Raw genomic sequence first — 144,179 nt, 5'->3', positions numbered from 1 at the left:
TCGAACGATTTTCGGCGCTAGCGGCCAAAAATAGTGCAAATTTCGCCGCAAGCGGCCAAAAATCGTGCGAATTTCGCCGCTAGCGGCCAAAAATCGCGCGATTTTCGCCGCTAGCGGCCAGAAATTATGCGATTTTTGCAGCTGGCAGGCAAAAATAGCGCGATTTTCGCCGCTAGCGGCCAGAAACTATGCGATTTTTGCAGCTGGCCGGCAAAAATAGCGCGATTTTCGCCGCTACCAGCCAAAAACCGCGCGATTTTCGCCGCTAGCGGCCAAAAACATGCGATTTTCGCAGTTGGCGTGCAAAAATCGCGATTTTCGCCGCTACCGGCCAAAAATAGCGCGATTTTCGCCGCTTGCGGCCAAAAACCGTGCGGTTTTCGCCGCTAGCGGCCAAAAATCGGGCGATTTTTGCCGCTAACGGCCGAAAACCGCGCAATTTTCGCCGCTAGCGGCCAAAAACATGCGATTTTCGCAGCTGTCGTGCAAAAATCGCGATTTTCGCCGCTACCGGCCAAAAATAGCGCGATTTTCGCCGCTACCGGGCAAAAATAGCGCGATTTTCGCCGCTACCGGCCAAAAACCGTGCGATTTTCGCCGCTATCGGCCAAAAACCGCACGATTTTCGCCGCTAGCCGCCTAAAAACATGCGATTTTCGCAGCTGACGGGCAAAAATCGCGATTTTCGCCTATAACCGACTAAAAATAACGTGATTTTCGCGTCTAGCGGCCAAAAACCATGCGATTTTCGCAGCTGGCGTGCAAAAATCGCGATTTTCGCCGCTACCGACCAAAAATAGCGCGATTTTCGCGTCTAGCGGCCAAAAACCATGCGATTTTCGCAGCTGGCGTGCAAAAATCGCGATTTTCGCCGCTACCGGCCAAAAATAACGCGATTTTCGCCGCTTGCGGCCAAAAACCGTGCGAATTTCCCTGCTTGCGGCCAAAATTCGCGCGATTTTCGCCGCTAGCGGCCAGAAACTATGCGATTTTTGCAGCTGGCGGGCAAAAATAGCGCGATTTTCGCCGCTACCGGCCAGAAACTATGCGATTTTTGCAGCTGGTGGGCAAAAATAGCGCGATTTTCGCCGCTACCGGCCAAAAACCGCGCGATTTTCGCCGCTAGCGGCCAAAAACATGCGATTTTGGCAGCTGGCGTGCAAAAATCGCGATTTTCGCCGCTACCGGCCAAAAATAGCGCGATTTTCGCCGCTTGCGGCCAAAAACCGTGCTGTTTTCGCCGCTAGCGGCCAAAAATCGGGCGATTTTTGCCGCTAACGGCCGAAAACCGCGCTATTTTCGACGCTAGCGGCCAGAAACCATGCGATTTTTGCAGCTGGCGGGCAAAAATCACGCGAATTTCGCCGCTACCTGCCAAAAATCGACCGATTTTCGGCGCTAGCGGCCGAAAAAACGGGCAATTTTCGCCGCTAGCGGCCAAAAATGGGGCGATTTTCGCCGCTAGCGGCCAGAAATTATGCGATTTTTGCAGCTGGCGGGCAAAAATAGCGCGATTTTTGCCGCTACCGGCTAAAAACCGCGCGATTTTCGCTGCTAGCGGCCAAAAACATGCGATTTTCGCAGCTGGCGGGCAAAAATCGCGATTTTCGCCTATAACGGACTAAAAATAACGCGATTTTCGCGTCTAGCGGCCAAAAACCATGCGATTTTCGCAGCTGGCGTGCAAAAATCGCGATTTTCGCCGCTACCGACCAAAAATAGCGCGATTTTCGCGTCTAGCGGCCAAAAACCATGCGATTTTCGCAGCTGGCGTGCAAAAATCGCGATTTTCGCCGCTACCGGCCAAAAATAGCGCGATTTTCGCCGCTTGCGGCCAAAAACCGTGCGAATTTCCCTGCTAGCGGCCAAAATTCGCGCGATTTTCGCCGCTAGCGGCCAGAAACTATGCGATTTTTGCAGCTGGCGGGCAAAAATAGCGCGATTTTCGCCGCTACCGGCCAAAAACCGCGCGATTTTCGCCGCTAGCGGCCAAAAACATGCGATTTTCGCAGCTCGCGGGCAAAAATCGCGATTTTCGCCGCTACCGGCCAAAAATAGCGCGATTTTCGCCGCTTGCGGCCAAAAACCGTGCGGTTTTCGCCGCTAGCGGCCAAAAATCGGGCGATTTTTGCCGCTAACGGCCGAAAACCGCGCGATTTTCGCCGCTAGCGGCCAAAAACATGCGATTTTCGCAGCTGGCGTGCAAAAATCGCGATTTTCGCCGCTACCGGCCAAAAATAGCGCGATTTTCGCCGCTACCGGGCAAAAATAGCGCGATTTTCGCCGCTACCGGCCAAAAACCGTGCGATTTTCGCCGCTATCGGCCAAAAACCGCACGATTTTCGCCGCTAGCCGCCCAAAAACATGCGATTTTCGCAGCTGACGGGCAAAAATCGCGATTTTCGCCTATAACCGACTAAAAATAACGTGATTTTCGCGTCTAGCGGCCAAAAACCATGCGATTTTCGCAGCTGGCGTGCAAAAATCGCGATTTTCGCCGCTACCGACCAAAAATAGCGCGATTTTCGCGTCTAGCGGCCAAAAACCATGCGATTTTCGCAGCTGGCGTGCAAAAATCGCGATTTTCGCCGCTACCGGCCAAAAATAGCGCGATTTTCGCCGCTTGCGGCCAAAAACCGTGTGAATTTCCCTGCTAGCGGCCAAAATTCGCGCGATTTTCGCCGCTAGCGGCCAGAAACTATGCGATTTTTGCAGCTGGCGGGCAAAAATAGCGCGATTTTCGCCGCTACCGGCCAGAAACTATGCGATTTTTGCAGCTGGTGGGCAAAAATAGCGCGATTTTCGCCGCTACCGGCCAAAAACCGCGCGATTTTCGCCGCTAGCGGCCAAAAACATGCGATTTTGGCAGCTGGCGTGCAAAAATCGCGATTTTCGCCGCTACCGGCCAAAAATAGCGCGATTTTCGCCGCTTGCGGCCAAAAACCGTGCGGTTTTCGCCGCTAGCGGCCAAAAATCGGGCGATTTTTGCCGCTAACGGCCGAAAACCGCGCTATTTTCGACGCTAGCGGCCAGAAACCATGCGATTTTTGCAGCTACCGGGCAAAAATCGCGCGAATTTCGCCGATACCTGCCAAAAAAGGGGCTATTTTCGCCGCTAGCGGCCAAAAAAGGGGCTATTTTCGCCGCTAGCGGCCAAAAGAGGCAATTTTCGCGGCTAGCGGCCAAAAATCGTGCAAATTTCGACGCTAGCGGCCAAAAATCGCGCGATTTTCACCGCTAGCGGCCAGAAACTATGCGATTTTTGCAGCTGGCGGGCAAAAATAGCGCGATTTTCGCCGCTACCGGCCAAAAACCGCGCGATTTTCGCCGCTAGCGGCCAAAAACATGCGATTTTCGCAGCTGGCGGGCAAAAATCGCGATTTTCGCCGCTACCGGCCAAAAACCGCGCGATTTTTGCGTCTAGCGGCCAAAAACCACGCGATTTTCGCAGCTTCCGGCCAAAAATGGGGCGATTTTCGCCGCTAGCGGCCAGAAACTATGCGATTTTTGCAGCTAACGGGCAAAAATCGTGCGAATTTCGCCGCTACCTGCCAAAAATCGACCGATTTTCGCTGCTAGCGGCCAAAAAAGGGCCTATTTTCGCCGCTAGCGGCCAAAAAAGTGGCTATTTTCGCCGCTAGCGGCCAAAAATGGGGCGATTTTCGCCGCTAGCGGCCAAAAACATGCGATTTTCGCAGCTGGCGGGCAAAAATGGCGATTTTCGCCGCTACCGGCCAAAAATAGCGCGATTTTTGCCGCTAGCGGCCAAAAACAGTGCGATTTTCGCCGCTAGCGGCCAAAAATCGGGCAGTTTTTGCGGCTAACGACCAAAAACCGCGCTATTTTCGACGCTAGCGGCCAGAAACCATGCGATTTTTGCAGCTGGCGGGCAAAAATTGCGGGAATTTCGCCGCTACCTGCCAAAAATCGACCGATTTTCGCCGCTAGCGGCCAAAAAAGGGGCTATTTTCGCCGCTATCGGCCAAAAACCGTGCGATTTTCGCCGCTATCGGCCAAAAACCGCGCGATTTTCGCCGCTAGCCGCCCAAAAACATGCGATTTTCGCAGCTGACGGGCAAAAATCGCGATTTTCGCCTATAACCGACTAAAAATAACGCGATTTTCGCGTCTAGCGGCCAAAAACCATGCGATTTTCGCAGCTGACGTGCAAAAATCGCGATTTTCGCCGCTACCGACCAAAAATAGCGCGATTTTCGCGTCTAGCGGCCAAAAACCATGCGATTTTCGCCGCTATGGGCCAAAAACCGCGCGATTTTCGCCGCTAGCCGCCCAAAAACATGTGATTTTCGCAGCTGACGGGCAAAAATCGCGATTTTCGCCTATAACCGACTAAAAATAACGCGATTTTCGCGTCTAGCGGCCAAAAACCATGCGATTTTCGCAGCTGGCGTGCAAAAATCGCGATTTTCGCCGCTACTGGCCAAAAATAGCGCGATTTTCGCCGCTTGCGGCCAAAAACCGTGCGGTTTTCGCCGCTAGCGGCGAAAAATCAGGCGATTTTTGCCGCTAACGGCCGAAAACCGCGCTATTTTCGACGCTAGCGGCCAGAAACCATGCGATTTTTGCAGCTGGCGGGCAAAAATCGCGCGAATTTCACCGCTACCTGCCAAAAATCGAACGATTTTCGGCGCTAGCGGCCAAAAATAGTGCAAATTTCGCCGCAAGCGGCCAAAAATCGTGCGAATTTCGCCGCTAGCGGCCAAAAATCGCGCGATTTTCGCCGCTAGCGGCCAGAAATTATGCGATTTTTGCAGCTGGCAGGCAAAAATAGCGCGATTTTCGCCGCTAGCGGCCAGAAACTATGCGATTTTTGCAGCTGGCCGGCAAAAATAGCGCGATTTTCGCCGCTACCAGCCAAAAACCGCGCGATTTTCGCCGCTAGCGGCCAAAAACATGCGATTTTCGCAGTTGGCGTGCAAAAATCGCGATTTTCGCCGCTACCGGCCAAAAATAGCGCGATTTTCGCCGCTTGCGACCAAAAACCATGCGGTTTTCGCCGCTAGCGGCCAAAAATCGGGCGATTTTTGCCGCTAACGGCCGAAAACCGCGCAATTTTCGCCGCTAACGGCCAAAAACATGCGATTTTCGCAGCTGGCGTGCAAAAATCGCGATTTTCGCCGCTACCGGCCAAAAACCGTGCGATTTTCGCCGCTACCGGCCAAAAATAGCGCGATTTTCGCCGCTACCGGCCAAAAACCGTGCGATTTTCGCCGCTATCGGCCAAAAACCGCACGATTTTCGCCGCTAGCCGCCTAAAAACATGCGATTTTCGCAGCTGACGGGCAAAAATCGCGATTTTCGCCTATAACCGACTAAAAATAACGTGATTTTCGCGTCTAGCGGCCAAAAACCATGCGATTTTCGCAGCTGGCGTGCAAAAATCGCGATTTTCGCCGCTACCGACCAAAAATAGCGCGATTTTCGCGTCTAGCGGCCAAAAACCATGCGATTTTCGCAGCTGGCGTGCAAAAATCGCGATTTTCGCCGCTACCGGCCAAAAATAGCGCGATTTTCGCCGCTTGCGGCCAAAAACCGTGCGAATTTCCCTGCTAGCGGGCAAAATTCGCGCGATTTTCGCCGCTAGCGGCCAGAAACTATGCGATTTTTGCAGCTGGCGGGCAAAAATAGCGCGATTTTCGCCGCTACCGGCCAGAAACTATGCGATTTTTGCAGCTGGTGGGCAAAAATAGCGCGATTTTCGCCGCTACCGGCCAAAAACCGCGCGATTTTCGCCGCTATTGGCCAAAAACATGCGATTTTGGCAGCTGGCGTGCAAAAATCGCGATTTTCGCCGCTACCGGCCAAAAATAGCGCGATTTTCGCCGCTTGCGGCCAAAAACCGTGCGGTTTTCGCCGCTAGCGGCCAAAAATCGGGCGGTTTTTGCCGCTAACGGCCGAAAACCGCGCTATTTTCGACGCTAGCGGCCAGAAACCATGCGATTTTTGCAGCTGGCGGGCAAAAATCACGCGAATTTCGCCGCTACCTGCCAAAAATCGACCGATTTTCGGCGCTAGCGGCCGAAAAACGGGCAATTTTCGCCGCTAGCGGCCAAAAATGGGGCGATTTTCGCCGCTAACGGCCAGAAATTATGCGATTTTTGCAGCTGGCGGGCAAAAATAGCGCGATTTTTGCCGCTACCGGCTAAAAACCGCGCGATTTTCGCTGCTAGCGGCCAAAAACATGCGATTTTCGCAGCTGGCGGGCAAAAATCGCGATTTTCGCCTATAACCGACTAAAAATAACGCGATTTTCGCGTCTAGCGGCCAAAAACCATGCGATTTTCGCAGCTGGCGTGCAAAAATCGCGATTTTCACCGCTTGCGGCCAAAAACCGTGCGAATTTCCCTGCTAGCGGCCAAAATTCGCGCGATCTTCGCCGCTAGCGGCCAGAAACTATGCGATTTTTGCAGCTGGCGGGCAAAAATAGCGCGATTTTCGCCGCTACCGGCCAGAAACTATGCGATTTTTGCAGCTGGTGGGCAAAAATAGCGCGATTTTCGCCGCTACCGGCCAAAAACCGCGCGATTTTCCCCGCTAGCGGCCCAAAACATGCGATTTTGGCAGCTGGCATGCAAAAATCGCGATTTTCGCCGCTACCGGCCAAAAATAGCGCGATTTTCGCCGCTTGCGGCCAAAAACCGTGCGGTTTTCGCCGCTAGCGGCCAAAAATCGGGCGATTTTTGCCGCTAACGGCCGAAAACCGCGCTATTTTCGACGCTAGCGGCCAGAAACCATGCGATTTTTGCAGCTACCGGGCAAAAATCGCGCGAATTTCGCCGATACCTGCCAAAAAAGGGGCTATTTTCGCCGCTAGCGGCCAAAAAAGGGGCTATTTTCGCCGCTAGCGGCCAAAAAAGAGGCAATTTTCGCGGCTAGCGGCCAAAAATCGTGCAAATTTCGACGCTAGCGGCCAAAAATCGCGCGATTTTCACCGCTAGCGGCCAGAAACTATGCGATTTTTGCAGCTGGCGGGCAAAAATAGCGCGATTTTCGCCGCTACCGGCCAAAAACCGCGCGATTTTCGCCGCTAGCGGCCAAAAACATGCGATTTTCGCAGCTGGGGGGCAAAAATCGCGATTTTCGCCGCTACCGGCCAAAAATCGCGATTATCGCCGCTACCGGCCAAAAACCGCGCGATTTTTGCGTCTAGCGGCCAAAAACCACGCGATTTTCGCAGCTTCCGGCCAAAAATGGGGCGATTTTCGCCGCTAGCGGCAAAAAATCGTGCAAATTTCGCCGCTAGCGGCCAAAAATCGCGCGATTTTCGCCGCTAGCGGCCAAAAATCGTGCGATTTTCGCCGCTAGCGGCCAGAAACTATGCGATTTTTGCAGCTAACGGGCAAAAATCGTGCGAATTTCGCCGCTACCTGCCAAAAATCGACCGATTTTCGCTGCTAGCGGCCAAAAAAGGGCCTATTTTCGCCGCTAGCGGCCAAAAAAGTGGCTATTTTCGCCGCTAGCGGCCAAAAACATGCGATTTTCGCAGCTGGCGGGCAAAAATGGCGATTTTCGCCGCTACCGGCCAAAAATAGCGCGATTTTTGCCGCTAGCGGCCAAAAACAGTGCGATTTTCGCCGCTAGCGGCCAAAAATCGGGCGGTTTTTGCGGCTAACGACCAAAAACCGCGCTATTTTCGACGCTAGCGGCCAGAAACCATGCGATTTTTGCAGCTGGCGGGCAAAAATTGCGGGAATTTCGCCGCTACCTGCCAAAAATCGACCGATTTTCGCCGCTAGCGGCCAAAAAAGGGGCTATTTTCGCCGCTATCGGCCAAAAACCGTGCGATTTTCGCCGCTATCGGCCAAAAACCGCGCGATTTTCGCCGCTAGCCGCCCAAAAACATGCGATTTTCGCAGCTGACGGGCAAAAATCGCGATTTTCGCCTATAACCGACTAAAAATAACGCGATTTTCGCGTCTAGCGGCCAAAAACCATGCGATTTTCGCAGCTGGCGTGCAAAAATCGCGATTTTCGCCGCTACCGACCAAAAATAGCGCGATTTTCGCGTCTAGCGGCCAAAAACCATGCGATTTTCGCCGCTATGGGCCAAAAACCGCGCGATTTTCGCCGCTAGCCGCCCAAAAACATGTGATTTTCGCAGCTGACGGGCAAAAATCGCGATTTTCGCCTATAACCGACTAAAAATAACGCGATTTTCGCGTCTAGCGGCCAAAAACCATGCGATTTTCGCAGTTGGCGTGCAAAAATCGCGATTTTCGCCGCTACCGGCCAAAAATAGCGCGATTTTCGCCGCTTGCGACCAAAAACCATGCGGTTTTCGCCGCTAGCGGCCAAAAATCGGGCGATTTTTGCCGCTAACGGCCGAAAACCGCGCAATTTTCGCCGCTAGCGGCCAAAAACATGCGATTTTCGCAGCTGGCGTGCAAAAATCGCGATTTTCGCCGCTACCAGCCAAAAATAGCGCGATTTTTGCCGCTACCGGCCAAAAATAGCGCGATTTTCGCCGCTACCGGCCAAAAACCGTGCGATTTTCGCCGCTATCGGCCAAAAACCGCACGATTTTCGCCGCTAGCCGCCTAAAAACATGCGATTTTCGCAGCTGACGGGCAAAAATCGCGATTTTCGCCTATAACCGACTAAAAATAACGTGATTTTCGCGTCTAGCGGCCAAAAACCATGCGATTTTCGCAGCTGGCGTGCAAAAATCGCGATTTTCGCCGCTACCGACCAAAAATAGCGCGATTTTCGCGTCTAGCGGCCAAAAACCATGCGATTTTCGCAGCTGGCGTGCAAAAATCGCGATTTTCGCCGCTACCGGCCAAAAATAGCGCGATTTTCGCCGCTTGCGGCCAAAAACCGTGCGAATTTCCCTGCTAGCGGCCAAAATTCGCGCGATTTTCGCCGCTAGCGGCCAGAAACTATGCGATTTTTGCAGCTGGCGGGCAAAAATAGCGCGATTTTCGCCGCTACCGGCCAGAAACTATGCGATTTTTGCAGCTGGTGGGCAAAAATAGCGCGATTTTCGCCGCTACCGGCCAAAAACCGCGCGATTTTCGCCGCTAGCGGCCAAAAACATGCGATTTTGGCAGCTGGCGTGCAAAAATCGCGATTTTCGCCGCTTCCGGCCAAAAATAGCGCGATTTTCGCCGCTTGCGGCCAAAAACCGTGCGGTTTTCGCCGCTAGCGGCCAAAAATCGGGCGATTTTTGCCGCTAACGGCCGAAAACCGCGCTATTTTCGACGCTAGCGGCCAGAAACCATGCGATTTTTGCAGCTGGCGGGCAAAAATCACGCGAATTTCGCCGCTACCTGCCAAAAATCGACCGATTTTCGGCGCTAGCGGCCGAAAAAACGGGCAATTTTCGCCGCTAGCGGCCAAAAATGGGGCGATTTTCGCCGCTAGCGGCCAGAAATTATGCGATTTTTGCAGCTGGCGGGCAAAAATAGCGCGATTTTTGCCGCTACCGGCTAAAAACCGCGCGATTTTCGCTGCTAGCGGCCAAAAACATGCGATTTTCGCAGCTGGCGGGCAAAAATCGCGATTTTCGCCTATAACCGACTAAAAATAACGCGATTTTCGCGTCTAGCGGCCAAAAACCATGCGATTTTCGCAGCTGGCGTGCAAAAATCGCGATTTTCACCGCTTGCGGCCAAAAACCGTGCGAATTTCCCTGCTAGCGGCCAAAATTCGCGCGATCTTCGCCGCTAGCGGCCAGAAACTATGCGATTTTTGCAGCTGGCGGGCAAAAATAGCGCGATTTTCGCCGCTACCGGCCAAAAACCGCGCGATTTTCGCCGCTAGCGGCCAAAAACATGCGATTTTCGCAGCTGGCGGGCAAAAATCGCGATTTTCGCCGCTACCGGCCAAAAATAGCGCGATTTTCGCCGCTTGCGGCCAAAAACCGTGCGGTTTTCGCCGCTAGCGGCCAAAAATCGGGCGATTTTTGCCGCTAACGGCCGAAAACCGCGCGATTTTCGCCGCTAGCGGCCAAAAACATGCGATTTTCGCAGCTGGCGTGCAAAAATCGCGATTTTCGCCGCTACCGGCCAAAAATAGCGCGATTTTCGCCGCTACCGGGCAAAAATAGCGCGATTTTCGCCGCTACCGGCCAAAAACCGTGCGATTTTCGCCGCTATCGGCCAAAAACCGCACGATTTTCGCCGCTAGCCGCCCAAAAACATGCGATTTTCGCAGCTGACAGGCAAAAATCGCGATTTTCGCCTATAACCGACTAAAAATAACGCGATTTTCGCGTCTAGCGGCCAAAAACCATGCGATTTTCGCAGCTGGCGTGCAAAAATCGCGATTTTCGCCGCTACCGACCAAAAATAGCGCGATTTTCGCGTCTAGCGGCCAAAAACCATGCGATTTTCGCAGCTGGCGTGCAAAAATCGCGATTTTCGCCGCTACCGGCCAAAAATAGCGCGATTTTCGCCGCTTGCGGCCAAAAACCGTGCGAATTTCCCTGCTAGCGGCCAAAATTCGCGCGATTTTCGCCGCTAGCGGCCAGAAACTATGCGATTTTTGCAGCTGGTGGGCAAAAATAGCGCGATTTTCGCCGCTACCGGCCAAAAACCGCGCGATTTTCGCCGCTAGCGGCCAAAAACATGCGATTTTGGCAGCTGGCGTGCAAAAATCGCGATTTTCGCCGCTACCGGCCAAAAATAGCGCGATTTTCGCCGCTACCGGCCAAAAACCGCGCGATTTTCGCAGCTAGCGGCCAAAAAAGGGTCTATTTTCGCCGCTAGCGGCCAAAAATGGGGCGATTTTCGCCGCTAGCGGCCAAAAATCGTGCAAATTTCGACGCTAGCGGCCAAATATCGTGCGAATTTCGCTGCTAGCGGCCAAAATTCGCGCAATTTTCACCGCTAGCGGCCAGAAACTATGCGATTTTTGCAGCTGGCGGGCAAAAATAGCGCGATTTTCGCCGCTACCGGCCAAAAACCGCGCGATTTTCTTTGCTAGCGGCCAAAAACATGCGATTTTCGCAGCTGGCGTGCAAAAATCGCGATTTTCGCCGCTACCGTCCAAAAATAGCGCGATTTTCGCCGCTAGCGGCCAAAAACATGCAATTTTCGCAGCTGGCGGGCAAAAATCGCGATTTTCGCCGCTACCGGCCAAAAACCGCGCGATTTTCGCGTCTAGCGGCCAAAAACCATGCGATTTTCGCAGCTGGCGTGCAAAAATCGCGATTTTCGCCGCTTCCGGGCAAAAATGGCGCGATTTTCGCCGCTTGCGGCCAAAAACCGTGCGGTTTTCGCCGCTAGCGGCCAAAAATCGGGCGATTTTTGCCGCTAACGGCCGAAAACCGCGCTATTTTCGACGCTAGCGACCAAAAACGTGCGATTTTCGCAGCTGGAGGGAAAAAATCGCAATTTTCGCCGCGGCCAAAAACCGTGCGATTTTCGCCGCTAGCGGCCAAAAATCGGGCGGTTTTTGCGGCTAACGGCCAAAAACCGAGCTATTTTCGACGCTAGCGGCCAGAAACCATGAGATTTTTGCAGCTACCGGGCAAAAATTGCGCGAATTTCGCCGATACCTGTCAAAAAAGGGGCTATTTTCGCCGCTAGCGGCCAAAAAAGGGGCTATTTTCGCCGCTAGCGGCCAAAAAAGGGGCAATTTTCGCGGCTAGCGGCCAAAAATCGTGCAAATTTCGACGCTAGCGGCCAAAAATCGCGCGATTTTCACCGCTAGCGGCCAGAAACTATGCGATTTTTGCAGCTGGCGGGCAAAAATAGCGCGATTTTCGCCGCTACCGGCCAAAAACCGCGCGATTTTCGCCGCTAGCGGCCAAAAACATGCGATTTTCGCAGCTGGCGTGCAAAAATCGCGATTTTCACCGCTTGCGGCCAAAAACCGTGCGAATTTCCCTGCTAGCGGCCAAAATTCGCGCGATTTTCGCCGCTAGCGGCCAGAAACTATGCGATTTTTACAGCTGGCGGGCAAAAATAGCGCGATTTTCGCCGCTACCGGCCAAAAACCGCGCGATTTTCGCCGCTAGCGGCCAAAAACATGCGATTTTCGCAGCTGGCGGGCAAAAATCGCGATTTTCGCCGCTACCGGCCAAAAATAGCGCGATTTTCGCCGCTTGCGGCCAAAAACCGTGCGGTTTTCGCCGCTAGCGGCCAAAAATCGGGCGATTTTTGCCGCTAACGGCCGAAAACCGCGCGATTTTCGCCGCTAGCGGCCAAAAACATGCGATTTTCGCAGCTGGCGGGCAAAAATCGCGATTTTCGCCGCTACCGGCCAAAAACCGCGCGATTTTTGCGTCTAGCGGCCAAAAACCACGCGATTTTCGCAGCTTCCGGCCAAAAATGGGGCGATTTTCGCCGCTAGTGGCAAAAAATCGTGCAAATTTCGCCGCTAGCGGCCAAAAATCGCGCGATTTTCGCCGCTAGCGGCCAAAAATCGTGCGATTTTCGCCGCTAGCGGCCAGAAACTATGCGATTTTTGCAGCTAACGGGCAAAAATCGTGCGAATTTCGCCGCTACCTGCCAAAAATCGACCGATTTTCGCTGCTAGCGGCCAAAAAAGGGCCTATTTTCGCCGCTAGCGGCCAAAAAAGTGGCTATTTTCGCCGCTAGCGGCCAAAAATGGGGCGATTTTCGCCGCTAGCGGCCAAAAACATGCGATTTTCGCAGCTGGCGGGCAAAAATGGCGATTTTCGCCGCTACCGGCCAAAAATAGCGCGATTTTTGCCGCTAGCGGCCAAAAACAGTGCGATTTTCGCCGCTAGCGGCCAAAAATCGGGCGGTTTTTGCGGCTAACGACCAAAAACCGCGCTATTTTCGATGCTAGCGGCCAGAAACCATGCGATTTTTGCAGCTGGCGGGCAAAAATTGCGGGAATTTCGCCGCTACCTGCCAAAAATCGACCGATTTTCGCCGCTAGCGGCCAAAAAAGGGGCTATTTTCGCCGCTATCGGCCAAAAACCGTGCGATTTTCGCCGCTATCGGCCAAAAACCGCGCGATTTTCGCCGCTAGCCGCCCAAAAACATGCGATTTTCGCAGCTGACGGGCAAAAATCGCGATTTTCGCCTATAACCGACTAAAAATAACGCGATTTTCGCGTCTAGCGGCCAAAAACCATGCGATTTTCGCAGCTGGCGTGCAAAAATCGCGATTTTCGCCGCTACCGACCAAAAATAGCGCGATTTTCGCGTCTAGCGGCCAAAAACCATGCGATTTTCGCCCCTATCGGCCAAAAACCGCGCGATTTTCGCCGCTAGCCGCCCAAAAACATGTGATTTTCGCAGCTGACGGGCAAAAATCGCGATTTTCGCCTATAACCGACTAAAAATAACGCGATTTTCGCGTCTAGCGGCCAAAAACCATGCGATTTTCGCAGCTGGCGTGCAAAAATCGCGATTTTCGCCGATACTGGCAAAAAATAGCGCGATTTTCGCCGCTTGCTGCCAAAAACCGTGCGGTTTTCGCCGCTAGCGGCCAAAAATCAGGCGATTTTTGCCGCTAACGGCAGAAAACCGCGCTATTTTCGACGCTAGCGGCCAGAAACCATGCGATTTTTGCAGCTGGCGGGCAAAAATCGCGCGAATTTCACCGCTACCTGCCAAAAATCGAACGATTTTCGGCGCTAGCGGCCAAAAATAGTGCAAATTTCGCCGCAAGCGGCCAAAAATCGTGCGAATTTCGCCGCTAGCGGCCAAAAATCGCGCGATTTTCGCCGCTAGCGGCCAGAAATTATGCGATTTTTGCAGCTGGCAGGCAAAAATAGCGCGATTTTCGCCGCTAGCGGCCAGAAACTATGCGATTTTTGCAGCTGGCCGGCAAAAATAGCGCGATTTTCGCCGCTACCAGCCAAAAACCGCGCGATTTTCGCCGCTAGCGGCCAAAAACATGCGATTTTCGCAGTTGGCGTGCAAAAATCGCGATTTTCGCCGCTACCGGCCAAAAATAGCGCGATTTTCGCCGCTTGCGGCCAAAAACCGTGCGGTTTTCGCCGCTAGCGGCCAAAAATCGGGCGATTTTTGCCGCTAACGGCCGAAAACCGCGCAATTTTCGCCGCTAGCGGCCAAAAACATGCGATTTTCGCAGCTGGCGTGCAAAAATCGCGATTTTCGCCGCTACCGGCCAAAAATAGCGCGATTTTCGCCGCTACCGGGCAAAAATAGCGCGATTTTCGCCGCTACCGGCCAAAAACCGTGCGATTTTCGCCGCTATCTGCCAAAAACCGCACGATTTTCGCCGCTAGCCGCCTAAAAACATGCGATTTTCGCAGCTGACGGGCAAAAATCGCGATTTTCGCCGCTACCGACCAAAAATAGCGCGATTTTCGCGTCTAGCGGCCAAAAACCATGCGATTTTCGCAGCTGGCGTGCAAAAATCGCGATTTTCGCCGCTACCGGCCAAAAATAGCGCGATTTTCGCCGCTTGCGGCCAAAAACCGTGCGAATTTCCCTGCTAGCGGCCAAAATTCGCGCGATTTTCGCCGCTAGCGGCCAAAAACTATGCGATTTTTGCAGCTGGTGGGCAAAAATAGCGCGATTTTCGCCGCTACCGGCCAAAAACCGCGCGATTTTCGCCGCTAGCGGCCAAAAACATGCGATTTTGGCAGCTGGCGTGCAAAAATCGCGATTTTCGCCGCTACCGGCCAAAAATAGCGCGATTTTCGCCGCTTGCGGCCAAAAACCGTGCGGTTTTCGCCGCTAGCGGCCAAAAATCGGGCGATTTTTGCCGCTAACGGCCGAAAACCGCGCTATTTTCGACGCTAGCGGCCAGAAACCATGCGATTTTTGCAGCTGGCGGGCAAAAATCACGCGAATTTCGCCGCTACCTGCCAAAAATCGACCGATTTTCGGCGCTAGCGGCCGAAAAACGGGCAATTTTCGCCGCTAGCGGCCAAAAATGGGGCGATTTTCGCCGCTAGCGGCCAGAAATTATGCGATTTTTGCAGCTGGCGGGCAAAAATAGCGCGATTTTTGCCGCTACCGGCTAAAAACCGCGCGATTTTCGCTGCTAGCGGCCAAAAACATGCGATTTTCGCAGCTGGCGGGCAAAAATCGCGATTTTCGCCTATAACCGACTAAAAATAACGCGATTTTCGCGTCTAGCGGCCAAAAACCATGCGATTTTCGCAGCTGGCGTGCAAAAATCGCGATTTTCACCGCTTGCGGCCAAAAACCGTGCGAATTTCCCTGCTAGCGGCCAAAATTCGCGCGATTTTCGCCGCTAGCGGCCAGAAACTATGCGATTTTTGCAGCTGGCGGGCAAAAATAGCGCGATTTTCGCCGCTACCGGCCAAAAACCGCGCGATTTTCGCCGCTAGCGGCCAAAAACATGCGATTTTCGCAGCTGGCGGACAAAAATCGCGATTTTCGCCGCTACCGGCCAAAAATAGCGCGATTTTCGCCGCTTGCGGCCAAAAACCGTGCGGTTTTCGCCGCTAGCGGCCAAAAATCGGGCGATTTTTGCCGCTAACGGCCGAAAACCGCGCGATTTTCGCCGCTAGCGGCCAAAAACATGCGATTTTCGCAGCTGGCGTGCAAAAATCGCGATTTTCGCCGCTACCGGCCAAAAATAGCGCGATTTTCGCCGCTACCGGGCAAAAATAGCGCGATTTTCGCCGCTACCGGCCAAAAACCGTGCGATTTTCGCCGCTATCGGCCAAAAACCGCACGATTTTCGCCGCTAGCCGCTCAAAAACATGCGATTTTCGCAGCTGACGGGCAAAAATCGCGATTTTCGCCTATAACCGACTAAAAATAACGCGATTTTCGCGTCTAGCGGCCAAAAAACATGCGATTTTCGCAGCTGGCGTGCAAAAATAGCGCGACTTTCGCCGCTACCGACCAAAAATAGCGCGATTTTCGCGTCTAGCGGCCAAAAACCATGCGATTTTCGCAGCTGGCGTGCAAAAATCGCGATTTTCGCCGCTACCGGCCAAAAATAGCGCGATTTTCGCCGCTTGCGGCCAAAAACCGTGCGAATTTCCCTGCTAGCGGCCAAAATTCGCGCGATTTTCGCCGCTAGCGGCCAGAAACTATGCGATTTTTGCAGCTGGCGGGCAAAAATAGCGCGATTTTCGCCGCTACCGGCCAGAAACTATGCGATTTTTGCAGCTGGTGGGCAAAAATAGCGCGATTTTCGCCGCTACCGGCCAAAAACCGCGCGATTTTCGCCGCTAGCGGCCAAAAACATGCGATTTTGGCAGCTGGCGTGCAAAAATCGCGATTTTCGCCGCTACCGGCCAAAAATAGCGCGATTTTCGCCGCTTGCGGCCAAAAACCGTGCGGTTTTCGCCGCTAGCGGCCAAAAATCGGGCGATTTTTGCCGCTAACGGCCGAAAACCGCGCTATTTTCGACGCTAGCGGCCAGAAACCATGCGATTTTTGCAGCTGGCGGGCAAAAATCACGCGAATTTCGCCGCTACCTGCCAAAAATCGACCGATTTTCGGCGCTAGCGGCCGAAAAACGGGCAATTTTCGCCGCTAGCGGCCAAAAATGGGGCGATTTTCGCCGCTAGCGGCCAGAAATTATGCGATTTTTGCAGCTGGCGGGCAAAAATAGCGCGATTTTTGCCGCTACCGGCTAAAAACCGCGCGATTTTCGCTGCTAGCGGCCAAAAACATGCGATTTTCGCAGCTGGCGTGCAAAAATCGCGATTTTCACCGCTTGCGGCCAAAAACCGTGCGAATTTCCCTGCTAGCGGCCAAAATTCGCGCGATTTTCGCCGCTAGCGGCCAGAAACTATGCGATTTTTGCAGCTGGCGGGCAAAAATAGCGCGATTTTCGCCGCTACCGGCCAAAAACCGCGCGATTTTCGCCGCTAGCGGCCAAAAATATGCGATTTTCGCAGCTGGCGGGCAAAAATCGCGATTTTCGCCGCTACCGGCCAAAAATAGCGCGATTTTCGCCGCTTGCGGCCAAAAACCGTGCGGTTTTCGCCGCTAGCGGCCAAAAATCGGGCGATTTTTGCCGCTAACGGCCGAAAACCGCGCGATTTTCGCCGCTACCGGCCAAAAACATGCGATTTTCGCAGCTGGCGTGCAAAAATCGCGATTTTCGCCGCTACCGGCCAAAAATAGCGCGATTTTTGCCACTACCGGGCAAAAATAGCGCGATTTTCGCCGCTACCGGCCAAAAACCGTGCGATTTTCGCCGCTATCGGCCAAAAACCGCACGATTTTCGCCGCTAGCCGCTCAAAAACATGCGATTTTCGCAGCTGACGGGCAAAAATCGCGATTTTCGCCTATAACCGACTAAAAATAACGCGATTTTCGCGTCTAGCGGCCAAAAAACATGCGATTTTCGCAGCTGGCGTGCAAAAATAGCGCGATTTTCGCCGCTACCGACCAAAAATAGCGCGATTTTCGCGTCTAGCGGCCAAAAACCATGCGATTTTCGCAGCTGGCGTGCAAAAATCGCGATTTTCGCCGCTACCGGCCAAAAATAGCGCGATTTTCGCCGCTTGCGGCCAAAAACCGTGCGAATTTCCCTGCTAGCGGCCAAAATTCGCGCGATTTTCGCCGCTAGCGGCCAGAAACTATGCGATTTTTGCAGCTGGCGGGCAAAAATAGCGCGATTTTCGCCGCTACCGGCCAGAAACTATGCGATTTTTGCAGCTGGTGGGCAAAAATAGCGCGATTTTCGCCGCTACCGGCCAAAAACTGCGCGATTTTTGCCGCTAGCAGCCAAAAACATGCGATTTTGGCAGCTGGCGTGCAAAAATCGCGATTTTCGCCGCTACCGGCCAAAAATAGCGCGATTTTCGCCGCTTGCGGCCAAAAACCGTGCGGTTTTCGCCACTAGCGGCCAAAAATCGGGCGATTTTTGCCGCTAACGGCCGAAAACCGCGCTATTTTCGACGCTAGCGGCCAGAAACCATGCGATTTTTGCAGCTGGCGGGCAAAAATCACGCGAATTTCGCCGCTACCTGCCAAAAATCGACCGATTTTCGGCGCTAGCGGCCGAAAAACGGGCAATTTTCGCCGCTTGCGGCCAAAAATGGGGCGATTTTCGCCGCTAGCGGCCAGAAATTATGCGATTTTTGCAGCTGGCGGGCAAAAATAGCGCGATTTTTGCCGCTACCGGCTAAAAACCGCGCGATTTTCGCTGCTAGCGGCCAAAAACATGCGATTTTCGCAGCTGGCGGGCAAAAATCGCGATTTTCGCCTATAACCGACTAAAAATAACGCGATTTTCGCGTCTAGCGGCCAAAAACCATGCGATTTTCGCAGCTGGCGTGCAAAAATCGCGATTTTCACCGCTTGCGGCCAAAAACCGTGCGAATTTCCCTGCTAGCGGCCAAAATTCGCGCGATTTTCGCCGCTAGCGGCCAGAAACTATGCGATTTTTGCAGCTGGCGGGCAAAAATAGCGCGATTTTCGCCGCTACCGGCCAAAAACCGCGCGATTTTCGCCGCTAGCGGCCAAAAACATGCGATTTTCGCAGCTGGCGGGCAAAAATCGCGATTTTCGCCGCTACCGGCCAAAAATAGCGCGATTTTCGCCGCTTGCGGCCAAAAACCGTGCGGTTTTCGCCGCTAGCGGCCAAAAATCGGGCGATTTTTGCCGCTAACGGCCGAAAACCGCGCGATTTTCGCCGCTAGCGGCCAAAAACATGCGATTTTCGCAGCTGGCGTGCAAAAATCGCGATTTTCGCCGCTACCGGCCAAAAATAGCGCGATTTTCGCCGCTACCGGGCAAAAATAGCGCGATTTTCGCCGCTACCGGCCAAAAACCGTGCGATTTTCGCCGCTATCGGCCAAAAACCGCATGATTTTCGCCGCAAGCCGCCCAAAAACATGCGATTTTCGCAGCTGACGGGCAAAAATCGCGATTTTCGCCTATAACCGACTAAAAATAACGCGATTTTCGCGTCTAGCGGCCAAAAACCATGCGATTTTCGCAGCTGGCGTGCAAAAATCGCGATTTTCGCCGCTACCGACCAAAAATAGCGCGATTTTCGCGTCTAGCGGCCAAAAACCATGCGATTTTCGCAGCTGGCGTGCAAAAATCGCGATTTTCGCCGCAACCGGCCAAAAATAGCGCGATTTTCGCTGCTTGCGGCTAAACACCGTGCGAATTTCCCTGCTAGCGGCCAAAATTCGCGCGATTTTCGCCGCTAGCGGCCAGAAACTATGCGATTTTTGCAGCTGGCGGGCAAAAATAGCGCGATTTTCGCCGCTACCGGCCAGAAACTATGCGATTTTTGCAGCTGGTGGGCAAAAATAGCGCGATTTTCGCCGCTACCGGCCAAAAATAGCGCGATTTTCGCCGCTTGCGGCCAAAAACCGTGCGGTTTTCGCCGCTAGCGGCCAAAAATCGGGCGATTTTTGCCGCTAACGGCCGAAAACCGCGCTATTTTCGACGCTAGCGGCCAGAAACCATGCGATTTTTGCAGCTGGCGGGCAAAAATCACGCGAATTTCGCCGCTACCTGCCAAAAATCGACCGATTTTCGGCGCTAGCGGCCGAAAAACGGGCAATTTTCGCCGCTAGCGGCCAAAAATGGGGCGATTTTCGCCGCTAGCGGCCAGAAATTATGCGATTTTTGCAGCTGGCGGGCAAAAATAGCGCGATTTTTGCCGCTACCGGCTAAAAACCGCGCGATTTTCGCTGCTAGTGGCCAAAAACATGCGATTTTCGCAGCTGGCGGGCAAAAATTGCGATTTTCGCAGCTGACGGGCAAAAATCGCGATTTTCGCCTATAACCGACTAAAAATAACGCGATTTTCGCGTCTAGCGGCCAAAAACCATGCGATTTTCGCAGCTGGCGTGCAAAAATCGCGATTTTCGCCGCTACCGACCAAAAATAGCGCGATTTTCGTGTCTAGCGGCCAAAAACCATGCGATTTTCGCAGCTGGCGTGCAAAAATCGCGATTTTCGCCGCTACCGGCCAAAAATAGCGCGATTTTCGCCGCTTGCGGCCAAAAACCGTGCGAATTTCCCTGCTAGCGGCCAAAATTCGCGCGATTTTCGCCGCTAGCGGCCAGAAACTATGCGATTTTTGCAGCTGGCGTGCAAAAATCGCGATTTTCGCCGCTACCGGCCAAAAATAGCGCGATTTTCGCCGCTTGCGGCCAAAAACCGTGCGGTTTTCGCCGCTAGCGGCCAAAAATCGGGCGATTTTTGCCGCTAACGGCCGAAAACCGCGCTATTTTCGACGCTAGCGGCCAGAAACCATGCGATTTTTGCAGCTGGCGGGCAAAAATCACGCGAATTTCGCCGCTACCTGCCAAAAATCGACCGATTATCGGCGCTAGCGGCCGAAAAACGGGCAATTTTCGCCGCTAGCAGCCAAAAATGGGGCGATTTTCGCCGCTAGCGGCCAGAAATTATGCGATTTTTGCAGCTGGCGGGCAAAAATAGCGCGATTTTTGCCGCTACCGGCTAAAAACCGCGCGATTTTCGCTGCTAGCGGCCAAAAACATGCGATTTTCGCAGCTGGCGGGCAAAAATCGCGATTTTCGCCGCTACCGGGCAAAAATAGCGCGATTTTCGCCGCTACCGCCAAAAAACCGTGCGATTTTCGCCGCTATCGGCCAAAAACCGCGCGATTTTCGCCGCTAGCCGCCCAAAAACATGTGATTTTCGCAGCTGACGGGCAAAAATCGCGATTTTCGCCTATAACCGACTAAAAATAACGCGATTTTCGCGTCTAGCGGCCAAAAACCATGCGATTTTCGCAGCTGGCGTGCAAAAATCGCGATTTTCGCCGCTACCGGCCAAAAATAGCGCGATTTTCGCCGCTTGCGGCCAAAAACCGTGCGAATTTCCCTGCTAGCGGCCAAAATTCGCGCGATTTTCGCCGCTAGCGGCCAGAAACTATGCGATTTTTGCAGCTGGCGGGCAAAAATAGCGCGATTTTCGCCGCTAGCGGCCAGAAACTATGCGATTTTTGCAGCTGGCGGGCAAAAATAGCGCGATTTTCGCCGCTACCGGCCAGAAACTATGCGATTTTTGCAGCTGGTGGGCAAAAATAGCGCGATTTTCGCCGCTACCGGCCAAAAACCGCGCGATTTTCGCCGCTAGCGGCCAAAAACATGCGATTTTGGCAGCTGGCGTGCAAAAATCGCGATTTTCGCCGCTACCGGCCAAAAATAGCGCGATTTTCGCCGCTTGCGGCCAAAAACCGTGCGGTTTTCGCCGCTAGCGGCCAAAAATCGGGCGATTTTTGCCGCTAACGGCCGAAAACCGCGCTATTTTCGACGCTAGCGGCCAGAAACCATGCGATTTTTGCAGCTGGCGGGCAAAAATCACGCGAATTTCGCCGCTACCTGCCAAAAATCGACCGATTTTCGGCGCTAGCGGCCGAAAAACGGGCAATTTTCGCCGCTAGCGGCCAAAAATGGGGCGATTTTCGCCGCTAGCGGCCAGAAATTATGCGATTTTTGCAGCTGGCGGGCAAAAATAGCGCGATTTTTGCCGCTACCGGCTAAAAACCGCGCGATTTTCGCTGCTAGCGGCCAAAAACATGCGATTTTCGCAGCTGGCGGGCAAAAATCGCGATTTTCGCCTATAACCGACTAAAAATAACGCGATTTTCGCGTCTAGCGGCCAAAAACCATGCGATTTTCGCAGCTGGCGTGCAAAAATCGCGATTTTCACCGCTTGCGGCCAAAAACCGTGCGAATTTCCCTGCTAGCGGCCAAAATTCGCGCGATTTTCGCCGCTAGCGGCCAGAAACTATGCGATTTTTGCAGCTGGCGGGCAAAAATAGCGCGATTTTCGCCGCTACCGGCCAAAAACCGCGCGATTTTCGCCGCTTGCGGCCAAAAACCGTGCGGTTTTCGCCGCTAGCGGCCAAAAATCGGGCGATTTTTGCCGCTAACGGCCGAAAACCGCGCGATTTTCGCCGCTAGCGGCCAAAAACATGCGATTTTCGCAGCTGGCGTGCAAAAATCGCGATTTTCGCCGCTACCGGCCAAAAATAGCGCGATTTTCGCCGCTACCGGGCAAAAATAGCGCGATTTTCGCCGCTACCGGCCAAAAACCGTGCGATTTTCGCCGCTATCGGCCAAAAACCGCATGATTTTCGCCGCAAGCCGCCCAAAAACATGCGATTTTCGCAGCTGACGGGCAAAAATCGCGATTTTCGCCTATAACCGACTAAAAATAACGCGATTTTCGCGTCTAGCGGCCAAAAACCATGCGATTTTCGCAGCTGGCGTGCAAAAATCGCGATTTTCGCCGCTACCGACCAAAAATAGCGCGATTTTCGCGTCTAGCGGCCAAAAACCATGCGATTTTCGCAGCTGGCGTGCAAAAATCGCGATTTTCGCCGCAACCGGCCAAAAATAGCGCGATTTTCGCTGCTTGCGGCTAAACACCGTGCGAATTTCCCTGCTAGCGGCCAAAATTCGCGCGATTTTCGCCGCTAGCGGCCAGAAACTATGCGATTTTTGCAGCTGGCGGGCAAAAATAGCGCGATTTTCGCCGCTACCGGCCAGAAACTATGCGATTTTTGCAGCTGGTGGGCAAAAATAGCGCGATTTTCGCCGCTACCGGCCAAAAATAGCGCGATTTTCGCCGCTTGCGGCCAAAAACCGTGCGGTTTTCGCCGCTAGCGGCCAAAAATCGGGCGATTTTTGCCGCTAACGGCCGAAAACCGCGCTATTTTCGACGCTAGCGGCCAGAAACCATGCGATTTTTGCAGCTGGCGGGCAAAAATCACGCGAATTTCGCCGCTACCTGCCAAAAATCGACCGATTTTCGGCGCTAGCGGCCGAAAAACGGGCAATTTTCGCCGCTAGCGGCCAAAAATGGGGCGATTTTCGCCGCTAGCGGCCAGAAATTATGCGATTTTTGCAGCTGGCGGGCAAAAATAGCGCGATTTTTGCCGCTACCGGCTAAAAACCGCGCGATTTTCGCTGCTAGTGGCCAAAAACATGCGATTTTCGCAGCTGGCGGGCAAAAATTGCGATTTTCGCAGCTGACGGGCAAAAATCGCGATTTTCGCCTATAACCGACTAAAAATAACGCGATTTTCGCGTCTAGCGGCCAAAAACCATGCGATTTTCGCAGCTGGCGTGCAAAAATCGCGATTTTCGCCGCTACCGGCTAAAAACCGCGCGATTTTCGCTGCTAGCGGCCAAAAACATGCGATTTTCGCAGCTGGCGGGCAAAAATCGCGATTTTCGCCTATAACCGACTAAAAATAACGCGATTTTCGCGTCTAGCGGCCAAAAACCATGCGATTTTCGCAGCTGGCGTGCAAAAATCGCGATTTTCACCGCTTGCGGCCAAAAACCGTGCGAATTTCCCTGCTAGCGGCCAAAATTCGCGCGATTTTCGCCGCTAGCGGCCAGAAACTATGCGATTTTTGCAGCTGGCGGGCAAAAATAGCGCGATTTTCGCCGCTACCGGCTAAAAACCGCGCGATTTTCGCTGCTAGTGGCCAAAAACATGCGATTTTCGCAGCTGGCGGGCAAAAATTGCGATTTTCGCAGCTGACGGGCAAAAATCGCGATTTTCGCCTATAACCGACTAAAAATAACGCGATTTTCGCGTCTAGCGGCCAAAAACCATGCGATTTTCGCAGCTGGCGTGCAAAAATCGCGATTTTCGCCGCTACCGGCTAAAAACCGCGCGATTTTCGCTGCTAGCGGCCAAAAACATGCGATTTTCGCAGCTGGCGGGCAAAAATCGCGATTTTCGCCTATAACCGACTAAAAATAACGCGATTTTCGCGTCTAGCGGCCAAAAACCATGCGATTTTCGCAGCTGGCGTGCAAAAATCGCGATTTTCACCGCTTGCGGCCAAAAACCGTGCGAATTTCCCTGCTAGCGGCCAAAATTCGCGCGATTTTCGCCGCTAGCGGCCAGAAACTATGCGATTTTTGCAGCTGGCGGGCAAAAATAGCGCGATTTTCGCCGCTACCGGCCAAAAACCGCGCGATTTTCGCCGCTAGCGGCCAAAAACATGCGATTTTCGCAGCTGGCGGGCAAAAATCGCGATTTTCGCCGCTACCGGCCAAAAATAGCGCGATTTTCGCCGCTTGCGGCCAAAAACCGTGCGGTTTTCGCCGCTAGCGGCCAAAAATCGGGCGATTTTTGCCGCTAACGGCCGAAAACCGCGCGATTTTCGCCGCTAGCGGCCAAAAACATGCGATTTTCGCAGCTGGCGTGCAAAAATCGCGATTTTCGCCGCTACCGGCCAAAAATAGCGCGATTTTCGCCGCTACCGGGCAAAAATAGCGCGATTTTCGCCGCTACCGGCCAAAAACCGTGCGATTTTCGCCGCTATCGGCCAAAAACCGCATGATTTTCGCCGCAAGCCGCCCAAAAACATGCGATTTTCGCAGCTGACGGGCAAAAATCGCGATTTTCGCCTATAACCGACTAAAAATAACGCGATTTTCGCGTCTAGCGGCCAAAAACCATGCGATTTTCGCAGCTGGCGTGCAAAAATCGCGATTTTCGCCGCTACCGACCAAAAATAGCGCGATTTTCGCGTCTAGCGGCCAAAAACCATGCGATTTTCGCAGCTGGCGTGCAAAAATCGCGATTTTCGCCGCAACCGGCCAAAAATAGCGCGATTTTCGCGGCTTGCGGCTAAACACCGTGCGAATTTCCCTGCTAGCGGCCAAAATTCGCGCGATTTTCGCCGCTAGCGGCCAGAAACTATGCGATTTTTGCAGCTGGCGGGCAAAAATAGCGCGATTTTCGCCGCTACCGGCCAGAAACTATGCGATTTTTGCAGCTGGTGGGCAAAAATAGCGCGATTTTCGCCGCTACCGGCCAAAAATAGCGCGATTTTCGCCGCTTGCGGCCAAAAACCGTGCGGTTTTCGCCGCTAGCGGCCAAAAATCGGGCGATTTTTGCCGCTAACGGCCGAAAACCGCGCTATTTTCGACGCTAGCGGCCAGAAACCATGCGATTTTTGCAGCTGGCGGGCAAAAATCACGCGAATTTCGCCGCTACCTGCCAAAAATCGACCGATTTTCGGCGCTAGCGGCCGAAAAAACGGGCAATTTTCGCCGCTAGCGGCCAAAAATGGGGCGATTTTCGCCGCTAGCGGCCAGAAATTATGCGATTTTTGCAGCTGGCGGGCAAAAATAGCGCGATTTTTGCCGCTACCGGCTAAAAACCGCGCGATTTTCGCTGCTAGTGGCCAAAAACATGCGATTTTCGCAGCTGGCGGGCAAAAATTGCGATTTTCGCAGCTGACGGGCAAAAATCGCGATTTTCGCCTATAACCGACTAAAAATAACGCGATTTTCGCGTCTAGCGGCCAAAAACCATGCGATTTTCGCAGCTGGCGTGCAAAAATCGCGATTTTCGCCGCTACCGACCAAAAATAGCGCGATTTTCGTGTCTAGCGGCCAAAAACCATGCGATTTTCGCAGCTGGCGTGCAAAAATCGCGATTTTCGCCGCTACCGGCCAAAAATAGCGCGATTTTCGCCGCTTGCGGCCAAAAACCGTGCGAATTTCCCTGCTAGCGGCCAAAATTCGCGCGATTTTCGCCGCTAGCGGCCAGAAACTATGCGATTTTTGCAGCTGGCGTGCAAAAATCGCGATTTTCGCCGCTACCGGCCAAAAATAGCGCGATTTTCGCCGCTTGCGGCCAAAAACCGTGCGGTTTTCGCCGCTAGCGGCCAAAAATCGGGCGATTTTTGCCGCTAACGGCCGAAAACCGCGCTATTTTCGACGCTAGCGGCCAGAAACCATGCGATTTTTGCAGCTGGCGGGCAAAAATCACGCGAATTTCGCCGCTACCTGCCAAAAATCGACCGATTATCGGCGCTAGCGGCCGAAAAAACGGGCAATTTTCGCCGCTAGCAGCCAAAAATGGGGCGATTTTCGCCGCTAGCGGCCAGAAATTATGCGATTTTTGCAGCTGGCGGGCAAAAATAGCGCGATTTTTGCCGCTACCGGCTAAAAACCGCGCGATTTTCGCTGCTAGCGGCCAAAAACATGCGATTTTCGCCGCTACCGGGCAAAAATAGCGCGATTTTCGCCGCTACCGCCAAAAAACCGTGCGATTTTCGCCGCTATCGGCCAAAAACCGCGCGATTTTCGCCGCTAGCCGCCCAAAAACATGTGATTTTCGCAGCTGACGGGCAAAAATCGCGATTTTCGCCTATAACCGACTAAAAATAACGCGATTTTCGCGTCTAGCGGCCAAAAACCATGCGATTTTCGCAGCTGGCATGCAAAAATCGCGATTTTCGCCGCTACCGGCCAAAAATAGCGCGATTTTCGCCGCTTGCGGCCAAAAACCGTGCGAATTTCCCTGCTAGCGGCCAAAATTCGCGCGATTTTCGCCGCTAGCGGCCAGAAACTATGCGATTTTTGCAGCTGGCGGGCAAAAATAGCGCGATTTTCGCCGCTAGCGGCCAGAAACTATGCGATTTTTGCAGCTGGCGGGCAAAAATAGCGCGATTTTCGCCGCTACCGGCCAGAAACTATGCGATTTTTGCAGCTGGTGGGCAAAAATAGCGCGATTTTCGCCGCTACCGGCCAAAAACCGCGCGATTTTCGCCGCTAGCGGCCAAAAACATGCGATTTTGGCAGCTGGCGTGCAAAAATCGCGATTTTCGCCGCTACCGGCCAAAAATAGCGCGATTTTCGCCGCTTGCGGCCAAAAACCGTGCGGTTTTCGCCGCTAGCGGCCAAAAATCGGGCGATTTTTGCCGCTAACGGCCGAAAACCGCGCTATTTTCGACGCTAGCGGCCAGAAACCATGCGATTTTTGCAGCTGGCGGGCAAAAATCACGCGAATTTCGCCGCTACCTGCCAAAAATCGACCGATTTTCGGCGCTAGCGGCCGAAAAACGGGCAATTTTCGCCGCTAGCAGCCAAAAATGGGGCGATTTTCGCCGCTAGCGGCCAAAAATTATGCGATTTTTGCAGCTGGCGGGCAAAAATAGCGCGATTTTTGCCGCTACCGGCTAAAAACTGCGCGATTTTCGCTGCTAGCGGCCAAAAACATGCGATTTTCGCAGCTGGCGGGCAAAAATCGCGATTTTCGCCGCTACCGGGCAAAAATAGCGCGATTTTCGCCGCTACCGCCAAAAAACCGTGCGATTTTCGCCGCTATCGGCCAAAAACCGCGCGATTTTCGCCGCTAGCCGCCCAAAAACATGTGATTTTCGCAGCTGACGGGCAAAAATCGCGATTTTCGCCTATAACCGACTAAAAATAACGCGATTTTCGCGTCTAGCGGCCAAAAACCATGCGATTTTCGCAGCTGGCGTGCAAAAATCGCGATTTTCGCCGCTACCGACCAAAAATAGCGCGATTTTCGCGTCTAGCGGCCAAAAACCATGCGATTTTCGCAGCTGGCGTGCAAAAATCGCGATTTTCGCCGCTACCGGCCAAAAATAGCGCGATTTTCGCCGCTTGCGGCCAAAAACCGTGCGAATTTCCCTGCTAGCGGCCAAAATTCGCGCGATTTTCGCCGCTAGCGGCCAGAAACTATGCGATTTTTGCAGCTGGCGGGCAAAAACCGCGCGATTTTCGCTGCTACCGGCCAAAAACATGCGATTTTCGCAGCTGGCGGGCAAAAATTGCGATTTTCGCAGCTGACGGGCAAAAATCGCGATTTTCGCCTATAACCGACTAAAAATAACACGATTTTCGCGTCTAGCGGCCAAAAACCATGCGATTTTCGCAGCTGGCGTGCAAAAATCGCGATTTTCGCCGCTACCGACCAAAAATAGCGCGATTTTCGCGTCTAGCGGCCAAAAACCATGCGATTTTCGCAGCTGGCGTGGAAAAATCGCGATTTTCGCAGCTACCGGACAAAAATAGCGCGATTTTCGCCGCTTGCGGCCAAAAACCGTGCGAATTTCCCTGCTAGCGGCCAAAATTCGAGCGATTTTCGCCGCTAGCGGCCAGAAACTATGCGATTTTTGCAGCTGGCGGGCAAAAATAGCGCGATTTTCGCCGCTACCGGCCAGAAACTATGCGATTTTTGCAGCTGGTGGGCAAAAATAGCGCGATTTTCGCCGCTACCGGCCAAAAACCGCGCGATTTTCGCCGCTAGCGGCCAAAAACATGCGATTTTGGCAGCTGGCGTGCAAAAATCGCGATTTTCGCCGCTACCGGCCAAAAATAGCGCGATTTTCGCCGCTTGCGGCCAAAAACCGTGCGGTTTTCGCTGCTAGCGGCCAAAAATCGGGCGATTTTTGCCGCTAACGGCCGAAAACCGCGCTATTTTCGACGCTAGCGGCCAGAAACCATGCGATTTTTGCAGCTGGCGGGCAAAAATCACGCGAATTTCGCCGCTACCTGCCAAAAATCGACCGATTTTCGGCGCTAGCGGCCGAAAAAACGGGCAATTTTCGCCGCTAGCAGCCAAAAATGGGGCGATTTTCGCCGCTAGCGGCCAGAAATTATGCGATTTTTGCAGCTGGCGGGCAAAAATAGCGCGATTTTTGCCGCTACCGGCTAAAAACCGCGCGATTTTCGCTGCTAGCGGCCAAAAACATGCGATTTTCGCAGCTGGCGGGCAAAAATCGCGATTTTCGCCGCTACCGGGCAAAAATAGCGCGATTTTCGCCGCTACCGCCAAAAAAACGTGCGATTTTCGCCGCTATCGGCCAAAAACCGCGCGATTTTCGCCGCTAGCCGCCCAAAAACATGTGATTTTCGCAGCTGACGGGCAAAAATCGCGATTTTTGCCTATAACCGACTAAAAATAACGCGATTTTCGCGTCTAGCGGCCAAAAACCATGCGATTTTCGCAGCTGGCGTGCAAAAATCGCGATTTTCGCCGCTACCGACCAAAAATAGCGCGATTTTTGCGTCTAGCGGCCAAAAACCATGCGATTTTCGCAGCTGGCGTGCAAAAATCGCGATTTTCGCCGCTACCGGCCAAAAATAGCGCGATTTTCGCCGCTTGCGGCCAAAAACCGTGCGAATTTCCCTGCTAGCGGCCAAAATTCGCGCGATTTTCGCCGCTAGCGGCCAGAAACTATGCGATTTTTGCAGCTGGCGGGCATAATAGCGCGATTTTCGCCGCTACCGGCCAAAAACCGCGCGATTTTCGCCGCTAGCGGCCAAAAACATGCGATTTTCGCAGCTGGCGGGCAAAAATCGCGATTTTCGCCGCTACCGGCCAAAAATAGTGCGATTTTCGCGTCTAGCGGCCAAAAACCATGCGATTTTCGCAGCTGGCGTGCAAAAATCGCTATTTTCGCTGCTACCGGCCAAAAATAGCACGATTTTTGCCGCTTGCGGCCAAAAACCGTGCGGTTTTCGCTGCTAGCGGCCAAAAATCGGGCGATTTTTGCCGCTAACGGCCGAAAACCGCGCTATTTTCGACGCTAGCGGCCAGAAACCATGCGATTTTTGCAGCTGGCGGGCAAAAATCACGCGAATTTCGCCGCTACCTGCCAAAAATCGACCGATTTTCGGCGCTAGCGGCCGAAAAACGGGCAATTTTCGCCGCTAGCAGCCAAAAATGGGGCGATTTTCGCCGCTAGCGGCCAGAAATTATGCGATTTTTGCAGCTGGCGGGCAAAAATAGCGCGATTTTTGCCGCTACCGGCTAAAAACCGCGCGATTTTCGCTGCTAGCGGCCAAAAACATGCGATTTTCGCAGCTGGCGGGCAAAAATCGCGATTTTCGCCGCTACCGGGCAAAAATAGCGCGATTTTCGCCGCTACCGCCAAAAAAACGTGCGATTTTCGCCGCTATCGGCCAAAAACCGCGCGATTTTCGCCGCTAGCCGCCCAAAAACATGTGATTTTCGCAGCTGACGGGCAAAAATCGCGATTTTTGCCTATAACCGACTAAAAATAACGCGATTTTCGCGTCTAGCGGCCAAAAACCATGCGATTTTCGCAGCTGGCGTGCAAAAATCGCGATTTTCGCCGCTACCGACCAAAAATAGCGCGATTTTTGCGTCTAGCGGCCAAAAACCATGCGATTTTCGCAGCTGGCGTGCAAAAATCGCGATTTTCGCCGCTACCGGCCAAAAATAGCGCGATTTTCGCCGCTTGCGGCCAAAAACCGTGCGAATTTCCCTGCTAGCGGCCAAAATTCGCGCGATTTTCGCCGCTAGCGGCCAGAAACTATGCGATTTTTGCAGCTGGCGGGCAAAAACCGCGCGATTTTCGCTGCTACCGGCCAAAAACATGCGATTTTCGCAGCTGGCGGGCAAAAATTGCGATTTTCGCAGCTGACGGGCAAAAATCGCGATTTTCGCCTATAACCGACTAAAAATAACGCGATTTTCGCGTCTAGCGGCCAAAAACCATGCGATTTTCGCAGCTGGCGTGCAAAAATCGCGATTTTCGCCGCTACCGACCAAAAATAGCGCGATTTTCGCGTCTAGCGGCCAAAAACCATGCGATTTTCGCAGCTGGCGTGGAAAAATCGCGATTTTCGCAGCTACCGGACAAAAATAGCGCGATTTTCGCCGCTTGCGGCCAAAAACCGTGCGAATTTCCCTGCTAGCGGCCAAAATTCGAGCGATTTTCGCCGCTAGCGGCCAGAAACTATGCGATTTTTGCAGCTGGCGGGCAAAAATAGCGCGATTTTCGCCGCTACCGGCCAGAAACTATGCGATTTTTGCAGCTGGTGGGCAAAAATAGCGCGATTTTCGCCGCTACCGGCCAAAAACCGCGCGATTTTCGCCGCTAGCGGCCAAAAACATGCGATTTTGGCAGCTGGCGTGCAAAAATCGCGATTTTCGCCGCTACCGGCCAAAAATAGCGCGATTTTCGCCGCTTGCGGCCAAAAACCGTGCGGTTTTCGCTGCTAGCGGCCAAAAATCGGGCGATTTTTGCCGCTAACGGCCGAAAACCGCGCTATTTTCGACGCTAGCGGCCAGAAACCATGCGATTTTTGCAGCTGGCGGGCAAAAATCACGCGAATTTCGCCGCTACCTGCCAAAAATCGACCGATTTTCGGCGCTAGCGGCCGAAAAAACGGGCAATTTTCGCCGCTAGCAGCCAAAAATGGGGCGATTTTCGCCGCTAGCGGCCAGAAATTATGCGATTTTTGCAGCTGGCGGGCAAAAATAGCGCGATTTTTGCCGCTACCGGCTAAAAACCGCGCGATTTTCGCTGCTAGCGGCCAAAAACATGCGATTTTCGCAGCTGGCGGGCAAAAATCGCGATTTTCGGCGCTACCGGGCAAAAATAGCGCGATTTTCGCCGCTACCGCCAAAAAAACGTGCGATTTTCGCCGCTATCGGCCAAAAACCGCGCGATTTTCGCCGCTAGCCGCCCAAAAACATGTGATTTTCGCAGCTGACGGGCAAAAATCGCGATTTTTGCCTATAACCGACTAAAAATAACGCGATTTTCGCGTCTAGCGGCCAAAAACCATGCGATTTTCGCAGCTGGCATGCAAAAATCGCGATTTTCGCCGCTACCGACCAAAAATAGCGCGATTTTCGCGTCTAGCGGCCAAAAACCATGCGATTTTCGCAGCTGGCGTGCAAAAATCGCGATTTTCGCCGCTACCGGCCAAAAATAGCGCGATTTTCGCCGCTTGCGGCCAAAAACCGTGCGAATTTCCCTGCTAGCGGCCAAAATTCGCGCGATTTTCGCCGCTAGCGGCCAGAAACTATGCGATTTTTGCAGCTGGCGGGCATAATAGCGCGATTTTCGCCGCTACCGGCCAAAAACCGCGCGATTTTCGCCGCTAGCGGCCAAAAACATGCGATTTTCGCAGCTGGCGGGCAAAAATCGCGATTTTCGCCGCTACCGGCCAAAAATAGTGCGATTTTCGCGTCTAGCGGCCAAAAACCATGCGATTTTCACAGCTGGCGTGCAAAAATCGCTATTTTCGCTGCTACCGGCCAAAAATAGCACGATTTTTGCCGCTTGCGGCCAAAAACCGTGCGATTTTCGCCGCTAGCGGCCAGAAACCATGCGATTTTCGCCGCTACCTGCCAAAAATCGACCGATTTTCGCCGCTAGCGGCCAATAAAGGGGCTATTTTCGCCGCTAGCGGCCAAAAATGGGGCGATTTTCGCCGCTAGCGGCCAGAAATTATGCGATTTTTGCAGCTGGCGGGCAAAAATAGCGCGATTTTCGCCGCTACCGGCTAAAAACCGCGCGATTTTCGCCGCTAGCGGTCAAAAACATGCGATTTTCGCAGCTGGCGGGCAAAAATCGCGATTTTCGCCGCTACCGGCCAAAAATAGCGCGATTTTCTGTGTCGTATTTTCTGTGAAGTTTATAAGACTAGGTTAACACTATAGTAGGGCTATCCTACTGAGGGAGTAGAGACTTCGTACTGTCAAGTCTTGCCAAGAGTTAACCAAGAGTGTTTACCACCCTTAATGTCAGTGGCAGTGGCATTACTAAATGCAATATACGAGGAAGGTGTTGTATGGAGGGGAAGGCGAGTCAATCTAGTTTGGAACTAAATTCTGGGGTCTATGAACACCTCCAAACATACCCAATCATCCAGGTTATGGGTTCAGGATAGCAGCATCATCTAACAGCCTGGTCAGAGACCGAGCTGCAAAAACAATGTGCCCAGCAGTACAAATCACATTTAATTAAATAAGGTAGGATAAAATGCCAGTATTTGAGGTAGCAATTTAGTATTGAAATTCAAAGTACGAGTCAAGAATCAGCGCAAAGTGTCATCAGAAAGCGAGCTCTTAGATCAGAAGACCAAGTGGTGATGGGCAATGCATCGTTTTATTCCGTCGTTGATGTTCAGTGGTCTATAATATTTTCATAACGTTTTACTACCTCCCTTGAGTAATGGAGCTATTTCTGCTGATTTAAGTGCTGCTGGTATCTCCCCTGTATCCAAGCTCTTTCTCCATATTACACTGAATACTCACAGTACTGGTACGTTACAGTTCTTTATGAATACTGTACTGAATTTCACAAGTCAGGACTAGGGGCCGAGTGCATGAGCATGTTATCAAATTTTTTTTCAAATTCTTCCAAGTTCGTGTTAATATCGGTTATATTATTTGTAGCTTGGATGTCGTTCATAAATACTGTCAGGATCTTCAACTTCAATGTTTATTGGGGTGCTAAACATATTCTCATACTAGCCTTTTAGGATTTCACCAATTTCTTTGTTATCCTCTGTGTACAAACCTTCAGTTGTAAGTAAAAGTCCAATACTGTACTGGAGGAGGTTTTTGATTTTGCATATGTGGAAAAATATTTTGGATTTTTCTTCATATCTTGTATAGCTTTCTGTTCTAATTCCATTTCCTCAGACTCGTATGATCGCTTCAACGTTTGTTCTATTTCTTCAATCTACACAGGCATGGAAAGGCTTCAGTTAACACTTTGGCCCGGTAATGACGCAGCATTGCGTGATTTTTGGCGGCAAATTGGCGACGGTTTCGGGAGGGCCGCACCGCAGTTTTGGACATTACATGCAAACACACCTGTAGGGAATTTCATTGTGAATACAATGATACCAAAATGAAAGACCTAGGACCAGAATTGAGGTAACAAAGTTGAAAAGAGTATACCCATTTTATTGCTCTATATTAGTGCTCACTGCGGTAACGCACCGTCACGTTCTCTGTTTGCTGTGGGTGGGACGCCGGGGTTTTGGACTTTATATTTGCATATACTCCTGTAGGGAATTCTATTGCGAGCACAATGATACCAAAATGAAAGATCTAGGACAAGAATTGAGATGTCTAAAGTGAAGAGAGTGTACACATTTTATTGCTCTTGCACGCTCCCGGGTAACACGCTCTCACTTTCTCGCCGGGCTTTTGGGCTTTATATGCATTTAGTCCTGTAGAGAATTCTATTGCGAACACATCGATACCAAATTGGAAAACCTAGGACGAGAATTGAGATGACAAAGTTGAAGAGAGTACACACATTTCGGTATGACCGCGCGCTCTATTGTAATAAGAGGCGCCTTGGGGTGGTGCAGCACTCTTTCGGGTAACTTTCATCTTGTTGGCGGGTGGAGTGTGCCGCTGTTTTTGACATTATATGCATATATTCCTGTTGGGAATTCTATTACGAACACATTGATACCAAAATGAAAAACCTAGAACGAGTATTGAGGTGACCAAAGTGAAAGGAGTGTACACATTTTATCGGTGTTGTACGCTCCCGGGTAACACGCTCTCACTTTCTCTGTTTGTTGCAGATGGTACGCTGGGCATTTAGACTTTATATGCCTTTAGTCCTGTAGAGAATTCTATTGCGAACACATTGATACTAAAATGAAAGACCTAGGACGAGAATTGAGGTGACCAAAGTAAAAGGAGTGTACACATTTTATCGGTCCTGCGTGCTCCCGGGTAACATGCTCTTACTTTCTCTGTTTGTTGCGGATAGTACGCTGGGTATTTGGACTTCATATGCCTTTAGTCCTGTAGAGAATTCTATTGCAAACACAATAATACCAAATTGAAAAAACTAGGGCGAGAATTGAGGTAACAAAGTTGAAAAGATTACACACTTTTCAGAATTACCACGCACTCCCGCGGAATGCCCAAACCCACCCGGGGTAGTGTGACGCATGTGCACCCAGAACATCAAAGTGTTAAGTGTCAGCACTGGACAACAAGGCCAAGATACAGAAGCAAATGTTAATTCATAGTGTCTATCAATGTAGAACCATAGTAGGAGTATCAATGTAAGTTTTTAGCAGTTCAGCAGGGGGTACCTGACCTCTCCCACAGGTATTTGCAGCATAATCATGAGCCCCACTTTTGTCACAGGTTATACTGTGGGCACTGGATGAGGGAATTCCTGTACTCCACTGAGAAGAGTTGCCGGGAACATCTGTTCCAGTTGGCCAAGAGAGCGAAGTATGGCTGGATAATAGGTCATCTTTAGAGTTTCTCACTCTACTGCACTTAGGAGGATACCCCATGGCGAGTTGACTACTTCAGGTTTTCGACTGGATTTCCTCTATGGTTATGATAAGAGAGGAAACGTACTGTCACAATTTCCATTTGTATTATAATTCACGTTCTCCACATTGATAGAATGGGTCAAATCTTAAATTTTTTTAAGTAGAAAATATACACGAATGCAATGATGGACTGCTGATTGATTAAGTTATTTGGGGCGGGAAGGTAATACCCAAAATGGCCTAGTCGGAAGGGAATTTGTTCTCGTGAGGACAGAACTGTGTTAAAGTCTATCAAAATGGTTTAAGTACAGGGTACAGATTTGTGTGTGTGGCCCGTCTTGTAGCTGTGCCCGTTCATCTCGACAGCATTTTTAGTATAGCTAAAACTTGAATTAGAGATGCAAACAGGTCAGAGAGACATCAGGAAGAACTTTTGCAAAACAGACTGGTAGATGGTTGGAACAAGTAAGAAGGCAGTGGATGCCAAAACTCTCATTAATTTCAAAGTGACAGTACAGGGAAGACAGGACACTAAGCGTAGCTCTCATCCTGTTACATGGAACCTGTAATATTGTCCGGGTTATTAAAACATTCCTGAAGAAATTATTTATTTAAAAAACTAGTAAAAGTTGTATAATGATAGAGAAAAAGCATCATATATTAAAGCAAATAATTTTCTAAATAAGAAATGAAGATTTAGACAGCATATTCAAGAAAAAATCTAATAAGATATAGACATAGTACCGTTATCTTTAATTTCTTTGATAGCATTTATTATATCAGCCATGAGGTGTAAATATGTAAATAAAATATGACTGTATATTTCTAATTAGTGTAACTATACATCCTATTCTGATATCTCGGGTAGCTAGTCCTCAAGTACCTGTATGTATAAAGGCATTAGGAGATGAACACAGTTTGAGAACCTTAATTATATTATTGAGCTAGGCAATAGCAGTCGACACAGAGCAATGGATTTACAAATCGGCAAACAAAATCTATTCACATTTTCAGAAAAGTATTTTCAAATTTTTGTGATGTTTAACCAGGTCCTCTGCCCTAAAAAGAAATTTGGGTTTAATTATATTTTCACCATGAAATTTGTTTTAAAAATCAAAACAAAATACAATGGCACAGCTGAAAAGAGCAGGTGTTTTTTCAAACTAGAAATGAGAATTTAAACATTTTATGATGACATTTCGATCCTCGGTAGGGACTGGGCTAAAATTAGTACTGCACCTAAAGGGGTTGAAGTAAAAAGGTTCTATAATATCAACTTTAGGCATAGTGAAATGACCCACCTAACACCATTTTTGCATTTTCTGGTAAAGTTTTCGAATATGCACAATGCAGCCAGAGAAGTTGTTAGTTTCATTGAGTTTGTTCTCTAGTTCTTGTAGATTGGAAATTTCCGGAACTGAACGAAGAAGACGATACTTTTGCCCCTCAATCGTCAGTTCCAGTATGTATTCTTCATTGGGCTTGGATCGATTCACCTGTAACAGATGAATGCCGTATTTTATTTAATATACAGTAACTAGCAATTCCCCACCTGTAAATACTCATTGGCAATACAGCCATCACACCCCCTATATTTTAATATTCTTTAAATATACCCTCATATATATCAACACTGTACATATATTCTTATAACCACTGTTCTTAAACACTAGCATCAACAATTCTGTAGCAGTATTAATATAAATTTCTTTTTAGCTTTTAACCACTGAACTGTGCCAACCGAGTATTCTCAGTCTGTGGGAAACTGCGCCAACTGAGAAAACTCTTTTTTTATTTTTTCGCACCCCATTCTAAATGTGCGCGAGGTTGGTTGTGTGCGAAATGGACTCTTAGGACCTCCAGTGAGAGGCAGCCATCTTTAAAAAAAATTCCCAGAATGCCCTAGGGCTGCTGGCTGGGTTAGTACCAAGTGAGCAACCATGGGAGGCACACGCACCTCTGGCTCTCAAACACCTGTCCGACTGCAGTGTTGAAAGATCGCACGCTGTCAGAGAAATTCAAACCTTATTGTTTGAAGAACATAAGGGTCATAATATTGGTGAAGTTAGGCGCAATAAGGACCTAACACAAAGGTCGGATGCAAGTGATACAGCACCTATGAGGACGATGCAGAAGGCGTATCCAGTTGTAGCTTTAAGCACCACCCTTACCCACCTATGCCGTCTCCAATTTATATAGATGAAACAGATAAATCGTTTTCTGTGTTCAGTGATGATGCATCTGATACAAGTAGCATAGATGAACAGTGTTACCAGCTTCCATGGTAGTGTTTTCCATAGATATTTTCAGGAATAGCTGAATCTCTTCCAGAATGGCTTAATTTCTTCCAGAATACCTGAATTTCTTCCAGTGAGGGGAGCATTACAAAGCGATCTTTTCAAGACAACCTTACAAATTGATCTTTTCCTATAATCTTTTCAAGACTACCTTGCACTTCACAAGCTTACCTTGAGGTGATTTTAAGGCTTAGTGACCCAGCGGCCCGGTCATCGACCAGGCCTCCTCGTTGCTGGACTGGTCAACTAGGCAGGCTGTTGGACACGGCTGCTCGCAGCCTGACGTACGAGTCACAGCCTGGTTGATCAGGTATCCTTTGGAGGTGCTTATCCAGTTCTCTTGAACACTGTGAGGGGTCAGCCAGTTATGCCCCTTATGTGCAGTGGAAGCGTGTTGAAAAGTCTCAGGCCTCTGATGTTGATAGAGTTCTCTCTCAGAGTACCTGTTGCACCTCAGCTTTTCAACGAGGGTATTCTGCACATCCTGCCATGCCCTCTGGTCTCATGTGATGTTATTTATGTGTGCAAGTTTGGGACCAGCCCCTCTAATATTTTCCATGTGTAAATTATTATGTATCTCTACCACCTGCACTCAAGAGAAATACAGATTTAGGCTCTTTAGTCGGTCCCAATAGTTTAGATGCTTTACCGAGTGGATTCTAGAAGTAAAGGTTCTCTGCACTCTCTCCAGGTCAGCATTTTCTCCAGCTTTGAAAGGGGCTGTCATTGTGCAGCAGTATTCCACTCTAGAGAGCACTAGCGTCTTGAAAAGTATCATCATTGGTATAGCATCTCTAGTGTGAAAGGTTCTTGTTATCCAACCTGTCATTTTTCTTGCAGTTATGACGGCTACTTTATTGTGTTCTTTAAATGCAAGGTCTTCCGACATGAGTACACCCAAATCCTTTTCCTGGTTGATGGGGTTCTGGGAGTTCTTCTACTCCCCAAGCCCAGCCCGAGGCCAGGCTTGACTTGTGAGAGTTTGGTCCACTAGGCTGTTGCTTGGAGCGGCCCACTGGCCCACATACCCACCACAGCCCGGTTGGTCCGGCACTCCTTGGAGGAATAAATCTTGTTTCCTCTTGAAGATGTCCACGGTTGTTCTGGCAATATTTCTTATGCTTGCTAGGAGGGTGTTGAACAACCGTGGACCTCTGATGTTTATACAGTGTTCTCCGATTGTGCCTATGGCACCCCTGCTCTTCACTAGTTCTATTCTGCATTTTCTTCCATATCGTTCACTCCAGTACGTTGTTATTTTACTGTGTAGATTTGGTACTTGGCCCTCCAGTATCTTCCAGGTGTATATTATTTGATATCTCTCTCGTCTTCTTTCTAGTGAGTACATTTGGAGGGCTTTGAGACGGTCCCAATAATTTAGGTGCTTTATCGCATCTATGCGTGCCGTATATGTTCTCTGTATTCCCTCTATTTCAGCAATCTCTCCTGCTCTGAAGGGGGAAGTGAGTACTGAGCAGTACTCAAGACAGGACAACACAAGTGACTTGAAGAGTACAACCATTGTGATGGGATCCCTGGATTTGAAAGTTCTCGTAATCCATCTTATCATTTTTCTGGCTGTCGCAATATTTGCTTGGTTATGCTCCCTAAACGTTAGGTCGTCAGACATCATTATTCCCAAATCCTTTACATGCTGTTTTCCTACTATGGGCATATTTGATTGTGTTTTGTACCCTGTATTATGTTTAAGGTCCTCATTTTTACCATACCCGAGTACCTGGAATTTATCACTGTTAAACATCATGTTATTTTCTGATGCCCAGTCAAAAACTTTATTAATATCAGCTTGCAGTTTTTCAATGTCTTCAACTGAGGAAATTTTCATACTGATTTTTGTGTCATCTGCAAAGGATGATACGAAGCTGCGACTTGTATTTTTGTCTATATCTGATATGAGAATAAGGAAAAGCAGCGGTGCAAAGACTGTACCCTGAGGTACAGAGCTTTTAACTGCGCTCGGACTAGATTTTATATGGTTGACTATTACTCGCCGAGTCCTGTTTGACAGAAAACTGAGTATCCTGCGTCCTACTTTACCGGTTATTCCCATTAACTTCATTTTGTGTGCTATCACGCCATGGTCACATTTATCGAAAGCCTTTGCGAAGTCCGTGTATATCACATCAGCATTCTGTTTTTCTTCTAATGCCTCAGTGACTTTGTCATAGTGCTCAAGTAGCTTTTCGTTCTACGTTATGATTTGACTGTTTTGTACGTGGTTTCCGTTTTTATATTTTCATTTTTTCCGTAGCACATGAGCTGGAACTTATCTTCGTTAAACACCATATTATCTGAAGCCCATAGAAAGACCCGATTTATGTCTGATTGGAGGTTTGCCGTGTCCTCTATGTTGTCTACTCTCATAAAAATCCTAGTGTCATCTGCAAAGGATGATACAGTACTATAGGTTGTGTCCTTGCCTATGTCCAATATGAGGGCGAGAAAAAGTACCGGAGCATGCACAGTATCCTGGGGGATTGGAAGGTCAATACATCTTTGTTCCCATAGAGTCTGCGATGCATGGCCTCTGGGGCAAGAGTGCCTTGGGATTTCTCAAGGAATTGGGCTCCAAGCTCATTGACGTTACCAGGGACCCAAGAGCTGCCAGTTTTTTGTTTCAGCGCCTCAGTGTGGCGATTCAGAGGGATAACGCCTGCTGCATCCTCGGTTCTAGTCCTGAAGCGGAAGAGCTTCAAGAGATCCATAACCTTTAAGCACTCTTTGTATCAACCAATGTATATCTTGTAACCCTTAAACATATAATAAAAGAACAAATAATTGAAAATATATTTGTGGCAACTCGAGGTGCTTGAATGGCCCGCATGACCACCTCTGGGAGCTTCACGCACGGGCAACCAGTGACGCCCCCTTCTCCACGTCCCCACAGCCAAAGTGAATTTTTTTTTTTTTTTTTACATGTTCAGGGAAGGAAATTTATCATTTTACAAAGATAAAAAAAAATGTGAACACTTGATTTTATGCAAACGGGGGGATGTTATAATAAACTCTTTACTTATTTTTACTAAATTTTACTTATAAAATGGGTCCATTCAGGTCACTGCTAGTTTGCCAGGCTTTGGTTGACTAATCAGTAGTCTTCATATGAAGCCTTTTTTGAGATTTTCTACCCTCCAAGCCTGGCTCAGGTACAGGTATGTTTGGTGATAACTTGCTCCATCAGGTCCACACACTGAACACAACTATGCTGATCTAGAACTTTCTGCATAAATGTGTCCATTTTCTTCTTGAAAACTTCCACTTCTGTTATGGCAATATTTCTTATACTTGGTGGAAGGATGTTCATGTTGCTAGCAATTCCCATATATAAAATAAACATTAAGATATAAATATACAAGCCTACCATTATTAGGCTTGATAGTAATGGTATTACTAACCATTTCACTTACCTGAGTGAATATGAAGAGAAGGGTATTGCGGTTGGTGCATTTCATGTTTAATCCAAGATGGGACTGGAACAGCAACGCACCACGTTCTATGTTGCTCATGGATTCCTGCAACATACAATTACAATGAGAAACGCTTGTCAACTATTACTAAATGTGCTTCATGGCATGAAGAAAACAATTCTCAAAATGCATTTGTTATACAGATGTTAGTTAACTTATTCATCAGTGTTTGATAATACAGAGATTCAAGTAGACCAAATACAGCTTAGCTGGATGAAGTTTTGGGACACATTCTTATATGCAATATAGTCGACTCCTGGTTTTGTTCAGTGTGATTTGGAACGATTTGTGTTTTCGTCGATAAAAATGTAAAACACATTTCAGTGAAGCATGGTTATATGCCGTTTTTGTGTTATTATAAATCATAATTTATCAAACTTTTTCATAATTTTTTTATTTCTTAAATGCTTATACAATATATAGAATTGAACTGAATACAAAATTTTCAATAAAGAATCTGCTGTACTATTCCTGTCTGGAATTTCAAAAGCTGGGTCAGTGCACTCTGCACCATCTTTCCTTGATTTTTCCCGATTATACGGTATTTCATTCACAATCATTTTAGTCAACTGCCAACGGGCCACCAACAATTCTGTTCAGTACATACATTCTTATAATCAGTGTTCTTAAAACTCTCACTCTCACACTCTCACTCTTTTACTCTTTCTCCCACTCTCAATATACACACCTAATACAATATGATTATGGTAAATTACAAAATATGTACTGTATCATGAATATTACAAGATAATACTAGTACTACAGTACTATTAATAACACTTTGGCTCGGTAACAACTCAGCATTGCGTCGTCCGTTAAAACCTGTGCCCAGCATTCGCACTTTGCTGTGGGAGGGGCGCGCTGCGGTTTTGGACCTTATATGCCTTATATATAAGTCGTAAAGAGTATACACATTTTATTGTGCTTGATTAGCGATCACGGGAGTAATGCGATGTCACTTTGTTTGCTGTGGGTGGTACGTCGGGCTTTTGGAGTTTATATTTACCAGCTGGAGGTGGGAGTAATGGAATACCAGTTGGGGGGGGGGGGGGAGTAATGGAATACCTGCTGGGGGGGGGAGTAATGGAATACCAGCTGTGGGAGCAATGGAATACATGATTCACCAGGATGGTACACAGGCTTTATACACACTGCCTACGGTGAGGTAGACACATGACACCAGGATGGTATACAGGCTTTATACACACTGCCTACGGTGAGGTAGACACATGACACCAGGATGGTACACAGGCTTTATACACACTGCCTACGGTGAGGTGGACACATGACACACCAGAACAGCTTGTCTTTGTCTACATCTCTTGCCACTTGTGCTCAGTTACACATACGCCATTAACAACCATCAGCAATTTACCTTTGTGCTTTTCTCTGTGTTCACCACCACCTCCTCCTTTTCTTTCACTCTTTTCTTAAGTTCATCTAGTTTCTCCTTTAGCTCATCTCTCTCTGTGATCTGGAAAGTAATAAGTTATTTAGTTTTGTGTTAAATTTCTTAATCTTTAAAGACAATAAAATGTCTTAAAGATTAAATGAAACACTACTTTCTGAACACCAGCATTAACTTCCTTAAGCTTAGGCCACCCATACACAAGGGACATTTAAGAAACGCTAAGCTACAGTGAAAATTTTGACTCGCCAGGATCCATCACAATATCACAATGACTTGTCCCATCAACAGAGCAGGATGCATATGTGGGAGATCACAGATCTACCCACTGCCAGAATGAACCACATGCTTAAATCAAATTGAAGTCATAAAATACCCAATCTCCTTCTCTCAAATGTTGGATCACAGAACAGAACCTCTCAAAAAGTAAACAACTCATCACATTAACTCCTCAAAATGCCACAGGATGGAGGCCTGAGTAACTCGGGGCTAATGCCCACTCACTTGAGCTGGTCAGTAGAACAATGGTCTCGCTTCATGCAGGTCGGCATTCAATCCCCGACCGTACTACAAGTGGCTGGGCACCAGTCCTTTTCCCCCCCACCCCCCCATGTCCCATCAAAAATAACTATCCTGATCCTTTCCCAGTGCTATATAGTTGTAATGGCTTACTAATAATAGTTGTACACTATGTACACTAATAATAGTTGTAACTCCTGTGTTGGCTATCCACATCCCCCACTTCTGTGGCTGATGCGAGACCTGGCGGTCATGAGACTTTGGCTTCAGACTTGTTTCAGTGCTGTGCCTTGTGGTGTGGTCCTGTCCTCGGTGGTGTGCGAGCTAGGAGTAATTTCACCGGTACTCAGGCTGCATGCACCTAGGGTTCTCTTCCCTAAGTGCCCTGTAAGTACTGCCCTTACTTACAGGGGTAACAATAATAGAGGCACTAACAACAACTATAGGGGGTAAGAATAACAACTACAGGGGTAATAATAATACTGTAACACCTATTGGGGTAATAACGGGGGAGGGAACAATGACAAATTTTTTTCAGAACAGCAGGAACAGGGTGGATCCAGACACACCAAGACGGGACCGGGGATCTGAGGAGCAACACCACCACCAGGCAGCAAGACAACCCCGACAACAACAGAGTGGCAAGATGGAAGGCAAAGAAGGATCAGTCGCAACGGGATACCAGACAGAAGGAGGGACGACCAAGACAGTCATCTCCGAGGTATCTCTCACAGAAAATGAACGAACCCTGCTGGAGAAGGGACTTTCATTTGTAGTAGGCCCACCAGCCAGGAAGATATGATGGAAGACAATAGGGATCCTCTGCACAAACCTGGAGAGTCATATCAACCAGGTTTGGAGCAAACTCCAGCAATAGCAAGGCAAGTTACAACAGGCACCAAAAATTTAAAAATCTTGATTACAAATACTTACCTGCACCCAGGGAGAATAAAACAATAATCAGCCTACAACCTGGATGGGCTTAAGAGAAGCCATACAGCAGATAAAAACGGACCTTAAAAGGAGAAACGGCCACTAGGAGCATCTGTAACCTACCGAAAGAGGAGAGAGAAGCCTTAGCCGGACTCAAGCTGCGGATGGATATCGTCATCAAATTAGTGGACAAGGGAGCAGCAGTTGTAGTGTGGAATAAAGAAAAGAACATTCTTGAAATGGAATGTCACCTAGTAGATGGAATCTCGTACCACAACACTGAAAACCAGGAAGTTGCACTGCGGAATGCTCACATTCGGAGTCGGCGGATAGTAATCACTCTGAGAACATTTACCAGGGCAAGAGAGGAGGCCTCATACAAGCCACAACAAATCTACATACCTACATAGCACAGAAGAAACCCTGGATCCCCAGCTAAAAAACCTGTGGGACATGTACAGGGATAGGGGGGGGGGGGGAGGGGTACCCAGAAGATATTTTGCACACAGCTCAGGCAAAACTGCAAAGGAAGACAAGGGCCCAACTCCTTGAACCACCTAGGCCGAGGACTGTGGACAAGAGATGGATTCTTCCCACCCTGTTTTTTCCAGGCTTAGCGAAACGACTCAAGATGATGTCGGTAGTCTGGTCCTTGTTGAGAGAGACCTACGAGGAACACCCCCTCGTGGCCAGAATTTCCTAAGGATCCACCCATGATCGCATGGAAAAAAAAAAAAAAGAGGTGAATCATTGAGAGATCATCTAGTTAGGGCGGGCCCCTGCCCGTTGGCCTAGTCAAGGTGAACCAGAGAACAAGTGTAGGTATAGATACAACCAAACTAACCTAACCTGACACAGGAGGGCAACATCCTCCTCCTGTAGTTTTAGAGAGTCTGAGTACTTAGAAGGGCCTATATTACACACCTGGCACCTGTATTCTTTAGTACACTTGACAACTATGATCTTCAAGCACCAGCCAAATACAAACCTTTTCACTGATTGCCACATTAATGAGCTCCAGGTCTTGCATCAGCTGTTGAATCTCTTGTTCCACCCGATCTTTGTCCCCATGGACATTGCTGATGTTTATACGTATGCTCTCTACTCTCTTCTCTAATTCTGCTATATCATCTGAGAACAAAATTGTATGTACAGTATGTAGTAAACCTAGTATGCAATGGGGCATTTTTGCCTAATAACCAGGACACACTTCTTATTTTCTTGTATCTGCAAAACATTGCATGCAATTAATGAAATTAGCATTACAGTGCAACCTCGATTCAACAAACTATGAGACCAACCCCAATTTATGTTGCAGCGAGGGATTTTTTGCAATCACGGACTGCTACCAGATAGGGGTCTGGTAGCCGAGTGGACAGCGCGCAGGACTAGTAATCCTATGGCCCGGGTTCGATTCCCTGCACCGGCAGAGACAAATGGGCAGAGTTTCTTTCACCCTGATGCTCCTGTTACCTAGCAGTAAACAGGTATCTGGGAGTTAGACAGCTGCTACAGCTGCTTCCTGGGGATGTGTGTGTATGGGGGCAGATAAAACAAAATTAGTAGTTAGTAACAGTTGATTGACAGTTGAGGTGGGCCAAAAGAGCAGAGCTCAACCCCCTCAACAAGCACAATTAGGTGAATACAACTAGGTGAATACAGATGGTTCCAGGAGGCCCATATTTATGAACATACACTGGGAAATCTCAAAATTAAAATGAACCATAGAAATTGGTTTTAAATGTGGTCAATGGCTTTCCCAAGGCCCCCAACTCTCTTTCTTCTAATGTTGCACCCAACATCAAAAATCATTAAAAACATGAATGGAGTCATATTAAGAGTAACCATTTATACCCTCATGTTTACCATGCTCTATGGGGTGACTTCGTTGAGTGAAATTTTAATTTCAACCTGTCATATGAAGGAAACCTACCAAGAGAACCTGTCTGTAGAGATTTTATTCACAACTAGCATATTTCCCATGCCCTTTCCTCAAAACCTCGTTTTCAGAGAGAAACGAGCCAATATATAAGAACGAAAACCAGGAAATCTCAAAATAAAAACAAACCATAGAATCTGGTTTAAATGTGCTCAATGGCTTTCCCAAAGCCCAAACTCTTTCTTGTACTGTTGTGCCCATCTTCAAAAATCATTAAAAATATGATTAGAGGCATATTTACAGACCTGCCATTCATACTCTAATATTTCCCATGAACTACAGGCTAATTTAACAAAAGAAATCTTTAATTTTAACCTATGATATGCTGGACAAGTTTTCCGCCATTCTGTGAACTCGGCCCCAACATCCTAAGGAAATCCGCACATCTCCCACTTCAGCAAACAAGAGTTCGTGGAATCAGGCAAGTATATCTGGCCTGGAAAGTGTGTTCCAAATGGAAATTTGCCGAATCAAAGGTTCGTTGAATCAAGGTTCCACTGTACAATATATTGGTTACATTAATAATTAATTTAAGCCTAGTTTGACCTATAGGAGAAGTTTAGGAATAACAGACATATATAGCTATGTCTGGTTGATAAGTTAATTTGGGGTCAAATTAAAAGTTTTGAATATCATTTACTGCATATTAATCTGAACACATCAATCAATTAAAAAGTTGAAATAAATTAAAAACTCAATTTGGCATTCTCTCCCATCATCAGTTTGATGATGAAATAGAAAGACAGAAATGATGGCTGTGTCACTGTGCCAGTGAAAGAAAACTCTAAATGTAGAAGAATTAATACTTAACCCATAAGATGTGGACATAGTAATTACCTAGATGTAATTACAGAAAGAGACCTTACCTGGAAATCAATCATATACATAATAACAAGCACACAGTAAGGTTCTCAAATAGGACTGTCATGTGTAAAAATATTTTTTAGCTTTTATAAGCCAAAGAAATGTTACAAGAAAGAGTTGGACCTAAAGAAAACGGCACCGAATGTAATGAAATGACTCTTTGCTTGGGCCTCGGTGACTTCCAGTATATAGCTTACAGAGATAGTGCCACACACACACACACACACACACACACACACATGAAATAAAGAGTGAAAAGAGTGAATATTTAAGAGTGAAAAGAGTTGTCGGAAAATCCGACACCATTTAATATATCATACAGACAGATAATAATTTCTGCTGTATTACCAACAAGTTACCCATAGAAAACGTAACTTGTAGTGGAATTACCGTCTAAAGAAAACGGGATATCATCACCACATACTATTATATTCTCCACCTATTATGGTGGGAATTATTCTTAAATACATTAGTCTTTGGACTTTACCATCATAAAAACATCTTATATAAATTAACTTAATTATCAATATTAAAGTAGAGTAAATGTGACCCTTCTATCACTTTCTGAAATGTGGACAATGTAAGCCAGGCGTCAGAGTGAGGAGGAGGGCAGCCATTGTTGTTATACTAGACCAGAGGCTCACACGGGAGCAAATTCGGCTCCTGTTAAATTTACTTGGACGTAGTGTTATGGAACCCAAAAGTGTACCATTATCAACACGCTGTCTACAAATTCAAGTTAAGTGTCTATCCGAAACCCATTATCTATCATTAGTGGCCATTAATGTCATTGGGTAGGGTTATCCGGTTAGATCACATGGAAGCCTCAAACTAAAGGTAATTAAGCCAGGTCCTCATGTTCCATGTAGTGTTTTCTCTGATATAGCTTGTCATATATAGGATTCTGGCTTCACAGCTAGCGCACTTTTGACAGGTCAAGACGAGGATGCAAGATTATGTGCACCAGTTACTGGGTGATAGAAGCTACCTCAAAGAGGATAATTTGGTGTCTACACTCTAGTTATACCTGGTGGACTAACCTGCTGTACTATAAGAGAAGGAACCTCATCAATGTATGTAGCTATTACTGTAATTTGATTGGCTGCATATGTGTAATATAAACCCCCCCTAATGTGTAGAGGATCGATTTGTGAGATTATGAGATTATTGCAGAAATACAGTCCACTTAACATTATACAAATTGCTATCGAAGTATATAAATTAACGTAAATATAAATTCATATAAATTAAATAAATATAAATCTCACAGGTCAGTTCCCACAAGAGTGAATATTTAAGAGTGAAAAATATTGAATATTTAAGAGTAAAAAATAATGTGAGGGGGGAACATGTTCATAAAAGTTGTATACACTAATATCAACCATCTCAACAAGAGCAAGAATGACTCCAGCCTCCTGAAGCAGGGCCTGGGCCGCATGAGCCCCAGGAGGTGGACGTCCCAGTCCCATACCTACAGGTTCCAGAATGAGATAGTCACAGCCCCCTTTCACCCGAGGCCATTTCCTTCAAGACCAAGCAGAAGGAAGAGTGATAATTATTAATTATTATTATTATTATAATTATTATAATAAATGTTGTATAGATGGAGTGAGATCAAAGATACTGGAGTCAAGTGATGTAATACAGCTGCAGACACCAAACATTGTAGCACTCACGGAGACGAAACTTGAAGGCGATATTTTAAATGAGGTCATATTCCCAAGGGACTATTCAGTCTGAAGACGGGTCAGAAAAATTAGGAAAGGAGGTAGTGTTGCTGTGCTGGTAAAAGAACACCTAAAGGTAAACTAAATAATGATTGCCAATCCACGAGAAGTTGACATAGTAGCACTGGAGATCTGCAATCGGGATGAAAAACTAATAATCATAAATGCACATAGTCCACCACCATGCAACACATAGACAAAGGAAGAGTTGGATAATAAACGAGAGGGTCTTATAACAATAATGAGACATTATAGCAGTAGCAGATAAAGATAGATCACGAATGTTAGTAGTTGGAGACTTCAACTTCAAATCCATAGGCTAGGAGACATATGAAGCTAGAACAGAGAAGGTTTAGACCTGTAGATTCGTAAACCTCATCCCGGAAACATTCATGTATCAACTCGTTAAACAAGCTACGAGGATGAAGGGGATGTTCCCTCCATGTTGGATTTGATATTTACCAGAGAAGAGGAAGAAATATTTGACATTCAGTACCTACCTCCTTTGGGTAAAAGTGACCATGTCCATTTGAGAATACCGTATGTAATGCATTATATTATAATCTGGAAGAAAAGGAAGTTGAAGCAGTTGAAAACCCTGATTTCAGGAGAGGACATTATGGGGAGCTTAGAAATGTCTTTAAGGAATTTGAAAGGAAAGACTTGCTGTTAGGCAAGGAAGTAAATGAGATGTATGTCAAGTTTTGTGAAATATATGATAAAGGCACAACAAAATTTATACTAAAGCAGAGATGTAGAACTAGAAAACAGCATTGGTTCAACAGAAAATGCAAGAGGGCCAGAGACCAAAGAGTCCAAAATGGAATCAATACAGGAAGAGGCCAAACCCCTAAACATACCAGCGATGCAAAGATGCAAGAAACAGCTACACAGCAGTGAGGAGAGAGGCCGAAACAAATTTTGAGAAAGGGATAGCGGACAAATGTAAAACAGAACCAGGCCTATTCTATAAATTCATAAACAAAAAAATTGCAGATAAATGATAATATTCAGAGGTTGAAAATGGGATACAGATTCAGGGAAATGAAAAGAAAATGTGTGAAACATTAAACAAAAAGTTCCAAAGTGTGTTTGTACAAAATTAAATCTTCAGAGAACCAAACACACACAGAATACCACAGAACAACATAGATCACACAGAGGTATCCAGAAACGAAGTGGAAAAATGCTCAAGGAGCTAAATAAGAACAAAGCAGTTGGCCCAGGTGGAGTTTCACCATGGGTTCTGAGAGAATGTGCACCCAAGCTCAGCATTCCACTTCAACTGATTTTTAAGGCCGCCCTTTGTACTAATAGATGTATGGAATTATGCTAACAGTTCCAATCTACAAAAGAGGCAGCAGGGAAGACTCCCTCAATTATAGACTTATCTCATTGACAAGTGTAATAGTCAAAATATTGGAAAAATAATTAAAACTAAATGGGTAGAACACCTGGAGAAAAACTATATAATAAGACAGACAGTACTGTGTAGTTTTCGGTCTGGAAGATCCTGCATAACAAATTTACTCAGTTTCTATGATCAAGCCACCGAGACTTTACAGGAAAGAGATGGTTGGGTTGACTGCATCTATCTGGACCTAAAAAAAAGGCTTTCGACCAGAGATCCACTTAAGAGGTTGTTCTAGAACCTGGAACATATTGGATGAGTGACAAGTAGGCTTTTAGTGACAAAGAGTGACAAAGTTTATAGTCTCCGTGGCGTAGTAACTGAAGTAAATGACAGATGGGTGGACAGCGCTTCGGATTCGTAGTCCTGAGGTTCCGGGTTCGATTCCCGGTGAAGGCAGAGACAAATGGGCAAAATGTTTCTTTCACCCTGATGCCCATTACCTAGCAGTAAATAGGTACCTGGGAGTTAGACAGCTGTTACTGGCTGCTTCCTGGGGGTGGAGGCCTGGTCGAGGACCGGGCCGCGGGGACACCATGCCCCGAAATCATATCAAGATGACCTCAAGATAGTGGCAAGACACTCGCCTGGCATTCAGCGAGCGCTTTGTCCTGGGTTCGTATCCTGGCCGGGGAGGATTTACTGGGTGCAAATCCTCAACTGTAGCCTCTGTTTAACTCAACAGTAAAATGGGTACCTCAATGTTAAAATGATTCTTCGCAGGGGTCGTATTACAGGGAACATAGGATTAAGGACTTGCCCAAAATGCTACGCGTACTAGTGGCTGTATAAGAATGTGACAACTCTTGTACAGTATATATAAATAAAATAAAATAAAATAAAATGAATGAAAAATTTTCTAACCGACAGAAAAATGAAGACAGTAATCAGAGAATGTATCGGGCTGGAGAAATGTCACGAGTGGAGTACCACAAGGTTCAGTTCTTGCACAGGTAATGTTCATTGTCTACATAAATGATCTACCAGATGGAATACAGAATTATATGAACATGTTTGCTGATGATGCTAAGATAATAGGGAAGATAAGGAACTTAGATGATTGTCATGCCCTTCAAGAAGACCTGGACAAAATAAGTGTATGAAGCACCATTTGACAAATGGAATTTAATGTGAATAAATGCCATGTTATGGAATGTGGAATAGGAGAACATAGACCTCACACAACTTATAAATTATGTGATTAAACTTTAAAGAATTCTGATAAAGAAAGAGATCTAGGGGGTGGTTCTAGACAGGAAATTATCACTTGAGGACCACATAAAGAACATTGTGCAAGGAGCCTATGCTACACTTTCTAACTTCAGAATTGCTTTTAAATACATGGATGGCAAAATACTAAAGAAATTGTTCACATTTTTAGTTAGACCAAAGCTGGAATATGCAGCAGTTGTATGGTGCCAATATCTTAAAAGCACATCAACAAACTGGAAAAGGTGCAAAGACATGCTACTAAATGGCTCCCAGAACTGAAGGATAAGAGCTACGAGAAGAGATTAGAGACATTAAATATGCCAAAACTAGAAGATAGAAGAAAGAGAGAGGCAATATGATCACTACGTACTGTTGTGACGGGAATTGATAAACTTGATAGAGAAAAATTCCTGAGACTGGAACTTCAAGAACATGAGGTAATAGATTTAATCTAACTAAACAAAGCTGCTGAAGAAATATAAGAAAATTCACTTTCATAAACAAAGTGGTAGATGGTCGGAGCAAGTTAGGTGAGAAGGTGGTGGAGGCCAAAACCATCAGTAATTTCAAAGCATTATATGACAGTGCTTGGAAGATGGGGACACCCATAAGCATAGTTCTCATCCTGTAACTACACTTAGGTAATTACACACTAATCATATCTCTAGGCCCTGTGGCCACCCAATGATAGCAAGCTCCCCAAAAGAAGTAAGGCCCCAGGCCTGTGTAGACACAAGTGAATGTGCTTTAGCGCTTTGGTTCTGGACGTCACTGAACCTGTAGCAATTGTTGAAGAACAGAAAACACTCCCTTCCAGACACCTAAAGAACGAGACCTAAGGGTGGTTTTGGATAGCAAGTTGTCACCAGAGAAACACCTAAAGAACATTGCGAGAGGAGCGTATGCATCGCTTTCCAACTTCAGACTTGCTTTTAATTATATGGATGGTAAAATACTAAAGAAACTGTTCATGACATTTGTTCATAACCAAAATTTTAATATGCAGCATTTGTATGGTGCCCAAATCTCAAGACGCACATAAAGAAACTGGAAAAGGTGCAACGGCATGCTACAAAATGGCTTCCAGAACTGAAAATCAAGAGTTACGAGGAGAGACAGAGGCATTAAACATGCCAAAACGAGAAGATAGAAGAAAAAGAGGTGATATAATCACCACTTACAAAATACTGTACTAACAATAATTGACCAAATTGACAAAGAGGAATTCCTGAAACCAGCAACTACATGAACAAGAGGACAAAAAATCAAGTTAAGGAAACGGAGGTGCCAAAAAATATTAGAAAGTTTTCTTTTGCAAACAGAGTGGTAGACAGTTGGAACAAGCTAAATGAGGTGGTGGTCGAGGCCAAAACTATCAGTAGTCTCAAAGCGTTATACGACAAAGGGTACTCAGAAGACAGGACACCACGAGCTTAGCTTCTCATCCTGTAACTACACTTGGGTAATTAGTCCAGTGTGCCTGCCTTTAATACACAATAGTAATATAACATGGCAGAAAATGTGGGTACAGTACATATCTACATTTATCAAAATAGCTTTAGCATATTGGTGTTAATGAATATAAATTTTTTTACATAAAATTATGCTACAACTTACTGCCATACAAAATTTTGAAAAAAATTTGACCAATAATTATCGATACCTAGTAAACTCCTGCACTATATGTGAATTGGTAAATTAAAATATTGTATTAACAGAGCCTACAATACCTTTCGACTTTTTATTGAGGCTTTGACGAAATTGGCTGATTGAGTCTGCTGCATTGGTGAAATTTGACAGGATCTTCTGTAAAGTTTTCCTGTTTGTTAAACATTTCTGCTGAAAAATCTCCAATTCTGAATCAAAGTCGGTTATTTCAGCCACTGGCGCTGTCATTTTGCAAAGATGCCTTGTTCCTCGGAATCCTAGAAAATACAAAATTAAAACTAATTTCAATCCCATCATACTGTTTATATACAATTTAGATACACAAGTACTGTAGTATGCTCTTTAAAACATTTTTATTACATGTCTAGCAAGAAACATGTTTTACTGCTCATTCCTACTTTTTTTTTTTTTTTTTTGCATTGCCAGCTGATAAGAGATCTTGGTGCTTGGTAGTGTGACAATGGTGGCTTGTAGTGTGAAAGTGTTCATGACAGTTCCTGATTCATCAAGTGTTCTGACAGTTCATGATTCAGACAATGAAATACAAATGCAGATGATGAGTCAGAATAAGTGGCTGAAGATATGGTGACCAAACCACACATCACAAGACAGAAAAACGACGACATTTCACATGACTTGATAATCAGCATTCTGCCCAAAACACTGTGCATACAAGTGGCTTTACAAGACTGTAAACACAAACACAATACTCTCTCAAATCCAAGGGACCTTCTTGTAAATATTATATATAAATAAAATAAAATGAAATAAAATAAAATAAAATAAAATAAATAATGGCCCAGGACAGACCGAAACGTCGTCGTTTCTCCATCTTCTGATGTATTTTATTGATGACCACACCACACAAGTCAAACTGTTTATCAATGTGTGATAGTGTTTAAAAATACTCAAATACAGTAAAATAATGCACTAATACTATCAAATTCATAAAAATCAATCGGCGAATGAAATGAAATGCTCTTTTCTGAAGGCCTTCTTAGTACCACAACTGAGCTTAAGTGCTAGTGTAGCCAAGCTTTAGAAAATCACAAGAGATCTTTGAAGGGAGGGAAGCCCGAGGATCAAGAGATTCTTTTCAAAACCACCCAGAAGGGCAATAAAACAAGTGACTGCTTGACATAGCTCTCGACCTGCTAGAACAGGGCTTCACAACCCCTACAGAAGGGAACAAGATGGAAATTGGTAGCTACTAAGAGGTCTATCAGAACAGGGGAGCCGAATCACCTTGGAACATGGATCAAGAGATAAAGTGTTAACAAACAAGGCCTCAACCTGAACAGCCCATCCAGCATACAAATGAAGTCACACGACAGTATGATGCACCCTCATCCACACACACTAAACAGTAATAGTGGGGAGGAGAATAAAGTTAACAAACAGCAGGGACTCCTGCAGACTATAAACTGGCCAGCTAGCAGACGGGTGAAAAGGTATAGAAGTTCGTCAGTGCACTCCACAGGAGTGGAGCAAACAGCTTGGGAACAGCATCCACAACTGCAGCAGCAGACTAGCTAGAGGACAAGGAATCCCCAGACCAGGAAACTGAGATCAACTTACAACTGCTCCGAGAAGACCTGCACTGCCATGAACTGAGAATCTCTGCCAAATGTGTGTAACTTTTGTGGTATAACACAATGAATGCCAAAGTCAACTTGCGCACCTTGATGTGGAGCTGCCAAGCCCGGATATAGTGAGGAAGTACACAAGTCAAAAAAGCTGTCATTTGTCCAAAGGAAACAATGGTTTGTTCCCAGTCGGGATAAAGTCACAGCCTCACAGCGCAGCAATAGAAACTGTACCTACACTCAAATAGGTTTGGGTCCACTTCAAATGTACAATTCTGGTTTCTGGTTTTGATCACAACAGGATCCAAAACCAATCCTGGCAAGCCACACTTGAGAGGAAGATGCAACAAAAACATTTCTAAGAGCTGAATGAACAAAAGATGGACAAGGTCTGTAAAAGCCTGTTCCACAGGAACAAGGGATAATGACTACTTGGACCAGTCGCAAACTGACAGACATGCCAGGTGCAAGGACAACATCTTGGCAATTCGCACATCTTAACCTGACCACGAACATCCAGTGAGGGAATGTGTATGTGGTCACAGATAACAATCAAGTTAATGCAACTTAATCACACTGTCAGGTAAAGAACAAATTCTAAAAATCAGACAGGAAACAGCACTAAGTGCGCTAGTAACAAAGCGCAGAGCTATGTCAACTGCCTACCAATAGAACTTTCAGCAGACATCAAATCTAATGTACTACCTGGGAGCGAGTTAACTTAAAGAGGAGCCAACCTGAAGAGGAGGAACCTGAACCCCTCACAATAGGAATCTCTAATGGAGTCAGGGGCACACAAGCAGACCACCATCAAAGGTAACCCTAGCACACAACCAGAGCAAAATAAAAGGCAAGGAATATGCAATATGGGCAGCCCAAAATACAAATGTGAAGCACAAAGGAAAAAAGAAAAACAATGACTCCCATAGAAGAACAAAAATATAAAAAAAACCACATATATATTGCATCCAAATCACTCCATGAAAGACAGCAATATAAAAAAGTTTGATGTAAGCATGTCGAAAGACCTTATTATTTAAGAACACAATAAAGTAGCTATCTCAACTACAAGAAAAATGACAGGTTAGATACCAAGAACATTTCAAACGGGAGATGCCAAACCAATGATGATACTTTTTAAGACACTAGTGCTCTATAGGGTGGAGTATTATTGCACTCTAACAACCCCATTCAATGCTGAAGAAATTGCTAACCTGGAGAACATGCAAAGGTCTCTTACTGCCCAAATCCACTCGGTAATACAGTACATCCAACTTATTGGGACTACCAGTATTTAAAAATTTTAAATCGGTTCTAGAGTGCAAACGAGAAATGTATATAATAATTTTGACTAGGAAAATATTAGAGAGATTGGTTCCAAATCTGCACAGGGAAATGATTCCACAGGAGACCAGAGGGCATAGCAGGAAGAGCAAAATAGCACTGTTAAAAAGCAGAGGTGCAATATGTACACAGAGATAACTATCAACTTCAAGGGCCCAAGATTTTTCAACACTCTCCCTCTACATATAAGGGGCATAATTAACTGACCTCTGATAGTGTTCAAGAGAAAATTTAATGAATGCCTCCAGAGCATAACCAATAAAAAAAACCAGTGTTGAAGTAATGAAACGCCATTTTCTGGGCGAGACCTGGAAGCTCCCCGGAGTTATCCAGCTGATATGGATTTTCCCTCTTTTATCATTGTCTTTGGGTAGTTAGCTCCGGGGAGCCGAAGGGGGGGGGGCTCCTAGAAAACCAGCGTTGAATGTAATGAAACATCATATTCTGGGCGAGACCCGGAGGCTCCCCGGCACCCCTCCCTCCCTCCCTCCGGTCAGCAGTTCTTTTTGTATGTTTTTGACATCCAGCCTAAGAACTGACAGGCTCGGGTAGCCGGCGGGGGGTCTGGGGCTTTTCCTTCCACCTCCAGGGGAGGACAGGGGGGGGGCACAGACGTCGGCACGTTGGTATTGAGACGACGTCATGCTCGTTTGATCATTTTTCTCCGTGGAGATTTCTAGCCTCTCGTTCGGCATTGGGTAGCATTTCTTCGCCAGAATGGGGGGGAGGGCATCGGGGCGCCTATCTTTCTGGATGCCCGACCCGGTCGATGGCAGATATAGAGTACTTCTAAATCGTATATAAGGTGTGTCTATAGGCCATAGCTCCTCGCATTTCTCTGAGGGGGATCAGGTTCTGGCTCGTGGTCCCCGGTACGCCTAGAACTCCATGTACATTGACTCATGCCCAAAGCTTATACTGTACATCCGTATCAGCCGGATAGCTCTGGGGAGCCGAAGGGGCTCCCCCCAGAAAGGTTGTGATTCATTGTCAGGCTGCAAGTAGCTGCATCCAATAGCCTGGTTGACAAGACCACCAACCAGGAGGCACAGGAACATTGATTCCTGGAACCAACAACAGGTAGACATACCCAACACCACTTAGCCTAAACTGTGAAGCAACGGGAAGATTCAGCAGAGTTGTATAACAAAGACAGGCACCAGGTGAGATGGGCAGCAGGCTGGAACAACAGGTGACCTGGGACATCCTCTGGAGGTTAAACACATCACAGTTAGGGTAATTACCCCCATGGAAACAACTGTCTTATTTCAACCAGACACTTGGTTTGTCGTGCCTATCAATTCTGGAGGATTTTTCTTTGTTTTGGGTAGAATCTGAGAATCCCAGGGTTCCCCTCACCACATCACAAGAGCCAGATTCTGGTTCTGGTTCCTGTAGGTCAGGGTGGTTCTCAGCGATAATAAGGCATTCACAATTAGCAGCAATCACCCTGAAGGTGCTAATGACCTGGGATATCACATGATGACTGCAGGTAAGATTGTTCAGGACATTATTGGTAACATGACAGGAAGGTAAACTGGATGACAAGGATGACACTACACCAAAAACTACATAATACAAATCCCTTATGGCAAACAATAATCATGTGATTAAATATGCTTCAAACTAACGATCCTGATGTTGGAAGTTTATATCCATATTATAAATGGAACAAAAAGCCTTTTTGTTTTTACCAAGGTCAATGAAAAAATGAAACAGGCTTAAATAGATACAAATTTGATGATATCTGAAATCCAAGGATTCTCAGACAGTGAAGCTTTAACACACAGCAGTCAAAGCTGAATTTGTTTAGTTATTGTACAGTAATTTTAGTTAACATTAAATTAATCTAATTAGATTAAATTTAAGTTAGGCTGCTAATTGGCACATTTCATACTTATTATGTCAAATACATACAGTATTAAAGTTCTTCAGTTCTAATGTGTACAGTACAATGTTACTGTACTAAAAAGTACAGTACTGTATTGCTCCAATCCGAGTGTGATCAAGACAATTTTAAACTAAACTATGATTAGTTATCATTTCTTCTAGTTCAGGTTTTAATTTTTTGGATGCTACCTACCATAATGTATTGTCTGTTACTGTATTAATGAAAGTGGAACTATGAACTATATTGGTTGCGATAAAACAATAAATATTAGTTTACGTAATGTATCATGAGAACTTCGGTACACTCAGATTTAACTTAACTCAGTTGGGGTCAGCCCCATATGAACCTACTTAGTAAGAAATCTGTGAATCTCAAAATCAATTGAAAAGGCAATCAAAACATGTCAAACACAATGCCATCTCACATATTAATATCAGACCTCACCAGTCAGTAGTTTCCAAGAACGTGGGTGGGTTCCCAAGAACGTCACTGAACGTGGGTGTCTTGTTTTGGTATCTGGACTCGAGGGATGCCTCCCACAGTAGCAACTTGTAGCTTACTCCCAAGGGCATCTTGGCAAAGGAAGATTACTTTACTAAATGAAGTGAAGGGGGGCTTACCTGTGGGAGATGGCAGGAGAGCAAGGCCCTGGGTAAAGTGGCATCAGCTGAGCACTAAACACCAATTCAACACAGGCACAGTGAGATCGTGGTACAGCCACCAGGTACTGTAGAGAGAAGCCGACACCCTGTTGAATCACGAAAAGCCTCAAAAAGAATACAGGTACCAGTATTAGCAATGGACATATTGTACAGTATTGGTAAAGAAAGCCATCAAGGAAGCAAATAAGCAACCATTATGGAAATTAGCAGCGAGTTATTTGGCTAAATTTAACCAACTTTCAGAAACCCAAGAGAAACTGGTCTTGTAACTAGGAACATGAGACACCCGAGTTGATAAAGCCTGTGACCCAATAGCGTTAATAGCATTTAAATAGCACTGAAAAGCAGCCACAGGACAGTACGATGCACCTTATCTTGAGGTTATCTTGAGATGATTTCGGGGCTTTAGTGTCCCCGCGGCCCGGTCCTCAACCAGGCCTCTACCCCAAAGAAGCACCCTAAACCCTAGACAAATCACCCTAGACAAATCAAAGGGATGATAGAAAGAATATCTGGCTCCAGAGCCTACTGTTAAGTTCCCAGAAAAGGCAGACCCTAAAACCACTTCAGCCAGCCCCTTATATGCCTACTTCATGTCTACTCCTCTGGGTTCTTAACCTGAAGGATGTTTAAGAGCTCAAACCAATGAGCTAGGCCAAGTAAACAAATGCTGGAAGCAGCAGCAGGTCAATAGTCACACAGAAGCAGAACTTTGCACCAGTGTTCAAGACAATACATTCATAAACCTCCCCATAAAAGAGGAGAGGATTGGCAGTACATCATTTACATCGGTCAAGGTAAAGGCAGTACATCATTTACACCGGACAAGGTCTGCAGCAGTCAATAACACAGGGCTCAACCATGCAGTGAGGATGTAGTCTAACAGGCCACCACAGGAGAGGGTGGCTCAGTCAACATTGAGATTCCACACCGACAGATTATACACACTTGGGGGTGAAATGACACATGTACCTATCAGAATGTGTGATGGATGCAGCATGAATGGCAGGCAAGAAGTATGTCAACAAATTTCACTTCGAACCCTGATCTCATTTGCCCAGTGAATAAGTTGCATGAAACTACAAACAAAAAAGAATTACTTACATGACCTCAGCACACCCAGGCAAAGCACCTGGCACCAAAAAGCACAGGAATCATTACCTGGAAACGAAATGACTCAAAAGGAGTCAATTCACAATGCATGAACCCAAACGCCTCAGAGCCGGCATCTCTGGTAGAGAGGGAAATGCAAGCCAGCTACTAGTAAAGTAACCCTTGTATGCAGCTGGAGCAAAATAGTAGAGGGAGAAGACACAATATGGGTGGAACTAAACACAATTGTTAAATAGAAATGGAACAAAATGCAATAGCCCCTTATGAACTAAGCCCCTTATGAACGGGTGCCGGTCGGCCGAGCGGACAGCACACTAGACTTGTGATCCTGTGGTCCTGGGTTCGATCCCAGGCGCCGGCGAGAAACATTGAGCAGAGTTTCTTTCACCCTATGCCCCTGTTACCTAGCAGTAAAATAGGTACCTGGGTGTTAGTCAGCTGTCACGGGCTGCTTCCTGTGGGTGGAGGCCTGGTCGAGGACCGGGCCGCGGGGACACTAAAGCCCCGAAATCATCTCAAGATAACCTCAAGATAACTACAGTACTATTCCAGGGATAACTAATGTCACTTAGTTGAAAGAAGAGCAGCACTGAGGATATAACAGATATTTGAACCTTTGACTAGTATCATGCAAGTGAGTGAGGTAGAGGGTTGGTCAAGACCCCAAGTGACCTGGGCCCCCCATTTGGTGGCAGTCTAGTAATTACCTAAGTGTGTAATTACCTAAATGTAGTTACAGGATAAGAGCTACGCTCGTGGTGTCCCATCTTCCCAGCACTCTTTGTCGTATAACGCTTTCAAACTACTGACGGTTTTGACCTCCACCACCTTCTCACCTAACTTGTTCCAACCGTCTACCACTCTGTTTGCGAAAGTGAATTTTCTTATATTTCTTAGGCATCATAGATTTCTCATAATTTATAGGTTGTGTGGGGTCTTTGTTCTATTCCACATTCCATAACATGGCATTTATTCACAATTCCATTTGGCAAGTGGTGCTCCATACAGTTATTTTGTCCAAGTCTTCTTGAAGGGCATGACAATCATCTAAGTTTCATATCCTTCCTATTATCTTGGCATCATCAGCAAACATATTTATATACTGTAATTCTGTATTCCATCTGGTAGATCATTTATATAGAATATGAACATCGCCGGTGCAAGAATTGAACCCTGTAGTACTCTACTTGTAACATTTCTCCAGTCCGATACATTGCCTTGCCTCTGATCTGCCCACCACCCTGATTTTTCTATCAGTCAGAAAAATTTTCACCCATGTTAGAAACTTACCTGTCACCCCTCCAATATTTTCCAGTTTCCAGAACAACCTCTTATGGGGAACTCTGTCGAAAGCCTTTTTTAGGTCCAGATAGATGCAGTCAACCCAACCATCTCTTTCCTGTAAAATCTCTGTGGGTCGATCGTAGAAACTGAGTAAATTCGATACACAGGATCTTCCAGATCAAAAACCATACTGTCTGTGATATTATATCATTTCTCTCCAGGTGTTCTACCCATTTAGTTTATTATTTTTTCCAATATTTTGACTATTACACTTGTCAATGATACAGGTCTATAATTGAGGGGATCTTCCCTGCTGCCACTTTTGTAGATTGGAACTATGTTAGCCTTTTTCCACACATCTGCTACGACTCCTGTACACATGGATGTCTGAAAAATCAGCTGAAGTGGAATGCTGACCTCGGGTGCACATTCTCTCAGAACCCATGGTGAAACTCCATCTAGGCCAACTGCTTTGTTCTTACTTAGATCCAGGAGCAATTGTTTCACTTTGTCTCTAGCGAGAGGTAAACAGGATGACACTACACCAAAAACTACATAATACAAATCCCTTATGACAAACAATAATCATTTCATTAAATATGCTTCAAATTAAAGATCCTGATGTTGGAAGTTTGTATCCATATTATAAATGAAGCAAGAGCGTTTTTATTTTTACCAAGGCCAATGAAAATATTAAACAGGCTTAGATACAAATGTGATCATATCTGAAATCCAAGGATTCTCAGACAGTGAAGTCTTAACACACAGCAGTCAAAGATGAATTTGTGAAGTTATTGTACAGTAATTTTAGTTAGATTAAATTAATCTACAGTACTTAGATTAATTAGTTTTTCTTTGTCTATGTGCTCTATGCTGTTCTCTGGAATTCTTATTGTGTCTGGTTCTCTGAAAATCTCATCTTGTACAAACACACCTTGGAACTTTTCATTTAATGTTTCACACATTAGGCTGAACACAAGGTATCATCTGGGAGGGGAAATCCTGCAACAGTCAAATAGAGAGAAAGACCTGGGGGTTGATATCACACCGAACCTGTCCCCAGAGGCCCACATCAAAAGAATATCATCAGCGGCATATGCTAGACTGGCCAACATAAGAACTGCCTTTAGAAACTTGTGTAAGGAATCTTTCAGAACCCTGTATACCACTTATGTAAGACCAATCCTGGAGTATGCAGCTCCAGCCTGGAGTCCATACCTAGTTAAACACAAGACAAAGTTAGAGAAGATTCAGCGGTATGCCACCAGGCTCATCCCGGAACTGAGAGGATTGAGCTACGAGGAAAGGCTAAAGGAGCTGAACCTCACATCCCTGGAAAACAGAAGAGTAAGGGGAGACATGATAACCACCTACAAAATTCTCAGGGGAATTGACAGGGTGGACAAAGACAAACTCTTCAGCACGGGTGGGACACGAACAAGGGGACACAGGTGGAAACTTAGTACCCAGATGAGCCACAGAGACGTTAGAAAGAATTTTTTCAGTGTCAGAGTAGTTAATAAATGGAATGCACTAGGAAATGATGTGGTGGAGGCTGACTCCATACACAGTTTTAAATGTAGATATGATAGAGCCGAGTAGGCTCAGGAATCTGTACACCAGTTGATTGACAGTTGAGAGGCGGGACCAAAGAGCCAAAGCTCAACCCCCGCAAGCACAATTAGGCGAGTACAATTAGGTGAGTACATTTCCTTTTCATTTTTTGTGTATCTGTCCCCCATTTTCAACCTCTGAATATTATCCTTTACCTGCCGCTTGCTTTTAATGAATTTATAGAAAAGGCCCGGATCTGATTTACATCTGTCTGTCACACCATTCACAAAGTTCCTCTCTGCCTCTCTCCTTACTGATGTGTAGTTGTTTCTTGCATCTTTGTATCACTGGTATGTTTAGGGGTTTGGCCTCTTCCTATAATGATTCCATGCTTGTGTCTTTTGATCTCTGACCTCTTGCAATTTCTGTTGAACCAACCCTGTTTCCCAGGTCTGCATGTCTGTTTTAGTATGAATGATTGTGTGCCCTCATCGTATATTTCGCAAAATTTGGCATACATCTCACTTACTCCCTTGCCAAGCAACAAGTCTGTCCAATTATAACCATGAAAACAAAATTATAAAGTTCCCCATAGCGTCCTCTCTTGAAATCAAGTTTAACAACTGTTTCAATGTCCTCATTCTCTACTAGAATATATCGCATAGCATATTTAATGTCCATGAGGACGTGATCGCTCTTCCCCAAGGGAGGAGGGTACTGGATGTCAAATACCTCTTCTTTCCTGGCGAATACTAGATCCAGTACCGATGGAACATCCCCTTCCCTCATTCTTGTGGCCTGCTTGACGTGTTGATACATGAATGTCTCCAAGATGAGGTTTACAAATCTGCCTGTCCAAATGTCCTGTTCTTGCCTCGTAGGCCTCACAATCTATTGTCTTAAAGCTGAAGTCCCCCAGTACCAACAATCGGAATTTATCTTTGTCAACTCTTACCATAATCTCTATCTCATAACCATTATGAGGCCCTCTCATTTGTCATCCAGTTCTTCCTTTGTCCATGTGTTGCTTGCTGGTGGGCTGTAGGCATTGAAAATTATCAGCTTATCATCTTGATTACAAACCTGCTATGCCATTATGTCAATATCTCGAGGGTTTTCAATTATTAACTCTTACCTTCAGGTGTTCTTTCACCAGCATAGCCACACCTTCCCCTCTTCCTAGTTTTCCTGTCACGTCTCCAAACTGAGTAGCCCCTTGGCTACTCAGTTTGTTCACTTGGCTCGTGTATCATAAGTGTTGTTCACCTGTGGCAACAATCTTAAGACTTGCTTGCCTCAAAATTTCTTTCTTCAGGCAGTAGCTCCTTCCATTTCATCTATCTTTCTGGGGGAGTTTTTCTTAAGTTTTGGGTTGATAAGGTTGGGGGGAGGCCAGATTCTGGTCCTGGCTCCCAGTAGATTAACATAGGTTTCAAAGGTCTGGTGCAGAGGCAGTTCAATAGAGTTACAGAGGCAAACTCCCACAAAAAATTATTCACCAATAGGAAAATACTACAAAAGAGTACAGACACCTTGCTACCCCTGATACATATCCTACACAATGACAGCCCCTTTCAATGCTGGAGAAATTGCTGACCTAGAGAGCATGCAGAGATCCTTTACTGCTAGAATCCACTCAATAAAACATCTAAACTACTGGGACCGACTAAAGAGCCTAAATCTGTATTCCCTTGAACGCAAGCGGGAGAGATACCTAATAATTTATACGTGGAAAATATTAGAGGGGCTGGTTCCAAACCTGCATGCAGAAATAACATTACATGAGACCAGGAGGCATGGCAGGATGTGCAGAATACCCCCGTTGAAAAGAAGAGGTGCAATAGGTACTCTGAGAGAGAACTCTATCAACATCAGAGGCCCGAGACTGTTTAACACGCTGTTACGGACCCGAGTCCAGCGTCGGAGCATGGAGCAGTGACGATAACGCCATCTGTGAGTCCGCTCCCGAAACCCACTCCAAATAGACGATGCCATCTAGTGAGGACGGGGGATGCCGGCAATTAGTGCTGGATTCCTGTCCTAGTCAGCTCGTGACGTAGCCGCTGCTGACCTCTGGTGAGGTGGCGCCTAGACAGCAACGCCATCTATGGAGTGAAGAAGTGGACGTTTCTGTCTAAGCTTGTAAGTGAGGTTCCCTAGAGCGTCCCAGTATTAATGACGTATCTGATTGCAGAGTCGACCTGGGACTGCTGTGTTGGACGATGGACCAGTCTACCCAAGGCAGCCAAGGCCTCTTCACCAGTCTGCTTTGAAGAAGCTGTGAGTCACCCCCGGACGAACTCTGTTGAGAGTAATAGCCTGCCTGAAGCGTGGCAGTGTCGGGAATCGCCTTATCCGGGGTTGGCTGGTGGAAGAGACCACCCACTGGGGTGCTGTATGAGGAGAGTGACCAGCGAGTCACACGAGGTTCCTGGCTAGGGCTCGCAACCCTAAGTATCGGTCGTGGAGTGGCCTATACAGCGGAGCTGATCGGTACCTGCCAGCTACGGGCTGGATTGTGGTTGAAGGCCTCCACGACGAAGCACCCAGTGGGACTGTGATTTGGCTGGCCTGTGGCCAGGGTAGATTCGTCATAGTCATAGTGGATTCATCGTGGGCCACGGATGAAGGAACCAGGGCTACCCAGAGTGAGCCTCGTTGAGCATCCAGTGTCTTCGGAGGAAGACGCAACTGTACACAAGTGTAGTAATAATCCCCGCGTGCAACTGTTATTTATTTATATATGGTGGTAGTAAATATATCAGAAAAACTGGAACATTTGTATCCTTCCCCCTTTAATTCAACTTGCGTTACGGAACACATCCCTTGAAAGCCTCTACTAACTTGGGGCCGGATTCCCAAACTCTACCACCATCAGAGAAGAACCCGGTTGCGTCCCAGTAGGGCCGTAACACACGCTTCCACTACACATAAGGGGCATAACTGGCCAACCCCTCTCAGTATTCAAGAGAGAACTGGATAAGCACCTCCAAAAGATACCTGATCAACCAGACTGCGATTCATATGTCAGGCTGCGAGCAACCGCATCAAACAGCCTGGTTGACCAGTCCAGCAACAAGGAGGCCTGGTCAACGACCAAACCGCAGGGACGCTAAGCCCCGGAAACACTTCAAGGTAACTTCAAGGTAAGGTAATGTCAGATTTTGACATGTGTAGTTCCCAAGAAATGAGTCACCAGATACCAGGATACCTCACATCTGTCTATGACACCCCCTTGATGCTATTCTCCGGACACTCACAGATTCGAACTTCTAGGAACTAGGTACAATGTTATTCTAGGAGTGTCGCCTAATAGTATAGAAATGAGAGTGATAATATAGATCATAACACACATTATAATGGCAAAATTCCCTTACAAATTGGTAATATGTCTCACCATCTGGAAACTGACACCAGGGCATTCAGTCACTTAGATATACAATGAAACTACAAATAGCATAATTTTTGGTTAATGGGCATTACATGTACAGCATTCATTCCGGTACACTGTGAGCATGAAGCTATCTTAAAAATGTCTAACGACCTAGATAGTAACCAAAATATTTAGGTGGAAAACATTTTGGCCCTGTCCAAAAATATTGGTCATCTCACCAGTAGTGGTCAGCCAGGTAAATATATTTTCACCTGAACTTACTCGAGGGCCGCTATCTCTAATGGCCTCACTAGAAGGAAGCCGGTGCCTTGTCATAGGTCACCCAATATTCCTGTTCCTAGATTTTGAATTGAAGTAATGTCTTGATATATACATCTTTGGTGGGTAGGCAACTCTATGGTTTTAAAACTCTGGATGAAAAAGCATCTCCTGTTTTCTGCCCTACATTGCGACTTTTTTGTTTTATATTTAATTAAAAATGTATAATATTCATCCACGTCATAAGATCTGGTTCCTTGGTGTTGGGGTCATTGCCTGCATCTGATCACACTATAACATGCAGAGGAATTTTAATATACCGTACCTTTAAAAATACAGTATTCTACAGACAGCTCAGGAATATAGCCTAATATTTCTGGTAAATCAAAACTATTGAATAATAATGACAGCAAGATGCCTGTTTTCTGTGTTTAAGGTTGCCCACTAAATATTGTAAATCAGGTCCTGCCTTAATTTTTCATATGATAGGTTTGCCAGTTGTCTCTCCACTGAAACCACTTGCACCTTTGTGTAATCATTTTGTATACACAAGTAAATCTTCCTTTGGCTGTACACACACTCATTAACACTATATTACTTTACAACTCTCCAGTTCTCAATCTCAGTCTTCAGCAAAAGTATGTTCATACAATATCTGGTGAAAAGTCATCTCTATCACATATCATGCACTGTCTAACTGGTACAGTACACCACTAGTGCTCAGAATAAATCAATCCTTAACAGAATGAAAAACTATAAATCTAAGCCTACTAGCTGCAAGTTACTTGTTTTTACTCAAAATAAACTCAAACACTACAAGTATGTAAATTCCAATTATAAGCAGCAGAGTAGCTATAAAACATTCAATACCAGCTACTTCCTGTAGGGTGGAATGCAAACCAGACAATGGCAAAAACTTTGAGGTACATGCCCATAGGCCTCATTGAAACCTTACATTTGTAATAAATTAGTCAGCCCCTGTATCAATAACTTTTATCATTAAAAACCATTTACTAGGTTGCCCAAAATGTTTTGCATGCACCATGCAAGAAAGTACTGTAAATTTTCCTTTTACTAACAAAAGAAACATGTGCAACCTTAATCTAATGTGTTATGTTGGTGCTTAAATATTCCAATGGTCAATGCACTATACGACATTAGGCCTCGAGTGACAGCTCTTCAGACACGATATTGTGACTCATTACTAAGCCTAGGTTAATTAGATTAGGCACCTGATAAGGTGAAACCAACAGCCAAGCAACACTCAAACTACAGTACACTAATCAAACGTGTTTACACTGCACCACAGCATCCAAAAGTAGTATATATATAACAACTAAAACGTAGCTTAACTTCAGCTATTCATGTGACCAGGCTTCAAGTCCCAGTACTAGTAAAATGTCAGAAAAAAGCACTTAGCTTGGGGCCAAAAAGACTCATGACCCCAAACCATAAACCGCGTCTCCTTCCCTGCCGCCACAGTCTTACCCCGGCACCATAACGTGCTACTCTCGTCTATAAAAGCTCACACACACTTGTCAAGCACAATAAGGAAGTACCTGAGGCAGTGTATTCCTCTCCCCAGCGAATGCTTGCTTACACGAGAACTACATTCAACTTCAGCTGGGCTCAAATTTGTAAACAGATGGCAACCAATCAGCGTCGTCAGGGAGGTGCCGTTCGGTCGCACTAAAATCCGGATTCATGTTTAAATATATAAATATTCGTTAAAGATATTTTAAACTGTGAGGCCATTTTTGTAAACCTCATTTTTTGTGTGTGTGTGTGTTGGGTAATTGCGTGTGCGATTGTTTCTAAATGAGCGCATACATTTGTGTGTTTAAACAGCCATAATAGACGAAGCTAAACTCACACATACACCGTATTTTGTCACTAACCGCGCTCATTGCCAGTTTTTAATAATGCGCAATACTGTGATACAATTATGTGTATAATTAATTTATATAGGCATATTTTTTTTTGCAGGGATATTCCTGCGCGGGCCCCAAGCCTCTGGCTGGCCTTCTAAGTGTTGCTTGTTTCTGTTTTACTTGGGCGGAGTATGAGTATTTATTACTCGTATGGTCGCTTCAGTAAGATTTTGCCATATGTGTTTAACAACTTCTTCTGCTCTGTTGAATCTAAGTTGAAATCTTAATGGATTTGTAACTGTGCACTGTGTTAGATAATGTTCCAGTGGTCTATCGGCAGGTTAATATAGTAAGCACAGCATATAATTGTTACACTCTTAGGCCAAAATTCTTGTAGCTCCTATGTATACTGTCTATCATACCATTATCACACATCCAAACAATTTTATGTGGTATACTACTTATTTCCTTATTTCTATAGTTATCAATAAGTTGACACTAATACATAATGTTCTAAGGTGTGGGCGTGCGGCATGCGCATATTACATAATTTACACTCCTATATCTTTTTCACTGACATCAACACCGTATTGCCAGATATATTTGTATCCTAATCTTAATTTCATATAAATTGAATCCTTCCACGTAGACTTTCCTCTACCATAGGTGAGATGAAGAACGAGTTTGTATTTATTACTGAATAATTCTTAAGTGTGTTACTACTGTCCACCATTGCCATTCTCTTTATCATTTCTTCACCGTCTTGAATCATCTTCATTCTTGTTTTTATTTGTTTCAAGGTTATCTGACATACAACATCAACAAGAGTTTTTTCCGTGGCTCTCTTCGCTATGTCATCAACTACCTCATTCAACAGTATTCCCACATGTGAAGGAATCCACATGAATCTTACTTTATACCCAGTTTGTTCTAATTTCTTAACATTCTCTCCACACTCTATCACAATATTTCTGATCACGGAGGAAAAAGACACCAACAGCATGGGGGGCCTATTTATTTATTAGTAGAACAAGTAAATATTTTCTGCAGACCATGTTAATGAAGCGGCTATAACTTGTATATTTTACAACTGCGTAACATGTACATGTATAACTTTGAGTACATTACAACTACTTAATAACATTAATACATATATGCTTATAGCCGTGAACTAAATAAATCAAGATCTGCAGAACACCGAATACTTATTATCTATAAGTAAAAGTAAGGCAAGTGTCTAACATATTTTTTCTGGAGAACCAGGGCATTTAGAGTAGCATATATTGGCCTAACACGTGACAGATAATAATGACCCATTCCAATACATAATGTAAATTCGTAAATTAACCAGTAAATGCAGAATACACATAGAGGGCAATATGCACCCCCACTCCGCAAGGCCAGCAGGCCGGACCCCCCCCCCCCCCCCGAAGGGAGAGTGCCCGCTGGCCGCGGCAGGGCTTCAGCATGGAAGAGTGATGACATCTTGCCTGACCAGTAATAGCGAGAATCCGTCTTGGATACAAATATCCATGGAGATTTGGAATGGAAACAACAGTTGATCAGCGAAGTTGCAGAATCTGTGGTGAGTGTGATGGACACCGCCTTGGCCACTATCTACGTGAATGTGAACACCTGAGAGACATTAGGAATATGTGTAGAATAATAAACCCCACTTTGTTTGAGTTAGGAAAACACTATTTGTCAAATATTGATACTGTTCTTAAAAGATTTCCCCATTTTGCACCCGCAAGATAACGTAAGCTTTTAAGGGTTGATAGATGTTAATCTTCTTGTTTGAGGAGCTGTTCACTTGAGACAGTTAAGCAAGTCCCAGCTGTGTCTGGGTACAAGTGACAGGATGAACAACCCAGCGGGTTTTCTTCTTATTTGGGAGTGTTGTGCATTCTGATATGGCGGTGTGTCCACTCACAGGATGAGTGGCGCTGCCCAATACTGTCACTATGGCGGTGTGTCCACTCACAGGATGAGTGGCGCTGCCCAATACTGTCACTATGGCGGTGTGTCCACTCGCAAGATGAGTGGCGCTGCCCAATAAACTCGCCCCTCGGGGCAAAATTAAAAAAAAAAATTAAAATCTTGCCTGACGTATGAGTGAAAAGCGTCACTCCACCGTCCAACCGCCATGATCGCCTCCGGTGCGTGCCCATCAAGTGACAATTGCGTGGCCCTGCCAATTCGGAATGAGTGGGGGGGGGGGCGTAGTCATTGGGCGGAAGTCCTAATGCTGCTAGGGCGACGCGGAGCGTCTGGGAGAAATCTTGCCTTTGCAAAGGGGCGCCGGAGACATTCTGAAATATGGGCCCCGGGGCCGTACCCCTAAGGACGAGGTATTTGGAAAGGGTACGGACCGGGCAGTGCTTGCTAGAGGGGTTCGCCCTCAAAGTCAACGTAGGCGTGCGACCCGCACTATGCTTATAAGAACCTAGGAGTATTTCTAGACCTGTCCTTGTAAATGTTAACTGTTCCAGCCGGAGCGTGTGTCGATCTTTCGCCGCGTAGACCACCTCAACCGGGCGCAGGCATGCGTGGAAAGCCAGGGAAAAAAGTGTCCTGAAGCAGGTCTTCTCGTGTTCCGTATTACATACTCGTCCCAATGCCCGCTGGAGGCGATGTAGAAGGTGCCTCGTCACGGGAAGACGCCGTACCGGGGGGCCGTCGAGCGGAATTGCGCGCCCCTTTGAGCAGTTGGGTGACCAGGAACTCACGTGTGGGGTCCTTCCGACCGTGTAGCTTGAAGACGAAGGCAATGGCCGCTAGGTAAGTACTCAGCGAGCAGAACGCCAAACCTCGTGAGAGTAACGACTGTAGGAAGTTAGCCAGTATCGAGGGGGGTGCATGAAAAGGGCGTTCCCCCCCGTCGCCACCCCCCCCCCCCCGCGACGTACTCCACATACTCCTCCCACTTAGCCTGGTAGGCACAACGGGTCGCAGGTTGCAGAGAATTGAGCAGGGTCCTCAAAGTTGCAGGGCAGGTGTTGTGGAACGTCGGACGGCTTCTCGGCGAGGCCCGCGTCCCTGAGGAACGTGGGTGGCAGCACCTGTAGGCGTGAAAGGGCATCACAGACAGTATTCAACTTGCCTGGGAGGTGGGAGGGGAGAAGTGTGATATTATGCGTCAGCAGGAGTACGGCCAGAGGCCTTACAAGTTGCATAAGAATTAACTTTAGAGCCTACTGGGCTCTATCATATCTACACTTGAAGTTTTGTATGGAGTCAGCCTCCATAAAAAATAACTTTTTAACTTGCGAAGAGGTGCGTGTCGGGAGCAGGAGAGAACACATGACCGATTGATTGATTGATAAAGATTAAGCCACCCAAAAGGTGGCACGGGCATGAATAGCCCGTAAGTGGTGGCCCTTTTGAGCTATTACCAGTATCAAGAGCTGATACTGGAGATTGATTGATGAAGATTAAGCCACCCAAGAGGTGGCACGGGCATGAATAGCCCGTAAGTGGTGGCCCTTTTGAGCCATTACCAGTATCAAGAGCTGATACTGGAGATATGTGGAGGCGCGATTGCACCCTGCGTGACGGGAGATGTCTCCCGGACCAAATGGTGACCAGATGGTCTGATACTGGAGATCTGTGGAGGCGCGACTGCACCCTGCGTGACGGGAGATGTCTCCCGTGTGGACACATGACCTCTCCTCTCCCCTTTATATAGGCCCTCATTGCGCTGCGCACACTGCGCCTGCGGATCGCGCTGTGCAAATGTCTTTCCCCTCCATCAAAAAATCCTCCGCTTTCCTGTGTAATGCAGTGATCATTTCTGGTATACTGGGCGTCTGCTATTTAAAGACTCAACGCTCCTCTATTGTCAATAAAGAAGCAGGCATTTTTACCACATTTGACTACTTCCTGTAATCCTGTTAATACACCTTGGAGTTCAGCCTGCGTTGAAGAGACATTGTCAGTTAAGCGGCGTCCAATAACAGTATCTACAGTGCCGATGTCAGTGTACTCCCTGATCAAGACTCCACATCCTGCCTTCCCATCCCTAGCTACTGACCCATCACAATATACATGTAAAGTGTTTTCTGTAGGCAATTTTCTAATTATACAATCATATGTTGCCCTCAGCTCTCCTATTTCATACATACTTTTTTCTTTTGCAAGATAGTAATTACTACATCTACATTACAATTACAGTATGAGTATTTATGACTGTATGGTCGCTTCAGTAGGATTTTGTCCCATGTGTTTAATTTACTTAGAATCAAGGGACAATTTTAATCACAATGGGAGGTAGGAGAACACGGGGTATAACTTCTAAGACAATTATTAACATGTAAATAAGAATTAATGACTCAAAGGTAATTAAAGGGGAAATTAGCTAAACACCAAAATAATTAATAAAGACTTTATTCAACACGAAATTATATCCTAACTGCTAATGAATCCCACTGAGGCAATATGGTATATATACACTGACAATACATGAGAACTCCACCATTTGGTCACCACTTGGTCCGGGAGACATCTCCCGTCACGCAGGGTGCAGTTGCGCCTCCACAGATCTCCAGTATCATCTTTTGATACTGGTATTGGCTCGAAAGGGCCACCACTTACGGGCTATTCATGCCCGTGCCACCTCTTGGGTGGCTTAATCTTCATCAATCAATCAATGAGAACTCCACGGGAGACATCTCCCGTCACGCAGGGTGCAGTAGCACCTCCACAGATCTCCAGTATCAGCTCTTGATACTGGTAATGGCTCAAAAGGGCCACCACTTACGGGCTATTCATGCCCGTGCCACCTCTTGGGTGGCTTAATCTTCATCAATCAATCAATCATGAGAACTCACCATTTGGTCACCACTTGGTCCGGGAGACATCTCCCGTCACGCAGGGTGCAGTTGCGCCTCCACAGATCTCCAGTATCATCTTTTGATACTGGTAATGGCTCCAAAGGGCCACCACTTACCGGCTATTCATGCCCGTGCCACCTTTTGGGTGGCTTAATCTTCATCAATTAATCATGAGAACTCAAGGAGCACATTACCTTGTCCCTGCACTTACTGGCCACAGATGTTGACGTCTTCCCGAGGTCCCCTTGACCTGGGGAGTACCCAGGTCCCCTTCACCTGGGGAGTACAGTTATCATAGTAATGCGAAGGAGAGACTGGAGGAGAAGTGAAGCAGTAACTCAGGCTGTCACCTATATTATTGGCTCTAATAAATAAACTGTCGTAAGTAGGTCATTCTGTTCCAGCAAAATCAATAACATTTTATTAAAGGATAACGTTCTTACAGAGTGAGGTAAACAGCTCATTATTGGATACATGGTGATCTTATATTTTGGATTAGATTAAATATACATTAATATCGTGGATTACTCTATAAAAGCTGCAGCAACATAAGCCTCTATGTAGATGGTGTTGTAGATACATACCATCTATGTACCATCTATGTAGATGGTCTGTAGATAGTGCTGCCAGTGCGGTCTGCCGAACAGTTCACTAGGTGTTCAGCCCCTTCTCTTGATTTGCCACAACGTACACAATACAAAGTGCTAACCTAACCAGAAACGTACGAACCCCAGCAACCCACCAAACCTAATCTACTGATGCAGAGAAAACTACCCATAACCCCCCCCCCCAGGGGAGCTTACCACCAAAGTACTCGTCTGGTACTCGGTACTCGGTAAAGTACCCGCATGCGACGTCCCCAGTCACATGGTTACAGTAATCTAATACATATACCAGCCGAGTTTCTGAAGAGTAAAAAAAGGACAATAAAGATATATAGTTGGGTCATTTTCAGTAGATCTGTGACCGTCTAGAGCAACGGATCGTTTCTCAGTGGTGAAGTGCTGCGTGAATACAAAGTATTGTTGATCCACACTCTTCGCGCGAAAGTGTGGGGTAATTCCACAAATTCAAAATGGCCACCATTAGCCATTTTGGAAATTATCTTCTTTATTTGGTTTGGCAGGCTTGTTCGACCAGACCACACACTAGAAGGTGAAGGGACGACGACGTTTCGGTCCGTCCTGGACCATTCTCAAGTCGGTTATTTGGTTTGGCCTTAAAATGTTGCACAGTAGAAGGTTTTTAGCTTTTTGATGGGTCTAGGAATACATTTGTGATGTCGATTTGATGATTTTAGTTAATTTTAACTTTTAAATCGAAGATGGATGCCGATTTTTAATTCAGAACAGGAAATTCTTGGAAACTGTAGTAGAGCCTCCATACTAGACTCAAACGAAACGAACTAAATATGGAGATAACCTATCACGAAACTAATTTTGGATTTTAAATGTGAAGAAATAAAAAAATATGCTTCTGACAAGCTTCCGCATTTATAAATATAGTTTATTCTGGACGTAGTTGGACAAGAGACAAATATGGCACTAGGTGACACGACTAGTGGCATAGGTATCGTCGGAGTAATTGCTGACGATGACGTCTTTCCAGGAGCCGGGACTGACGGAGCCGAAGAGCGGAGAGGCCACCTCAGTGCAGCGACCCCGGCGGTGTCTGGTGAGCGCCAGGTCCTGGTAGTGGTGGAGGGAGGTGGAGGCGTGGACCAGGTGACACACCTCGCACAGGCTGCCCATCAGCACGGGCCGCAGGTACGCCCGCCACATGTGGTACCTGTATGGGAGGGTACCTTCTGTAGTCTGTGTCATCTAGCTCTTTATACAGTGCCATGTAGCGCCTGTAATGAGGGTGTGCATGCATACCTTTTACAGCGTGATCTGGTATCGTCTGTAATCTTAGCGTGTGTGCTATGGGACGTTATCTTGGGTTATCATCTACACTGATTAGCACGTGTGGTGAGAGTACTCGCTAGTGCGTGTGAAGTTGAACCACTACCAACAGTGCGTGCGTGCGTGTGTGTGTGTGTGTGTACTCACCTATATGTACTCACCTATATGTGCTTGCAGGATCGAGCATTGACTCTTGGATCCCGCCTTTCTAGCTATCGGTTGTTTACAGCAATGACTCCTGTCCCATTTCCCTATCATACCTAGTTTTAAAAGTATGAATAGTATTTGCTTCCACAACCTGTTCCCCAAGTGCATTCCATTTTTCTACTACTCTCACGCTAAAAGAAAACTTCCTAACATCTCTGTGACTCATCTGAGTTTCCAGTTTCCACCCATGTCCCCTCGTTCTGTTATTATTACGTGTGAACATTTCATCTATTTCCACTTTGTCAATTCCCCTGAGTATTTTATATGTCCCTATCATATCTCCTCTCTCCCTTCTTTTCTCTAGTGTCGTAAGGTTCAGTTCCTTCAGCCGCTCTTCATATCCCATCCCTCGTAGCTCTGGGACAAGCCTCGTCGCAAACCTCTGAACCTTCTCCAGTTTCTTTATGTGTTTCTTCAGGTGGGGGCTCCATGATGGCGCGGCATACTCTAAGACGGGTCTCACGTAGGCAGTGTAAAGCGCCCTAAAAGCTTCCTCATTTAGGTTTCTGAATGAAGTTCTAATTTTCGCCAGTGTAGAGTACGCTGCTGTCGTTATCCTATTTATATGTGCCTCAGGAGTTAGATTAGGTGTCACATCCACTCCCAGGTCTCTTTCTCGAATCGTTACAGGTAGGCTGTTCCCCTTCATTGTGTACTGTCCCTTTGGTCTCCTGTCACCTGATCCCATTTCCATAACTTTACATTTACTGGTGTTAAACTCCAGTAGCCATTTCCCTGACCATCTCTGCAGCCTGTTTAAGTCCTCTTGGAGGATCCTACAATCCTCGTCTGTCACAACTCTTCTCATTAATTTTGCGTCATCTGCAAACATTGACATGTATGATTCCACTCCTGTAAACATATCATTTACGTAAATTAGAAAGAGGATTGGTCCCAGCACCGATCCTTGAGGTACTCCACTTGTTACTGTTCGCCAGTCCGACTTTTCGCCCCTTACCATTACCCTCTGGCTCCTTCCTGTTAGGTAGTTCTTCACCCATACTAGGGCCTTTCCGCTTACTCCTGCCTGCCTCTCAAGTTTGTATAGCAGTCTCATGTGCGGTACCGTATCAAAGGCCTTTTGGCAGTCAAGAAATATGCAGTCTGCCCAGCCTTCTCTGTCCTGCCTTATCCTTGTTACTTTATCATAGAATTCTAAAAGGTTTGTTAGGCATGATTTCCCTGTCCAGAACCCATGTTGGTGCTTGTTTACAAACCCAATGCTCTCCAGGTGCTCAACAAGTCTTAGCCTAATTATTCTTTCAAGTATTTTGCAGGGGATGCTTGTCAGTGATACGGGTCTGTAGTTAAGTGCCTCCTCCCTATCACCCTTTTTGAAAATCGGTACGACATTTGCCTCCTTCCAGCAACTGGGCAATTCTCCCGACATAAGTGACTCATTAAAGATCATTGCCAGAGGCACGCTACGAGCCTGAGCTGCCTCTTTGAGTATCCACGGTGATACTTTGTCTGGTCCAACAGCTTTATTTGCATCCAGTGTTGTCAACTGTTTCATTACAGTGTGTGTGTGTGTGTGTGTGTGTGTGTGTGTGTGTGTGTGTGTGTGTGTGTGTGTGTGTGTGTGTGTGTGTGTGTGTGTGTGTAGGGGTATCTGTTGTTGCATCTTTAGAATAATATGGTACATTTTAGAATAATATTCTAGAAGATTTAGCACGCTTTATACAACTCTCTTTTTTTTTTAGAGAAGATTTTTTTTAATGCTGGCAAGAATATATGCTAGGTAATGGTCTGCTGTATTATCAGTTATTATAGCAGAAGTTTGTGCAGAGGTTATGTTAGTCCAAATGTGGTCAGTGGCAGATGCAGTCGTTTCCGCAATTCTGGTGGGTTTAGTTATCATGGGTGATAACATGCAAGAGTTCATACAGTTGAGGAAGCTAATAACAAGTTGGTTGTCAGACTGGCATAAGTCAATATTGAAGTCTCCAGTTAATATTAATTGATTTTTGTTAAGTGTGTTACCTAATATTAAGTTTCTAAGATTAGAGTTAAATCCAAATACATCAGTGTTTGGAGTTCTGTAAACTGTTACCAAAGTTTTATCCACGTTCAAGCCCTTCATTTCGAACTGGGAAAAATATATTCTCACGACTGTCTCTAGTTTTGGTAACTTTTGAGCACAATAGCTCCTTGTGGTAATAAATTGTTGTACTGCCACCTCACTGGTTAGGTTTACAGTTGTGGATAGTTGAATAATAATTGGCCGTATTTCATAACTGGGCTGTGTCACGATTGAACCAGGTCTCAGCAGGGATAACAACGAAGAATGAGCAGTTTAGTGGTAGCAAGAAGGCCCTAACATTATCATGGTGTTAGCTAAGAGTTCCAACATTAAAGTTAGAGACATGTTACGGTTATTTGATAATACATTATATGGTTCGAACGAACCATATATATATAATTAATATATATATATATATATATATATATATATATATATATATATATATATATATATTTTGACAATCGACTTGAGAATGGTCCAGGACGGACCGAAACGTCGTCGTCCCTTCAACTTCTAGTGTGTGGTCTGGTCAACATACTTCAGCCACGTTATTGTGACTCATCGCCTGCATATATATATATATATATATATATATATATATATATATATATATATATATATATATATATATATATATATATATATATATATATATATAATATATATATATATATATATATATATATATATATATATATATATATATATATATATATATATCTATATCTATATCTATATATATATCACTAAGAACTCTTTGACCCGGCCAGGATTCGAACCCATGCCGTCCAGGATCACCCTTAAACGTACACAGTACCGTGACCACCGCACCAATGATCGTCTATAAGGATTGGTCAGTCTTGGCGCTTATTAACTAAGCTCCCTGACTGACCAACCCCCGACGACACTCATGGATCCAAATGGATCCATGAGTGCACATGGTACACGTAACGTACACAGTACACATGGTACTGTGTACGTTTAGGGGTGATCCTGGACGGCATGGGTTGGAATCCTGGCCGGGTCAAAGAGTTCTTAGTGATATATGGCTTGCGCATTCATGCAGCTTTCTCACATATATATATATATATATATATATATATATATATATATATATATATATATATATATATATATATATATATATATATATATATATATATTATATAATGTATTGTCCTCCCTCCACGCCTATCAATGATATAATTTATACAATTTGTATTTCTTTATTATCCATATATTCAATTCCTTTATATATTCAGACAATAGTTCACTCTTGTACTTCATACATGTTTCTGTTGGTGCAATAATATATATTATGTGGAGATAAATGTAACTGTCATTCTTTTTGTTTCTAATACTCCTACTACCTGTGTACTACACATTTAGTGTCTTTAGGTTTATGTCTGTGTTCGCGCCTTTGTATTGTTATTTTTTTTGCGAACATGTTACATTCACTAAATAACCTGGACTAAAAGAGACACTACAAGCACGAAAGTATTTTTGTTGCATAAGAATGTATTGCACTGCTTTGGAGATCTAAAACATCGCCCCCTAGGGCAAGTCTTTAATGTTTTTCCTGCCCGAAACGGTTTGCGTAATAGTGGCTTTAGGCATTGTATATACTAGCTCTATCTATAAATCTATCAATTTTTGTATAACCTCTTGTATGTCTGTACTTTACCTGAATAAACATTTATTTATTTATTAAGTGAGAGAGCAACAGAGATTGGCTGACTTTCTTGACACTCGGTGAACCATACGACTGACGAATGTTGGTCATCAGCGACGGCTGGAGGTGTGAAGGAGGAGGAGACGTGTCCAGGTGGGGTCAAGTATCAGCTCACCTGCCGTAGGCGACGGGATCCCGGTGGAGGCGAAGCAGGAGCTCAGCCAGCTCCCTGGGGTGGTAGTGGCGGGCGTCGATGAAGGAGTGAGGCGGCAAGTAGCGGCTGTAGTTTGCTCCTGCAAGAATACAGCAGCTTAGAAAGGAATTCAGACTGCAACATCCCTTTGAATAAAAAGTGAGGCTGATGTATGATGGAAGGCTTATAATGTAGTGTAATAAGACTTGATTATGACTATTACACGACTTAATAATGGTCCAGAACGGACCGAAACGTCGTCGTTTCTGTACTTTCTGATGTGTGGTTTGGTTATCATATAATAGTTTATTGAAACAGATAGTTCAGGGTAATGCCATGTATACGAGGACGTTTAAAACAACAATCTGAATCCATATTTACTTTAACTCTTGGCTCAGCTCCCTGGCACTTAATTAGGTACCAGGAGGTTGAGCAGGCGTAGAGGGTTGCATCCCTGGAAGGGACCTCGCTAAGCTTCAATGCAACTATACTGTCCCCCAACAACTGGAATTATATGTAGGTCAAATTGGAATCATGAGCACTGGGCCTCCACAGCCAGTCGGGTCTAAAACCTGTACCAACATGACCGTTATGACGTCATGGTGACGTCACACCTCGTCTACGCCAAATATAAAACACAATTTATTTTGTATACAGGTTTGGTTAGCTTAGGTTTGGTTAAGTTTGGTTAGATTAAGTGTGGTAACGTTAGGGCGTGTGAGGTCAGATCAGGCTAGGTTAGGTTAAGTTAGGATGCGCTCGGATAGGATAGGAAAGGAGACGGTAAGATAGGCTAGGTTGGGATGTGTTTAAAACAGGTCATCCTCCTAAAAATGAAAGTACTTATAGTAACTATTTGGTGGAAAGTAGCACTCACCGCCCCACACGACAGGCACCAGGTTGTAGACGAGTGGGTTGTAAAGCTTCTCCGTGATGTAGTCGTCGCAGACGGCGTTTTCCATGGCCAGGTAAAAGGAGTAATTAGGCTGGAGCACCCGTTCCCAGCACTCACCGCCCATGACGTGCCTCGGCCCGCACTTCAGATCTCCGCACCGACCGTACCTGATACACCAACCTAGGTTGCGTCAACCTGGCTCAGTGATGATCAACACTTCATATCAAGACAAGTCAACTCGTAGATAATTGGTCAGTGTTATTGGTGATTGTATTGAAGGTCTAGGTCCTTTCTCTCTTGACTGAAACGTCTATACCCTCTGGGAGATCATTTACATATATCAGAAACAGTATAGGTCCAAGGACTGACCCCTGCGGGACTCCGTTTGTAACGTCTCGCCAATCTGAGACCTCACCCCTCACATTGCCTCGTTGTCTCTAGGGTCAAACTAGGGTCAACTTGTAGTATATTTAAAGTCAGTGTGCACCAAGATACCTTCAAACACTCACCTATCAACAAAGTGTGAACCAGTGTATGATGTGTTAACATCTTACACTTACATGTTGAACAACACATCACTCACGTGTCCACTTGAAGGTAACGCTTGAGTTCTGTCACGTACTCCTCCCTCCTGGACCTGGTAGGACAGTGGCTGGACATCCAGGCCACCACGCGAGTCTTGTTGACGTAGGTGAGCCAGGAGGGCCCCAGCACCTCCTTCAAGGTAGCGTTCCTCGCCACAGCCTCCGTCAGCCGCCTCACAGCCTCCCCGTGCTCCGACATCAGGTTGGGTCGTAGAGGTCTGAAGAGGAAAACGAGATCTGGAAACCTGGTGGAATAGTTAGGAAAATATCCAGATGACAGTCTTACACACATAAGAAAGTGGATAACACCCCTTCTTTTTTAAGAAAATATTTATTATACTGTATAAAAATCCTCCTTTCAATTGGTTGTCTGCTGCATATATGTCAAAATTAAACTAAGATTAGGATAATATGAGAGAAATCATAGACTAATGTGACAGAAGAGGGGTCGATATGTGGTGATCTTGGAGGTTGGTAATCCGAGATGTTGCGGGATGTCGTTACACTGTATGATAACATCACACGTGTCACAGTAGTTAATAAATGGAATGCACTAGGAAGTGATGTGGTGAAGGCTGACTCCATACACAGTTTCAAATGTAGATATGATACAGCCCAGTAGGCTCAGGAGGTACACCAGTTGATTGACAGTTGAGAGGCGGGACCAAAGAGCCAGAGCTCAACCCCCGCAAGCACAACTAGGTGAGTTCACGTTCATGTTCCAGGTAAACATCATAAACAGCTGTTCCATTTAAACCTCACAGCTGATAGAGCCAACCGCAGCTGTCTCCACCCACAGTCTGCAGCGTCATATCTAAATGCTCAGCAATCTCGGTGGTTCACTGGTCATGATAATACATTCATCGAATTTTGCACAGGATCTCGGTTCTAACTAACAATAAATGCTCAATTTATTTATCGTCTAAAATGTGGCTAAGAGCACCGTGTGATGACTGATAAACTGATAATATTCAACATAAAACATCGTTAATTTTTTCCGGCACCACCTCGTTGCTATTACTCCATGTGACGTAATGTGCGTGAAATCGACACCAGTAATGCCATCTATCATCATACTATCATGCAAGAGGAGCCACACATTCGGGACACCACGAGCATAGCTCTCATCCTGTAACTACACTTAGGTAATTACACTTATATGGTTCATCCAATAAAATCAGCAGACTTCTAGGTGTTACTACTGCTCGGCTTAGACCCGGTTACAAGTATCTCTGGGAATTCTCATTATATGCCGATGTACACCTGACCAAATGTAAACTGTGTCAACAAAATAATTTGCACACCCTCCGTCACTATGTGATGGAGTGCGAAAAGATACGTGAATTCTGAGACAATTCTATAACCAATGTTCCAACGATGTGTAAATATTTAATTCAAAATGATCTGCTACCAGAAATTTTAGCCAAATATCCCCAGCTTTCTAACTGTAGGTAGTAACTAAGATATTGTAACCGATCCACCGCTGCCCACTGGATGGGGGCGGTGTGCAGGACAAACATATCAATTTTGACACTAGGCTCTCCACATATGTCAGTTGCTTCCTTTAGAAACTGTACTTGTGGTCGATCTCGAACCCATTTATGATGTGGCGACTTGTACTGAATTTTGTAACTAGCTCATCAAGATCGTAACTTGCTTAGCTAAATGAATTGTGGGGTTCAGTCCCTGAGCCCATTATGTGCCTCTGTAACCCTTTCCAGTACCGCCCACAAGATGAGTATGGGGTGCATAATAAATGAACTAAACTAAAACTAATAAAATGTTCCCAACAACAGCAAAGCACAGGTTGATATGTATGATGACGAGATGGGGGTTGAATTAGTTACATAATAGCAATCAGGTAGTTATTAATGACTCTTTTTAAACTGGTTGAGAGAATTGCAACTCTTAATCTCATATGGTCATTCCACAATTTAGGACCCTTATAATATATATTTTTTCCTTCCTGGGGTGTCCATGGGCTCTGTTCCAGACCTCAAGAAGGTGTTATTGGTTATTGTTCTAATTGCTGATTTACGTTGAGTATCGTGTAATTTTGAGTTGAAGTTTCCGAGGCGCAGGTTCCGTAGGTGAGATAAGGTTACATATAATAATAATAATAATAATAATAATTTTTATTTAGGCAAAGGTACATACATAAAGAGATTTTACAAAGTTTGTTGGCTTTATAGATAGGAGCTAGTACATACAATGCCTAAAGCCACTATTACGCAAAGCGTTTCGGGCAGTACAAAGCGGGAATACAACATAAGGGAATAATATCGTTTACCTGCAGACAACACCGATACTCGCGCAGACAACACCGGACACATCTGTCGTACCTTTCAGTAGCGTCATGGGATAGGAAGTACCCGTTGAAGGCGACCACATCTGACTGGGAGTGGTACGTCATGGTCCAGTTGACGAGGGAGCTGGCCAGCCTGGAGTGCTTGGTGGGTGCTGGCAGCTTCTCAGGCGGGGCCTCCACGTCGACCAGTACCCACCGCTGCCCAGCTGGTACTCTCCGGGAGGGTAGACTCTTCCACGGGTACCTGTCAACCACAACCACCAGTGACTTTGGTTTTTGTTATTAACACAGGTACATCTGCATTTATGCAGATACCCTAGACTATATGAAGGGGAGTACAGTGTGTCAAAAAGCTAGCTACGTGATGCTAAAAATCCCCATCTTGCAGGATGGTTAGTCATACGGGGCCAAATGTTCAGTAGCCTGCACTGGCAAATTTTGGGTGCATTATGAGGATATCGTCAAGAACACGAGAGTGAATAAAGTATTGTAATTGCAAGCTCTAGGTACCTCATGCCAGCGGGTCTGAATGGTCTGATAACTGGGCATTCGGTGATGTAGTGTGCAAGCTCATGCCCCAGTTCCTGCTTGCCAGACAGTTCTCATGGGCGGTAGTCCAACACTACCATATATGACTCACTAGGTAGTAGTTCTCACGGGTGGTAGTCCAGCACTACCACACGTGACTCACCAAACATAACAATAACAAACAGCTGCTTAAATAATATAATGACCACTCAGACACTATGGGTACAGATGAGTCTAGATAGCAACTTATTCATCCCCAGACCAGACATGACAGGGCTCATCTCATCGAAACCTTCAAAATACTGAACAAGTTGGAGGATATTAATCAAGACCACTTCTGTAAACGATCTTTAAAAGCTGTTACCCCCTTGTAACACATACAAATGGTAACAGCTTGAAGCTCAACAAGCCATATGTAAATAAACAACCACTCCACTACTATAGTAATCACCAGGACAATAAAACAACCACTATACAAATTACTCAAACTCTCTAACAATCAATCAGACGTACTAACAGGCAATGTAATAACCCAGACATTAAAACAACCACTTAGACATACCCGGAATTGTAACAACCGCACACTGATGGCCGTACTCAAGCAAGGACACTCATACTAAGAGTACTCACGCAAGGACACTCATAATGAAGGTACTCACGCTAGGACACTCATACTGACGGTACTCACGCTAGCGCGCGGAAGAGGACGGCGTCAGCGCCATGGAGCATCAAGCGGTCGTAGGTGAAGCGGCAGCGCCAGGAGGGGCAGCCCTCGGCACGCAGGCCCTCGGGGCTAGTCGTGCCGAACCTGTAGGATGGTTATCAAATATCTGGAAAACGTGCCGATGTAACAGAACATACTACTCAAGAAGGATGAAAAAAAGTAAAGCAGGCAATGCAAGGAGGCTAAAGAAAGGACAATAACAAAAACTTTGGAAAATTTACTGACAACTGGGAACAGAGGATAGAGGCACTATATAGAACAAGGAATGAATACACCCGAATTAGGAGAAAAGCTGAGACTAAGGTTGCAAGATGAAAGGCCAAAAGAAATTGGCATTATAGTCACGGAAGAGGGGCATATCAGATGGATAAGGAATTCTTGGAAAAAACATCATGGAAAAGTAAGCTCTTGGGGAAATCCGCACAAGATATGATGGATGACGTTACGAGTAACCTCAAAGAAGTTGAAACAAATACTCGTAGCACCACTGATGGATAAGTGAACCGAGAGTTATGTTCATTGGTGTCTTCGCAGTGGTGCGGGAAGACACCATTGTCTTCACGCACTGCCCATGGTTTGACAGACAATGTTTGGAGGCAAAGAGAAGCAAAACAGCATGTAAGAAATACAGAGAACAAGAACAAATAGAAATCACTACGAATGCAAAAGGATGAGGAATGATCACACGGTGAATGACCAGCCGATCAGGCTTGACCAAACAGAGAATGCTAATGAAATACACGTAGAACTTAATGAAAGCTCCTAGGAAGTTTCTAAGCTGGAACCTGATCTTTGTCTCGAGCTAAGATATCTACCAGGATGGACATCTTCCAACCTGTTCGACCAGTCCCCCCAACAACCCACCTGTTCGACCAGTTCCCATAACAACCCACCTGTTCGACCAGTTCCCCCAACAATCCACCTGTTCGACCAGTTCCCATAACAACCCACCTGTTCGACCAGTCCCCCCAACAATCCACCTGTTCGACCAGTTCCCATAACAACCCACCTGTTCGACCAGTCCCCCCAACAACCCACCTGTTCGACCAGTCCCCCCAACAATCCACCTGTTCGACCAGTCCCCCCAACAACCCACCTGTTCGACCAGTCCCCCCAACAATCCACCTGTTCGACCAGTCCCCCCAACAATCCACCTGTTCGACCAGTCCCCCCAACAATCCACCTGTTCGACCAGTCCCCCCAACAACCCACCTGTTCGACCAGTTCCCATAACAACCCACCTGTTCGACCAGTCCCCCCAACAACCCACCTGTTCGACCAGTCCCCCCAACAATCCACCTGTTCGACCAGTCCCCCCAACAACCCACCTGTTCGACCAGTCCCCCCAACAATCCACCTGTTCGACCAGTCCCCCCAACAATCCACCTGTTCGACCAGTCCCCCCAACAATCCACCTGTTCGACCAGTCCCCCCAATAACCCACCTGTTCGACCAGTTCCCATAACAACCCACCTGTTCGACCAGTCCCCCCAACAATCCACCTGTTCGACCAGTCCCCCCAACAACCCACCTGTTCGACCAGTTCCCCCAACAATCCACCTGTTCGACCAGTTCCCATAACAACCCACCTGTTCGACCAGTCCCCCCAACAATCCACCTGTTCGACCAGTCCCCCCAACAATCCACCTGTTCGACCAGTCCCCCCAATAACCCACCTGTTCGACCAGTCCCCTCCGAACCAATGGTCCCAAAAGAGTATAGTCTTCCAGGTAGAGTTCTCAGAGTCGCCTTCCAGGGACTGGTAGCTGCCCGTGGGTAGAATCTTGTAAGACTGTGACCTCGGGTTACTCTGGTCAGGAGCCGGTGGCGTGTACCTGTGGCCCTGCAGGACGGGCTCTCTGGCAGCAACATTGTCCTGGTGGTAGACATAGTAGATAGGGAGGGAGAGGAGAGCTAAGGTGAGGATGATGCTGTAGGCACGCTGCTCTCTAGTAAGGGTCATGGCGTGTGGACGGGTGTGGTTGTGTCAATGTACTGTTTTTGTTTTATTTTGTCACTTGCTATCGCCTTTGACGTAATGCGATTTATTTCGGTTTTCTTCTTTCCTTAAACGCAAATAAGTATTGTATATCTATCTTCCGGAATCTATTTGACCAAACACATTTCCTTCACCTACGTCCACAAATGCTAATACATCTCTTTCTTAATTGTCTTCACGCAATTTTGTCCTCTTCCACCCAACATTATCTCTGGAGGCACCTATTAAGTTCCATGACAGTGAAGACTTGGAGACTTGAAGAGGTCTTGAGACCTTCCTGGTAAGCCGCGCCAAATGTACTAACACTTGGCAAGGGAAAACGAACCTATTAAATCCTTTAGAAATGGTACCAGGACCTTGATTTGAAAACTTGCAATCGCTTGCTGAAAAATTTTCAACTTGAAAACCCGAGAAGCCTAATATTCATATTTAACGCTTTGAATTCTTTTTCAGTGTCATAGTTCTTGAGAATGAATCAGATTCCGCATAAAGAACTGTATATTTTCCAAATAGTTTACCTTAAAAACCTACAGCAAAAAGAATTCAATACCAAACTATTTGAAAAATCGTAATATTTACGTCTCGGTCACTGGCACCTTTCCTATGCGTCACTTCCAAGTCGCCACAACTTTCCTTGGCGTCACCCTTACACTATCACCTTAAATTTTCGGGGGAAAACCCTTGACATAACCTTCATCTTTCTGTTTCACGGGTGTTCACTTATATATCGGAGGAAAGACAGCTGTACTGGTGTGTGTGAGACGCCAGTGATGACGGCGCCAGACTTGCACTTGACCGTACCGTGGTCCGAGCCACACTGACGCTTGTAAGCCCCAAGCACAGATAATAAATGCACTTTGATTCAGTGCTTGGTGACGTGGATCATTTTAAAACTCAACTAGTGTACCAACAATTGCCGAGAGCGATTTGACCATTCACAGATAATATAGTTGGTACAGCGGCAGGGTTCAGTTCCTATAATACACTAGGATTTTACGTCAGTTTATGGGGCTAGTTTCAGTCACAAGCACCAATTCTGAAGCCTCGTATCAACACCTGATAGATTATTTTTTAATATTAGAGCTGGTTTAAGCAGTGATTGGTAATAGACATGGATGGGGCATAAAATGTTAGTGGTTTACAAGTTTTTAGTTTAGTTCATTTATTATGCACCCCATACCCATCCCGTGGGTGGTAGTGGGAAGAGTTACAGAGGCACATAATGGGCTCAGGGACTGAACCCCACAATTCATTTAGCTAAGCAAGTTACAATCTTGATGAGCTAGTTACAAAATTCAATATAAGTCGTCACATCAACAATGGGTTCGAGATCGACCTCAAGTACAGGTTCTAAATTAATTTAAGCAACTGACATATGTGGAGAGCTAGTGTCACAATTTATATGTTTGTCCTGCACACCGCCCCCATCCAGTGGGCAGCGGTGGATAGGTTACAATCACTCAGTTACTACCTACAGTTAGCAAACTGGGGATATTTGGCTAAAATTTCTGGTAGCAGATCATTTTGAATGAAATATTTACACATCGCTGGAACATTGGTTATGGAATTGTCTCTAAATTCACGTATCTTTTCGCACTCCATCACATAGTGACGGAGGGTGTGCGAATAATTTTGTTGACACAGTTTACATTTGGTCAGGTCTACATCAGCAGATAATGAGAATTCCCAGAGATACTTGTAACCAAGTCTAAGCCGAGCAGTAGTAACATCTAGAAGTCTGCTGATTTTATTGGATGATCCATAGATGTGTGGCTCCTCTTGCATGATAGTATGATAGATGGAATTACTGGTGTCAATTTCACTTTGCCTCAGATCTACAAGATCTTGTTGAAGTTCTCGGTGTACTGCTGCTCTCAGATTGCTCATTGACAATCCAAGGTTACACTCAACGGCTCCTTTAAAGGCAGAGGAGTCTTTCTTCCGCACTCACATTACCTGCTGAGCAGCCTCGTCCCAACCTCTTCCGGTACCTGCTGAGTAACTCCGTCACCACCACGCCCAGTACCTGCTGAGTAATAACATGTCCTCTTACAAATTAAGTCTGAATTTGGCCATATGGCCGTATGGCCCAAAATGGACGTAAGTAGAAAATAAAAAAAAATGAGAATAAATTCTGGATTTTTATTGTAAAACAGTAAGTTAAGTGTCCTCTGGTAGGTTAGGAGGGCAAGAAATTCTCCTAAAGTGGCAAAACATCACGAAAAACGTTAATTGAAAGTTTCCACCCCTAACCTTACCGAGTAACCCAGAGGACTCAAGCAGGAAACGGAACAGTACATCACTTTCGTGAGCCGATTTCATTTCAAATTACGTCCATTTTTGGCCATTGTGTGCATACGAGCGAAAAGCGACGTTATTTTTAAGAGGACAGGTTGGGTACCTCTCCCTGTACCAGTTGAACAGCCTCATCCCCACCTCTTCCAGTACCTGCTGAGCAGCCTCGTCCCCAGCTCTCACAGTGCCTGCTGATCATTCTCTCAGCAAATGTTATCTCTCGGTAACATTTGAGGAGCCTCGTTCCCCCTCCCTCCCCCCTGCAGAACCAGCTGAAGACCCTCGTTTCCACCTCATCCAATACCATCTAAGGAGTCTCGTCCCCACTCTCCCATCACTATAAAGAGGTTTGCAGCCTTACCGTTATCTACTGGAGACATCTCCCGTCACGCAGGGTGCAGCCGCACCTTCACAGATCTCCAGTATCAGCTCTTGATACTGGTAATGGCTCGAAAGGGCCACCACTTACGGGCTATTTATGCCCGTGCCACCTTTTGGGTGGCCCAATCTTCATCAATCAATCAATCTACCGTTAACTTACGGGCTCACCATAGCCCGTGCTACATGGACACTTCGTTCTGAGTAGCTAAATCTGAAACAACAATAATTACCGTTATCAGGAAGTAAGGTCACATTCCCATTGTTCACACTATCACTTCACACATTCACACTGCTATCCGTTGAGGGTGTGGATACAATGCGGCCCAAACGTCTAAAGGTTAGAGATACCCCTCTTGACGGTCATACTTTCGAGAGGAGCAACATTCTTGAAAGACGTTACCGGCATCACACCTACTGACATTAGTCAGATAGGTGATGATGTGATCTTCTTTTCATGTGAAGAAGAGCTAGAAAAACTATTGACCAACGATGCCATACTTCGCAAGGAGTACCACCTACATCCTCACCACCCACGTCAGTTCCTGGCCAGAAGAACTGTTTTTACCAGCAGGACCAGCTAGTGGATCGCAGACCGACTGCAACATAATATCATGGACAATATCGAGGACGAAAATCTGATACAGCTGGGTGTATTTAACCTAGAGTTCTGCAGCTCCGACAAATCATCAATAAAGATTACTTTCACCACCATAGCTGAGGCCACCCAGGATCCCACACAAGGTTACTACTGCTTCGGCTTACAAATACCACCCCATCAAGTAAAAAAGGAACGATACCATGAGATCCAGCAGTGCTTTAAGTGCTACGAGCTCTCCCACCCGACCAACAATTGTCAGCACCCTGTCCAGAAGTGTAGCCTGTGCGCACTGAACCATCACTACTCCATATGCAAGACAACAGCCCATCACTGTTTGCTCTGTGATGGCAATGACCCCGTAATTTCCTACAGGTGCCCCCGCAGACAGGAAAATATCAAGGCTCAGGTTGAAGCTAAGAGAAAAACCCTTCTACCTCCGCAACCAGAGCCCCAGCCGCTCAACCCACAACCTCAGCTCCCACCAACCGACTAGAAGACTTTCCAGCCTTACCAAAGAGTGGCTCATCCAACCAGGCGACACAGCCTTCACAATGGGGCCCCAAGGCCCCAAAGACTTCTTCGCAGCCCCCTGCATCACGTTCAGGCATTATTCCTGGTCTTATTAGACTAGCGGAAAGGCTTGCCGGACCAGACAACCACCGTTTTTTCAGTGAACTGAACATATTATACCTAGTCAATGGCCTGGACCCCATCATAATCCCTGGCGAATATCTCACGGCCTCCACTACCACCAGGACGACCACGAGGTCGATTTCAACCACAGACTTCTGAACCACCCAAGACCTGGGCGGCACAGAGGTAATTCCCTCTCCAGCTCCCAACATTTCTACCATCACCATCTCAGCAGCCGTGCTGGCAGACGTGCTGTCTACAAATGCTAACAGCCCCACCAACGCTCTTAAAATAGCTTCTACCACCAATCCACGACACCTGAGCTTCCCTAAGGCTGTGACGCGTAAGGCGAAAACACCAACTACGGATGTTACGGACTCCTCAGACGAGGAAATCTTATTAGGAGCTCCACCGCCGCACCACAAATACGACACCTACTCGTTTCAAGACTTCCTCATGGAGGCCACTTCACCAAACTACAACGACAGCACGGCTCAGCCAGTCTCAGGCAAAGAAAAAATGAAAAACCTAGAGATGTACACTAACCCCACCAGCTTCATAACTGGTACAGCCAGCCCTCCAGGGCTGAAAACCACCATGAAGACCCCATCCATCGCCAGATCTCTAGTATCAGCTATTGATAAAGATAATGATTCTAGAGAGCCTCCACTTACGGGCTCGCCATAGCCCATGCTACTGGAACTTCTTGTTCTGAGTAGCTGAATATAAAACAACATTACCGTTATCCTTACGGGCTGTTCATGCCCTTGCCACTTCCTAGGTGGCTAAATCTTCATCAATCAATCTACCGGTATCCACAGTAATATCCAGTCAGCATTACACTTGTAGCGAGTATATTATTGGGATAATCTACTCGCTACAGAAGCGAGTAGATTATCCCAATAATATACTCGCTCCACACTGCATCTGCTAATCTTGTGACCATTTTAAAACCCTATTTAGATTGTCTTGAAGTGATAGTGAGTCATTTTCCGTGATTATTTCCCTCCTGATTTTCGTATCGTCACTCCACTTACAACACCCACCCAACCCCCTGTTTATGAAGGAGAAATGGTTCAACCCGTCCTCGACTCAAGTCCATTACATCCAGCGGTCGACCCCACAGACGCATTCATAAATATTTACATGCTGTTCATTCAAAATGGGAATTTTAACTCAACAGTTTTAACTCAAATTCTTAACAAACTCTGCTTTCAGACGACTCACAGCTCCCCTGTTTAAATCCCTAACAATGCTAAACATAAATTCACTTCATGCATTCTCTTGTGTCAATTACGTTTATAAAACCCTTTTGTTAAGTGCTAACCCTGTTCTGAAACTTCCTGGACAGATGTAATAGAACACATGCCCACCACACCAGACATAATATCTCTTTGATATCTCCAGAGTCAAACTTTATCTGTGTAAACACTCTATGTAAATAAAGGGACCTAGCTGGTCTATGGAACTCACTCCCTAATGAATTGAATAGCTGTCGAACTTTTGCCTTATTAAAAAATAACACCAAAAAGTACTTAATTTCATCTTCATAGTTTCCTACCTAGTGCTACCCAATCCCCCAATATTTGTACCTAAGCCATATTACTTTACCGTTGTAATCTTAGATATCATCTGTTATCTTGGTTGTTATTTTGATTGCATATTCTACTGCATTATTCCTTGAAATGATCCTCAAATTGTGCTTCAGTGAACCAAAGTATAACCTTAGCTGAAATGTTATCCTAATGTACCTAGTAATCCTTGTTCATTATGATGTATTGTTATTATTGGGTATTATTATAATCTTTTTGTGTCAAAATTTCTTACAATGTACCTGTAAACATTTTTGTAAATTTTACTGTAAATTATCTACTTATAATTATCTGTTAGTTTAAGGACTTGCCCGAAACGCTGTGCGTACTAGTGGCTTTACAAGAATGAAAAATCAACTTCATTTCTATGTTCTCTCTTAACCCCCCAATGTACCTTCTTGTATATAAATAAATAAATAAATGAAGTTGAGTGATGTGATGGTCCTGCCCGAAACGCTGTGCGTACTAGTAGCTTTACAATAATGTAAACACCATGCTATGTACCCTCACAAACCCAATGTACCTTCTTGTGTATATATACAGGTATAAATAAATAAATACATAAATAAATAAATAAATAAATAAATAAATAAATAAATGCACATAATCCGGGCGTCACAAGAACGACGCCACCGGTGTAAACAACACTGAGGGGCCACAAACATGATCGAACGCACAAAACACTAGACTGTGGCCAGTTTAATAATTCTAATAATAATAATAATTCATGGTGTCTGGGAACAGGCAGCCAGAGTGTATTCATACATGTTTTGGCTTTTATCGAGGAACCCCCTCCCCCAAGGTCGAATTCTTGACACCCAAGAATCAACCCCACAATAAGCTGAATAACTCCTGAGTAACTATTTACTGCTAGGTGAACAGGTGTATTAGGTGATGGGAAATGAGTCCAACCATTTTTGTCCTGCCCGGGATTCGAACCCGGAATTCTCGATTATGAGTCGAGAACGAACTCGATTGTAATACCTGGATCCATTTTTTTTGGTAAACTCTTATTACATTTGTATATAATATGTATTAAAGGTAACGCCTAAGATGTAATATTAATTAATAAAAAGCAAAGTCAGAAGCCCCACGCCTGTTACCGCATGTCTTTTGTGTTAAAGTATTTTGGGCGCCCTTGTACTTGTGCGCTAGCTGGCGTTCACAACTGATGTCGCCTTCAAGGACTAAATTTAATCAATCATAATGATGATAATCTTTCCCATTCAATTCACCTGAGACTGTATGGGTCTCGAACCATGGACCCCACGCGTGTGAGGCCGAAAATTTTATAATAATGTTTATTTATTTACGGAAATAAATTTCTGGTCCCACTGAGCAATGATGCGCCTCAGAAATAAAGCATTATAATAATTATTTTTTGTTGTATTAAAAGTATAAAATACAAATAAACAACCTGTCATTCAGACTTGTGAGGTGGGACAGAAATGGCTGGATTCATTTCCCCATCACCTAATGCATCTGTTCACCTAGAAGTAAATAGGTACTCAGGAGTTAGTCAGCTTGATGTGGGGTTGAATCCTGGGCGGGGTCAGTAATTCGACCTTTGGAGGGGGGGGATCCTCCATAAAAACTAAAACATGTATGAATACACTCTGGCTGCCTGTCCCCCGACACCATGAATTATTATTATTAGAATTATTAATCTAAACTGGCCACAGTTTAGTGTTTCGTGCGTTCGATCATGTTTGTGGACCTCAGTGTTGTTTACACCGGCGGCGTCGTTCTTGTGACGCCCGGATTATGTCCATCACATCAACTTCATTTAATAACTATATGCCTATTAAGTAGAAGATTTTAACTGTTAAGAGCATTATATTGTGGGTTTTAATATTGGCCAATCACATATAAATACAAAACGTATAAATTTTGTGTTGGAAATTGTAAAAATATGTGAGCGATCCGTCGTCTGTACCAAGTGGCCGTCGTGACACATGAGGTGACACTGACGGTGCCATGACATTGGTGGTGCCGTGACACTGAGGGTGCCGCGAGAGCCTGCACCATGTATGGGTCAGTACGGACCGTAGGTGTAGTGTGTTGGAGAATGGCAGCGTCGGGAGGAGTGTGGTGGGGCGTGGTGGCAGGCCCCGCCAGGGCCGCCTCTCTCCTCACACGCTCCTACACCTCCACCACAAGGCTAAGTGCCAATGCTCTGAGCCGTGTGGTAAAGACTAGTAATGTGTACGGATGTGAAGGTGTGCGACAGTTAGGCCTATGGGCTGTGCTAGGCCAGCAGGCCCAGGGAGGCCCTAGAGCCAAGACGCCAAGCTACAGCAGGAGGTCGACCCTATACTACGTGGCCGCCGTCTGGGTGCTCGCCTTCGGCCTCAGTTATGCTGCCGTGCCGCTCTACAGAATATTTTGTCAAGTATGCTGACTTTTGTTCCAATTAAGGGGATTTTATTCAGTATGTGCGTGTTTACGTTCACATGATGGGAACGGCGTGTGATGAGCGGAAAGATTTGTTTTATTTAATAGAGGATTTTTGTTGTGAAAAAGACGCTTTTTTATATATATACTTTAGGCTCGTGTCAAGGTCTCCCTTGAGGTCGATCTACTGACCTTCCCCAGGATGCAGTCTCACAGAACGTGCCTAATTCCCATGTACCAATTTACTACTAGGTGAGTAGAAGCATTAGGTGAAAAGAAATGTGCCCAATCATTTCTGTCCCAAACCGAATTCAAAGCCAGGAACCCCGTTTGTAATTCAATGTAAGAATGCTGTATTGAATGTTACGTTAATTTCAGTTATAGATTAATGTTGAGTCTGATTTTATACATATAGCTTATTGGGAGTCATTTAGCCCCCCATGGAAGCTACCTTGTCATGGAGGTCAGGCTTGAGCACTTTGTTGGAGCCAAATATGGTGTTCTAGCACGGTCCTTAAAGTTCTTGCTGGGGAGGAGCAGAATCAAAACTGTTGGTTACTTTGCCTCCTCCAAGTGTTTGGTGTACACAGAGATCTGTATTTTTTTCAGTTTCCCTTCATCAGGAGGTTGAGCCTACCAAGTAGCTTCTCAACCGTTGGAAAAATGGATGGTTAGCTATTCCGAATAACTTATTACATAAATGTGACATTACCCTACAACCTAAGAAATATAACAGTGGCAAAAATGTCTCTGGTAAGTTATTTATTGGCAATCTGTGATAAATTCATGGACACATAATGCAACAAAAGCCTGCATCTTAGTGTTAGAACTGCATTAAGTTATTCATAACAATTTAGAATGTCATGATGATTTCAGGATGATTGAAAATTATGATAATTACTTGAGAATCATTTACTTTAACCAATTAAGCAATTTTTAGTTCCTTGTTTCATTGTAGTACCATGGTTAGTAGCACTTCGGTGACAGCAATGGTGGTCGTTATATTTAGGGGAAGAGGAAATTGCCAGTAGGCTATGTATTGTATCACCAACTCCAGCTTTTTGTTTACTTTCTTCATGATAAACATAGAGAATTAATATGAAAAGGCAATTTAGGTTAATTAATTTAATTCCATTTCCTCATACAGTGATATCTACCGGCGTTATTCACTAGTGAATGTATCATTTGGGTAACTATTCTTGGGAGGGTTGGCATTCATAAAATATTCTTGTTAGTCAAGAATAGGAGGTAGTCTGGTCAAGGCTTGTAGTTTGTGAGTAGGAGGCCTGGTCAAGGACTGAACCGCGGGGACGTTGAACACCGAAATCATCTTGAGGTAGGCATGAATGGATTTATGACAATTTAGGCTTGGGTCAGTTAGTGCTTTATAGTAATATACTCTTGTGTGAAGTAGGAAGCCAGATCCCAGCCTCTTCTCAAGCTGGTCAGTTGCAGGGAGTGAGGAGTTCTGGGAGACTGATGTAACAATTTACAAATCTTTTTGTGTCAATTTACAATTCTTTGGTGGTTTTGAGGGTCTTACATATTTTTAAAACCACTAAAATACATAGTGTTTCAAAAAGACGTTTATTTAATATTGTTTGGGTACAGCAGTTGAATGTTAGAAATGGTATGACTGTTGTGATAGGATAAGATAAGGATGCTTATGTGTTGCCGGCACAATTAGATAGGACATAGTGCTGAATGTGGCCAGAAGCAAAATGCTTGTGTGAAGCCTGGAGAGGAGGGGCTGGGACTAATGGGAAGCTTGCTTGTTACTTTCAGTTGTCTTAAATGGTTCATGGAAACCTTGGGGATTTGTTACAGACGTTGTTTTATGGTTAGTGAATGTGATTGCAGGTCTCATTAATGATTTTGGGGATTATTGTGAACCTTTAAGTACTATAATTTACTTACAATAAAGATTCTGGAAAAATGTGGAGCAGTTATTACCAATATGACTGCTGCAAACTTTTCTATTTGGCGTAATGATTGGTATTCTCTCAGGCTTACAGCTATGGAGGAACCACCAAAGAAGGAAGTGATGCAGAGAAGATTGAATCAATGCAACAAATTAGTGATCGTGTCATCAGAGTTCGTTTTAATGCTGATACAGCTGCTTCCATGACCTGGAACTTCAAGCCACAGCAAACGGAAATTAAGGTAATGTTCATTTATTTGAATGAGAATTTATGATCATCTGATTGTACAGTATTTGCAGGGACAGATGTTCAGAAATATGTAAATACAGTAACTAGAATGAGGTGATGTGTAAAACCAAATCGCCTATGGTTCTTGGTCTATACTGTCCCTTTTTATGGGAGCCTTGGTCTCCTTTTTCATGAATAAATAATTTGTGGCTTTTATTTTGGCACCTTCCTTCCTTCCATTTCATTTTTGTTCACGTCACTTTTTCTGGAAGGCATCTTGTTGGACAGTGAAGCTCAAAGATGCACTAATCATGTGGTCGTGAAACCTTTTCTCATTAGTTCCTCCTTCACACAATCAAGGGATTGTGCACCTTCTCCATGACTTCCCTAGCCTTGACACCTCGTCACTTTGCCTGGGGCTCACATCTATGACGTTCACTGTTATGTTCCTCTTTCAGTTCCTGCCCCTTTTGATTCCCAGTTTTTCAGATAAGTGTTGGCCATCCTAGACTGTTATTGTCCAGTAATTGCTTCGGTATTTATTCTGAACAGTATTTTATTGTTTCATGATGTATGTTTATTGATTTTTTACTCTTCTGCGAGGATGGGGGCAGTTTGAGTTTTCTTATAAAGGTCGCATCTATAGGCTGTTCATGTGCTCTTAACAGTCACATTTTTCCCTAGCCTGTTTTCAGTATTTGTATATTCAGCAAGTGGCACTTGTGCCTAGTGTTCCTGCTAGGTCTACACTTCATAACCTCATGGTCCTTTTGCAGTTTTCAGAGGACTGAATTTGGACCAACCCTCCTATTCTACCCTCATAGGATGGGAGTTTAAAGGACGTGCCTCGGTTTTGATGTACAGTACTGTATTGTAATGACCATTCCTACTGCCTCCATCATTCCATCTGATGAGTGGGAGATATGTTCCACCCTGAGGTCTGCGACATTTGTGGTCATTGGGTCTTCATTTTAGCTAAGCCTTCTCTTAAGGACTTATCAGGCAGCTAATGATTTGTGGGCCATGTTTGTATGTATAAGTAGGTTGCAACTTTATGTCGACGTGCTTGCCCCCGAGTCTACCCCTTTGTCTTTGCAGGATCCAATCTTGGAGCAGTTGACGTTTTCTCCTTGCGTCATCTCCATCTCCTTCTAGTCTGGTGGCAGTTCCCGTAGTCTTTGAACCTTCTCATATTTAATCTTGTGTTTGACTAGATACAGACTCCATACCGGCACTGTATACTCCAGGGTTGTGCTGCTTCAGACTTGCCAGTTTACACTGTCCTTGCTCTGGAATGTGGGTATGTGGCAGCTGCATTCTCAGTTCCCTTTGCTTTCAGTTTTGCATGTTTGGGCTGTCTTAGAGCCTAGATTCTGTTTGGGCTGTCATGGAGCCCAGTGCAATTTTGGCATTACATGTTTAAGGTTGTCAGAGTGAAAGGTGCTATCATAACTCGCATTTTTTAGCTTTCTTGCTAATTTCTCAACCATTACAGGGGTTACAGTGTGCAGGTGTTTAACATTAGGGGGCAGGGTGAATACAGGTCTCTCATGCTGCTGTAATTAGGTCAGTTTCAATCTCATCTGTCCTATATATCGCATTGTTGTACATAGAATATTTCTTTGAAAACATCACAGCCTGGATATACAGCAGAGCGCACCACACCACCTTGTTTTCCCTGAAAGAACTTGAAGAACAGACAATGAAAACCATAAAGGGGTAGAGCAGAACCAGGTGACAAGGGATGTATTCTAACACCAAGGAGAACACACGTGGCCACAGGTACAGGAACCCAAAGAATCGTTGACCAGATGTAACAGGGACAAGTAGACTGGGTTGCCTTCCCCAGAAGAAAGAGGGAATGTAATGCAGAAATTAACTTTTATCAAATACCGGTATATCTTGCTGCAATTATATTTTCTTGTAAATCTCATCATTTGTCTAGACACTGATTAGCATGGTGCCTATGACAATCAGTGTCTGTGTTGTGTAAAAGCATGTTGTGTAAAAAGCTATTAGGTGTCTGTGTGTAAATGCTTGGCATATGTACATAAGCCAAGCATTTACACAACTATGGGTTCACCATGAATCACACACACATACCTATACAATCTGTACATATACACACAATAATCTTAGCCTGCATTCCTGTATATAAATAAAATTATAACCCTCCTAGAATTTTAAGCATTGAAATGAAACTCCCTTTTCTGAGGTCCATTCGGTAGCTCTCAATTCCTGCTTTGTTTCCGTCTTCCGTGGGAGTTGCGGGGTCTGTTCAGGTGGCTCATGAATTAGGTAACTGGGTGGGACCCCAAGCCATTTGGGCTACTATTTGGTTGCAGTTGAGTGCATTGCAGCTTGGGGGTTTATCCTGCAGCAAGTAACGATTGACCCGGTTTTCCCAGTTACTAATTTCCTTTCAAGCATTTGCTCGTTTTGATGTCCTAATACTTTCTAGATGTTTATTTTCTCAGTTTAGGGATGATCTCTGAGCTACCCATGCCTCATAGAGGAAGGCAGATTCTGGTCCTGGATTCTAGTAGACTCTGTTGGGTCTCAAAAGCCCAGAGCAATTCACTAGAGTTTGGCAGCTCCAGTACTACAGCTCTGATAGCTACTGAATGGCCCACAAAAGGAGTGTTTCATTTTATTCAACAACTAATTGGTGAATATTTCAATTTTTTTTTTTTTAACAGGTGCATCCAGGTGAAACAGCTTTAGCATTCTACACTGCACGGAATCCAACAAATCGTCCTGTTATTGGCGTATCGACTTATAATGTAATTCCTTTTGATGCTGGACAGTACTTTAACAAAATCCAGTGTTTTTGCTTTGAAGAGCAACTCTTAAACCCTCATGAGGAAGTGAGTATTGGAGTATATATATATATATATTTCTGTAAAGAGCCCCTTCAGCTCCCCGGAGCTTGCCAGGCTTATATGTATGTATTAGACCGTGGCATCGGTCAATTCAATGGAGTTCTAGCCTACCGGGGACCAGAACCACGGTTCTGGTCCCAGAAGCCAGAACCTGGCCCCCTTAGAGAAGCACAAGGAGCAATGGCCTATAGAAACCCCCATTTGGTTGGAAACATTCTATATCTGCCATCTACCGGGTTAGGCACCCAGAAAAGTAAGCATCCCAAAACAAACTACAGCTGATTAAAAATTGTGACCGAAAGTCAAACTAGCAAGCAGAACTTCCCAAACCAAAAACAGGCAAACAAGCACGCCGTCACCATTGTTGCCGCTCCACTGTCTGCGCAGATTCCCCTCCCCAAGAGGAGGGAGGAGGAGCCCCAGACACCCTGTGCAGGCTATCCAACCTCAGTTCTGAGGCTGATGTGTTTAATGGCAGTCGTTCAGCTCTGGTTCCAATCTTTGAGCAGAGCTGTTCCTTGCGTTGTTGTACTGCTGTGTGGTGGTGTGCGAGCCAGGTGTACTTTGTGAAGTACTGGGGGCTGCATGCACCTATTGACACCTTCCCTAGGTGTCCTGTAAGTACTGCCCTTGCAGTTTGGGGTTACCTTCCACAAACTGTTCGGGAACCACTTCCGGAGGGTTCTTTTGCTGCTCGGTGATTGCCCATCCTTGGGGTCGGCTGGGGATTTTCTTGACAGTGTTTGACCTTGGGTAGGAGGTAGTATTGTCGCTGGCAGGGGCACAACATACTGTACAGCTGTCTTATATTATGCATAGCAGCCAGTTCTGTTCCTCATGGAGACGTGCTTTTGCAGGTTTTTCTTTTTCGTTTGTTTGCCTGGTGTGGCTACAGGACCACTTGTTATTTTGGTGGCCCTCCGCTAGGCCCCCGTGGTTCTACATGTCACAGGGGTTCAGCTTTTGTTTGTTTGGTAGTTCTAAGATAACTGGTTAGCAGTACCTTAGGGGAGGGGTTTTCTTACCCCCATTCCCTGTACGAATTTGATATGGGTTCCAGAGGCTTGCGGCTTCCCGCATCCCACCTAAGAAGGTTCAGTCGACTGTTGTGTCGTACCTCCTGCAAAACCCGGATTTTGCCTCAATAATGGATCCTTCGCTTGAGTTTGGTTCCACTTTTCCTTACTAGGTGCGTTACAAGGTGCCAGAGTCTTCCTGGTTGGCAGACTGCCCTTTCTTTTCGTTGGAAGCGTGGTATGCGTTCTGCCGGACCCGCATGTTTGAATGGTGGGAAACTACATCGGTGGTTCAGGTTTACTTGGGGGACAAGTTTGAGTGCCTTAATGCGTGCTTGTTCACTCCTGTTTTTCCTTGAGATGTTGGCCAGGTATAGCTTCACGTGCAGGCTCCTGCCCTTTTGGCATCCTTAGTGGTTGAGGACTTGCGCACCTGTGGGTATTTGACCTTGCATTTCTTTTTCCCTGCTTGAGCTGTCTTCGGATTGGGTATAGGAGGATGTGGAGGTACTGGGTTCCTGGCCTGAGTCTGATGCGCTTGCCTCGGTGGCTCAGACATCCACTGCCTTGTTGAAGTTGTTTGCACCAATTCTAAAGGAAGCGGTGTCTCTGTTTTTTGCTTCTCACCTCCCATTTTGACAGGCGGTGCTTGCTCACTCTTTGGAATCTGCTTGGGCCCTAGCTCTATGGTTTTTGTCCCCTTTTAGTCCATTGCTGTTTTAAGAGTCTGTGGTTGTACAGTATCTGCATGCGGATTCGTTTAGTTGCCATCCCATGTTGGATTTGTTGGTTTTCCAGAAGGGTTGTGCCAGGGTTCGGGGGTTCTATTAGTCATGATGTGGTGCCAGATTCAGGACTGGCCACTCCTTCGGCCCCGGCGGTATCTGGTCAGCACAGTGCTCACTCTGCACGTCGTTCAGCATCTCGTTAGGGTCCTAGTCTCTTTTTGCGGTTCCCCACATTAACAGGGGTGGGGGGTTTCAGCCACGCATGGGCATGGCCTAAACGACAACATCCCTCAAGTGGGTTTCCCGTCTGTTTCCACTGCCACAACGGGACCGTGCAGATCTGAGGTTCATTCTGGACTTGTCTCGGTATCCAGCCGCGTCCAACAGCCTGGTTGACCAGTCCAGCAACAAGGAGGCCTGGTCAACGACCGGGCCGCAGGGTCGCTGAGCCTCGAAATCACCTCAAAGTAAGGTCCCGTCTGAACCCCTGGGTCTTTTGCCCATCCTTTCGCATGACCACTCTGTCCCAGGTCTGGCTTTTTTTGGAGCTGGATGCATGGATGGTTTCTCTGGACCTCCAGGACACGTATTGGCACATCTCGATTTATCTGGGGTTCAGGGCCTGGATCAATTTTGTCATGGAGCGGCACACTTACTGCTTTCATTGCCTTCCATTCGGCTTGAATCTGGCTCCTTGTATTTTTACACGCCTTACCTGGGTCGTGATAGCCCGTTTGCGCCTGCTAGGGTTTGGGTTCTGGCGTACTTCGACGATTGGGTGGTTTGGGCTTCCAGTCAGTCCGCGTGTCTGCTCGCCAGGTATTTGGTTCTTTCCCAGCTCACCGGGTTCAGGTTCTTGGTGGACTGGAGGAAGTCCCATTTTGTTCCCTCTCATGTTCGAACTTGGCTGGATTTTGTGTAGGACTCTGGGACCGCATCCTTGTCTCTCCCTCCAACGGTGTTGCTGCAGCTGCAGTCCCACCTTTGGCTGTTTTTGGAGGGCACCCGGGTCACTCGTCGGTTGTTTGAGCAGTCTGAACTTTGCCTTGCTGGTCTACCTGTTGGGTCGGATCTGGCTTAAGTGGCTGTTCTGGTTTCTTCGAGGACATCCCTTCTGCCACTCTCGTGATCGCTGGGGTTCGGACCCCGGAGGACTTGCGTCGGCTGCTGCGTTGCCGACTTTCTCTTCAGGATTTTCGGGGTTTAATTCCGAGGCCTCAACCCGAGCCCTCGCTCGATGTGTTCACGGGTACATCGTCTCTCAGCTGGGGCTTTGTGACCAGTGCTCACCAGGTTGGCCAGGGTCGGTGTGGTCCGTCCTTCCGCCAGGCTCATAGCACTGTGCGAGAGTTCGCAAGAGTGCGGTTTTCGCTTCAGAGGGTTTACGTCACTCACGGATCGATAATCCGGCTCCATTTGGACTGCTCCCCAGTGGTTCATTGTCTGAACCGCGGGGGTTCGATGCGGTTCTTGGCTCTTTGGGGCTAGTCGCTTCAGGTGACTCATCTGCTGGATTCTTAGGGTTTGGCTCTCTGGGCGGTTCATATCCAGGGAGTGTCCAATGTCCTGGGAGATTGCCTGCCCCAGTTTATTGCCCTGTCCACGGAATGGATGGTCGACGCGGACTCCTTCAGTTGGCTCTGCCTGACGGTGGACCTCTTCACGTCGGCGTGGTCAAGGCATCTTCTGGTATATGTGGGGCCCTTCCCCAACTGCGAGGCCGTCGGGGTCGATCGGTCAAGGTGGTGTTATCTGTACTTCTTCCCCAAAGTCCAGCTGTTGCTTCGGGTTCTGGCTCGGTTGGAGATTTACCAGGGGAGAGTAGTCCTGTTAGCCCCTTCGTTTCAGGTACTGCTTGTTCAATGTCCGAATCCAGAGATCTTTCCGCAGCTCCGCCTCTTTCAGCAGATCGGTCCGGTCCGGTATGTGGCGTGATCGATCTTCTCCTCCTATCTTCGCGTCTGGTCTTTCTGACGCAGGTTTATCACCACTTGTTTGGTGATCGGGTGGCTTCGCTAATGGCATCCCATCTGCATGTTTCATCTCGACGGCAGTACTGTATAAAGTTTCCTGGCGGTCCTTTCATCGATTTTCGTCTCTTCATAAGTTGTCTTCGATTTTTGATCGGGTTGTCTTGTCCTTTCTCTCTTGGTAGTTTCATGACCGTCAGCTTATGTCAAACGCTGTCACCTCATATCGTGCGGCACTGGCTTAGCAGCTTCAGCTTGCGTTCTGGGTGAATATTACTTCCGCTCTGTAAGCTCTCTCGTGCTTTGTTTCACCTCCATCCTGCTCATGTGCCGCCTGAGCCATCCTGGTCTTTGGACCAGGGTGCTCTCCTTTCTCTCTCCTCCTCAGTTTGTTGTGACCCCTTCAGCACAAGATGTTTTTCCAAGGCTCTTTTTCCTGTTGGTATTGGTTTCTGGGGGTCAGGTCAGGGAGCTTCATGCTCTCCTCTAGTGCAGAGGTTTCTGTTCTTTCGGTTTTGGCGGTAGGTTATTCGTTTGCAGCTGTCCCCTTCTTTTCTAGTGAAGAATGAGTCAGCGGCTTTCCTGAGGGATCCTTTGGTCGTTGATGCTTGGTTGGTCAGGCCGTGGGTGCATTATGGGTTGTCTGGTTGCAGCCCGTCCTCCAAAAATGAGGTGGTAAATGTAAGAAGACAAATAAGTGCAATTATGTACTATTCATAGCAGTTAGGAATTGTACTTATTTTCACTTAGTATTAAATCGTACTGTCAAATATATTGTGAATATTTGAGTTTCCCTGAAAAACTGAATAGAAAACCACAACCTCACCTAACCGTCTTAGTTTTTGAAGATAATAATTTTATTGCTTCTTAATTACAATTAGTACTTAACCTATAGCTATATTGATATTACAGTTTTATAAAACTAATAAAACAAAACTAAAATATATCAATAAATTGTAAAGAAACTCAGGATATTTTAAAATTTTGTATAAAATCTACATTGTTTAATAAACCTGAAAAAAAATTCCTAATATTTAAAACTTGTATATGACAAGTTGATTTAGAAAACTTCATCCTAAAATTCTGAGTGTCTTAACAGAAAACGGGGAGAATTAAATCGGGGGAGGGAGTTGGGTAAATGTAACAGCCCCATAAGTTTAATTATGCACTGTTTATGACAGTAGGAAAGTGTACTTATTACACTTAGTATTAAATCGTACTGTCAATTTGGAGGATGGGTTGCTGGTTGCAGCTCTTCGCCGTTACCTGCACGCCATGGCCTCTGTGCCGGGGATGCACTTTGGGTTGATCCAGTTTCCCTTCTTCCCTGTTCCAGGCCTTGGGTCTTCCATGTCATCCGCAGTGTTATTCAGTCCAGCCAGCCTGCAGTCTATCCTCGTGCTCATAACATTCGTAAATTTGCTGCTTTGGCTGCAGTCTTTGATAACATGTTTTGGGCTGACATTCGGGCATGGGGATTTTGAAGGTTGAACAGGGCCCTGGCCATGCGTCATTTAATAAACATTCCTGGCCCTAGTCAGGCGTGTGTTGCAGGTTGCAGCCAGTTGTCTCGACTTCGAGTTGAGATGCAAGTGATGGCCGCTTCCCAGGTAAGTACCTCTTGTCACTTTTCTTTGTTTAGGTAACTCCGGGGAGCCGTTGAATGTAATGAAATGCCATTTTCTGGGTGAGCCCCGAAAGGCTTCCCAGCACCCTCCCTCTGGTCGCCGGTTTTTTGTGCTCGTTTTGATGCTCTGCCTCAGAACTGAATGCTGTAGCAGCCGGTGCAGGAGGTCTGGGTGGGGGGGGGTGCACGGCCGATTGGCGCAATGGCATAAGTGACGTTTACTCTTTTCAGTTTGGGAGTTCTGCCTCCCTGTTTGGTTTTAGGTAGTAATTTTTACCATGTGGGGTTTGTTTTATTACACCTACCTTTCTGGGTGCCAAACCCTGGTCATTGGCAGACATGGAATGCTTCCAAACACATGGGGAAAGTTTCCATTGTCCATTACTCCTTGTGCCTCTCTGAGATTATGCCTATTGGGGATGGCACTAATACAAGTGACCTTACTCAGAAAGGACTGCACTAACAATAAATAAATGCTGCAAGAGCAGCTTATTACGTTAAAGGCTGCAATAGGTGGTGTAGAGCTGCCACCAGAGTCCAAATCCTTGGCACTCTGTAATCCACTGGGTTGTGGAGCTCCTATAACAGATGATGGCAGTTGTAAGGGTAGCTCTAGGGATTCTCACCAAATTTATATTGGTGTGTAGAGCTATGAAATTGGTTAGTCCAGAAGTATCCAGAACAGCATATAATCAATTTCAAGTTTATGGCAGAGTCTAATACTGGGGACAAGGTGAAGGTGTTGATTTAAAGGCACTCGTCATTTGATAAGAATTAACATTTATTCAAAAACTTAATAATAACAATACAAGGCAACATTAGTTTAACATTACGTTAATGTCCGTAGTGGCACTACAAAACTAAGCACTCGTCTAGTATAGTCGAACTAACGGTTCTGACCACTCACGGCGAGTTGAACTAATCTGAACAGCAGGTGCTCACTCGGACACAAGATAGCAGTTCACCAACTGCGGAAAAACAATTTAAATAACAACAACAACGACACAACAGACAGACCTATCGCAGAGACAGTCTTCAGTGCACCAAGTTATTTACGTTAAAGCTCGTCTCTTGGGGCGGCAGTCAAAGCAATCAGATATGTTACAGTACTATAACAAACACAAGACAAGACTAATCAATTCAATCAAATTAACAAGTTTAACTCGATTACATTAATTAGCAACTCTACGTTAATTACTGTCCCGTGGATGGCCAATCAAAAGCTGGGTAATTTATGTTAAAACGAGATCTGTCAGCACAGACAGTCGGGCAATCAAACACTGCTTAATGGAGTTAATTATTCAAAACACCAGGTAATTAGCAATCAGTGAGTAACCGCACTAATTACTGTCAAACGGACAGTTAAGGTAATTCATCGAGATTCAATTAACACTTAGCTGATCACTTAGATCGCTGGACAACCAATAATCAGTCAACACATTGCTAATTTCCTTACACTTCACTAATGATGTTAGTGACTAATTACAATTCACTGACTCTTCAATTATTAATTCACAATTAATACAACACCGGGTCATGCAGACCAACAAAACACAGTAGCAAAACACAGCACTAACTCCAGTGCTAAATGACACAACACAACATTGACACTATAATAAAAAACAGAATCACACAAACACCTGCAATCACAGGTTAATAACTGAGGTTTATCAACCCACTTACTTTTACAATCTGATTTTCTCCTGGAACGATAAAGAAAAAGAACATACATGAAATGTTATGCACAGTTATGGTATATATTTAAACCGCACAAAACAATGCACACAATTATTATAAAATAGTAATAATATCTAAATGTGCAGAAAGTATAAATATACACACACTCAGGTCACTTTACAGTAATCACAGAGTTACTGTAATTGCCTTTACCTATATGCTTCCTCGATCTGCGTATCTCCTGTTGCGAGCTAATGAATACGACAGACCGTGTGAGAGAATGGTCTCTCAGGATTCTCCCACAGCTGACTTGAATGACTAGGAGGACCCTAGGAGTCCCTTAAAGTGTTAAATCATTGAGGAGATTCCAACGATCAACGTGGACCAGGACCAGGTGAGGCTAGTCCGAGAAGAGACCCTCAAGGACTCTAACTCGACCTTGCTCCCAGGCCCTGTACGGTTGCTCTCGTATTTTCTCTGCTAATTCCGACAGCTTCGTGAAGCATCTGCCACATGTATATTGGCGACGTACGCATTGCAGTCGGGAAAGCAAAATAGAAAACCCCCACAGACCGTATGGCTAACTTGAATTCAGCACAAGGAATTATGCTCTTATGAAATGATAAAATAATTAAGGCGTACTCACTTTGATAAACCGGCTTACATTCATACAATCTCTCACACTCGGTAGACTTCTGCCGTTGATTGACGATCAAGCACCCACAGACCACAAGTGGTAGATCCCTTTCACAGGATACGTATGAGGTGGATGGCAACAGGACGCTGGGGTTGATTGGCGCGTGATTGCCTCAAAGGTGTCAGGTGAATCACAAAGGCGAGATTCCCTTGCCCTTAGGTGATGGGGGAGGAAAGTGTGAGTAGCCTCACGGCTTGGGTATAGCGAGAGCAAGCATACACCCACCACTGGTGGAGTGGTGGTGTAATGAGATGGGAACCACGTGTTAAGTACATGGGGTAGACAGCACGGTGTATGGAAAATAAACTAAGTCACAACAGTTTGTACTTTTTCATTAAACCAGTCTCCGTGGTGCAGTGGTAAGACATTAGCCTGGTGTTCCGCGAGCGCTTTGTAATGGGTTCGTATCCTGGCCGGGGAGGATTTACTGGGCACAAATCCTTAACTGTAGCCTCTGTTTAACTCAGCTGTAAAATGGGTACTTGGTTGTAAAAAAGATTCTTCGCGGCAGGGATCGAATTCCAGGGAATTGCCTGAAACGCTACGCGTACTAGTGGCTGTACAAGAATGTAACAACTCTTGTATACTTATCTCTAAAAAAAAAAAATCGGATTTAACTTAAAACACTGAGAATTGTATCGTAGAATCCTACCAACATTTTACTGAGCAATATGTTGACTGATCGCTAATGGATAACACGATGTTCGTGGATTTGATAACTACAGTCCAGTTGCTCCGTAGGTGAACACACGTGTGGAGTTACTCTTCACTGCACGGTATCTCTTATTTTCATCTATATACTGACTATATATATACTCTTCCCACCCCCATTGTTCTTCAAGGTGGCCAATCAGTGGTCGGCCTTGTGGAGGCCCACAGTGCTGTTACCAATAAGATCTTGACCCTCACTCATGTGAAACTCATGACGTCACAGCCTACAGGCGGATTGTTTACACAAGTGGGAAAAAAAAGTTAAGGATTCCTTGCCCACTAACTCTGGCTTCCTTGGCTCTGTCTCCAAGGGACTAAAGCCTAAGACTGGACTAATGCTGTAATTCCTTTTACAGCAAAGCTACAGTGGCCACCCTGACTTTACTGAACAGCTGAGGTTCTCTGCTTTCCCTAGAGATCAAACAATAAATGTCTAGCTCCCATACTAAGAAAACTAGAAGGCATGCACACACTTGTGCACCCCTGCAAGCAAAAGGGCAGTGTGTCTTCTTTTATCAACCATGTGTAAGCTAGCGAGAATTACCATTCCGTCACACTCTGAAGGGGGCCAGGTTCTGGCTCGTCGTCCTCAGTAGGCAAGAACTCCATCGACTGATGCCATGGTCTAATACATACATATCAGTCCAATAGTCTCCGGGGAGCCTCCGGGGCTCACCCAAAAAAAATGGCATTTCATTACATTCAATGCTGGTTTTTTGAAGATTGAATAACAACAAAAATTATTTTTTTTATATTTTCAGGTTCATATGCCTGTCTTCTTCTATATAGACCCTGAGTTTGCCGAAGACCCAAAGATGGAGAATGTGGACAGCTTGACATTGTCTTATACGTTCTTTGAGGCTCGTGAGGGGCTGCAGCTTCCAATGCCTAGATTTGCAAGTAAAGCGGTATAAATACTGTAGTGACAACATACCACTTCAAATTTCTGTTGATAATTCATAATATTGTTAAGGTTTGGACATTGCAATTTCATAATCAAATAAATTATTGTATGCTGTAAAGCTGTAAATATTGTTTGTAGTTTATTAAATAAATTGACAATAAAATAATTTTAACTTTTCTTATTAAATACTTTCTTTAATACTGTAAATACTGTACAGTAAAAACTTACTCATATGTCTGAGAATTGCCTCTTCTAAAACTTGAAATGGCTGTTTTAACATGACAACATGTGATGCTTATAAAAAAAATATTCCCAACAAATTTTTCTTTTTAATGTTGTTAAAATCCCTTCCCTGATTATGCAATGTGGAAAAAGTACAAAATTCCACTTAATTTGGCTGGAGTGAAGTGAAGAAATTGGGCAATATCATTATCAAATCTTGAGTACTCGTGCAGGAGACTTCAGAAGCCGGTCATACAGGTAATTGAAAAGCTGCAAGTTACTACAAATTTATGGTTATTATCAGTAATACAATTGTTTTCTTTTATTTATTTTTTACTTATGCACCTGGATGTCATTTACGATTTGTACGCAGTAGAACATGTGTAATGCTGATACTAAGGTGATACTCATGTCACTAATATGTTCACTAAAAAATGTTTGTCGCAATATTACATTTTCAATTTTGACTTTATAATACTGTTTACACTCGTACACACTATGTACACTCATACATTCATTTTGTACATACCCTTTTCATGTATATACACCATACTACACAATCAGTACTTCGTGAGTGAGTGAGTATTCACCAAAACAGTCAATGGCGCATAAGGCAACTTTGCATTCTGTGCACCAGGTACATTATTGATTTTTGCTTGTCTTTGTGTGTGCTTGCAGACAACACACTGATGTATACCTTTTGCAAGTTTCCCTGTACCTTGTATGTAACCAAGTTTGTGTAGTGCAAAGTAGGATTTGTAATCCTGTCTGTCGTGAGCAACGTGAGGCATTGTTGATGTGAAAACCTGTCATCACACTTCCTTCCTTTCCAAACTTTACAAGCAACTGTAACAACAGAGCAAGACTTAAATTACAGTTTGGTAGTTTCTTGCTTGATTTCACCAAATACTTGTTGAAACAGTTCAGCATCGTTACATTCATAAGGTGAAGACACAATTTCCTGGCCCACTTTACAGTTTTCCACACACATTCCACAGTGCCTGTCATGTCTCATTTATCCACCAATCTCAGATTTATATTACAATCCATGACCAAATTTGGTTTTTATAATTAACCTTTTTTTGCAAAGAAAAAAATAGTTCTGTTTGCCACTCTACCATTTCACCAGTGTGAATTATTGTCAACATATTCACTTCACGTCTGTCATATTAGCGCACCAATAAAAATTTTTGCTTTTTCCCAACTGACCTACTGAAATACCTGTACCAAACACTGCCATTTCTCTGTGACTTTACTCTGCCACAGACACTAGTGTAATATTCATACAGGAACACATCAAGGGGGTTGGTATAATAATTGACAGTGTATAAAATGTGCCCCTTGCTCAACAGTAGTTCTAGGAGTATCTTTACCACACTGCCTGAAAACCCATGAGGATCATGACTGGGTATGTTTGTTTTGGTACTGGACGGAATCCACATGAAATTGACTGTTACCATCAGTAATAATTGTTATATTTGTCTTTAGCTTCAGTAATAACCATGCTACAATTGTCTTTAAAAGAGTTGAGTATAATCAAGGATAAAGAATCACTTGCAATTAATGCCAAGTTGGAGATGGTTATACTCTACTGCAATTCACGACTGCAGCCCAGATAAAAATGGTGATAGTACAGCAATCTATTATCAAGATAACTGTACTTGAACTAGGCATCTGCAGTACAAACAACTATTTCAATATTTTTACTTAATTCTCAATCAAAACTTTTAAATCTCCCTATAACTATTGGAGCTGTCTAATTATAGATTCCCAACATTAATATATATATATATGCATTCTCAAACATTGAGGACTAATGATTAGGAATAAACTCTAAAAAAAAATCATAGGTGGTGACTTCAACATTGAGTGTTTTCGACAAAATACTGTAGTCCCTAATTCGATAATTTTCTTAACTGCATAAACTCTTGTATGCTAATCTCCACAACTACCAGTCCCACTAGAATTACTCCATCTGCTTCAACCTAGGACTGTATATCGACTGACATAACAGCCCCATTCACCACTGGCATAATCACTGCTTTGCAATATATATATTGGGAATTTGAAATCAATAATACTCATGACAAATTCATCAAATTTTCTTATCAAAATCTTCAGCCTCTACAATACTCAGCCCTCTCTTCATATGAAACTAAACTATCATTGGCCTGGTTTCAAAAGTCTTGGCAAAACAATACTCGTCAACACTTAACAATAAGAGAGGATATTTACTTTCTCTCTCTAAACTCTCACCAACATTTACCAATAAGAGCTAAACTATCCTATTATGAAAACGGATTTAAAGAAGCAAAAGGAAACATGGAAAACCATTTCAAATATCCTAGGATCCAAACAACACTCACATAACTCTTAATATTATAATTAATAATAATGCTGTGCTGGTGAAAGAACACCTAAAGGTGAACGAAATAATGATTGCCAATCCACGAGAAATTGACGTAATAGCACTAGAGATCTGCCATGAGGATGATAAACTAATGATTATAAATGCATATAGTCCACCACCAAGCAACACATGGACAAAGGAGGAGCTAGATAGTAAACGAGAGGGTCTTATAACAATAATGAGAGAGATTATAGCAAGAGCGGATAAGATAGATCAAGACTGTTGATAGTCGGCGACTTCAACTTGAAATCCATACACTGGGAAGCATATGAAGCTAGAACAGAGAATTTTTGGACCTGTAGATTTTCTAGACCTCATCCTGGAAACATTCTTGTATCAACGTGTTAAACAAGCTACGAGGATGAGGGAAGGGATGTTCCTTTCATGCTAGATTTGATATTTACCAGGAAGGAGGAAGAGATATTAGACATTCAGTACCTTCCTTCCTTGGGTAAAAGTGACCATGTCTTTTGGGGAATAAAGTATGCAATGTGTTATAATCTGGAAGAAAATAAGGAGGTTGAAGCAGTTGAAAAACCTGACTTCAGGAGAGGACATTATGGCGACTTTAGGAAATTTTTTTAATGAGTATAATTGGACAGACTTGTTGCTAGGCAAGGAAGTAAATGAGATTATGTCAAGTTTTGTGAAATATATGATAAAGGCACAACAAAATTTATACCAAAACAGAGATGCAGAACTAGGAAACAGGATTGGTTCAACAGAAATTGGGAGAGTGCCAGAGACCAAAAGACACAAAAATGGAATCAATATAGGAAGAGGCCAAACCCTCAAACATACCAGCGATACAAAGATGCGTGAAACAACTACACAGCAGTGAGGAGAGCGGCAGAAAGAAATTTTTTAAAAGGGATTGCAGACAAATGTAAAACAGAACCAGGTCTATTCTATAAATTCATAAACAACAAATTGCAGGTAAAGGATAATATTCAGAGGTTGAAAATGGGAAATAGATTCACGAAAATGAAAATGAAATGTGTGAAACATTAAACGAAAAGTTCCAAAGTGTGTTTGTACAAAATGAAATCTTCAGGGAACCAGACACAATAAGAATTCCAGAAAACATAGAGCACATAGGTGTCTAGAGACAAAGTGGAAAAAATGTTCAAGGAGCTAAGTAAGAAAGCAGTTGGTCCAGATGGAGTTTCACCATGGGTTCTGAGAGATTGTGCACCTGAGCTAGCATTCCACTTCAACTGATTTTTCAGGCATCCCTGTGTACAGGAGTTGTAGCTGATGTGTGGAAAAAGGCTATCATAGTTCCAATCTACAAAAGATTGTGGCAGCAGGGAAGACCCTCTTCAATTATAGACCTGTATCATTGACAAGTGTAATAGTCAAAATATTGGAAAAAATAATTAAAACTAAATGGATAGAACACCTGGAGAAAAACGATATAATAACAGACAGACAGTATGGTTTTTGATCTGGAAGATCCTGTGTAACAAACTTACTCAGTTTCTATGATCGAGCTACAGAGATTTTACAGGAAAGAGATGGTTGGGTTGACTGCATCTATCTGGACAATACAAAAGGCTTTCGACAGAGTTCCACATAAGAGGTTGTTCTGGAAACTGGAACATATTGGAGGGGGTGACAGGTAAGCTTCTAACATGGATGAAAAATTTCCTAACTGACAGAAAAATGAGGGCTGTAATCAGAGGCAATGTATCGGACTGGAGGAATGTCATGAGTGGAGTACCACAGGGTTCAGTTCTTGCACCGGTAATGTTCATTGTCATAAATGCTGACAATAGTGTACATAAATGCTCTACCAGTTGCAATACAGAATTATATGAACATGTTTGCTGATAATGCTAAGATAATAGGGAAGATAAGAAACCTAGATGATTGTCATGCCCTTCAAGAAGACCTGGACAAAATAGGTATATGGAGCAACACTTGGCAAATGGAATTTAATGTGAATAAATGCCATGTTATGGAATGTGGAATTGGAGAACATAGACCCCACACAACCTATAAATTATGTGAGAAATCTTTAAGGAATTCTGACAAAGAAAGGAATCTAGGGGTGGTTCTAGATAGAAAACTGTCACCTTAAGACCACATTAAGAACATTGTGCGAGGAGCCTATGCTACCCTTTCTAACTTCAGAATTGCTTTTAAATACATGGATGGAAAAATACTAAAGACATTGTAAACGACTTTTGTTAGACCAAAGCTGGAATATGCAGTGGTTGTATGGTGCCCATATCTTAAGAAGCACAACAACAAACTGGAAAAGATGCAACGACATGCCACTAAGTGGCTCCCAGAACTGAAGGACAAGAACTACGAGGAGAGGTTAGAGGCATTAAATATGCAAAAACTAGAAAATAGAAGAAAAAGAGGCGATATGATCACTACGTACAAACTAATAACAGGAATCGATAAAATTGATAGGGGAAGAATTCCTAAGACCCGGAACTTCAAGAACAAGAGGTCATAGATTTAAACTAATGAAACAAAGCTGCCGGAGGAATATAAGAAAATTCACTTTTGCAAACAGAGTGGAAGACGGTTGGAACAAGTTAGGTGAGGTGGTGGTGGAGACCAAAACGTCAGTAATTTCAAAGTGTTAGATGACAAAGAGTGCTGGGGAGATGGGACATCACGAGCGTAGCTCTCATTCTGTAACTACACTTGGGTAATTACTTAGGTAATTAAATATAACAGATTAAACTTACCAAAGATGGTAATACGGTGTCAACAAATTTAGAAAGTGACCGAATTCAGTAGCTTATTCTCATTTATTGGTGTTAGCCTTGCTAGTAATGTTCCAGAGACCTTGACAGATCTTACATTTCCATAGCTTTGAGAGTGAAATACTGATTGGGAAAACATTTATTTTATTTTATTTTTTTATTAATAATTAACATTAAATGAATAATGGTAACTTGTCTACTAAGTTACAATGATAGGTAATCAATTATTAGGATAATTAAGTAGCACAATAATCTAAATCTAAAAAATTAAGTGCATAAATGTGAATTGACAAACAAAAATGTAACAAGAGTACAGTACATTGTAATAAGACAATAAAAGTAATTAACCAGTTACTCCAAGTGCTGCAATTAGAGCACTAAATTTAAATGTGCCAAGTTGTAACTGGTTAATAACCCTGGTAATTTATTAACACTAAAATGAAATACACCTAAGGATGAAGTAGACTATATTCAAAACAAGACCCCCCCTAATGTCGAAGATATTATAAATAAGCTTGCACAACAGCCTTCTAATAACAGAATACAAATTATTTAATAAAGAAACTACAATGATGCAAATGAACTGGCATTAGTAATAACATGTAAATGAAAGCAAAGGACACCAATGCTGCAAGTGTGAAAGTGTTCACATAAAGTAAGGTAATTAACATTAATTACAAACCCAGATAAATATAACTAGGGGCATGTGACCAAAGGGACAAGTTATGCAGAGAGCGGCCTAGCCCAGGCACCAAGAATGGCAGTATGGTGAAGTTGGGGAGAAAAGCCCTGTGTCACAACCAACATAGGACACCGGAGAGGAAGGGAAGTGACAGAGGGGACAGCAGAGTTGGCCTGATTTATCTGAGGGGGCACTATTTAGTGGCCTCGGCAAAAAAAGGAAGCTGGCAGCTTGTCAGAGGTGCCATTTGTCCAGGTGAATTTTTCGAGCTGATAATTACTATTTATAAGTGAATACTGTACTTGTATTTACTATTTCTATGTGAACACTTACATATTTAAAAAGAAATGGTAATTATATCATTTGTAACTTTATCTTTCTGTAATTGTTTCAAAATTGAATAAAAACTAGTGAAGGTTACTGATAATGTTATGGTCTTTCATTTTGGTCCACTTCCTTGTTTATGCAGCAGCTCTCATGGTGTTCAGGTAGTTAATGAGGAGCCTATATGGTGTTGGTATATTTTAACAGTACACAAAAAGCTAATTTCTGGCTTAATGGCACGTTATATTAAAAATGCTATGCAGTGTTAAGGCAAGCATTTTTAGTTTGAAACATTTTTGATAATATGGATAGTTTCCGAGGTGTGAAAAATTAGTTTTCAGCCGCCATTATCAGAAATGGCACCCACAGTACAGCATTATTTTTGGTGGGAATTTTAGTATGTTAGTTGAGTGACTACTATATACATATAGAGTATCAGATTACTTGCTTGCAAGACTCCTCTTAACCAAGTTTTCGTAAAATGACTGCATTATATGTTGTTGATGTACATGACAAAAAAGGGTTAACCTCAAAATGAAATCTTGCAGTACTCCACTAGTAAAAAAAAAATTCAGTTCAATTCATGTTCTCTTAGGATGACCCATTGTTTTCTTTCTTTTAGCCATTGTCACAGTTCAATCAATTCTATTATAATGCCATTTGTTCAGTATGCTTGCAATTATTGTGTCAGTATTTTCTGTAGTACCTTATCAATAGCTTTAGAGAAGTCCATATAAATAATAATAATAATTCATTCTGTCAGGGGAGAGGCATCCTGTGTATATACATATACATGTATATATACAGGATGTATATAACTCGTTTATATCGAGGTTTCCCAAGGTCAAACTACTGACCATCTCCAGGATTCAACCCCACAACAAGTTAGACTTAACTCCTGGATTACTGCTAGATGAACAGAGGCATTAGGTGAGAGGAAATGTGCCTAACCATTTGTTCTGCCCTGGACTTGAACCCGGAATTCCCGATTGTGACGTAGAGAACAAACCCAACTGTAACTAGAAGACCTTTGTGTAGCTGGTTAACATTTCCAAAAATGTGAGCAGGTTAGTTAAGCAGTATTTATTGTTTACAAAAACCATGTGTTTATTTTACAAATTGTGCACTGGAGATTTTTATTATCATCATCATCATCATCATATACAAGAGTTCATACATTCTTGTACAGCTACTAGCACGCATAGGGTTTCAGGCAAGTCCTTAAAACCTATGTTCCCCGGAATACGACCCGCCAAATCGTTTAACAACCAGGTACCCATTTTACTGCTGGGTGAACAGAGGCTACAGTTAAGGATTTGCGTCCAGTAAATCCTCTCCGGCCAGGATACGAACCCAGGACAAAAGGCTCGTGAGACGCCAGGCGAGTGGCTTACCTAGTGAATAACTTCCTTTCTTAGGATCCTCAACATAAGCTTGCATATATGTGACATAATTCTCACATATATATATATATGTGAGAAAAGTTTGGTTGGTCTGTAGTTTTTTGCTGACAATTTTCTGCCTGTTTTGAAGCTGGGCTGTGCAGGATTCTACTATTTTCAGATTACCGGCGCTAGCATTATCACCTAGGTCAGACCACTCGTAGAAGTTTTCCAATAAACAATTAGAGTTGCCAGTGCAGCGACACACACTGTGAGGTCAACTCGTTGAGGAGAGGGCCTCACAGACGACGGTCTCCCTCAGACCACCATCTGTCTCAAAGATAAGAGATCTAGTGGGTCATACTATTCTCCCTCGCAGTACTTTGGCAGGGAGAACAAAATGGGTCCTCGCAATAATTTGTATATTATATCACTAGCGCTAGCAGCATTTATGGGATACAATTAATAATTTGAACCCTGTGCATAAATATTCTTAATTTAGGCTTTTGTCGCGTTCTCCCCCCCCCCCTTTCCACAGTTGAACTACTGACTGACTCCTCAGGAGGGTCGTTAGTCAACCCCACAACTACCAATCTCTTGATTTGCCACAACGTACAAAATACAAAGTGCTACCCTAACTAGAAATGTAGGAACCGAAGCCACCGACCTAACCGGTGCGCAGAAAACTTTGATCTTTGTGAGTCACTACTTTTCCTAGTACTTTGTAATTTGTACGTTGGAGACCATAACGTACAATATGAGACGTAATAGTTGAAAGGACAGACTAAACTCCCAGGTACTTATTTACTGCTAGATGTTCAGAGATACTAGGTGAAAGTTAACGTGCCGAACCATTTCTGTCCCGCCTGATTACCGAACCCAGGAAGCCCCGATTGCGAATCGATAACGAAGTCAACTGTTCTGCAAGACCCTGATCGCAACGTTCAACGTGGTTGGGATAACTATCACAGAGGGCCAACCCATCCTCGACTCAAGTCCATTACATCCAGCGGTCGACCCCACAGACGCATTCATAAATTTTTACATGCTGTTCATTCAAAACGGGAATCTTCCCAAATATAAATTAATATTATAATATATTAGCATGCAGTGCATATATATAGGTATAGGTTAGGTTAGGTGTATATGTTCTGTTAGCGATTATTTGTATATGTAGTACGTTTGTGAAGCATTTACAGCGTTGTGGTTCGAATAAAATTCGTCAGTGAAGCACTTATTCCGGTAGTGTTGGAACGAAATCAGTTGTGAGTGCTGTGTAAACCGTTTTTCATTCATGCACAGGGGATTTGGCGGGTGCATGGAATCGTTTTTGGGTCTTTGTTTGGAGGACGTCTTCATAAACAAAGGCCAAAGTCCATTCCATGCACCCGCCAAACCCCCTGTTTATGAATGAAAAACGGCTTACACACGACTCATAACTGCTGACGTTCGAACACTTCCAGAACAAGTGCTTCACTGACGAATTTTGTTCGAATCACAACGCTGTAAATGCTTCACCCACGTACTACATATACAAATAATCGCTAACAGAACATAAACACCTAACCTAACCTATGCCTATATATGCACAGTATGCTAATATATTATAATATCAATTTATATTTGGGAAGATTCCCGTTTTGAATGAACAGCATGTAAAAATTTATGAATGCGTCTGTGGGGTCGACCGCTGGATGTAATGGACTTCAGTCGAGGACGGGTTGGGTTGAGGGATGGGGAGAGGACTCCTGGTTCAATCTTGACGACGAGTGGATGGCTTGACACCTTGGGACCGCCGGATCACGTTACATTCTGTGATTTTACCCATAAGGTTTTGATACTACCATCTGGCATTCCTATTCAACGATCTGGATTGTTAGGAGCCCTTGCGCATATATCGTCTGGGGTCACAGGTATGTTGATAGATTTTTAACGGTTTTAAGCTGGTTCTTCGGGCGCCGGGAGGTTCCGGGAGTTGCTGGGTCTTGGTGGGCTCCGGACGTGCCCTCAGACGGTGGGCGGATGGCTTTTGCTCTGCCGGAGGGCTTTGGAGAACTTTGTGCGTTTATGCCCATATGGGTACAAGTTTAAGGGGAGCAGTGTTTTGCCTTGATTACCCAGTGTTCCTTGTGTGGGGTGGGGCCGGTGCTTGCCTTCCTTAGGACTCCGTGTTTCTTCGCCGCAAGGCGCATTCGTTTCCCCCGACAGGTGACGTTCATTAAGCCTTGCAATTTTGCGATATACCAAAAGTCTAGTATTCATTTATCAATTGTGGCGTGTGACAGAAAGCGGTGGCGCAGTGGTAACTCTCCCCGCGCTTCGGGAACAGTTTGGCCTGGGTTCGTATCCTGGCCGAAAAGGATTGATTAGACGCCAATCCTTAGTTGGTCTCTCTTCACCCAGCAGTGAATGGGTACCTGGTTGTTAAACGATTTGGCGGATCGTAGTCCAGTTAAAATTAGGATTAAGGACCTTCCCCGAAACGCTATGCGTGCTAATGGCTTTACAAGAATGTAGGAGCTCTTGTATAAAAAAAAAATCCTCACTTGTGTGTCCAGTGTATTCGCCTAGTTGTACTTGCGGAGGTTGAGGTTTGGCTCTTTGGCCCCGCCTCTCAACTGTCAATCAACAAGGTGTACAGTGTGTAGTACAGTATGTCTTGGTTAACTCGCGGACTCATTTACTTCGTCATTGTCTGTTGCGAACCCTTTCCTGGATTAATATAGAACTGTTTCGAGACTGATGGTTCTAGCACCACGAGGTAGCTAACCACTACTCGAAATAGTTCAGTTGTCACTATATCTTCTATAGGAGAACGCTTCGCTGAAACATGATTTGTTTACAGTTTATTCAATAAATTTAGCTCTAATATGCCGAGTTTCTTTAAATTGGGGGGGGGGGAGGTCATACACTTAGTTGACATCATAGTTCAACTGTAAAATTTGTAAAATTTTGCTACAATGTGCCTTTTCATCTTACCTGATAGATTAAGGAATTGCTCGAAACGCTATGCGTGTTAGTAATAATCGGTAAAAATACCAATCTTATGTAACCTCGCCAACCCATTGTACCTTTTGTGAATTATATTATTATAACTGCAGTAGTCACCAGGACCCGAGGCGCTCTAACCATATGCTCATGTTTATTAATTCACTGTGTCGGAGGGGACAGGAAGCCAGAGTGTATTCTTACTCTGTTTTGGCTTTTATCGAAGCACCTACGGGTTGCAGACAGATCGTCTGGAACCTGTAGATCGTCTGGAAGAGTAATAATTATTAATTATATTTTTATTATGATGATAATAATAATAATTGTTGTAATTAATAATTATTACTCTTCGTTCTGCTTGGTCTTGAAGGAAGCCGGCCTCGGGGTGAAAGATGGCTGTGACGATGTGTCTGGAACACTGTACATGGTTACCCGTCTCGTTCACACCTTCACTCTCGTCCACTCCCACGCGTCACTCATGCAGTCAGTGCGGGAGGTGTGGAGCTCAGCGCACCCGCACACCACAGCGCTCACACGCATGGCCAGGTACGGTGGCAGCAGCATTGGTGCTGAACACAAGATGGCCGCTGAACAATGTAATGGCGTGGTGGCCAGTTTCCGTGATTCGTACACATTACAGCGAAGATTAGCAACGCCGCCAGTACACAGCTTGACTGACACTATGCAATTAATCGCTCCCTCCCAACACCGTTCTTTAAGTTTCCGTTGATACATGTTGATCGCGATGTCAATGTTTATTTATATATACACGAGTTCTTACATTTTTGTAAAGCCACTAGCACCCATAGCGTTTTGGGCAGGGCCTTAATTCTAATTTTCCCTGGAATACGACCCGCCAAATCGTTTAAGACCCGTCTCTCTAGTTAAAGTTGCTTAGGGACAAAACAATAGTCACCGTGGCGCAGTGGTAACACACCTGCCCGGCGCTTTGGCCTGGGTTCATATCTTAGCCGGAGAGGATTGACTGGGTGCCAATCTTTAACTGTAGCCTCTGTTCTTTAAAGTTTTCTCACTTCAACAATAATTAATACAGGAATGATTTTACAATTCGGTTTAAATAATATATAATAATAATCAAAATAATGTGTGTACAAAGAGCATAAGAGTAATGTACAATTATAGGGACAGGAAATTGAAATTGAAATGAGTTTGAGGTAAAATACACACAAAGGGATGAGGTAGCTCAAGCTATTCTCACCCCGTTCAGTACATCGTGTTAATACATATATATACACACATCACAAACAATAAACATATTACCAAACATTGAGATAAACATTTACATTTCCTCCTTTACACAAGTAAATAGGGACAGGAGTTACACATACTAGTGATCCACTATTACGCAAAGCGTTTCGGCCAAAAGATAATGATACAGAAAAAAACTATTAACTAAAGGTGTGAAGGGGTAAAACACTTGATACTAAAGGAGAAGTAAGCTAGAAAAATGAGACCGTTGATATATAAGTGGCAGATGTCAACGTGCCTTTACTGGGCTCCTTTGTGAAGTGAGGAAGACATGACTCACACGGGTGGAGGACCAGTAAGAATTATGTTTAGTGCTGACTCGCCTATGATCTGGTCACAAGACAAAGTGGCCTAGGCTATGAATTGGCCAATAGAAACAAAGTATTCCTGACGGCTTCCATTTGATTTGCGGTCGTTGGTTATTAATTGGCTCGTCCTCCTAAAGTTCAAGAAAACGGCCAATTTAAAGTGTCCTCTCCTAACCTACCAGAGGACCCAAAACATAAAACGGGACAGGAAGTCACTTTCGCCTGCCGCTTCCATGTTCTAGTACGACAATTTTTGGTCTTGTGTAACGCATACGGTCGAAATGTGACGTTCTTTGTAAAAGGACAGGTTGTTGACTTAGGTGCGACGACGATCGTGGGATCGGAAAAGGACAGGTTGTATCAGTAGGTGACCGCACTGGGGTCGCTTGGTGCCAACCAAAACTACCCAGCAGGTTTTCTTCCTATTGGGGATGTTGTATATGTTGTTATGGCGCTATTTTAAATTTAAATTTTGCCCCGAGGGGCGAGTTTATTGGGCAGCGCCACTCATCTTGAGTGAACATACCGCCATAGCAGAATGTACAACACTCCCCAATAGGAAGAAAACCCGCTGGGTTGTTCATCCTGTCACTTGTACCCAGACACAGCTGGGACTTGCTTAACTGTCTCAAGTGAACAGCTCCTCAAACAAGAAGATTAACATCTATCAACCCTTAAAAGCTTACGCTATCTTGCGGGTGCAAAATGGGGAAATCTTTTAAGAACAGTATCAATATTTGACAAAGTGTTTTCCTAACTCAAACAATGTGGGGTTTATTATTCAACAGTTATTCCTAATGTCTCTCAGGTGTTCACATTCACGTAGATAGTGGTCAAGGCGGTGTCCATCACTCTCACCACAGATTCTGCAACTTCGCTGATCAACTGTTTCCATTCCAAATCTCCATGGATATTTGTGAAATAACGGTTGAGATAGTCTTGTCCCACTCTATGCCACGAGTCAAATTTCCAGATTGCTCCATACAAGATGGCTGGCTTGCAACTTTCATGATTCAATGACTCGGGTGTTCCTCGCCCCCTAATTAATCGACCATAATCTCACAATGGTCATTGTTCGATAATTATCTCAGCTCAGTCAGTCACTACACACCCAACAGCACATTCTTTATCCAGTAACTGATTCATCTACGTCCTGAGCCATTCTCTCGAAGCACTCTTGGGACCGAATTTGTCATTTCTCAACCTTTAATGGCTTTCTTTACATTTAATAAACAGTTTAAGAGTATAGAAATTTAATAATCAAATATTGTTATAAACAGCCTCCTAGTGCTTCGGTTCTCATAAACGGATTAATAAATGTAAACAAAGCCGCCAACTGCTTGATAAATCCGGCCCCACAATGACCCGAGTCGCCTGTGAAAACCCGCACCCTCACGGAGGCTCACATTGTGCATCTCCAGTCTAGGTTTTATACTGGTCTAGGTATTTGCTGAATAAGAGTTTGTGGTAAATGCAGTACATCAGATAGTTCCTCTGCGATTTTGAATAGAATTCCATCCACATCTGCAGCTTTTGATTCCTTTAATCTGTCGATGCGCTTCCTGCTGATGATTTCACACGTAATGGGGATATATTCCTAATTTTGGAGCTTCCCAGACCTGGGAAAATTACCCAAAATTGAATAAGTGTTTCCTTTGGATACCTTCATACCTTAGAATATATTATACCGTAAAGGAGTGGTATTAGTACCATGAAGACAATGTGGGTTTTGTGCATATACCAGCAACTCTGCTGTGTGTTCACCTAGTTGTGCTTGCGGGAGGTGATCTCTGCCCCTTTACTGCCTTACACCAGTTGTCACATCACGTGAAAATGACCTGTAAACAACTGTACACGTTCAACACTATTCGTGCAATGTTTAAGCAAAGGTTGAACGTGGGATTCCTGTACTGTTATTGACATTGTTGGTGCTCCCTCAATGTTGCGTCTGCAACATTAGCTGAGGCGAGGCAACACAAGCCCAACACTTCGTCAATACACTGCATGATTCACCACTCTGAATCATGCGGTGTATTGACGAAGTGTTGGGCTTGTATTACCTTGCCTCTGCTAATGTTGCAGACGCAACAAGAACTCTGACCCTCAGAGCTCTTGTTCCTGGACTTGAAGTCATAAATTGATTGATGAAGATTAAGCCACCCAAGAGGTGGCATGGGCATGAATAGCCCGTAAGTGGTGGCCCTTTTGAGCCATTACCAGTATCAATAGATGATGCTGGAGAAATGTGTAGGTGCGACTGCACCCTGCGTGACGGGAGATACGTCTCCCATCGAACTCTTCATTGATTGATTGATTGATGAAGATTAAGCCACCCAAAAGGTGACACGGGCATGAATAGCCCGTAAGTGGTGGCCCTTTTGAGCCATTACCAGTATCAATAGATGATACTGGAGATCTGTGGAGGTGCGACTGCACCCTGTGTGACGGGAGATACGTCTCCCCCGTGAATGTGTTAAGATGAACATGAAGCCACCCAAAAGGTGGCATGAGTAGCTCGTAAGTGGTGGCCCTTTTGAGCCATCACCAGTATCAATAGATGATACTAGAGATCTGTGGTGGTGCGACAACACCCTGCGTGACGGGAGATGTCTCCCGGACCAAATGGTGACCAAATGGTCGTCGAAGTCTTAGTCTCGTGTAATATATATCAGAGCATCTAACCTGGGTAACGCAAATATCAAACATAACCATGATCAGAATTGGCTTCATCAAGGCTGTGTCGTGGTGGATTGAGTAGAGTCTAACAGTGTAGAATCCTCTGGGGCGGTAGTAGGCCCCATATCCGTCATATGGGTCTCGTATCCATCATGTGGGCGGTAGTGGGCCCCCATATCCATCATGTAGGTCCCATACATCAGGTCTACATCAGCAGGTAATGCATTCCCAGACACTGATAAGAGTCTAAGCCGAGCAGTAGTAACATCTAGGGGCAACCCATCTTCACATTAGGCTGGTTAAAGCAGCGGCCGTCCTCCCCAGACGCATTCATCAATTTAATATACTGTGTATTAAAAATTGGTTTCTCATATATAAATTAATATTATTATACATTAAAATTCTATGTATAGTTATGTTTAGGTTAGGCTAGGTTACGTGTTTAGGTTCTGTTGGCGATTCTTTGTATTTGAAGTACGTGGATGAAGCATTCATACAGCGTCCTTATAAACAAAGGCCAAAGTCTATGCCATGCACCCGCCAAACCCCCTGTTTATGAATGAAAAGCGGTTTACACACGACTCACAACTGCTGACGTTCGAACATATCCGGAACAAGTGCTTCACTGACGACTTGTGTTCGAACCACAACGCTGTAAATGCTTCACCCACGTGCTACAAATACAAATCTCCAACAGAATCTAAACATCTAACCTAACCTATGCCTATATATGCATAATATGCCTTTATATTATAATATTAATTTTGAGAAAATTCCTGTTTTCAATGGGCAGAATGTTAAAATTTATGAATGCGTCTGTGGGGTCGACCGTTGGATGGATTGGACTTCAGTCGAGGACGGAGTGAACATTTTAGAAAGTCTTGTTTTTTTTTTAAATGAAACCAGAGTTGAATAGCTCGGAGTCGTCGACTCGGCTGTTTATCCATTAATTGCCATCTCTTAGGTATGTGTTGAGTTTTTATTATCCTGGTTGTGTATATAAATTTCTAAGGTTCGAATCCTTCACGAGGATGCTTCCTGTCCCCGACAAAACAAATTATAATTATTATAACTTGGTGGTTACCAAGGGTCACTTGGTATGACCCTTGAAACCCTTGGTTTCAAGGGTCATACCTAGTCTGTTGTCTTGGGCTTAGAATCTTTTTCCAAACTTTTTTCCAAACTTTTTTTCATAGCTTCTTTTGAGTAATCTTATTTCCTGGGCAACTGCAATTAATGTTTTTTGCATGTCTTATAATCTGTGATTGCTGGTGGACTGATATTTCTTCCAAACTTTGAGCTTAATTGTTAAAGCTATTTTCACTGCCTTTATCATCCATCAAGTTCTTTTTCGTTTCCCTTTCACTCTTGGGACACATTTTTCGTACAAGTTCAGTGATGGTCTTTGAGACATTATCCAATGTTGCTTTAGTGTCTTGATTTCTTTTCAACTCCCTGCAGAAGGTATTTTGTACGTTATTCTGATCTTGACTCCCACTCACCACCAACACACAATCTTGGCAGACCTTTATATGCGATGACAAACCCTTACTTTAAGTGAACAAATTATTAAACCCCTTACTTTACCGTGCCGTAACCGTGCGGTGATTCTGGGGGGTCAGGGTTCCCGCGGCCCGGTCCCCGACCACTTCTTCTGATTTATGATCTGGTCAACCAGGCTGTTGGCAACCTAACGTATGAATCACAGCCTGATTGATCAGGTATCCTTTGGAGGTGCTTATCGAGTTCTCTCATGAACACTGTGAGGGGTCGGCCAGTTATGCCCCTTATGTGTAGTGGAAGCGTGTTGAACAGTCTCGGGCCTCTGATGTTGATAGTTCTCTCTTGAACACTGTGAGGGGTCGGCCAGTTATGCCCCTTATGTGTAGTGGAAGCGTGTTGAACAGTCTCGGGCCTCTGATGTTGTTAGCTCTCTGAGTACCTGTTGCACCTCTGCTCTTCAACGGGGGTATTCTGCACATCCTGCCATGCCTTCTGGTCTCATGTGATGTTATTTCTGTGTGAAGGTTTCGGACCAGCCCCTCTATTTTCCAGGTGTAAATTATTATGTATCTCTCCCGTCTGCGCTCCAAAGAATACAGATTTAGGCTTTCGAGTCGGTCCCAATATTTTAGATGGTTTATCGAGTGGATTTTTTTTTTTTTAGATATATACAAGAGTTGTTACATTCTTGTACAGCCACTAGTACGCGTAGCGTTTCGGGCTGGTCCCTGGAATACGATCCCCGCCGCGAAGAATCGTTGTTACAACCAAGTACACATTTTACTGTTGAGTTAAACAGAGGCTACAGTTAAGGATTTGCGCCCAGTAAATCCTCCCCGGCCAGGTTACGAACCATGACATAGCGCTCGCGGAACGCCAGGCGAGTGTCTTACCACTACACCACGGAGACTGTAAACATTGTAGATTCTAACATTGTAGAATCCCCTCCATTTATGTATTTATTTATTTACTTATTTATATATATACAAGAAGGTACAATGAGTGGTGAGAGTACATACATTGTTGATAAAGTGGTGCATTCTTGCAAAGCCACAAACACGCATGCATTTCGGGCTTGACCATGGCTTTGTTTACATTTATTAGACACTTTACGAGCATCGAAACTAACCACTCAAATGTTGTTATAAAGAGCTTTCTAGTACTTCGGTGCTCGTAGACTGTTTAATAAATCTAAACAATGCCGCCAAAGATTGACAATAGATAATAATAATGTTTATTCATGTATTAGTACATACATACAAAATGAGTTAGTGTTAGATTTCTAGATAGAGCTGATATATACTATGCCTAAAACCACTAATGCGCACAGCGTTTCGGGCAAAGTGTAGAGGTTCGTAAGTGCCTGCGTAGCTGCTTGACGAATCCGGCCGTAAAGGAGGAACATTTAGCGCTCAGTAATAAACAAATGTAATGACAGGTAGACATGGTAAACGAGACTGAGTTCACGTAATTACTACATTAGCATAAAGTGTTGATACAAATCAGTTCTACTGATGAAGCTGCATTTCTAGATTAGACAAACTAGGTGAGTTAGTGACCCAAGATACTTTGTGAACTAGTAGCACAAGGTGAGGTACTATAAAGATGAAAATTAGGTATTTCATTGTTCTACTTTTGAATAAGGTGTAGGATGGACAATTTTTTACTTCTTAATGGAGCGAGTTCCATATATTGGGTCCCTTATTTGCATGGAGTGTTTCACAGATTTAATGACTGGTAATATCAGATTTATTTCTGGTGTGATCTATGGGATCTATTACATCCCTCCTATGAAGAGTTTCAAAACAAGATTACAATTTAATAATAGGATTTTGTAAATGTAAGCAGCGCAAGAGAATGTGTGGAGGTTAATTATCAGTTAATTATCAGTAGGCACTAAGCCATTACGACTAGATAGAATTTGGAAAGGGTATGAAGATTAGGATTTAGGGCAAGGTGGAGGAGAGGAAGGTGGCCAACCACCTGGACGGTCGGGGATGGAACACAGACCTGCAGGAAGCGAGACTGTCGCTCTACGGTGCATGTTTAGGGATAAACACGGAGGAGCTGTGCGTTGTTTGAACTTGTTGTTTTAGATACAGCTTCTGGAACCTCTTGGGCCCATAAGTTCCAAGTACCACGGGCTATAGTGAGCCCGTAGTGGACTTATCTGGCACAGGAGCGGGGCTGTAACTGTGTGTCTGAAGACAATGTTGTGATAGCTGATTTTCGCTTGGTGGTGATGGGCTTGATGTAGCTTACAGCGGCTGACCCCCCACGCACAGATTACATTGGGATAGATTATTGGGTCCCGGTAGTCAACCAGTTCTCGACTCGACTCCATTACATCCAGCGGTCGACCCCACAGACGCATTCATAAATTTTACATGCTGTTCATTTAAAACGGAAATGTTCTCAAATATAAATTATTATAATAGTATATTGTGCACATATAGGCATAGGTTAGGTGTTTAGGTTCTGTTGGCGATTATTTGTATTTGTAGTACGTGGGTGAAGCATTTACAGCGTTGTGGTTCGAACAAAATTCACCAGTGAAGCATTTGTTCCGGAAGTGTTCGAACGTCATCAGTTGTGAGTGGTGTGTAAACTGTTTTTCAATCATAAACCAGCCCGTCCTCCAAACAAAGATCCAAAAGTGATTCCATGCACCCACCAAACCCCCCTCTTTATGAATGAAAAGCGGTTTACACACAGATTCAGATTCAGATGTTTATTCAGGTAAGGTATATACATACAAGTGATGTTACATTAATGGATTGATATATAGATAGAGCTAGTACATACAATGCCTAAAGCCACTATTACGCAATGCGTTTCGGGCAAGAAAAACATTAATATCTAGAACTTAATACTAATTGAGCATAAAGAATAAAAGATGTTGAGAACAAATACAAATAAAGATAAAAAAAAGGGGGAACATGACTGAAAAAGCAGCACAAATACAATAGGTTGACAAACAGTGTTGATTACAAAAAAGAAAAAAAAAGAAAATAACAGACATGGGTTGACAATAGAGGAGTGAGGTAGATTACAGGGAATTTATTAGGTAGTGTTTAGTTTTTATCTTAAACTGGTTGAGAGAGGTACAGTCTTTAACATGGTTGGGAAGGTCATTCCACATTCTGGGCCCCTTGATTTGCAGAGCATTTCTAGTTTGATTAAGACGTACTCTAGGAATATCAAAACTGTATTTATTTCTGGTGTGGTGCTCATGGGTTCTGTTACAACCTTCTATGAAGCTTTTAAGATCAGGATTGGCATTATAGTTTAGCGTTTTATATATGTATAATACACATGAGAGAGTGTGCAGTGACTTAATATCTAACATATTAAGAGATTTGAGTAGGGGTACCGAGTGATGTCTGGGGCCAGAGTTGGATATTGTTCTAATAGCGGCTTTGTGTTGGGTAATTAGAGGACGTAAGTGATTTTGGGTAGTAGAACCCCAAGCACAAATACCATAGTTGAGATAAGGATAGATAAGGGAGTAATAGAGAGTCACCAGAGCAGGGCGTGGTACATAATATCTGATCTTAGAAAGAATGCCCACAGTTTTTGAAACTTTTTTTGATATATTTAGAATGTGTCCCTGGAAATTCAGCTTGTTGTCAATGAGAATGCCAAGGAATTTGCCATCTAATTTGTTACAAATTTGGGTATTGTTTATTTTGAGATTTATAAGACTAGAGGATTTATTGCCAAACAGAATATAGAAGGTTTTGTCAATGTTAAGGGTGAGTTTGTTGGCAGTTAGCCAAAGATGGACTTTATTTAGCTCAGTATTTACTGTGGCATTTAGAGCAAGAGGGTCAGGACTGGAGTAAATGAAGGTTGTGTCGTCAGCAAATAGAATTGGTTTGAGGTGTTGGGAGGCATTTGGAAGGTCATTAATGTAGATGAGAAAGAGGAGAGGGCCAAGTATGCTGCCCTGAGGAACACCAATGTTGATGGGTAGGGTGGGAGAAATTGTATTATTCACAGAAACATATTGGAGCCTGTCAGTAAGGTAGGACTCGAGGTATTGTAGGGAGTGCCCTCTGACTCCATAATGATGTAATTTAAGAAGAAGGTTATGGTGGTTGACAGTATCAAAAGCTTTACGCAGGTCCACAAATAACCCAACAGGGAGCTCCTTTTTATCAAGGGCTGTATGAATCGAGTTAAGCATACTAATAAGTGCATCGTTAGTGCTTTTTTTGGGTCTGAAGCCATATTGGCAAGGGCTAAGTATATTGAGTTTGGCTAGATATGAGTAAAGCTGCTTGTATATAAGTTTTTCAAAAATTTTTGACAACACGACTCACAACTGCTGACGTTCGAACATATTTGGAACAAGTGCTTCACTGACGAATTTTGTTCGAACCACAACGCTATAAATGCTTCACCCACGTACTACAAATACAAATAATCGCCAACACAACCTAAACACCTAACCTAACCTATGCCTATATATACACAATATGCTAATATATTATAATATTAATTTATACTTGAGAACATTCCCGTTTTGAATGAACAGCATGTTAAAATTTATGAATGCGTCTGTGGGGTCGACCGCTGGATGTAATGGACTTGAGTAGAGGACGGGTTGCATAAACAGGGGGTTTGGCGGGTGCGTGGAATCACTTTTGGGTCTTTATTTGGAGGACGGGTTCGTTCTCGACGCACAATCGATAATTCAGAGTTCGAATCCCGGGCGGGATAAAAATAGTTGGGCACAACCTAATGCCTCTGTTCACCTAGCTGTAAGTAGGTACTCATGAGTTAGTCAGCTTGTTGTGGGGTTGATAAAGATTAAGCCACCCAAGAGGTGGCACGGGCATGAATAGCCCGTAAGTTGTGGGGTTGCATCCTGGGCGGGGGGGGGGGGGGGGGGGGAGAGAAGACTTCGATAAAAGCTAAACGTGTATTAATACACTATGGCTTCCTGTGCCCCTCATGGGAGCCGGTCGGCCGAGCGGACAGCACGCTGGACTTGTGATCTTGCGGTCCTGGGTTCGATCCCAGGCGCCGGCGAGAAACAATGGGCAGAGTTTCTTTCACCCTATGCCTCTGTTACCTAGCAGTAAAAATAGGTACCTGAGTGTTAGTCGGCTGTCACGGGCTGCTTCCTGGGGGGTGGAGGCCTGGTCGAGGACCGGGCCGCGGGGACACTAAAAGCCTCGAAATCATCTCAAGATAACCTCAAGAAGCCCCAACACGGTGAATTATTAGTGATATAGTGTGAAAAAGAGTAGGGGACATATGATTTTTGAGTGTATCAACAGTTTTAGACTTTTTGGGCAATGTGCTGAATGTGACTACTGAAGTTAAGTCTCATTTTTACTATCAATGTTTTACATTGAGAAAATCCACCTGGGCGTATAGGTGGGCGGGAACCTACGCCCACAGCATTGCCAAGCCACATACTCTTGTATGTAGCATGTAATATGTACGCATATTGCCACATATGCATACAAGCCAAGTATGCGGCTTGGCAATGCCGTGGTCGTGGTTTCTCACCTATCTTTAACCCCTAGTGGATGATGACTGATTGATGAAGATTAAGCCACCCAAAAGGTGGCACGGGCATGAATAGCCCGTAAGTGGTGGCCCTTTTGAGCCATTACCAGTATCAAGAGCTGATACTGGAGATCTATGGAGGTGCGACTGCACCCTGCGTGACGGGAGATGTCTCCCGTGCTCCTAGTGAATTTTCTCACTAGGAGAATGTGATTGGTGTGTGTGGTAATGTTTACATTGTGTGTGTGAAGGTGAACATGGCTCACAGTTCTCTGTGAGGTTGTTGGTTGTCATCTCCATTGCTTGACCTTTGTTAAGCTGGCGGGAACTTTAAAAATATTCGAATTAAGTTAAAATTACTTATAAATGTTAAACAAATCTCCAAGTTATTGGCTACAGCGCCGTGAAAGTTTCATCCCAATATTTTCAGAAATGGATTTTAGACGATTAAAAAAACAAAAAATCTGATAAGGAGAACAGCTCCTATTAACAGGAACTGATGGATAATACAATGATAATGAGATGGGAGCACTTGTCTGCTGCACAAAGAATAGTAGTAAGAAGTGTCCACAAAGTAGATATACAGCTGGTGCCTTTATAGCATTACTGAGTAATACATAACACAAATAATAATAAGTATGTTATTATGCTCTATTTTGTTATATATATATCATGTAAATACATTGCCCAATGTTAATATGTCACTTTCACCAATGTTCAAAAAATTATTTTTTTAGGAGAAATATTTTTATTTGTTTTTGCTCTTTTGTTTATTGTCTGGTTTTGTTGTAACCTCTACATCCTGTAGAGTGCATACTCGTTCTTAACTGTGTGAAGATAGAATGAATTTGGTCAACAAATAAATCAGTCACAACTGGCAGAACTTGGGACTTTGAATTTGTTTTTGGCTGATTTTTTTCTCGGATTTCAAACTCTATTTTCTTTGTTTCCTCTACAAGGACGAGTGGCCGTAAGCTGAAGTAAGTAATTTTTGAAGAAATTGTCCTTGTACAAAAACCTCTAGACTGCTCAGTATTTTAAGTTTCAATGAGATGCACTCTGCCATGCCGGGTTTGTAGTGATGGCCCTCAACCGTTCCTGGTACGTGAGTTGACTTGGCTCTGGAATGATTTTTGTTGCCCGGTGTTGCACTTTCTTCAGAGCAGCTGTATGTCCTTCTGAAGATGATCTCCATGCTTGGATACATTAATCCAAATGAGGGCGCACCAGAGATTTATACAGTTGAATCGCTACTTGTTTTTAAAGTCAAAGGTACGAGTGATTATTCCAAGGGTTTGGTTAGGCTTTTTTGACTGCTGCTCCCACGTGTTCTATAACTTTGAGTGAGTGGTGTGATTTATTAATTTAGCTAAGCAGGTTACTGTGTTTACCATAGCTACAGTTACATAGTTTAATGTATGCATCAACAGTCTTTTATAGCATTCTGGACCAAGAACTGGACCACAACAGTCTCCTAAGCTAAGCAGTGAGCCAGTTACATATAATCTTGATATAATTATGATGCTCTCCACACCAGTGGGTGGGCGGGGACAGTGGAAAGTTTACCGTGAGGTGCTTGGTCACCCTACAGCAGGCAAACTTGGGATACTTGACTTAAGAGTTCTGCTAACACATCATCGTGAATGAAATACACGTTTCTGGAACATTTGTGATCGAATTATCTATACAGTCTTGATTTTTTCGTCGCATTTAATTACATAGTGAGGTGAGGTATGTGAATATTTCTAATTACCGAATCTACATACGCCGATTTTGAATGTAAATAGTGTTACATGCACTATGTATATTGTATTTCCTTCAACGTTATATGCATGCTAGTGCTTGTGTGTGTGTGAAAGATTCACCCAAATTTAAGAATATTAATATTTCTGTAAATAAATAAATAAAAAATTATATTACTATAATATGGTCTGGAGGTATTGCAAATAGCCTACTGAAATGTTGAGCCCAGGAGCTGAAGCTGGACCTAGAGGAAGATAGAGGCAGGGAAGCAAGACCGTATAGAGGGTATTACCAGACCCGCCTTATACAAATACCTGGCGCATGACTCCTCACACGCCCAGTAAGTATGTTGAATATCTCATGTGATGGACCTTATAGCTGCTGCCACACTTTTCTCTTTATTTCGTTTTTACCATGAATGTTCGTCTTGCGGATTAGAGGGGGAAAACATTTACTATAGATGGGTGATCGTAGAGGAGAGAGACTGCCTACCTCATCATGTCGTAGCGGGTGATGATTTTGAACGTATTAAGACAGTACCTTTCATTCATACAGTCCCGCTGTAGTACACATCAGGCCACCACTCTCGTAATTATGGGGTACTTCACCCCACATCTTTCACTCATCAATCCTGCCGCTGTGTTTTTAGTGTTAAGTTTAATAAATTATCCACATTAAATAAACTAAGATGATGTAAATTAGGTGTATTAAATATCGTGTTGGATAAGTATTGAGTGGGTGGGGCGCGGAGCTGTTAGACGAAGACATAGCCAACGACTCGTGCACCCACTCGAACATGGTGGGACAGAGGCAGTCTTGAAAATGGCCGACGTTCGATAGCGGCCAGGTCAGACAGGCAGCTAACTTCTTGTAATTAGTGAATGATATCGTGACTATGGAGTGCTTAATGTGGTGCACAGAGCTAGCCAATGGTAGTTATGTTAAGTGTGACCGCACCGTGCTGGCTTAAGGTGTGAATATGACGATGAAAATAGCTGTGGAGTTTGTGTGAAGGCGGTGGGTAGCCAGTCGCTGCCTCTCAGTCGGTGAAGGTTTGAAGTAATATTACGGTCCGTCGCCTGAATTTCCTCCAAGATGTGGAATATGATGTGTGATGTGATGCCTACCATAGCTGAGGACAGCATCTCCCAGAGGGGATCGCAGTTTAGCGGAGATGACGCTAATTTTGAACAGCTTATGGTGTCGATGCTGGACGAGAGGGACAAGCTCCTCGACACCATTCGCGAGACCCAGGAGAGGCTGAGCGAGCTGGAGACCAAGTACCAGGAGCTGGAGAAGGAGCGAGACAGCCTGCAGCGGCAGCTAGACGCCAATCTGCCCCAGGTAAGGCCCCCGGGGGGGAGGGTTGAGGGTAGACGTTAGAGGAGCCGCCGCCACTAACCTCTCCACTCTCATCCATTTTCTCTGATGCCAACTTAGGGCGCGGACCCGGACCATGTTCCTGCCTGTGTTTTCTCGCATTCCTCCCTTCCTACGCCCTCTCTGGCCCCTCACGCACGCCCTCTGCACGCTAGAGGCAACAGTCTAAGCGATCAGGGGGCGGTAATGTGGTAATAGGGTGTGTGTGTGGGAGTAGGTTGGGCGGTGGAGGGCGGTGGGCTGATATATTGATGAAAAACGGACGGCACGCAGACGCGGCTCTCCTCCCATTTTAACGTATAGTTTTCGAGGGATTGGTTTGAGGGCGGGGTATGGGAGAGCCGGGGAGAGGGCGAGAGGGGTGAGGGGAGTTGTGGGAGTGTCGGGTGTTGGGGCGGGGAGCTGCGGCAGATGAGAGGGAGATGACAGGGCGCCTGGCACCAGTCTCGCCATGACACCATTGACGGTCACGGCGAGAGTGCAGGAGAAGCGTAAACACCGTGGGGGCCCCTGTCACTCTCTCGACCCGGTGCCTGCTGCTTCACTCTGTGGCCCTCCTCACTCGCCCTCCACTCTGTGGCCCTCCTCACTCGCCCTCCACTCTGTGGCCCTCCTCACTCGCCCTCCACTCTGTGGCCCTCCTCACTCGCCCTCCACTCTGTGGCCCTCCTCACTCGCCCTCCACTCTGTGGCCCTCCTCACTCGCCCTCCACTCTGTGGCCCTCCTCACTCGCCCTCCACTCTGTGGCCCTCCTCACTCGCCCTCCACTCTGTGGCCCTCCTCACTCGCCCTCCACTCTGTGGCCCTCCTCACTCGCCCTCCACTCTGTGGCCCTCCTCACTCGCCCTCCACTCTGTGGCCCTCCTCACTCGCCCTCCACTCTGTGGCCCTCCTCACTCGCCCTCCACTCTGTGGCCCTCCTCACTCGCCCTCCACTCTGTGGCCCTCCTCACTCGCCCTCCACTCTGTGGCCCTCCTCACTCGCCCTCCACTCTGTGGCCCTCCTCACTCGCCCTCCACTCTGTGGCCCTCCTCACTCGCCCTCCACTCTGTGGCCCTCCTCACTCGCCCTCCACTCTGTGGCCCTCCTCACTCGCCCTCCACTCTGTGGCCCTCCTCACTCGCCCTCCACTCTGTGGCCCTCCTCACTCGCCCTCCACTCTGTGGCCCTCCTCACTCGCCCTCCACTCTGTGGCCCTCCTCACTCGCCCTCCACTCTGTGGCCCTCCTCACTCGCTCTCCACTCTGTGGCCCTCCACTCTGTGGCCCTCCTCACTCGCCCTCCACTCTGTGCCCCTCCTTCACTCACCCTTGGCCCCCCCTCCTTCACACTCGCCCTTGGCCCCCCCTCCTTCACACTCGCCCTTGGCCCCCCCCCCTCCTTCACACTCGCCCTTGGCCCCCCCCCCCTCCTTCACACTCGCCCTTGGCCCCCCCTCCTTCACACTCGCCCTTGGCCCCCCCCCCTCCTTCACACACGCCCTTGGCCCCCCCCTCCTTCACACACGCCCTTGGCCCCCCCCTCCTTCACACACGCCCTTGGCGCCCCCCTCCTTCACACACGCCCTTGGCCCTCCCCCCCCCCCTCCTTCACACGCGCCCTTGGCCCTCCCCCCCTCCTTCACACGCGCCCTTGGCCCTCCCCCCCTCCTTCACACGCGCCCTTGGCCCCCCCCCTCCTTCACACGCGCCCTTGGCCCCCCCCTCCTTCACACGCGCCCTTGGCCCCCCCTCCTTCACACGCGCCCTTGGCCCCCCCTCCTTCACACGCGCCCTTGGCCCCCCCCCCTCCTTCACACTCGCCCTTGGCCCCCCCTCCTCCTTTACACTCGCCCTTGGCCCCCCTCCTCCTTTACACTCGCCCTTGGCCCCCCCTCCTCCTTTACACTCGCCCTTGGCCCCCCCTCCTCCTTTACACTCGCCCTTGGCCCCCCCTCCTCCTTTACACTCGCCCTTGGCCCCCCCTCCTCCTTTACACTCGCCCTTGGCCCCCCTCCTCCTTTACACTCGCCCTTGGCCCCCCCTCCTCCTTTACACTCGCCCTTGGCCCCCCCTCCTCCTTTACACTCGCCCTTGGCCCCCCCTCCTCCTTTACACTCGCCCTTGGCCCCCCCTCCTCCTTTACACTCGCCCTTGGCCCCCCCTCCTCCTTTACACTCGCCCTTGGCCCCCCCTCCTCCTTTACACTCGCCCTTGGCCCCCCCCTCCTCCTTTACACTCGCCCTTGGCCCCCCCTCCTCCTTTACACTCGCCCTTGGCCCCCCCTCCTCCTTCACACTCGCCCTTGGCCCCCCCTCCTCCTTCACACTCGCCCTTGGCCCCCCCCTCCTTCACACTCGCCCTTGGCCCCCCCCTCCTTCACACACGCTCTTGGCCCCCCCTCCTTTACTCGCCCTTGGCCCCCCCCTCCTTCACTCGCCCTTGGCCCTCCCCCCTCCTTCACTCGCCCTTGGTCCCCCCCCCCTCCTTCACTTGCCCTTGGCCCCCCCCCTCCTCCACACACCGCGTGGAACACTGCGAGGGGTTGGCCAGTTATGCCCCTTATGTGTAGTGGAAGCATGTTGAACAGTCTCGGGCCTCTGATGTTGATAGTTCTCTCTGAGTACCTGTTGCACCTCTGCTCTTCAACGGGGGTATTCTGCACATCCTGCCATGCCTCCTGGTCTCATGTGGTGTTATTTCTGTGTGCAGGTTTGGGACCAGCGCCTCTACTATTTTCCATGTGTAGATTATTATATATATCTCCCGCATGCGCTCAATAGAATACAGATTTAGGCATTTAATCGGTCCCTGGTTGATACCTGGTTGATGGGGTTCTGGGAGTTCTTCTACTCCCCAAGCCCGGCCCGAGGCCAGGCTCAACTTGTGAGAGTTTGGTCCACCAGGCTGTTGCTTGGAGCGGCCCGCAGGCCCACATACCCACCACAGCCTGGTTGGTCCGGCAATAATTAAGATTACTCCTGTAGAGTGGATTCTAGCGGTAAAGGATCTTTGCACGCTCTCCAGGTCAGAAATTCCTCCGGCTCTGAATGGGGCTGTTAGAGTGCAGCAATATTCCACCTTAGAGACACACTAGGGCCTTGAAAAGTATCATTGGTATGGCATCGCCTGTTAGGAAGGTCCACACCATGCCCTGTCTCCCTCCCTCTCTCCCACACCATGCCCTCTCCCCCCCCCACTCTCCACGCCATGCCCCCCCATCGCCCCCCACTCTCCACGCCATGCCCCCCCATCGCCCCCCACTCTCCACGCCATGCCCTCTCCCCCCCCACTCTCCACGCCATGGCCCCCCCCCCATCGCCCCCCACTCTCCGCGCCATGCCCTCTCTCTCCCCCCCCCCACTCTCCACGCCATGCCCCCCCCCCCCATCGCCCCCCACTCTCCACGCCATGCCCCCCATCGCCCCCCACTCTCCACGCCATGCCCTCTCCCCTCCCACTCTCCACGCCATGGCCCCCCCATCGCCCCCCACTCTCCGCGCCATGCCCCCCTCGCCCCCCACTCCACGCCATGCCCCCTCGCCCCCCACTCTCCACGCCATGCCCCCCCTCGCCCCCCACTCTCCACGCCATGCCCCCCCCTCGCCCCCCACTTTCCACGCCATGCCCCCCCTCGCCCCCCACTCTCCACGCCATGCCCCCCCTCGCCCCCCACTCTCCACGCCATGCCCCCCCTCGCCCCCCACTCTCCACGCCATGCCCCCCCTCGCCCCCCACTCTCCACGCCATGCCCCCCCTCGCCCCCCACTCTCCACGCCATGCCCCCCCTCGCCCCCCCACTCTCCACGCCATGCCCCCCTCGCCCCTCACTCTCCACGCCATGCCCCCCCTCGCCCCTCACTCTCCACGCCATGCCCCCCTCGCCCCCCACTCTCCACGCCATGCCCCCCTCGCCCCCACTCCACGCCATGCCCCCCTTGCCCCCCACTCTCCACGCCATGCCCCCCCCTTGCCCCCCACTCTCCACGCCATGCCCCCCCTCGCCCCCCACTCTCCACGCCATGCCCCCCCTCGCCCCCACTCTCCACGCCATGCCCCCCCCTCGCCCCCCACTCTCCACGCCATGCCCCCCCCCTCGCGCCCCACTCTCCACGCCATGCCCCCTCCTCGCCCCCACTCTCCACGCCATGCCCTCTCCCCCACTCTCCACGCCATGGCCCCCCCATCGCCCCCACTCTCCACGCCATGCCCCCCCCATCGCCCCCACTCTCCACGCCATGCCCCCCCCCTCGCCCCCCACTCTCCACGCCATGCCCCCCTCACCCCCCACTCTCCACGCCATGCCCCCCATCGCCCCCACTCTCCACGGCGTGCCCCCCCTCGCCCCCCACTCTCCACGCCATGCCCCCCCTCGCCCCCCACTCTCCACGCCATGCCCCCCCTCGCCCCCCACTCTCCACGCCATGCCCCCCCTCACCCCCCACTCTCCACGCCATGCCCCCCATCGCCCCCACTCTCCACGCCATGCCCCCCCTCGCCCCCCACTCCACGCCATGCCCCCCATCGCCCCCACTCTCCACGCCATGCCCCCCCTCGCCCCCCACTCTCCACGCCATGCCCCCCATCGCCCCCACTCTCCACGCCATGCCCCCCCTCGCCCCCCACTCTCCACGCCATGCCCCCCCCTCGCCCCCCACTCTCCACGCCATGCCCCCCCTCACCCCCCACTCTCCACGCCATGCCCCCCATCGCCCCCCACTCTCCACGCCATGCCCCCCCTCGCCCCACACTCTCCACGCCATGCCCCCCCCCCTCGCCCCCCACTCTCCACGCCATACCCCCCCCTCGCCCCCCACTCTCCACGCCATGCCCCCCCTCGCCCCCCACTCTCCACGCCATGCCCCCCCTCGCCCCCCACTCTCCACGCCATGCCCCCCTCACCCCCCACTCTCCACGCCATGCCCCCCCATCGCCTCCCACTCTCCACGCCATGCCCCCCCCTCGCCCCCCACTCTCCACGCCATGCCCCCCCACGCCCCCCACTCTCCACGCCATGCCCCCCCCACGCCCCCCACTCTTCACACCATGCCCCCCTCGCCCCCCACTCCACGCCATGCCCCCCCCTCGCCCCCCACTCTCCACGCCATGCCTCCCCCCTCGCCCCCCACTCTCCACGCCATGCCCCCCCCCCTCGCGCCCCACTCTCCACGCCATGCCCTCTCCTCGCCCCCCCCCACTCTCCACGCCATGCCCTGCTTGATACCTGATGGGGTTCTGGGAGTTGTTCTACTCCCCAAGCCCGGCCCGAGGCCAGGCTCGACTTGTGAGAGTTTGGTCCACCAGGCTGTTGCTTGGAGCGGCCCGCAAGCCAATATACCCACCACAGCCCGGTTGGTCCGGAACTTCTCTTAGAAAACAGTCTAGTTTTCTCTTGAAGATGTCCACGGTTGTTCCGGCAATATTTCTTATAGTCGCTGGGAGGACGTTGAACAACCGCGGACCTCTGATGTTTATACAGTGTTCTCTGATTGTGCCTATGACACCTCTGCTCTTCACTGGTTCAATTTTGCATTTTCTTCCATATCGTTCACTCCAGTATGTTATTTTACTGTGTAGATTAGGGATCTGGCCCTCCAGTATTTTCCATGTGTGTATTATTTGGCATCTCTCTCGACTCCTTTCTAGAGAGTACATTTGGAGAGCTTTGAGACGATCCCAACAATTTAGGCCCCCTCTTCCCCTCATCTTTCGACAAGCCGCCGATTCTGCATTAGATGCCTTCCCCGATTTACGACCTGGTACTTGATATCCTCATTTACCATCCAACAAGCACCTGATATTTCACTCGTCAAGCAATCCTCACTAACTCATACTGGACCAGACACCTGATTCTCGATTTGATTCCCATCACTTGCCTGAAAGGCCAGTATGAGGCCTTATAGGTGAGCGGCTACCTTAGAAAAGGCCACCTATAAGGCTAGTATGTTTAGCACCCCATTAAAGACCATAAAAGTTAAAGATCCGGACAGCTTTTTTATGAACAATATCCAAACCCTTGACAGTATAACTGACATTAACACAAACTCTGAAAGAGAAATTAACAACATGCCCATGCACTGGGCCTGACTCGTGGGATTCAATATTCATAAAGACATGTAAAGTACCAGTAGCGCGAGCGCTCAGTGTACTATGGAGAAAAAGCCTGGATACAGGGGAGATACCAGCAGCACTTAAATTATACTCAAGGTTGTAACAGTTATCTTGAGGTTATCTTGAGATGATTTCGGGGCTTTTAGTGTCCCCGCGGCCCGATCCTCGACCAGGCTCCATCCACAGGAAGCAGCCCGTGACAGCTGACTAACACCCAGGTACCTAATTTACTGCTAGGTAACAGGGGCATAGGGTGAAAGAAACTCTGCCCATTGTTTCTCGCCGGCGCCTGGGATCGAACCCAGGACCACAGGATCACAAGTCCAGCGTGCTGTCCGCTCGGCCGACCGGCTCCCTCTCCATTAGATGTGTGTCACTATTGTCACTTTTCCTTGGCGGGATTCTCACACTGGTCACACTAAGTCCGTGTCTGCCCACGGAAATAGGTCTTTCCTAAAACTAAACTTATCCAATTTATACCCATTGTTTTGTGTTCTGTCTTGTGTTGATACTTTTAATACCCTATTAATATCCCCCCTAGGGGCAGAAGACATGGTAAAAGTGCAAAATAGTTCCCATAAAAAGTAGAGGTGAACAAAGTACACATTCTGTAAACATTAGAGGCCCTAAGATCTTTCAACACCTTTTAAATGTGAGATGTAACCAATTGATCTCCTTCGGTATTTAAGTGGGAATTAACACCTCTGAAGGGTAGGTGATCAACGAGGCTGTGGTGACCACGCCAGACTGTGTACAATGGCGTGCAAGAGGCCGTCAACCAGTAGGGCAGGTCAGGGAACATGGTAACGCAGTGCAAGGTAAGATAGCCAGAGCTTCCTTAACAACTAAGAACATAAGAACAAGGTTAATTACAGAAGGCCTATTGGCCCATACCAGGCAGCTTCTATTTATAACCACCCAATCCCACTTGTGTGTCCAACTCACGCTTGAAACAATCAAGAGTCCCCCCCCCACCTCCACCATGCCATGTGGCAACTGGTTCCACAAATCAAGAACCCTGTTACCGAACCAGTATTTACCCAGGTCTTTCCTAAAACTAAACTTATCCAATTTATACCCATTGTTTTGTGTTCTGTCTTGTGTTGATACTTTTAATACCCTATTAATATCCCCCTTTGTTATGTCCATTCATCCACTTGTAAACCTCTATCATGTCACCCCTAACTCTTCGCATTTCCAGTGAATGCAATTTAAGCTTGGTTAATCTTTTTTCATATGACAGGTTTTTAATTTGGGGAATTAACTTTGTCATCCTTCGCTGGACACGTTCAAGTGAATTTATATCCATTCTATAATACGGCGACCAAAACTGAACTGCATAATCCAAATGGGGCCTAACCAGAGCAAGATATAGCTTAAGAACAACACCAGGTGTCTTGTTACTAACGCTTCGATTAATAAATCCCATTGTTCTATTTGCCTTATTACGAACGTTTATGTATTTAATTTTTGGTTTTAAATTCTTATTAATCATAACTCCCAGATCCCTTTCGCAATCAGACTTCGCAATCTCAACACCATCTAGCTCGTATCTTGTAACTCTATCATCACTACCCAGCCTCAAAACCTTACATTTGTCAGCATTAAACTACATCTGCCAATCTTTTGACCATTTCAAAACCCTAGATCGCCTTGAAGTGATAGTCTCTTTCCGTGTTAATCTCCCTCCCGATTTTTGTATCATGGGCAAAATCTAGCATCACCCCAGGTCACGGGTTGTGTTCATCTTTTGGTGAATACACAGGGTTACCGGTTCGGTAACAGGGTTGTTGATTTGTGGAACAAATTACCGCGTAACGTGCTGGAGGTGGGGTCCCTCGATTGTTTCAAGCGCGGGTTGGACATGTATATGAGTGGGATTGGGGGGTTATAGATAGGAGCTGCCTCGTATGGGCCAATAGGCCTTTTGCAGTTGCCTTTGTTCTTATGTTCTTATGGTGTATGGTTTGGTCATCACCACCCATCACTTTCTATGGCTTGTTCCTTGGGAGCCACTCAACGTTCACATCTGATATTAATATGCAAAGTAGCATGCGTAACGGCATGCATTGGTGCGTTTGCAATTGCTTTAGAGATACGTGGTATACCAGGTGTGGGCTGTGAGAGTTCTTATACTCTGCAAGCCCGACCTGGGGCCAGGCTTGTCTTGTGATACCTTGGTCTGAAAGGGTGCTCCTTGGAGTGGCTCTCAGACCCAAACATCAGAGGTCCGCGGCTGTTCAACGTCCTCCCAGCGAGCATCAGAAATATTGCAGGAACAACCGTGGACATCTTAAAGAGAAAACTAGATTGTTTTCTAGAAGACGTTCCGGACCAGCCGGGCTTTGTGGGTATGTGGGCCTGCGGGCCGCTCCAAACAGCCTGATGGACCAAACTCTCACAAGCCAAGCCTGGCCTCGGGCCGGGCTTGGGGAGTAGAACTCCCAGAACCCCATCAACCAGGTATCACATATCCACTACAACATGATTAGGAACTTCCTGCAGGAATTTGTCTAATAGTTTCTTGAAGACGTCCCGTTTTGTTCCGGCAATATTTCTTATGTTTGGTGAGAGGATATTGAATAGCCGTGGACCTCTGATGTTCCTGGTTGATACCTGGTTGATGGGGTTCTCAGAGTTATTCTACTTCCCAAGCCATGGTGTTCTCTGATTGTACCTCTACTCTTTAACAAAGGAATGGTGCCCAACCACTTAGGTTGGACGGTAGAGCGACTGTCTCGCTTCATGCTGGTCGGCGTTCAATCCCCGACTGTCTTAAGTGGTTGGGCACCATTCCTTACCCCCGTCTCATCCCAAATCCTTATCCTGATCCTTCCAAGTGCTATATAGTCGTAATGGCTTGGGGTTTTCCCCTGATAATTCCCTCCCTCTTTACCAAGTATACTCTGCATTTCCTGCCATATCTTTCGCTCTGTACTGTGCTGTAATTTTGCTGTACACTATAGAGGTCGTTCAATATCACCCCCATGTATATATTACGTGATACCTCTCTCGTCTTCTTTCTAGAGAGCATATCTTGAGAGCTTTGAGATGATTGTATTGATTGTTGCCGCCGGAGGCGGCTAGTTTATTGTGCACCCCATACTCGTCCTGTGAGCAGTAGCGGAAAAAAAAGATTGCTGAGAGCCAAGAGGTGTTTATCAACCCTCAACGGGAAAATTTTACATTTACAATTTCATGTAATTTGCACACCTTATAATGATAGACCTGCCACCAATAATACTGTGTGTTTACCCTTGTTTACCTTTGTTTATTGTGCTTTAACTACAGTTAAAGGACAGAATATCCATCTGGGGGAAACAACTTAACCTACAGTTGCTGGTTTTCAGACACTTGAGCCGATGAAATATTGGTTTTCTTTGCCAAAGTTATGGTATGAATGAAAAGACATGATGGTGAAAACCCACTTATATATATATATATATATATATATATATATATATATATATATATATATATATATATATATATATATATATATATATATATATATATATATATATATATATATATAATATATATATATTATATTAACTAAAACCTTACACTCCACAAAGGAGGTAGTAAAGCAAATGCAAACAAATCATAGACCGATAACACTAACATCACACAACAATTTTAAAATAGGTCTAAGAAGTTAGATCACAAAACACATTGAGTCACAAAGTCTTAATAACCCTGCCCAACAGGTTTAGAGCAGGACGCTCCTGCCTCTGACAACTGCTAGACCACTATGCCATAGTCTTAGATGCCATGGAAGACATCTAAAATGCTGATGTAGTATAAACAGATTTGTACAAAAGCTTCCGGCAAGCTTTCCTTCCTATGGTGTTAGTGGGCTCAAAATGAATTATTACTGGCAATGTGGGAAGATCTTTAATTTCCCATCGAAGAGAAGCCAGTGTGTAATAGTCAACAAAGTAAGTCATATTATCCGTCTTTAAAAGCACAATGCCCCAGGGGCCAGATTCACGAAGCACTTACGCAAGTACTTACGAACGTGTACATCTCTCTTCAATCTTTGACGGCTTTGGTTACATTTATTAAACAGTTTACAACCATGAAAACTTCCCAATCAACTGTTGTTATTGTTATAAACAGCCTCCTGGTGCTTCGGAGCTCATTATGTTTAATAATTGTAAACGAAGCCGCCAAAGAGTGAGAAAAGATGTACAGGTTTCGTAAGTGCTTGCGTAACTGCTTCGTGAATCTGGCCCCTGGGTACTATGCTTACTCCAGTACTTTTCCTCATCTTCAATCGGCCATAAACAAGGACACACACACTATAGTACATAAAGGGCACGGCAAACCTCCAAACTGATGTTAACCAGGTCGTCCAATGGGCCACATAAAATATACATGTTTAATGAAGAAAAGTTTCAGCTCCTGCATTATGGAAAACAAACGAAAATATCAAAGCGGGACCCATATTAAACGCGAATAAATCACGTTATAGACAGAAAACGCATTATAAAAGATTTGGGAAGAATCATGTTGGAATGCCTTACTTTTAAAAACACAATACAGTAACTGTGACAAAGTTACAAACAGGTTGCATAACAAGAACATTTCAACAACATATGCCATGCCAATGACAATTTTCAACCCACTAATACCCCCCCCCCATTCAAAACTGGAGAAACTGCTGATCTGGAGAACGTGCAAAGATCTTTTACAACTAGAATCCATTCAATGAAGAATCATAATTATTGGGACTGCTCAAAAATGTCTGTATTCTCTCGAGGCCAGACGGGAGATGCATAATAATTTAACACACGGAAAAATATTAGAAATTTGTTTCAAATCTGCGAGACTAATAACACCACATGAGACCAGGAGGCATGACAGGATGGGCAGAATATCTAGTTACCTAGCAGTAAAATAGGAACCTGGGCGTTAGTCAGCTGTCACGGGCTGCTTCCTGGGGGTGGAGGCCTGGTCGAGGACCGGGCCGCGGGGACACTAAAAAGCCCCGAAATCAGCTCAAGATAACCTCCCTGTTAAAAACCAGAAGTGCAGTAGGCACGCTGAGGGAGAGAACTCTATCTAAGGGCCAAAGACTTTGTCAATACTCTCCCTCTATACCCGAGGGGGCGTAACTGGCCGACCTGTCACGGTGTTCAGGAAAGTTCTTTATAAACGCCTCCAAAGGATACCTGGCTGTGAACAGTCGCGTCCAACAGTCTGGTTGACCAGACCGCCAACCTGGAGACCTGGTCAGAGACCGGGACCACGGGGACATTGATTCCCGGGATCAAAACAATATAGATATAAGATAGTCTTGTAAGTTTCAGTGCACTCAGTGTTTGGACGCAAAGCGGCGGCTCCCCCCCCCCCCCCGCCCCCCCCCGCCCCCCCCCCCCCACACACACACACGTAAAAACAAAAAAGTAGTTAGTAAAATCAGTTGATTGACAGTTGAGAGGCGGGCCGAAAGAGCAAAGATCAACTAGGTGAATACACACACATAGCATTATAATCCTGTAGAACTCAACCATACCCGGAGCATACCTGGATAGGGTTTCGTGAGTTGTTCTACTCCCAGAGCCCGGCCTGAGGCCAGGCTCCACTATACACCATCCCCCCCCCCCCCCCCACCTCTCACCGCTCCTATAACATGGCAGCGCCAAAACAAGGCACTCGTTCGCCAGAATGAACCCGGCAACATT

The 144,179-nt window shown here is 45.6% G+C and overlaps 4 protein-coding genes across 20 annotated transcripts in view; 2 read left to right on the top strand and 2 right to left on the bottom strand.

Annotated features, from left to right (window-relative positions):
- Window positions 1-35,307: 35,307 nt before the first annotated feature.
- On the bottom strand, window positions 35,308-66,946 carry LOC123767886 (kinetochore protein Spc25). Of its 5 annotated transcripts, none has more exons than XM_045757930.2 (8): window positions 66,824-66,946; window positions 57,620-57,747; window positions 56,199-56,317; window positions 52,241-52,435; window positions 44,346-44,488; window positions 41,873-41,971; window positions 40,438-40,542; window positions 35,308-36,208 (listed from the first exon to the last, which is right to left on the bottom strand). In XM_045757930.2, the coding sequence occupies exons 4-8, from the start codon at window positions 52,404-52,406 to the stop codon at window positions 36,014-36,016; spliced, it is 708 nt and encodes a 235-aa protein (XP_045613886.1). In that variant the 5' UTR covers window positions 52,407-52,435; window positions 56,199-56,317; window positions 57,620-57,747; window positions 66,824-66,946; the 3' UTR covers window positions 35,308-36,013. The 5 variants fall into 5 exon arrangements, with proteins under 5 accessions (XP_045613886.1, XP_045613887.1, XP_045613884.1 ...); XM_045757931.2 differs by having other exon boundaries at window positions 57,620-57,726; window positions 66,824-66,912; XM_045757928.2 differs by lacking the exon at window positions 56,199-56,317.
- A 5,429-nt stretch (window positions 66,947-72,375) lies between these two features.
- Window positions 72,376-85,904, bottom strand: LOC123767888 (alpha-(1,3)-fucosyltransferase C). 3 transcript variants are annotated; one of them, XM_045757935.2, is made up of 8 exons: window positions 85,587-85,904; window positions 84,685-85,312; window positions 82,973-83,092; window positions 81,791-82,000; window positions 79,448-79,693; window positions 78,847-79,031; window positions 77,952-78,069; window positions 72,376-73,755 (listed from the first exon to the last, which is right to left on the bottom strand). In XM_045757935.2, the coding sequence occupies exons 2-8, from the start codon at window positions 84,969-84,971 to the stop codon at window positions 73,512-73,514; spliced, it is 1,410 nt and encodes a 469-aa protein (XP_045613891.1). In that variant the 5' UTR covers window positions 84,972-85,312; window positions 85,587-85,904; the 3' UTR covers window positions 72,376-73,511. The 3 variants fall into 3 exon arrangements, with proteins under 3 accessions (XP_045613891.1, XP_045613890.1, XP_045613892.1); XM_045757934.2 differs by having other exon boundaries at window positions 84,685-85,904; XM_045757936.2 differs by having other exon boundaries at window positions 79,448-79,666; window positions 84,685-85,896.
- A 6,353-nt stretch (window positions 85,905-92,257) lies between these two features.
- Window positions 92,258-107,426, top strand: Cox11 (Cytochrome c oxidase copper chaperone COX11). Of its 2 annotated transcripts, none has more exons than XM_069306685.1 (4): window positions 92,258-92,898; window positions 94,908-95,063; window positions 97,750-97,917; window positions 107,148-107,426. In XM_069306685.1, exons 1-4 carry the CDS (start codon window positions 92,533-92,535, stop codon window positions 107,193-107,195), a joined length of 738 nt encoding a protein of 245 aa, XP_069162786.1. In that variant the 5' UTR covers window positions 92,258-92,532; the 3' UTR covers window positions 107,196-107,426. The 2 variants fall into 2 exon arrangements, with proteins under 2 accessions (XP_069162786.1, XP_045613894.1); XM_045757938.2 differs by having other exon boundaries at window positions 92,261-92,898; window positions 107,120-107,426.
- Window positions 107,427-116,713: 9,287 nt separating this feature from the next.
- The window catches only part of Liprin-alpha (PTPRF interacting protein alpha), a 339,563-nt gene continuing 312,097 nt past the window's right edge, over window positions 116,714-144,179 (top strand). For 4 of the 10 annotated variants that reach the window (XM_069306679.1, XM_069306683.1, XM_069306680.1 and 1 more), the window contains exon 1: window positions 131,833-132,362. In XM_069306679.1, the coding sequence (XP_069162780.1) occupies window positions 132,114-132,362 (249 nt within the window). In that variant the 5' untranslated portion in view covers window positions 131,833-132,113. Of the gene's footprint in view, window positions 116,922-131,830; window positions 132,363-144,179 lie in introns of those variants that run through there. The other 6 variants (XM_069306681.1, XM_069306677.1, XM_069306676.1 and 3 more) reach the window with 4 other exon arrangements.

This window comes from Procambarus clarkii, chromosome 58 (genome assembly GCF_040958095.1).
Source record: "Procambarus clarkii isolate CNS0578487 chromosome 58, FALCON_Pclarkii_2.0, whole genome shotgun sequence".
NCBI classification, from domain to species: Eukaryota; Metazoa; Arthropoda; class Malacostraca; order Decapoda; family Cambaridae; genus Procambarus; species Procambarus clarkii.
Note: the sequence above shows the minus strand (reverse complement) of the source record. Positions and strands in the feature narration are given on the sequence as shown.

Bases quoted from the DNA above. Each gene is read 5' to 3' on its own strand.
- LOC123767886 (XM_045757930.2), bottom strand. From the start codon at position 52,406: ATGACAGCGCCAGTGGCTGAAATAACCGACTTTGATTCAGAATTGGAG. The intron at 44,489-52,240 runs GTATTGTAGGCT...TTTTGTTCTCAG, and splicing joins CCTCAATAAAAAGTCGAAAG to ATGATATAGCAGAATTAGAG. The intron at 40,543-41,872 runs GTAAATTGCTGA...TGTATGTTGCAG, and splicing joins ACACAGAGAAAAGCACAAAG to GAATCCATGAGCAACATAGA.
- LOC123767888 (XM_045757934.2), bottom strand. From the start codon at position 84,971: ATGACCCTTACTAGAGAGCAGCGTGCCTACAGCATCATCCTCACCTTA. The intron at 82,001-82,972 runs GTGAGTACCGTC...TGTGGTTGACAG, and splicing joins GTCCTCTTCCGCGCGCTAGC to GTACCCGTGGAAGAGTCTAC. The intron at 73,756-77,951 runs GTGAGCTGATAC...CCTCCCATACAG, and splicing joins GATCCCGTCGCCTACGGCAG to GTACCACATGTGGCGGGCGT.
- Cox11 (XM_045757938.2), top strand. From the start codon at position 92,533: ATGTATGGGTCAGTACGGACCGTAGGTGTAGTGTGTTGGAGAATGGCA. The intron at 95,064-97,749 runs GTAATGTTCATT...TTTTTTTAACAG, and splicing joins CACAGCAAACGGAAATTAAG to GTGCATCCAGGTGAAACAGC. The intron at 97,918-107,119 runs GTGAGTATTGGA...TTATATTTTCAG, and splicing joins TCTTAAACCCTCATGAGGAA to GTTCATATGCCTGTCTTCTT.